The sequence below is a fragment of the Nesoenas mayeri genome, assembly GCF_963082525.1.
Source record: "Nesoenas mayeri genome assembly, chromosome: Z".
Classification (NCBI taxonomy): Eukaryota; Metazoa; Chordata; class Aves; order Columbiformes; family Columbidae; genus Nesoenas; species Nesoenas mayeri.
Genome location: NC_137542.1, coordinates 75,247,276 through 75,391,027, shown reverse-complemented (window position 1 = coordinate 75,391,027; position 143,752 = coordinate 75,247,276). Strand labels below are relative to the sequence as shown.

Below are 143,752 nucleotides of genomic sequence, written 5' to 3'. Positions count from 1 at the left end.
CTATGCACAGCTGACACCATGTTCTCCTAGAACCCTCTGCTGTTTTGTACCTTTGGTGTCAGCTGGAGCGTATTTTGTCCGGCCGCATTTAACAACATGGTAATAAAACGGCAGAGGCACAGTCTGGATAGTTCAAGTATTTAATTTTGTGTTAAGAAAGCTATTTAAATATTAATATCTTTTCTCTTGGGTATCGCTCATGGCTTTGTCTGTAAGCATTCAGACTCAAATAAACGCTGCTGGAAAAAACATGGTCCTTACCATTAACACCCCATTTCCACTGTGAGCTTGGACATTTGCAGGGCGAGACTGAGCGAGATTTCTGAGCTATTTGTTCTGAGAGGTGATGAGCCTGTGAAGAGCCAGTCAGGAGGAAAATGGTGAGGAGAAAAGGAAAATTTGTCTATGTAGTCTACTAGGAGCAAAACTGGAGTATTTCAGTAGCAGCTAGCACAGATTTACCAGCCCTTAGCGACCAGGACAGGAGGTGGTCACCTTTTTATGCTGCACATCTTTTTTGTGGGGCTATGAAGAGAGGAATTGCAAACCAGCTTTATTTCTGTCAGCTTATTTTCCTGGCTGAGTCAGAATAGAGGGAATGGGCTGAAAAATTCTGTGGGCATTTAAGATAATGTCATTTATATCCTTTTTTTTTCATGTAGATGAGCTGGACGGTTTCACCCTGACTGAGGCTCTCACTCTTTATTTTTTCTTTGCTATTTTCTTTTTATCCTCAAGTCCCTCCTTGCCTTTTAGATAACTTTTGCTCATCGGAAGAGGGGAAAATCTTTGTGTGAATGAGGAGGACAGAGATCTGCCCCCTTGTATTTTCTTCTAGCCCTTTCCTATGCTCACAGTTGATGGGAACACATCCCCTTTCCCCACAATCAAGGTCATGGAATCATAGAGATAGAGGTATAATACATCCAATACATCCTTGGTCTGGGGACTGAGAACTCGTGGCAAGGCTGTGCGGCTTTTTTGGGAGCGAGTGAGCTCCATGCAGCGCAATGAGTATTAATAGGAGCCGCTTGTTCTCACCTGGGCTTAAATCTTTCCATTGCAATTGAGGTGTCTCCGTGACTCCTCTTACTGTGCTATCGAAGTATCTCACAGTCATTTAATCTATTAATCCTCCCAACACACTTGGCAGATGAAGCAGCACTGTTATTTGTGCTTTAGTGGTGATGAAAGGAGGTGTAGACACGTAGAGCAGATATTAAACCCAGGATTCCTGAGTCCTGGGCTCGTGTCCCATCAATCAGCATGATTATTTAACTCTTTTAATTATTTAGTTGTAAATAAACCATTTTTAGCTGCCTTTGAGTGCCCTTCTCCAAGCTCCGGATGTTGAGGTGCTCCGTGCTAGTTTTTGTTCATATTCATCTCAATATTCCTGTGGTTTAGGACAAGCTTTAGTCTCCCAGATCAAAACTACATTGGTTGGGATGGGTTTTCTTTCCTCTTCCATTTAATGGCCCATCATTGAACCCAGGTCTCCATCATGCAACTCTCCAAGTTATTTGCTTCTTGTCAATAGCTTTGTTTATGTTTTTCTGTCTTTTCTCTCAACCTTCAACAGCAATGTCACAGAACACAGACCAGCAGATAATCTTCTGCCAAACAAAGTGTTGTCTGAAATGCTTACTGAGGAGGAAAATAAGGGAAGGAGTACCTCCTGTAGCAGGGAAGCTTCCCTGTGCTGTAACCTAGCTCTTTAGGATCTGTTTTTCAAAGACGTTTTGCCTTCTGGGTTCCACATCACTCTTTATGGAGCTTTAGGCTGAGTTTTGCTCAAAGGCATCAGCACTGTTACAAACTACAAATCAAACCCTGCAGCCTTGAACGCTTTCTGTTCTCACTTGTTGGACATCCCTATTGATGTCAACTGATTTATGCCAGAGAAAATAAGAGATATTTTTGCTCTTCAGTCTTGGTGAAAGTTTGACTAGTGACTGCAGAGTCTGGCCCATTGAGAAAATCACTGTGAGAGTAAATGCTAATGACAGAAACTCAGCAGCCTACATTTGCTAATCGGGGAAGCTTCTGAATCCTATTTTTCCACAGTTTTTCTGTTGTCTACAGTGTCTCCTACTAGATCAGACAGTTTTGTTAGGCATGCCTTGTAATTGGGTGGAGGGCTTCGTAGTGGTTCACAGTTCCTCAGCAGTGATTTGGTTTGATTTAATTTGATTTATATAAATTCTGCTGTGTGGTCTCTGTTTTAATTACTGCATCTACCCTCCTCCTACAGATAATTTTCAAGACCAGATGAAGCGGGAACTGGCGTACAGAGAAGAAATGGTGCAGCAGCTACAAATTGTGAGTTTGCCTTCTTTGCTAAAAACGCTATGAACTGTGGCTTTATGTTTTTTAAATGCACTCCTCGAACTTTTCCTTTGTGAGCCATGCAGAGGTACCAAGCTCATATTAACCTTACACTTTACGAGACATAAGCGTGCAGTTCTCAGCTGGTTTAAAATCTAATTACCTGGAGATTTACTTTCATACAATAACCAGATGGGTCTTTGTGTTTCAACTCAACAAAATGTGTTGACTCAACACTGAGAGGTGCTTCTTCAGAGCAAAACGTGAGCACCGAATCAGTAAACCTTGAGCAGTTAAATGTTTATACCTTGTACAAGTCGCATTTCAGCCCTGAGTAGGGAATTGGTGTGAGTCCCGTTTCTCACTGAAAAATAAACATACAGATGTGTCTTTTTTTTTAATTTCAGCCACTAGAAGAAGTGCTTAACTCAGCAGTAAAGGCTCCAGTTGCCAAAACACAGTTCAGTGTATGCGCACGTTGCTTGTTATTTTAAAATCAAGAGGGATTTTGCGTGTGTGTGTTAGTGCAACTATAGATCATTACATAGAACTGTGCTGTTTTGAAAACTTGACATATTTAATCCGGTACAAGCAAAGGGTGGGATATGTGAAGCTGTTTCTTACTCAGATACTGCTTAGTGCGATTTTAAGAGCAGCGTGCCGTAATGGGTGGCAGGTTGTCAGCTAATGCTTGTTTTCCTGGTGCTTTTTCTGTGATCAGTCTGACATTATTCAACAGGGTTGAATATTCATATTCATATTCAACAGGGTTTTTTTGAGGCAGATTTGCCAAATATTCCGACTTACCTGAATTAGCCTCTGTGCTCAAGCATTTAAGTTTTGCTGGTGCTTGTCACAGATCCTGGTGCGAAGAAACCTTCTGATACTCTCATTTTCTAGTAGATGGGTCAGGACATAAAAATAAAGCTGAAGGCCAAGTTTGTCAAGCTTGTGCACCTCTGTTTAGAGCCATTTAGGAGTAGCCTTATTTTTAGAGCTGTCGAACATTCCCGTTCCCTGTTGCTGCTGACTTCAGAGGTTTCAATGAGAGATGGAGGACACTCAAAGGAGGTTGTTTACCAAGGAAATTTAAGTCCAGAACATCTCTGGAGATTCTTTTCTGCTGGTTTCCACTCTTTTCCTTTAACATGTCCAGTTGTTACCGTGTTCCTCTTTGCCTCCCGGTGCCAGGCAAGGAGTTTGGCTCAATCTGTGAATTATATTGTCACAGAAGATTGTAATTAGGATGCTATCCTGAAAAGTACTTCCCCTGCTGCTTTGGACTCGAGGCAGGTGACCTGATTTCTGCTGTGGACCACATTTAAGCACAAATTCTATAGATCCTCTTGAGCATCTTCTCGTGTCAGCTGAACTTGGACCTAACTCTGCTCCCAGGGAGAGAATGGATTATTTCTGCCATTCACTTTGTAGCCTTATTGTGAAGTTTTTTTCCTGAAAATAGATGTCCCAGACCTCCAGTGAACCAGCTGTGGTGGTTTTTCATATTTACAAGAAGTGGAGAAATCACAAGGTTCAGTGCAGTGCTTTTTCTTAGGCAAGAAAAGAAATAGACTGTGTAATTCACACCCTTTTCACTTGCTCATGTTACCGAAAGACTAATAGTCATTTAATCATTAAACAGCACTGCTTGAGTGTACTTATAGAGACTGGTTTTGACATTAAATATACTACACGAACAATTCAGGACCTGTTTACTCACTGTGGATGCATCAGTTTAATTATTATTAATAGAAATGTTGCCAAATCATCAGCAAGTGTTGATGCTCCCGTTTGGGTATCCTTCCCAGTATCTTTGAGTTAGGTTGTGCATCAGTGAGACCAATAAAAGGCAGTTTGCATATGAAAAATTGAGAGACTGCTGCAAATAACACACGTTTGTTTAAACTGGGTGCAGAAATCTCCGGTGATATGCTGATTGATAACTGGAGTTGGCACTTCCGATGTGATAATCCTTGCAGTTACTTAATTCACTCGTGCGAATATATCTTGTCTGGTTGTATCTAGATTTTAGACTAATGAATTTTATATCCTAATGATAGAACTCCTTTGGCCTTTTTGGGTTATAGCATGGATGGATGAAAGCTTTTGGCACAGGACACACAACAAAACTTGTTTAAATCTGATTTTTTTGTGTGTGTTTTTTGTTGTTTTGTATGTACCTGGGACACCACACCATTGCTTTAACAGAGCTGCCCACACCTAATATTCTAATATAGAGAGAAAAGCAGAGGTGTTTAATGCATACTCAGATCTTAGTTTTGCTTATAGCTTCACAGGTGTATGTAGGGTTTGTAGGATTAACTTTGTAGGATTTTGTAGGATTAAATTGTAGGAAACCTTTGCAGGATTAAACTCAAAATTTACTGGTCTAACAAGCCACAGAACTTGACTCGCTTACTTTTTCTTTTTCTTTTTTTTTTTTTTAATTTTACAAACAATATAAATGCACAGAGTCAGTTTCTTTTGGCTGTTCTCATAGCTGAAGGATTATATGGCTTAAATTAGTCCTTCCTGAAGACTTAGGCAGGATCCTGAGGGCAACTCTCATAGCAGTCTGTACCAGAGTAAAGTGTTGCCTTAATGATGATTTCACTTATTCTGAACTGGAATTCTTCAAGCTGCAAAACTGAGTAGTCAGACTTTCAGATAAACTGCCTTGGCGTGTTTGATGGGTCGGGAACGTCTGGAATACAACAAGCTGAACCGAAGCATGAAATACTTAACCAAATATAATTGTTTTTGAAAACTTTCTAGCGCAAACACCCGCCGTACCCTGACAGTTACACAGAAAGGGCTGCTTGGAGGTAGCGTTTCATGCCCCGCCAGTACCAAACACTGACCGGAACGCTTTTATTTCCCATTTATTGGGTAACATCGTGTCACTGCGATGCAGAAAGTGGTGACAGATCGCCACTCGTGGATGGCGGCCGGTCCGAGAGGGGTGGCAGCTCGGGGGGGCTGGCGTGGGCTTTGGGTGCCCTCTGCCGCTCTAGACCATCACTGCACCCGCAGCCTTAATAGTCTGCATTAAAAACCTCCATTAGATCACTGTTTAATCAGTGAGTGTTTATTTTAACGCTTTGTCTGCTTCAGACTTAAAAAAAAAATATATTTTTATGGCCTTCTAAAAGTCAGGAGTAAGTCTCAGACCATTGGGAGGATGAAGGTTGGGTCCTGTTGCATCCTCTGTGATGGATGTTGCAGTCTTTAGATATAACCTGGCTCGGTACATAGCTGGAGCAGTGGGATGTTGTGTTGACATTGGCAATTTCTGTTGAGAAAGGAGTTGGTCAGAGTATCCGAAGCCGCTACCAGAAGGTATCACAACCTGTTCTTGCCAAGCTCTTGGCCAAGGCATCATCGTATTGAACAAGAAAATAGATCTTAAATCACTGATTGCATTTTTCTCTTCATGCTCTTTCAAAGTCCTCTCTCCAAAACTGGCGAAGTACAGTGCATGTACTTGCAGGTCATACGTAAAATACGGGTTTTACATATAGATTCAGGCATGGACCATCTGGCTTCTGTTATTGAGCTATACAGAGAGGGCCGCTGAGAAGAAATCATTGCCCAGCAGGTTGGGATAAATTCCAAAGTGCCACGTGTGGTACGGCCTCAGAAGAGCTCACCTGCCTTTAGAGCTGTCTTTTTTTGTCCGGTGTGACCAGAATTAACCTGTCAGGACAGCCCAGCCAGCCCAGCGCAGGACTGAGTCACCTCCTGCTTGACACTCCGTACCTGTCTGGTATCATCTTCTGCACAACTGTGTTAGTGGATCAAATTTAAAACACATGAACTTTCTTCCCAGCCGCCTGGTGGGAGAAAAAGATCAGAAGCGGCATTCCCAGCATGACGATTTTGATCCTTTTATGTTTTTGTGAAACCCTCTAAACCATTGCCACAGAGAAGAAGAGCACCCAGCAGCAAATTTAAGCTCCTGAGAACAGGCTAGATTGCTTAATTTCTTTGCTGGGGTCCTTTCCAAGTTGTTTTATAGGTTCCTGGGAAACGCTGACCACAGCTTTAACTTGTCCATCAGGAAAAGCTAAGGTGGTGGTTGTCACCCAGCCATTGTTATTTAGATAATTAAAACTGAATAGTGATCAATCCCCCTCATTTTACGAAGGAGTAAAAGGCAGAAGGTCTTTGAGACATGTTATAAATGTGAATTGTCCTTCCAGCCCAAGTAGAATGTGTTGCTTTGGTTTTGTTTGGGTTCTTTTTAATTTATTTGCACTCCCATGAACTGACTTTCTCCTTGCTAGCCTAATTTTGGGCTGATAATCATGTTCAGAGCTAAGAACTGGATCCAGCTGAAACTCCTCTGATGTTCCATGGCCTTATACTCTCAGTGCTGCTTTGAATCAACCATGAAATAAATCAGGAGCTATCTACCTGCAAAACTGATTTCTATCTCTGCATCATCTTTCATCCCGATCTTTAAAGATTCACAAATAGTGTTTAAAAGAAGAAAACATCCACCTTGTGGTAACGTTGTTAGATCTTTAGAGGTATGAAATCATGTTTCTCTGGGTCCTACTGTAATTAAGAAAAGCACTAGTAGGTTTAATTCCTATTTTAGGTTGTTTATGGAAAGCAGGTGCTTTGTGCAGCTAATGTATCCATTACAGAAACAAGGAATATCTGCATTTTTATATGCCAAGACCTTGGTCACTGCACGCCATTCAAAAAGTTGAAATAGGAAATAGTAGAGTTTTATTGGGGTTTCTGCTTTGGGCCTCTGCTTATAGTGGTCCAGCCAGATTGATTGACCTTGTCAAGAGTGTTAGAGGCAAACATTTGTTCAGTGGAATCGTTCTTGGATGTCTGGACCTGCAGTTTGTGCTGAAGTGCCCGTACACTGACAGTCAGGTAATAACAGGTAAAACAGCGTTTCTGGAACTCTGCATTTACTGTGTCTTGCAGTCTCCAAGGAAGATTTCATTACTTTGCCCACCATTCTCCCAAAAAGCAAACAAAAAAGAGATATGTTCGTATTTACTCTTATTAACTTCTGCTGTGCTTTAGCAGTTGGGATGATACTGCACATCTATTTCTGTATGTTCCATTATCTTCATTTGGTTCTTGGTGGAGTTCTTCTCCAGATTTAGTGGTGCGAATTGGGGATATGTCCTTTTAACGCCAAAGGTAGCACACACATCCCTGACTGTGTACAGAAAAGTGAGCTTACAAGGGCTGTTTTCAGCAGAATTTTGTTTGCCACTGTCTGATTTGTTTTTTTAAGACAGGTGAGCGAAACTTGTGTCTTGACAAAGCATCTGGGTATGCCTTGGGTTAGTGGAGTGGAGCTGGGGCTCTTTCTCCAGCAGATTGAAGTGTTAAAGAAAAGGAATGCCTTTTAGAATTAATAGTTACTAAAAAACAGACCAGTACCAGTGCCCTATAAGTACTTTCACAAGGCAATGGTGGAAACTCATGCTTTACAACAAGCTTTTGGCACTTGGATTCCTCTTCCAGCTGTAAAAAGCTCAGTATAGGCTTTTTCTTCTGCTTAATCCCACCCGTCATTCCATGCAGAAGCACCTTGTGTGCAGAGACTAAGTTTTCCAGTGGCATTTCAGCCCTTTCCTGCATAAACCTACTTTGCATTTGGAAGGGTTGTCTTGGCCAGACAGGATTCTGTCTGAGGTCTGAAGTGCAGTGTCTGAAGATAAAAACTGTTTAACTAAAACCTTCTAGATATGCATTAGATACGTGGGGTGCTGAAGATTCCCTCTCCAAGCAACAGAAGTCAGGGTGACGTGTCGTTGTGTACCCCACCAAGAGATGGGATGTGAAGGTGGAGTCTCCAAAAGAGGATGGTGTACAGAAGATTTTTTGTTGTCCAAGCACAGCAGGGATCAAACATTTGCTTTAGAAATTCATCCTCAATACTGTCTGCTTATCTGTGGTTTTGTTGCTGTTGTGGAGCAGACTCAGAGCTCACAAACTGGATTTTTTAACAGGTGACCAGCACCCAGGTCTAGACTAATCTGAAGAAAAATAAAACAAGAGAAATGCAGTATGGACACTGGATCTTTCTCATGTTCCCTACAGATCTGCTCCTGTTGTTCCTATTAATGTGGACTTACTCATAAGACATAGATTTCACAGAACCACAGAATCCCAGAATGTCAGGGATCGGAAGAGACCTGGAAAGCTCACCCAGTGCAATCCCCCCATGGAGCAGGAACACCCAGATGAGGTTACACAGGAAGGTGTCCAGGCGGGTTGGAATGTCTGCACAGAAGGAGACTCCACAACCCCCTGGGCAGCCTGGGCCAGGCTCTGCCACCCTCACCCCCAACAAGTTTCTTCTCATATTTAAGTGGAACCTTTTGTGTTCCAGTTTGAACCCATTACCCCTTGTCCTGTCACTGGTTGTCACCAGAAGAGCCTGGCTCCATCCTCCTGACACTGCCCCTTTCCATATTGATCCCCATGAATGAGTCCCCCCTCAGTGTCCTCTTGTCCAGCTCCAGAGCCCCAGCTCCCTCAGCCTTTCCTCACACGGGAGATGCTCCACTCCCTGCAGCATCTTGGTGGCTGCGCTGGACTCTCTGCAGCAGTTCCCTGTCCTGCTGGAACTGAGGGGCCACAACTGGACACAAGATTCCAGGTGTGGTCTCCCCAGGGCAGAGCAGAGGGGCAGGAGAACCTCTCTGACCTACTGACCACCTCTTCTAACCCACCCCAGGTACCATTGGCTTCCTGGCCACAAGGGCTCAGTGCTGGCTCATGGTCATCCTGCTTTTCTTGCTACTTAAAACCAAATTATCCACAATTGTGTTATTGCTGGCAGGGGTGTGCGCACTTTGGGAAGGGCTGCAGATTGGATCTTTGTGCTGATCCTGTTGTGCATTGCAGCAGTCACTGTGGATGTCCGAAAGGAGATGGTATTGTCGTGAAGAGCACTAAATACTATTCTACTGCAGCACGGGAGTTATCAAATGCTCTTCCAGTGACAAAAGTAGAAGATGCCATTGTAGGCGATTTAACTCATGAAGAAAGTAGTCATTTCCCTCCTGGAAACCCACCTCTCCCAGTGTCATTTATTACCAGGAGAATGGATAAACCAACACACATTGAAAAGATGCCGATGTGCCAGATATAGCGGAGAAGTGGATTAAGAACAGTTAATTTCTGACAGAATGTACCCCGTTGTATTATCTAGGTCAGTACGGCTTGGGAGATGTCCTATATAATTGTCGGCCATGCAAACCGATGTTGCCTGTTGTGAGTGGGAGGGAGGAAGGAGAAAAACTTGGTGAAGCATCACAGGTCTCAGCTGAAATGTGCTTATTCAGGCAGTTTGTTTATAGCTCCCTATTGAATCTAAACCGTGCAAACGGGTGATCAGGTAAACAGTTTCTTAGCCTATAAGATCTCTGATCTTTCCCTTACTCAGAAAAGCAGGGTTGGAGATGACACTGCAGATACTGCACTTCGCACCAGCCCAGAGACACGCTGAGTGCAACGCACACAAATGCCGTCACAAACTGTGGGTATAACATAATTAAAACCAAAACAGGGATGCACACATGTTAGATGTGTAGTCAGTGGATACAGATGTAAATTCACATCCTCCTGGTATGTTGTTGTATGTAGGGCATGTCACTTGAACCCTTTGCATTTGCCTGTCTGTTCCACTTGCTGTATGTGCAGCTTAAGGCTTTGCTCCTGACTTGATCCCAGCCTGTTTGTCAGCTTGCAGTAGCGTATTTGTCGTTTTTGGGGAATCTATTCTGGAGTGCCTGGCAGCAGAAGCAGGTCACCTCAGTGTGCAGCAGCACCTGGGAGTGCAGGGACATAGATTTAATGATCCCAACCTGAGTTCTTCCAAAAGGCAGCATTGAAGAAAAGTGAATTTGTAGTCACTTCGATTCCCAGCTATGGAGAAATCTCAGAGCAATTTAGTTTTGTTGCATTCTAAAGGCCCAGCACGGAAAAGAAGAGCAGCCCCATGCTGTATTCCCAGTAGCCTGTGAGCACATCATCGTACTTTGTTTCTAAATATAACAATGTTCCCTAATATGCCTATGTTCTCTGTTTTTTCTTTAATTATTTGTTCCACTTCAGTGGCTTTCTTCAGATTGGTACAAGTTGGAGATAACTATTATGAACTTCCTAATTATGGGGATATAAATGTATGAAGTCTCATACTCCCACCCTGCTGTATTTCGGCTGCGCAGAGATCGGTGTGTGTTGCCTGCTCTGTTACAGACAGCTGATTTTTGTCATCTCATGGGTAGCAGAATGTCTGGCGACTTGATTTTTGCCAACAACTGATCTAAACAAACATCAGAAGACATCTTTTACATTAGATTTTAAGATCTGCTGTTTTAATTTGGACCATTTTATTTCTGCTTCAACTTTCTTGCAGTTTCATAAAGAATTCAATCCTTTAAGGCATCGTTTTCTAAAATGATACAAGGAGGCAAACAAAAACTTTAATTTACATGGATTCCAGCTCGGATATCGTAGAATCATATTGGTTGGAAGAGACCTTTAAGACCAAATCTGTCAAATCTATGTTGTTAGCCAAACGTTGGCATAAAGCGGTGGCTTTGTTTCTGTGTCATTGCAGATTCCCTATGCAGCAAGCTTGATCAGGAAAGAAAAGCTCGGTGCACACCTCAGCAAAAGCTAAAGGTGAGCTTGAGGGAAAAAAAAGGCTATTTTATTCTGTCCGACTGTCATGTTTTCCTTTGCAGGCATTGCAAGAATTAAGAGAATCATCCTGTTGCGTAATGTTACTGATTCTGGTCTAAAAGGTCTGTCTGCGGAGGTGTTGTGCTACAGTCTAAAGCTGATAAGTGACATGTCACACGAATTACGAGGCTTCATGGGGTAGGACGTGCCACTGGGTGAATCCAGCCCTAATGGCCTGAGCACTCGAAGTGGTGGCAATGGGGGAAATATGTTGGCATTCACACTGAAGTAAAAATTCACACACGGGCAGGTAGGAATTGGGTTTTTCTGCCCACAACAGAGCTTCTTCAGCTCCAGGAAAGAGGAGTGTAATTTGGGAGCATCACAGAACTACACTGACATTGTCCTCTGTAATTTTCTCCTGCTAAACCCAGCACCGTGTTTTTCAGGAGGGTTTTTCGGAAGCGCTCAGTTAGAATAAGCACCATCTCCATCATCAATGTCCTGGGAGATTACAGTTTTGAGTGCTAGAGCCTTAACATTTAAATGATGTTCTCTTTTTTCTTCTTCCTGGTGAAACAAGAAGATTAGGGCTTGGGGACAGAGATGCAAAAAGCCAGTAACCCTGCTGTTACACCACAAAATCTGGTTTGCGGATTCACTGAAAAAATCCCTGAGGTGGGATTAGAAAAAAAGAGTTATTCATATGTAGAGACCTCGGTAATGCACAAAGTAGAGGTATTCAAGAGAACGTCTGGGGCATTTGAGAAGGTTTTGATAGTATAGATCAGATGGAGGTTTGCCTGAGCTATAGAAGAAGCAGATACTTAAATATAAAAACATTAGGAGTAACGAGATAACCAGTATCTGTGGCCTTGAGCTCTGCCTACTGAGATAAGGAGATTAATCTAAGCATCAAGTTGGTCTGCTTTTTTATTTTTTCTCTTGTGCATACTTCCTTCCTGACTGCCGGCATTTGCCAGTTGAGTCTAGATTAATCTGAGCGCTGATTTAAAATAAATTCAGTGATATTAATATCCTGAATAAAACACTATTCCTCCCCGAGATGAGGCGCAGCGGGTCCTGCCCCGAGCGCCTTGTCCTAAGCTCTGATTTACAGCAAAGGGTCTGCCTGAGGATGGCAGCATCAGGCGGACGGCGCCGTTTGTTCCCAGCGTCAGGTTTTCAGCAGCTGACAAACCCTGCGATGAAGGTGCTGGCATCGCAGCCACGAGCCTCTCCTGCTTATTTGCCGAGAGCGTGAAGGATGGATGCGTTTCTCACGCTGATTTCTGTTTCCAGCGGCACGCCATCCCTGCAGACAACAGGGATTTCTCTAAGTAGACCCTGGTGCTTTTGAAAGATTAGTTGTTACTTAACTGCTAAGCTAAATCAGTCAAGCAGAGAATCACAACAATATTGTCCAGAAGCAATTTCAGATTCTTGATGTTCCAAGCGGAGAAGAGTTGCCTGGAGAAGAAATGTGTGTGCACGTACATACCCACACAACTCACCACGGGGGTGAAGACTCTGCGTGTTTGCAGAGCAACCGCTCCATTTAATGCTCTGTGTTTCTCCATAGTCCTTTGCTACCCTTGTTGGGCTTTGTGTTCCTTTCCTCTGTGGGTCTTGTGGTTTAGCCGTGCTTATTTTGCACTTCAATGTGACTATTTCCACATTTACCTCTTTATTCACATTTATTTAGTATCTCTACGGCTGCTGACTAGCAAAATCTCAGAGGGTGCTTCTGGAATGGGTGACTTACGTGTATCTCCTTTTCAAGGATTGTAAATAAATCATGTAATTCTGTGAGTGAAGAAATCTCAAACTTGGGCTTTGTGATAGTAACATTTTCTCTCTTTCTCTCTCTTTTTTTATTTTTATTTTTTAATTCCTAGAGACACAGGAGCTCTTGCAGCTGTTCCTTTATAAGTTATAACCCACCAGTCAGGAAACTGACTTGTATATAGACTGAAAAAATGGAAGTGTTTGGGGATTTAAAGAACAAAACAAATCAGGTTCTTCGGAACCCGAGGACAAGTGACCTCACAGCATCATGGACAACCATGTAAAATAGAATGTAGCAGCCATTTATTTATTAGTTAAAACAAAACAACAGCAACAAAAATTAAAAAAAATATGCCTGTCCTGGATCTTTTTTTGGTGGTACCAAAGTTTAAGTCTTTGTGTTTTTAGAAGGACTGTTGAACTTGATAGAGAAAATGCTTTTGATGAATCGTACAGATAAGCTGTGAAAGGAACTGATGATACTTTTAATGCAACAAATGCTTGACAACACCTGCCAGTCACCTGTTGCTTTTGAATTGCGGTTGTTTTATGGAAAGAAACGTGCGTTTTACCGGATGGGCCAGAACCACATTTGGATGGATGGATGGATGGATGGACAGATGGACATATAGAGCAGCATTAGCCATACACAGTGCTTTTTAAAAAGCAGACTGGAGATTCTCACACCCCTCTCCCTCATGCCCTTTCCTTCTCTGGTATTTTGCCTGCTGTATGAATTAAGATTGTACTCCTCTGGAAATATTTTACAATTTAATATTGAGTGTAATTAAGAATATAATCACTGGTATCAAAAAAAAGGTATTTAACTCTGTTGTAGTTTCTTTATCATTCATGTGGATAAAAAGTCTATAATAAAAAAAAAAAAAAAAAAAAGAAAACTATGAGATAATAGTTGAGCTTCCCTGTAATTTAATACTACGCTTACTCCACTAAAGGACCGGGAAATGTATCCCCAAGAATATCTTTTTAGGAATATTTTAATTCACAAATAATGTGTTGAAGTATTAAGTGGCAGAAATCCTCTACCTCTAGTTATTTAGAAAAGATTTGGAAGTAGATTTGGTGGCATTTCAGGACATGCTTCGTAGATTTGATTTGTCTTTCCTCCCACAGAAATAAAAGGAAACTTACGCCAAAACCAGTTAGTTTTTAAGTCCACAGGCCTATTTTTCTAGGTCTTTTCCTGCTGATTTGCAACACCCCCATTGCCAGGGATTTCCTGAGGGAAACTTGTCGTGCAGAAAATCTCGGTCCCATGGATGGTGTCATCCCCGAGCACAGGGCTGTGGAGAAGATTGTCCACACCAGCGTCTGAAAGCGTTTTGAGATGTTGCAGAGTTGCTCTTTCAATATTCCCCTCGTTTCCAGCAAATCCCTGGGAGGTAAAACCAGCTGGTTTTACAGTTCCGTGGTGCAGCCCCACAGATCTGGAAGGAAAAGCACAGCCTGTTTTCTTGCCCTTCTCTGAGTTTGTTTGCTCCTGTATCAAGTGTGTTGGCAAGACTCAGATATATATTCACTGAACCAGCAGCATCATGGTTTTTGTAGCATGGGAAAAACAAAATAACGCAAAGAAAAGTGCCAGAAAAGCTGGACCAGATCAAACCAAAAGTTCATCTGTGCCAGAACCCTGTTCCCCATAGCAGGTGAAATCAGATACTTCATGAAAGCATGCAAGCAGGTAGAGGTAGTGTTCCCAGAATATTATTCTGCCATCTAATGATTTACGGCTTGTGGGTTTTCTGATCTAGACATGATGTCTTGTTTTTCATAACCCTCAATGGGTTTTTATTTCCCTGAGTTTGTCTAGTGACTTTTTAAAACCCAGCATCCTATGGCAATAAGCTCCACAGCTTAAATACGGGTTATGAGGAAGATAAACAAACCCACAAGCTTTTGATGTTTGGAGCTCACTTTATGCCCTGAGCTTTTTGTACTGGATGAGACCAGCTGCCAGTTGACTCCTGGCAATCCTTGTCCACCTTCTCCATGCCAGGTGTGATCCATTGAGACTTTTCGGTTGCTTTTATTCCAGGTTGAAGAGTCAGAGTCATCCCTCCTACAGAAGCTTTGTAGCCTTCATGTACTGATCAGCTACATCCTTTTCTTTGGGATGGATAATCAGCTGCATGTTCAGGATACTATCTAGATTATAGCCTAGAGTGACATGATACTTTGTGTGATTAATGAACTCGAGTGTAGCGTGGTGGTAAAATGTCTTACCGCTACAGATCAAAACTTTTGCCCAGACATAAAATAATCCTGTTGCTCAAGATGAAATCACTTCTCTAATGGTTTCTGAGTGCCAGAGCGCCTGGATGTGGTCAGGCACGCAGAGTAATCCATCGCTCCTCACCCTTTGAGAACCAGCCTGTTGAGGCCCTCGAGCAGACACGAAGGATCTACAGCAGATTTGTTTGGTTTTTGCTCCCTGCCCAGCAGCATTCAGACCATCACGTTCCCTGGTGACTTCCCGCAGCATGTAAGTAGCGCGGCTGTATGTTGTTGAAGTTGTGAAACTGTGCATTAAATGCATAGTTCACACAAATATTGCAACAAATACGTTTCAAATCGAACATTCAAACTGGAAATGTCCAGTTTGCACTTTGTTGTTTATGCTAAACTCCCCGTCAGGAGATGGAAATGCCACTTGTTTGGTTTGTAACTGATCTACTGACCCCAGCCACAAATGTTAAAATGGGACACAAGTCTCAGGATTAAGCATGAATGAATTGTTTTGAGTTAAAAAATCATCCCTCATGATGATAAAGCTCAAGAACGTGATCCTGGAAAACAAACATAGAGCAGCCACCTCCTGTGCAAATCTGCTTCTAGGGAAATGTCTTATCACCAGTTGCTTTTTGTTTGCTTTCATTTTGTGCCAAAGTTTGTGCATGTTAAAGTAATGAGGGCCCCATTAAACACTTGTGTTCCACAGACTCAACCCTCAACATTTCCACCAGCATCTTCAATGGAACAAGTGACAGGACAAGAGGAAACGAGCTCAAGTTGCACCAGGGGAGGTTGAGGTTGGATCTGGGGAACAATTTCTTCCCCAAAGGGCTGTGGGGCATTGGAACAGGCTGCCCAAGGCAGTGCTGGAGTCACCATCTCTGGAGGGGTTGAACAGACATGGAGATGAGGTTCTCAGGGACATGGGGCAGTTCCAGGGGTGGGTTAACAGTCGAACTTGATGATCTTGAGGGTCTTTTCCAACCAAAATGCTTCTATAAAGACAATTTAAAAAAAAAAAAAAAGAGCTACTGGAAGATTCACCCAGTAGCTGATATGGTTGTATATGACACCCCAAGGCTGTGTCTATACTGATCTTCTCCACCCTTGGCCCTGGCAGGGTTGTGTATGAGCCCACCAATGTCCTGGGGAGCAGCTCCTGGCATGGATGACCCATCAACCCAACCACTTGGCCTTTCCCAATGGCAGTTTGGATGTGTCCAGCCTGAGCTGAAGGGTCCAGGTGTTGGGGTGTGCGAATGGTCCCGGCCACTGTTAATTTGCTGGGGTAAGGTTGCCCGTATTGTTGCTGTCCATAATATAAAATTAATGCCATGTTAGAGGGGAAAATAAACATTCAGCTTTTAGTACACATGATGTGCAGCCTGTCAAGACCTTTAAGAAAGCCGCAAGGTTGATCAAGTATTAATTCCACAGCTGTTACTACAAGAGAGGCAAAACAATAGCTGTGTTACACATCTTAGTTTTAGCTTTTCTTCCAACAAATCCCCTGAGAACGGCAAACCCCACAGCACAGGCTGTGATTTGAATTTTCCTGGGTGCTTGAATGAGTAATAAATAGATACAGAAATCTCATTAGTCCTTTTTATTTCCGCAGAGTTGCATTTCCTTGTATTGTCCATGTCTCCAAACCACTTGGGGCTCTGTCCTTCACACGTGGTAGTGCTTCTACAGGACTTGTGATTTATCTCATTTGCTTCTGAGATACTTCAGCATGGGTATGTATGTCAGTGAAGAAGCGCACCAAGCGGAAGCAGGAAGGTATGCGCTTGCCCTTACCCAAAATAAAGCCTTTGACACTGTATCCCACAGGATTCTCCTGGAGAACCTGCCGCTCATGTCCTGGATGGTGTATCTGTGATGGATAAAGAACTGGCTGGACAGCTGGGCCCCAGAGCATTGTGGTGAACGGAGACAAATCCAGTTGTTGGCCAGTCATGAGTGGTGTCCCCAGTGATCGGTACTGGGGCCAGTTCTGCTTAATGGTCTGGATGAGGGGATCAAGTGCACCCTCACTAAGTTTGCAGATGACACCAAGCTGGGTGGGAGTGTTGATGTGCTGGAGGGTGGGCAGGTTCTACAGAGGGATCTGGACTGACTGGATCATTGGGCTGAGGCCAGTTGTCTGAGGTTCAACAAGACCAAATGCCGGGTCCTGCACTTGTGTCATGACAACCTCATGGATGCTGCAGGGTCAGGGAAGAGCAGCTGGAAAGTGCCTGGGGGAAAAGGACCTGGAGGTGTTGGTGACAGCGGCTGAACATGAGCCAGTGTGTGCCCAGGTGGCCAAGAGGCCACCAGCATCCTGGCTGGTACCAGCACTGGTGTGGCCAGCAGGCCCAGGGCAGTGACCGTCCCTGTGCTGGGACCTGGGGAGGACAAACCACCAATACTGAGGGCAGTTTTGGGCCCCTCATCATAAGAAGGACATTGAGGTCCTGGAGAGAGTGCAGAGGAGGTGACAAAGCTGGTGAGGGGCTGGAGCACAAGTGTGATGGGAGCAGCTGAGGGACCTGGGGGGTTCAGCTGGAGAACAGGAGCTGAGGGGAGATCTTATCGCTGTCTACAACTGCCTGAAAGGAGGTTGTAGCGTGTCGGGTGTTGGTCTCTTCTCCCAAGGAACAAGTGATAGGACAAGAGGAAATGGCTTCAAGTTGCACCAGGGGAGGTTTAGACTGGATATTAGGAAAAAATTATTCCTAGCATTGGAACAGGCTGCCCAGGGCAGTGGTGGAGTCACCATTCCTGGAGGGGTTTAAAACATGTTTAGACAAGGTTCTTAGGGACATGGGTTAGTGCTAGAGTTAGGTTATGGTTGGACTTGATGAACCTGAGGGTCTCTTCCAACTGAAACGATTCTATGATTCTATGAAATCACAGGAACAAACCTTCTTGCAGGACCATATTTTTAGGTGCCTTCAAACCATCTCCCTCAAAGAACATTTTTACCTTTTGTTGACCTGGTTCTGAAATGGCAGGTGAAATCCAGTGAATCACAAACAAGTTATTTGAAGCCGACAGCATATCTGAGCACCTGCAGCTCCTGCTATCGACTGTACTGACAAATCAATACCTTGATTATTATAAAAAGTTATCTCTACCCGAACAGGGCCAATTGACAAAGGTGTTACTGTTAAGACTTGGAAGTTTTGTCTGAACTGGGTATGGCAAGTGAGATAAGGCCGTGCTAGTGAATAGTAAATCAAATTTCTGTGTGTTTTTTGTAAAGCTGATCAACACTCAGCTGTTCCTTTGAATTTTGTCTTCTGTGAGGGATTAAAGTTAATGTTTCCTCAAAATTCATTCCTCCTTTTTCATAACTTTTATGTCAAACTTCAAGGCAGTTGTACCAAAAGCTTTGTATGAATTTTGTAGCCTACAAAAAATAGCACCTTCTCAGAAAACCTGTATTTTTTAGGCTTTATCAGCAAGGAATTAACAAAAACAAAGCCTAGCATTTGCTCTGACCCTTTTGGATAAGCACTTCAAACCCCTGGGCTTTCAAAGCAGAATCGCTCTGCTAAGCAAAACTGTTGGGAGAGCTCTTGTAGGATGTCTCACTAGTTTCCTATCATCTTCTGTAGCTTTTTTCTGCCTCTAAGGGGTTTGTCCATGGAGTTTATGCCCAGATGAGCATGGCAGGGAGGTTGGAACTAGATGATCTTTAAGGTCCCTTTCAACTCAACTGGCTTGGATTATTTAGTGCTTTTTTGAGAGGCTGTTTTTTGTTTTTGTTTTCTCGATAGCAATATTATCCTTGATGCATACACTGATATGAAACGTTTCATAAATGAAACGAAACACCTCTGCAGCCACGTCCACACTTGGCTGGTTGCCCTGGCCTCACCAGGTTGGTTTTATCCGCGTTGGCCATTTGCAGTGCTGGACTGCACCCAGTCCCCATGAGATAACACGTTCCTGCAGGAAAGAGCTGCCTTCTCCACCGCAGCTCCCCATTCTGTGATCTCAAGCTTCTCCAGTTTGGAATCAGGCAGATACCGGGATAAGAAAGGAAAAAAAAGATTAAAATGTTATACATCCTCATCGAGAATATTCAAAGCATCCCGTTGCTTTTTTCCTAAATGTCTCTGAAGGTTCAATAAAAGGGAACTTCCATTCATAAGAGATGTTAGTGGAGAAGAACGTGTCTCAGACACTTCCATCACGTCTTCACACGATGAGTGTCTTTAAGTACCCTTCAGGAGATGTTCAGTGGCTTGCAGGAATGAGGTCTGCTTTTTATTGAGCATCTTTTACCCACAGACCATGGTCTGAGTGCCAGACAAGTCAGTAAAGAGACTCCCTTTGAGTTTGGTGAGCTTTGAATCAGACTCAGAGTCATGAGTTACGAAGCAATTTAAGGTTTTGGGTTGAGCTTTCTGTTTGTTTGATAAAGAAGGAAAGCACTGGCATCTGCACGAATATCAAGTCTTTCCATCTCAGGAAGTTTTTTTGAGGCATATATAATATGGAAACGGTTTTTAACATCATGCTTGCTGTGTCTCAAAGCCAAATAAAAGGTCAATGATGACCCAGAGGAGGGAGAAAAGGTACTTATGTACTGAGTGTCTTCCTCTACTGGTGGTCCAGAATGGAAAATTGATGTGTGGCTTAACCAAAAAAAAACCTACATATACCTACAGGCCTGCTCTCCTGTTCACCTCTCCGTAAAATCTATTAGATGTAGTTAATTTGCTGTTTGCTTACTCCATAGGGGAAAATTCACAGCCATGGTCATTATCAAAACGTGCACAGTGATTTGGACTGTGGACACCTGAAACCCTGCCAAACAATCTCCGGGGAATTTGGAGAGGTGCCTTGGTCCTGTTTGATATCAGCAATGAGGGAAGAGGCGCTTGAATTGTTTTGCAGCTACTTATCGAGGCACAACAGAAAAATACGTCAACCTCTATTGTTGGTTTTGAAACACCTGCCAATCTGGAGTTTAACAAAAAAGGAGTCTCCACCCTGGAGCACCACTCCTTCTCTGATCACAAAGCACAGGTAATCACATTTTTTTCATGAGATAAGTCAGTGCCAACTCAGCTCCAGTGTAGCAATAAGGACCAGTGGCTTTTGCAGAGCAAAGTGAGGTGCAGATCTGCAGAGATGTGGCTTCACCAACAGAGACACAAGAAGAGGCGGGCAAAAAGGATTGACGACGTCCTCCTGCCCGCGGTGTGTGAAGAACGGCTAAGCCAGGCTGCAAGGAAAGCCAAAGTGAAGCACATCTGAAACCCAAACCTAAACTGGCCGCCACCAATTAACAGCTCAACAACAGCTCCTTAAATTAATACCTCATTGTTTTCAGTGTGAAGACCCAAAAACCAAGGAATGGGCTCAGACTTACCATGGTCCCTTAGTCATCTCTTGGCCATAAGCCATCTCAGCTTGGGGAGGTTCCTGTCCTCTCCACCCAGCCTGCTGGAGAAGACCCAAAGCCACCGCTCCTGGCACATTTCTGCAATGACTTCTGGATGCAGACTTCAGGGATGGCATTTCTGGAGGACTTCACGCAATCATAGCATGTCCAATGACCAGCAGAAGCCCTGGAACTCTTCTAGGCGGAGTCCAGCTGCGTCTCCTGCTCTACCAGAAAGGACTCGCTTAACAAAAGGATGGTGAGTAAAGCCTCTCCTTGATCCACCTCCACATTTTATTGATTGGCTATAAACGGAAGAGATTATTCTGCCCTAATATAAAGCACGGTGAGAAGAAAGTGATCAGCAGAGGCAAGGGAAGTCAGCACTTAGTCTGAAACCCTTGAGCCCAGCTTTACTTTCACTCAAGTTCTTAACAGCGTGATGCTGACGGAAGGATCTCGAGCAGTCACAAGGTAATCCAGAAATTTGTGATCTTATTCTGCTCTAGATTTAGATTACCATGGGTTATTTTCTTTTTCAAGAGACCAAGGTGCTCCTTAGGACATCTTACTGCTGTGAGAAAAAGAGGCTTGGCTTTTTTTTTCCTATGGGGTTGTATTTTCTTCAGTCACTCGCCTTTTTCTTATGCAACCTGTGGCTACACAGATTGTTCACAGTAATTCCATTTAAAGTTAAGCTTACTGGTGTGAAGAGAGTAGAATTTAAAGTGCAACATCTAAGACTTTAGACACAAGCTCATTTTTATACCTGGGAACATACTGGCAGACAATTTATTCTTGTGTTTATTAACTGGATGTCATCAGGATACACACTGTGATTCCCCATTTCATTTATATTCCAGAAAATGAGCTAGAATAGAATAAAATAATGATCAGAAATCTGCACATCACACATGCAAACTGGAAATATGTGTGTGTGTCTGTGTTTTTGTGGCAGTATTAGTATGAGGTGACACCTGAATCTGACTTGGGCACTTGCTTTTTATCCATTATACCTTCCAATAATAAGGTGTATCATAGTTTGAAGCTTCTACAAGAGGAATATTACCATGTAAAGTAATAAAACTAAGAGGCAGGAGACCTGCTTGAAATTCCCAGCAGCGCCACAGACTCTCTGATTGATGTAAGGCAAATAGTTTGCCTCAGTTTCCCTATCTCGACAGTGGGTTAATGATCCATCCCTGCCTCACACACTTGCTGGGAAGAAAGTTTAACCCACCATTTTGAGAAAATTAGTGCTTGAATGAGGGTTTTGGTAACAATATTGCTGTGGAAAAAGAATGTTGTTCTTTGCCACAAAGCAAGGAACTGTATTTTCCATCTCCACTATCTTTCCGTCTGCTTTTTGCTCTTTCTTACTTACTTCTTGATGTGACAGCTCAGATTTTTTTAATGGAATTAAGCACTCCACTTCTAGGGACAGTAAAATGTGGGTATAACCTGGGCTTGAGAAACTTGGGCCTTGTCCATGCCCAGATTAGATGCCGTAGACAAACACGAAGTCAAACTAAAGTCGCCTGGGGAAGTTCATTGCCTTAAGAGGAACATTCAGCTTTATGACGGCGGATTAAATTCTGCTTTTGTTTGGATCTGTCCCATCTTGCTTTGATCCCCCAGTCTGTAAAACGGCAATAGCAGAATCTATCTCACAGGGAAGCTGTGAAGATCATTCACATTAGAGATGGTGACGTGCTCAGTTGCCATAAAATGGATCTGAAGTAAATGTGCTGATTCTCATTAAACTGACATCTGAATGACTATTGGCTTCTTGTTTTGTTTCAGGATGGTCCGCTCTGGTGGAGGTTTGCACAACACCGTGGTTTCCAAGGAAGGAGGTGCTTTCCTTTCCTGTTTTTTTTTAGCATTTTAAATAAGTTTTGCAGTGTGTATTTGTGTGGTGACCCTTCTGAGAGGTGCCAGGCAACAGAAGTGTTATCGAGTATATAAGAGCAGCAGAAACAGAGCGTTGAATGTGCTCAAAAGGGATGAATTAGCCATGTTAGACCAATTTCTGTTGGGGTTTTAGGGAGGGGAGAATGGTGGAAATAACAGGAGCTGCTGCAGCAGAGAAGAGGAGCAGAGGCAGGGGTAGGTAGGGGATATAAGCCAAATTTCACCCCATTAAGTTTGGAATTAAACCCAAGAGGCAAAAAGGATGGAAACTGGTATTGATAAAGGTGGAAGCGGATGGAAAGTGCTGGCTAGAGTGGCAGTAAGATTGGGGATCCTGCTATGGCTTTATTGTGAGTAGGCGGATAATATGTGGAATAATTATGTGGTCTTTTCCACCCTGAGATCCTTAGGGCTTGATTTCAGCCTTGCGGAGCAGTTTTTGCTTTGTACTTTGATAGGTAAATACCAACAAGTTAATTCACTGGGCTGTGAGATTTGTGAAGAAAAGGTTGTTTTCTAGACCAGGTCACCTCTCTCTGTCCACAGTTTTCAGCAGGACAATGAATATTTGTAGCCTGTAACAACCTGGGCTAATTTCACAAAAGGTTATGTTTCTTAAAACTCTTTGTTGGCAAAACCCACCTGTGATTTCTTCAAGGTTCATCAGCGTCTACATATGACATTATCATGGTGTCTCTCAGTGGAAGCCTCTTACTGTTGGTTGCCATTGGCATCGCAATCATCGTTCTACGGAGGTGAGTGGTCACGCAGTAGGAAAAGACACAGGGTTACCAAGGAAATGTGTACAGCAATTAATTCCTCCAGGAGCCAAGTGCGATCAGAGACCCCATGGGGAGAACTGCCCAAACCCTGGTGCTTCTTGAGGTCCTCCTTTATGTAGGTTCTTTCTCCATCAGCCAGCAGGAGAGTTTATTAATGATGGTTGGAGAATTGCTACGCTGGGTGCTTGGGTAATGCCAGTTTAGACTCATAGAATCATTTTAGTTGGAAGAGATCCTCAAGATCATCAAGTTCAACCATTAACCCAACCCTGGCACTGATCCATGTCCTTGAGAACCTCATTTCCGTCACTTCCCCATCCCCAGATTTTAGTGAAATGCATATTTATATGTATTGGCATTTTATTGAGGAAAATTAAGAGATCCCCTAATTTCTAACTACTGCCAACATGTTCGTTTTTTTTCAAGAGCAACCTGAAGTCACAAGAAGAGGGGCAATCCTTGAGATGTTTATTTCTATAATGAAAAAGTAAAAAATATATTTTGAGAAATTTCTTCAAACAAATAATTTGTTCAGCTCTAGTTTGAATGCAGCTGGCCAGGTGGAAGAGGGTGATGGGGCCATAGGGTGAGATTTATGCGAAAGGGCAGAAGATTAGGGGGAGAGGAAAAGGTCACCTCCATAATTAATTAAATTAGCTCTATCTCAGCTATCAGTTCTGTATTGCCATTAGTTGTACCCTGTTTTAATTGGATTAGGTTCAAAATACAAGCAGCTCTTCGTGTTTACCTAACACTTAATGATTTGTTTTGCTCCATTGCTGTTGTGCCAGGCACTGCACATCAAACCGTTCCTCCAAAGATCTCAGCACACCTGTGCTGGTGGAAAACATCACGGTGACGAACAACAGCTCAGATAAAATTTCAACGGGGGATTTGACTGGCCCGGTGTGTATAAGTTACGTTTCGGACAGTGCCACTGGATCCTCCGACTTGGCCATCTCTGAAGAGCTGATTTCCATTTTCGAGTTGCCGTTCTTCTCCTTTGCTTTCTCAATAACACCCCCCGATTCAGCACCAGAGCAGTGATGGGCCACGTCTTTCTTCTGGAGAGAAAAGCAGACGAAGGACTCGGGGTGAGCTGAGGGACTGACGTTCCTCTCTTCATTCCCTCCACCGTAGCTTTGGACTGTGAACCTCTACCACATCAGTATTAGAAAATGCAGGAAAATTGAATTTTTTTTTTTTTCTGGAAGCGGAGAAAAAGCGTAGCTTTATGTACCTTATCTCTGTGAAAGGAAAAAAAAATGCAGGGGATAATTTCTAGTAATTTTGACAAAGATTTCCCAATCCCTGACTCACACCTGAATCCCACACATTATGCTGAGACTGAACCTTTTGCACATGGTTTCCTACTGACTGTACGACTGTGGCTCTGCGAATGTTATCAGACATATTGCAATTTCTGTGATTTTTTTTTCTTTTTTTCTTTTTTAATCATCCCACTTTTACAGCCCGAAGGAAGATACCATCTATTAATCTTTAAACTGAGTGCTGCAACTCCCCCAGCACCGCTGACCTCTGCCTCTTGCTAAGGCTGCTCAGGTGGCAGTTCCAGGGGACGGGTTAGTCTCAGGTCTGGCACACAGAGGGTTAGGCTTGTCCTCCCTGGCTCTGCCCAGCCTAGTCCAATTTCATGCCCTTTGCCATCTGCTTCTACGAACCCTGCAAGAACTGTGGGGTATATAATTGGTATATAATTTTCCATTTATCTTATCAACTAGAATCATATAATGTCCTGAGTTGGAAGGGACCCACAAGGATCATCGAGTCCAACTCCTGTCCCTGCACAGGACAACCCCACAGTTCACATTGTGTGTCTGAGGACATTGTCCAGTCTCTTCTTGAACACTGTTGGTCTTGGGGCCGTGACACCTCCCTGGGGAGCCTGTTCAGTGTCCAGCACCTCTGGGTGAAGAACCTTTTCCTCATGTCCAGCTGACCCTCCCTGGCACATCTTCCTGCCATTCCCTTGTCGTTGGTCACTAAAGAAAAGAGCTCAGCCCTGCTCCTCCTCCTCCCCTTGTGAGGAAGATGGAGCCACCATAAAATTCATTTCTTCACTTCCAGCCTGGGGTTGGTTGGGCTGATTTCCAGCCTTTTTTGCGTCCTAGAAATATTCCTACTGATGTGTGTATGTCTGGATATGTAAAATATCTAAAGGAGGAAATCGTCAAAGCCAGTTCAGAAAAATAAACTCAGAAGATGGTGGCACTCCTCTTAGTGTCCTCTTCTCCAGGCTGAACAAACCAAATGACTTTACTCAAATTTCTTGACCTACCCGCTGCACATTTTCCATATAACTAGATGGAACACTGAAGGAATAAGTAGAAAAGCCCTTTGGCCAATGGGTATTCTTCCAAAACGGGGTCTGGCGTGGTCCGTTCCTCTTTGTGCTCACATGTTGCAGAGCACTTGAATTATCTGCAGGATCATTAAGGCACTTAACAGTCACCAACAGGTTGGAAGTGTTGTTGGCATCAGTGACTGGCCTTTCTGTACTTAAAGGGGCCTGTGAGAAAGACGGGAACAGACTTTTGGAGCAGCGTCTGTTGTGATAGGACAAGGGGTGATGGGTTTAAACTAAAGGAGGGAGATTCAGCTGGACATGAGGAAGGAATTGTTGTCCCTGAGGGTGGTGAGAGCCTGTCCCAGGTTGGGCAGAGAGGTGGTGGCTGAACCATCCCTGGAGACATCCCAGGCCAGGCTGGACGGGGCTCTGAGCAACCTGAGCTGGTGAAGATGTCCCTGCTCATGGCAGGGGGGGCACTGGGGGAGCTGGGAAGGTCCCTTCCAACCCAAACCATTCTGTGATTATATGACTGTGCAGACATGGAAACCAGCCCTGATTCTGAAGTTGAGGGGACACGTCAGCGACCCCTGGTCAGGAACCAGCAGGGTTCTTTCTCCTCTGACATCAACCATATTTCCAACCAAAATATTGCTTCTGACACCATTTTCCACAGTCAGATGGAGACATGTTTGCACATCCATGGTGACAAGGACCAATTCCTCTGCCAGTGGACAGACCAGGATAAGCAGAGACTTCCAATCCCCAACAAAGTCTGTTTGTTTTCTTGCTGCCCCATCCTCCGTGTTGCTCGGCTTTAGATATCCACTGTTTTCCTGGAAAATCCCTGAAAAATATCTATATGGTAGCGAGCATAATAGGCTTTGTTTCTGGACTGATGTATTCTGGCACGAAAACAATGCAAAGGTTGACTGGGGTGAAGATGCCAAAAATCATAGTACAATATAATGTAACGTAATGTAATACTGTACTATTGATAAAGCAAAATGAACAACAGCATGTGTGTGTGTGCATGCACTGGACAACAAATGACATTTCGAGGCTGTCACAGAGCCAAGCACGATAAACTTAGGAGATGGCATCAATAAACTTAGGTGTAAATTCAGGTTTTTGTGTTTATTTTTTCGTTTGTTCCTCAATATCTCTGTATGAAGCTATATTAATGTCTTTTCAAGGTACAAATCTTAGGAAGGCTGTCAGGCTGTGTTTTTGAAGGGGACGGCTATTTCTGAATATGCAAGGGTGGAGACGATACTGCGCAGCACATTAAGAGTCATGGACAAGATAAGTATATTTTCTACACATAGCTGCTGAAGGGTAACAACCAGATACACACTCTCTCAAATGTACAAAACCTTATTGCATTCCCAGCTTTGGTGGTTAAAGCGGACAACTGGACATTAAATCAGTTAAATACTCAATCTGTGCTCACAAGAGACGTGCTACGTCTGTACAAAGCATCATGAACTTTTGCAGTAGTTTCGTAGCGTGATGGGTGTGATCGCTAAGGGATGACAAAGGCTTTAGTTTAACTGCGAAACATAGCTATGGGATTTATTTATAGCACCTAAGTGAGCCACAGAACCTACATTTTTCACATTATCAGAATTTTTCAGGTCATTGAATTACTCATGGTAGAGGTTGGTACTTGGTAGGACTCAACTACTTGGTTCAACGCCCTGTTCCACATCACGCAATGCTTTGTGTCCGTTCAGAGCCCCGTTGAGGTAAAACCATGAAGTAGCACGTTGCCTTCTGGACTCCGAGGGTGAATATTTAAAGTTTGCTTATTGCTCATGAGGTATGACTCGGCCCACTGGCAAAACTCGTCTAGACACACGCGTTAATTAGCAACTACTTGGCAAGTAGTACCGAGAACAGACTGATGCTGTGTGCCCGTTATGGGACTTTCCACTGGCAAGGACAGAAGTCAAGAGTAGCCACCAACAAAATTCATTTCTTCACTTCCAGCTTGGGGTTGGTTGGGCTGATTTCCAGCCTTTTTTGTGTCCTAAAAATATTCTTACTGATGTGTGTGTGTCTGGATATGTAAAATATCTAAAGGAGGAAATTGTCAAAGCCAGTTCAGAAAAATAAACTCAGAAGATGGTGGCAAGTGAAGCAAAGGATGCAGAGATTGGATTTGTGAGAAATTTTCATTTGACCTGGTATTTGCTGACCAGGAATAAACTAACACAATCCTGAAAACTTTGGTGCAACGAGCTCGAGTCTCGTTGACTGTAGAGGATAGTTACACCCAAGGAGCTGTGCAACGCCTGACGATATTGAGCGTTAAACTGAGAATAAAAACGCCAAGGTCTTCACAATACTTCACCAGCCTGAAGTTTAATCCTTTGATACCTGTAAGGTGGTTAAAAACTCTCCTTTATGGTGATGGACTGCACTCTGCAGATGACACCACAGGGATTTACTGCCCTGAAACGTAACACCTTAATGAATTAAAAAGAAATATAAAAGCTTTCCTTCTAATGCAAGCAACTTTATCTGGCTTTCCCTTCAACCACGTAAGACGATGATTCAGAGATAAGACGCGTGTGGTTGTTAAGTTGCCATGATGGATTTTACAAAGGGGAAAATCACGTCAAGTTGATATGAGCTTGATAGCACTTGCTCTTTGGAAATACATCTTAATTATGGGTAAAAATACTAAGCCATAACTTGTATACTTATTTTAAACACCTCATTTTTTTTTTCAGTGCCATAATTCTAAACATTAGCTCTTCACTGAGGTTATATTTATTTATAGGTTGGATACCGTAAGGAGGTAGCCCAGGAAATTATGGTGGTTATTATATGTGCCTGTTAGTGACCCCTCTTATTTATCTGTATTTAATTATAGAATTACTGCCATAATGCCCTAAATTATGTCCAAGAACAAAAGGCAGCTCCATTTGTCTGACCATTTTGTGCCAGCACTCACAACTTCTTAAAAAACAGTGACGACCTTCGAGATTAAATCTTTTTGCACCATATTGACTTTGTGTGTGTGGAGTTTGGTAAAATCAAGATCAGACTTTTCTATTATTTATAGACACAATAAAAAAGGATGGTTTGAATTATTAAAAAAAACCCCACAACCTTTTGCAAATTTAGGGGCCCCTGGGTCACTAGAAATGGCTCAGTTTTTAAATGCTAAACGGATAGTTTTTAGGTTTGTAGTTATACACAAATTAAAAATATAAGTGAGAAATAAAGGAGTTATGTTGGAATTCCTGAGTATGTTCACAAGTGCCAGCGCACTTGATCAGGGCCGCTAACTGCTGACACACATGAAGTTAATCATACACATAAGTGTTTGCAGAATCAGAGCCAATATTTGGAAATATTTTGAGCTTTCATATAACAAAACACTTCAGTGCATGCTTAAATAATATAAATTTCATTGGAAGTGCAATAGGCGTTTTACTCCCTTAAATTGAGAGTATATTTATTTTTGAGTCTGAAGTGACAAATACTTTTGATCAGGTGACAAAACTCTGATAAATATGTGTGATTTTTGTCCTTTATCCCCCTCAATATTAGTAATGTTGGAGATAATTCAGTAACAAAATATGCTGTGGCTCTGCTGATGGGCTGCTTTCACTTGCTTCCAGTTCCAGCTGTTAAAAAGTAACATATTTTATTAGTAATGATTAATTAGATGCATAATACTACATCATTGACTACACTAAAGTTTTGGAAAGGAAAACTGAAGACAAAAGGCAGAAGAGGTGTGGGCTTCTTGTGGCTAATTCGCATAGTGTCTGTTTATTGATCATATGGTCCCAACGTTTAATTAATCACTGAATTTTCAGATCATCTCACGCTTGCTGGTGAGTGGATCTTAACCCAGAGCTGAAGCGTGGAGATATAATATTGATAAAGGGTGAATAATTTACCCAGATTGTAACAGAAGTCTGTGGCGGGGCAAAGAACCAAGGTGAGGTCTCTCCAGTCCACCACATTAAGGACAAAGTTATCATTTCTTTCACGACGAATGGGTTTAATAACCATCAAAGTGCAGTGATTATGCAAATTGTTGTACCCTGATTGAGTAATAAAAGCTATCAACCATCCGGAGTTAAGGGGTTTTCGTATTGTATGATTACTGAGAAATAAAATCAGAGTGATTATGCAAATCACCCCCTTCAGCCAATCGGACTGAGAGATGCAAGGGAAAGAAAAATATATTTATGCATCAATAACTATACAGTATCCCTGAGCTCCAGTTATTATTATTTTTGCTATTTGACTGCAGAAGTGCCCAGAGGCCCCGATCAATCCAATATAAAATATAATTATTTTCTTTTGGATTCTTCCGAGAATCTCGACTTCTGTAGTCATCATGTTTTGGATAAAAACAATTGGGCTGATTTCCTGCCAGAACAAAAAATATGGTGAAGACTTCTGAGCAGGGCCTGTTGTGACAGGACAAGGGGTGATGGTTTTAAACTAAAGGAGGGAGATTGAGGCTGGACATGAGGAAGGAATTGTTGTCCCTGAGGGTGGTGAGAGCCTGTCCCAGGTTGGGCAGAGAGGTGGTGGCTGAACCATCCCTGGAGACATCCCAGGCCAGGCTGGACGGGGCTCTGAGCAACCTGAGCTGGTGAAGATGTCCCTGCTCATGGCAGGGGGGGCACTGGGGGAGCTGGGTTTCAACCCAAACCACTCTGGGAATCTACGTATTGAAAAAATACAGGGGTAGCAGAGGGGGAATTTTTTCATCCGTAAAATTAAATATTAAAAAATATTTTTGCATATACAGTGGTTTATGTTTTTGACTGATTCTGATATTAGATCATGAACAGGTGATGTCCATAAGGGGGCACATTCCAGCCCCTCAGCGGGACGATGTTTCCCAGCCAGCCCCCAACTATTTGGAAGAGGCGAAATTAAAATGACCGGTGGAGAAAGCTTAGGGCACTCCTCCTTTCTCTGCTGAGGCCGCGCTGAAACACAAGCCCGCTCGCTAAGCGCCCACGGGTGCCCCTGAACTCCGAAAACTGAGCGCAACCCACGTGAGGTGTAAGATTAATAGATAACCTGGTCCCTGCTTTATGTACTTCGGGAGATATTTCATGTGATAGTGTGTACTTAGGCACTTCCGTAGTGATTTGGAGTTATGCATAAGTTTAACGGGTTATGGGTTTAGTGCGAGGAGTGTTGTGGTATGTCCTGGATACCATTAAGTTCGAGTCCTCTGGACGGATGGATGTGTTGGAGGGGTTATTGTCCGGCTGCATATATGCCTTAATACATGCATATATTAATGGAACGTTTGAGGAAGATGGGGGTTTGGAGTCAGGAAATAGATAATATGCGTGGGTATAAGTTTATGGTTCATGTGACTACATGACATGTTGATTTTAATACGTATGAGGGTCATGAATATGGAAAATAAATCGATGCACTGCAGTACATAGAACACACGGCTCCAGCACCAACTCAGCCACGCCTGCGCGGACTCGAAGGCCACGCCCCCTTCGCAAACCCCGCCCCTTCACAACGTCCGCCCCATTCGCAACCCCCGCCCCATTCACAAACCCCGCCCCATTCACAAACCCCGCCCCATTCACAGCCCCCGCCCCATTCACAACGCCCGCCCCATTCACAACCCCCGCCCCCGCCACGTCCCGCTCGGCCGCCGGTTCCCGCCCCGGCGGCGCACCGCCATGGCGTTCACGCTGTACTCGCTGCTCCAGGCCTCGCTCCTCATCGTCAACGCCATGGCCGTGCTGCACGAAGAGCGCTTCCTGCGGCACGGTGAGACCGGGGAGCGCGGGTGAAACCCGGGGCCAGGCCCGGCCGCCGCGACGCGGCTCCCGCCTCCACACACACCCCGGCCCGGCGGGGCCTTGCGAGGGGAGGAGCCGCCGGCTCCCCGCGGGCCCGGGGATGCTCGGAGGCGGCTCGGCGGGCGCGGGGAGGCCGCCCGGGGCGGGTGGGAGCCGGGGCTGCGGAGCTGCTCTGGGGTTTTGTTTTTAAACTTCAGTTTCCTGCCTGTGTGGGTGGATTTTGCTCCTGTCGTTGCGTTATCGCTCTGCTTTTTTTCCCCTATAATCTTCTTTTTTTCTATGCTTTTCATCTCCATTTGTGCCGTTATCAGTGTGCTGCCGTAGCATGGGGTGGTTTCCTTCATCTTGTCCTGCCTTTATTTATTTGTTTTTAATGAGATAACGCTTCTCAGGCTTTGCACGCTCACGCAGTTCTGAAGAAAGATCCCCAAGGTTGGGCATCCTCACCCTTTAGAAGAAAACAAAGCACAGAAAAGCCACCTACACAAATATCTGCAAACATAAAAAATATCCAAGGTTTCCCAATTTCCTGATTTCTCCAAGTCAGGCTGCGCTTGGATTTTCGGCAGGAACGCAGATAATGATCCCTTCCTTCTCTTCTGCACTGGGATTCACCAGGGGAGATTTGCTTGATTTGGGGGGTTTCTTTTGCTTTTCCTGATGAGCAGCTGGATGAAAAGGGCAATGCAGGGACTGACAGGGTGGGTTAAGCCAGTTGTTGATCCCAGGTGAGGTTTAGGAATAATTCCAGGCTCATCGCAGTGGGAAGCGGTGGCTGCTGAGGGAGAGGACTCACCTACTGCCAGCAGAATGAAGGAGATGAGAAAGTGGGGAGAAAAAATCACTCAGAAGTTGTCTCTGGAGAAAAGAAACATGCAGGTTGCACTATGCGGCTTCAAATATTGACGGGTGCTCCTGTCCCTGGTCGGATCATCCCCAAACAGGACAGGATTGTCCCCTTAAGGGCTTGGTAAACCTTCAGTACTGTTGCCCTCTGAAAAGTTCTCAATTTATTATTATTATTTTTTCAGTAGCAGTTGCAAAAATCATCCTGATTTGGAATCTCTGACCATTTTCTGCCCTGCAGCTCATTTCTTAGTGCCGAAGTGTCACTTCATACCCAACAATTATTTGCTGTTTTATCTTCTGGTAGAGGGCTATGAACAGATTATTAGTTTGTTTTTATTCTGCTATGTGTGGTTTCTTTTTAAGCCCAAATAAACTCATTTATTTCTCCAGCACCCAGTGTGTTAAAAAGTTTAGGGTTTCCTTTAAAGAGACATTGATCTGTCGTTACTGTTGCATTCATTAAGAGTTTTCAGCTTATTGTTTTGAAATACCATCTTGAAACATATTGGTCTGTCGTTTGTTTTTCTAATGTTAGTGATAGCCTAATTCAAGCTAGATCGCTCATTAATATCACTGATAACTTTCTATTGGGTGTTTTTTTTCTAACATTTCTGGCTGTTTTTATGTGACACAGTTGGCTGGGGGAGCGATCAAGGGATTGGAGGATTCGGAGAGGAACCAGGAATTAAAGCACAGCTAACGAACCTTATTCGATCTGTACGAACTGTTATGAGAGGTAAGGTGACTATCTTTCACTTAAACGTTATTGCCTGTAAAGTTCTGTTTCTATGCTTTAATAATCTAACAACAGTATTTTGAATTATTATTATTATTATTTTTTTACCAAACAGTTACTATTTCTGCTCCTCCCTTCCAATCTTTTAGCACATGGGCTCTGTATAAGAGGGTGCAGGTCCTGGCATGCAGTGCTCACGCCCTAATTTTGATAAAGTCTCGCTAAAGTTCCTTTAATTAACCTTTTGATGAAGTAAAATGTTCCCTGACGCTGGCTCATTGTGCCACTGCTGCGTCTGGTCTTTCTTCAGAGTTTTGGCACTGGGTGGGGGAAAGTGTGGTCATCAATCAGTGTGTAATTTGCTTCAATTCAATCAAATTCAATATTATATGAAGTACCTGGTGAGGGAAATGTAATTCCTGCAATTCTTAAAGGTAAGACAGGCTTATGTGCCTCAAAGGATGGGGAGAAAAAAAATCATTTGTAAATTACTAAGTTTTCCACTATAAAGCCCACCAAAAATTTATTTTATAGGCGATGGTAAAGAGGAAGTAACAGATCTTACCTGTCTTGCCCACGACAGAGTAAAAACTGATACATTTCTTCTAAATCACAGCAAGCCAAGGATAGAAATGGGGTTCAAGGTGTTGGGTTGTTTTTCTTATTTGGAGAACAGATTTTTTGGGTCAAAGTTATAACGTGATGGGCCATATAAAAATATATATGCTACTGCTTCCTCATTTTTCGTGCCATAGGTTTTGATCCTGTCTCTGTCCATTAATCCTGATTTTTCCCTAGGAATATTCAGTGTATTTTTAAAATTTTGATTGATTTTGCTCCTTAAAAGTCATTCTCCAAAGATAATAAGAAATTCTCTCACTTTGTGACGTGCAGAAGGAAATTTTCACAATTGCTCTTATTTTTTTTTTTTCCTACAGTGCCATTAATAGCATTAAACTCGGTTACGATTGTTCTCCTTCTTTTGTTTGGTTGAAAATACCTGTTGCGGAATCTTTTTGGACACCCAAAGAAGCCAGTTGCTGACCATCACCGCTCGGGGTTCTCTGGAATCCAGCACGGTTTAGCTGTCAATTTGACATTCAACTTAAAAAATAATAAAGACACTATTTCTATTTATCCTATTTCCTAATGTTCACTTGCAGTTTCATTAAACAAGATAATGGGATCAATGCAACAACGCTGCAAATATACCGGACTACGACCAGTTCTGCTGCTGCCTGTTAAATAGTGTTGACTGTTAATTATATGTCGTTAAGATATTGCGCTGATTGTCTATAGGATGTGTTTTTTTTAAATGTCTCATTACTCAGGGATGAATTTCCTTCAGTCCACTTCCCGATTTATTATTAAATAAAGAAAAAACAAGTGGTTTTGGTTTCAGTTACTACCAGAGTACTACATAAAGAATACAGATCAGGCATTGAAGATGTTATAAATTATTAAATTACAGTTGTGATATTGAGGGGGATAAAACTAGATGGGTAAAGTCTTAATTCAGTTCACATTGCAAGGTGAATTTTCCCGGTTTGAGAACAGGGTTTTTCTCTTGCGTGTTTAATAAGACTCTTCAAATCAAGAATGTTCCATGCTGATGGTTAAATAAGTTGAAAATAGGTGTAATTGCTATGCAAAAATCTAAAAAAGCTGTACGTAAAGCTGGGCAACACTGTTGTTAATTTAGACTAGCAGGCAGTATTAGCGATATATCATGTGTTAATGTTCTGTCAAGAATTATTATAGCTTTTAAAATGTGTGTTAAAGTTCCACGTGGTGATTAGTGTGTTAGAAGTGGGGAATCATCTGTAGTCGGAGCTTCTTGAGAAACATGGGTGGGGGATAATGTGCCCTTTCCAAATGCAATTCTTTGTCAAAAAACAGCGAATTTTCAGCCTATTCTATTAGTGCTTCTTCCCCCTGCCTTCAATCTTCCTTTGCTAAATGAACAGTTTGCTGAAGTGGAAATTGTGAGTGTGATCCTGCAGTTCTGTCACAGAGATTATTGCTAATTGCAATCTTGTCTCAATTAGGACTGCTGGGTTAGGTCCAATGTTTCTGAGCTAAAGAAAGCTGATTCTCATGTACTGTTTTAGAAAAGTTAGGAGTCTTCTGTCTGTTCCTCTGCTAAAGTGTTTTAGCTTCTTTTTTAAGTGTGGAAAGCCAGAGGAAACGTGGCAGTTTCATTAATTTAAAAGTCTATCATCCCTTCTTCTGGCGCCTTGATGACTAAAGCATGCACGGTTGTATACGAAGATAAATCTGTAAAATGTGTAAATGAATCTAATGCTCTTCAATTGTGGTGTTTTGCAGAGTAGAGTATATCCACGAGGAGAGTTTGCTGGTGTTTTCCTTTTTTTTAGTGAAAACTTGTAAATAAATTTTTAATTTCTAAGTTAAAGCACAACTTTCTTTCATAACTCGCTCTATTTCTGTCTATAGTGGGAGTATTGCAAAACTCAGCATCATCCTGTTCCAGATAACCAGCATTACTGTTTTCACATGAAATGCTTTTTTCTCCTCTCATCCCTGTGGCATCTTTTGTTCGCTACAAAGTTGTATTTTGCTTGATGTGGCCAAGCTAATGAGCAACAGTAAGTAACACTGGCCAGAGGCAGAATAGGTTCATGGTAGGCTTTAAATTCTTAAGTATCTAAACCTGTTATAAAATATTCCTTATAATTTTGTGTAATTCGGAGGTGGCAAGGGTACAGTCTGGATCAGTTATTTTCATATATTTATTTTTCATGGCAAGCGGACAGTATGTATGTGGAACAGAAAAAACACAGAAGGTACACAGGGTGTTTTGTAAAATTTTTGTAAAAAAAGCAGTGTTTCCATTGCTCATGCATTGGGAGTACCAAACTACTTGAAGCACAGCTAGCATATAATTTCCCTTTGATATATATTGACTGTTAAAACCCTGGTTCTTCCTAAAATAAAAGCCAGTACTGAAGATTACAAGCAGCAGCTTTAAAAATGGGTAAAAAATGATTTTTTTTCCCCATCCCCCTGTCGTTTCCGAAAGGCTGAAGTTTCAATGTGTGGCTTAAAGCACGTGGGGAGACAGTTTTAAAATCAATTAGGCACGTGCGGTAAAAAGGAGCAGTGGTTCTCTGCAGCAGGAATCCTGTATTTGAGGAAAAACTGGAACGTGTTTTATTTGGCAGATGGAAAATACTGATTCAAAGTGGGGCAGGGGCTGAAGATCAGGTCTCCCAGGTAATGAGCAGGGAAGAGGGCAAAAGGGCAGCCACAAAACAGGCCGAGAAGGGAGAGCAGAGAGAAACCATGAGGGAGTAACTGCGCTGCCGCTGCCTCCTCGTGTGGCTTTGAGCTGTTCTGCAGTGACTAAAAAATATTCTACCTGCTAAAGAGCTCCACGTGCAGCCTGTGCTCCAGCAGTCACTTCAAACTATGAGGAGCTTTGTCACTTGTACCTGGCACAAAAATGACAATAACCAGAACATTTCACAGATCAGAATAAGGACTAAGGCTGTGTGGTGAAAGTGAAGCTTGTGGGAAGGTTCGGAGAGTCTTTAGTACAAATACAGACAAAAAAGAGGGACCAGTTCTGTACACCTGTACTGTTAAAGGTTTTGTTTTGAAGGGCATGGGGACAGCTGAAGGGAAAAGTTAAGATTGATTCTCTTTGAAATCTCACGTTAGGTTGCAATGTTATGAATTTAAAACTCTACTATCTAATATACCTTGGATTTTTTGATGTACCATCACAATATAAAACTGTGAATGTATATTGTATGTAATTAATTGATGTGCCCTCCTTTCTTATGAAATCCTAACTACAGTAGCTTAAAATGCAATTGCATCTACCCATGTTTCTGGGTGTTGCTTCTCCTGCAGATGAGCACGGAGTGTGCCATTGCCCTCACAGAGAGTGGTCTCCACAGGCTGGGGATTGCTGCTGCCGTAGTCTTTACAGTTACCTGTTACCCACAGAGCAGCTGAAGGAAGCCGGTCTTCAAAAATGTCCACAAACACCTTGCTGGGCGGTGGTGGGAAGTGCAGAGGAGCTGATAGAGACCAGAGAATGGTTTGGGTTGGAGGGACCTTCCCAGCTCCCCCAGTTCCCCCTGCCATGACAGGGACATCTTCACCAGCTCAGGTTGCTCAGAGCCCCGTCCAGCCTGGCCTGGGATGTCTCCAGGGATGGTTCAGCCACCACCTCTCTGCCCAACCTGGGACAGGCTCTCACCACCCTCAGGGACAACAATTCCTTCCTCATGTCCAGCTGAATCTCCCTCCTTTAGTTTAAACCCGTCACCCCTTGTCCTATCACAACAGGCCCTGCTCAAAAGTCTGTCCCATCTTTCTCACAGGCCCCTTTTAAGTCCGGAAAGGTGCAATAAGGTCTCCCCAAGCTTCTCTTCTCCAGCTGAAAACCCCAACTCTCTCAGCCTGTCCCCCAGCAGAGCTGTTCCAGCCTCGGATCATTCCTGTGGCTCCTCTGGCCCCTCTCCAGCAGGTCCATGTGTGTCCTGTGCTGAGCACCCAGAGCTGGATCAGCACTGCAGGGGGGTCTCACCAGAGCGGGGCAGACGGGCAGCCACTCCCCTCCCTCCCCCCGCGCTCCCGGCGGTTCCCGAGCTGCGCACCCGCGTTCCCGGCACATCCCGGATTCGAACTCCCATCAGTTCCCGCCTTCCCCTCTGAGGCGCCGCGCGCCCTTTGCACCCCAGCCCCTCCGCGGGCTGCCCGCCGCGCTGCCCGTCGGCGGCTGCCGGAGCCCAGGCGGGCACAGTGGCCTCTGAGGGCTGAGCGCTGCCGCCCTGCCGCGCCTGGCGGCGGCTGCGGCTGCCGTGCCAGTACGCCGGGTACCGGCGCTCTGAGGGGCAGCCCCCGCTCTACGAGGGCCCTGCGGCGGGCAGTCCGCAGGGGCGGCGGCGGGGCGGCTGGAGCCAGGTTAGTCTCTGGCGGGGGGGAGGGCGCCGCCGCCATGCTGCTCCCCCTTTTCCCCGGAGTGGGCCCGCCCGGCTTCTTCGGGCGCGAACGGGCGGGCGGAACCATACGCGTTAGGGGAAAGGGGAGCCCATCGAGTTCGGAAGCTCCATCTCCGAAGAATGGACCAGCCCATCTGCTCCTCGTAAAGTGGCGGAAAGAGGCGGTACCATCTCCGTGGCTGGGGTAGGGGAGGGAGTTGGAGCCTCATGCGCGGTGTGGTGTGGGGACAGGATGTGGGGCAGGTTGGCAGTCGCTGCCCCGGCTCCTCAGGACCATGGCCGGCCCGGGGAGGCCGTGCGGGCGCCGCCTGCGGCTGTGGGGCGGCCGTGGAGCTGCAGCCCCGTCCTCTCAGCGCAGCCTCACCTGGAAAGCAGCGCTATGGAGACCTGGGAGTCCTGTGGACAACAGGCTGGCCGTGAGCCAGCAATGTGCCCTTGTGGCCAAGAAGGCCAATGGTCCCTGGGGTGCATTGGGAAAAGTGTGACCAGCAGGTGGAGGGAGGTTGTTCCTCCCCCTCTGCTCTGCCCTGGTGAGGCCACATCTGCAGTTCTGTGTCCAGTTCTGGGCTCCCCAGCTTAAGAAAACAAGGAATTATTGGAGAGAGTCCAGCAGCGGGACAGAAAGATGCTGAAGGGTCTGGAGCATCTTTCTGATGAGGAGACAACCAAGGATAGGACAAGGCGCAACTTGAGAGAGAAGAGAAGCTGAGAGGGATCTCATCAATGTTGATAAATATCTCCAGGGTGGGTGTCAAGAGGATGGACCAGACTCTGTTCAGTGATGCCCAATGACAGGATGAGGGGCAACGGGCACAGACTGAAGCACAGGAGGTTCCATCTGAATATGAGGAGAAACTTCTTTCCTTTGAGGTGGCAGAGCCTGGCCCAGGCTGCCCAGAGTGGTTGTGGAGTCTCCTCTGCAGACATTCAAACCCGCCTGGACACGATGCTGTGTGACCTGCTCTGGTGACCCTGCTTGAGCAGGTGGGTTGGACTGGATGATCTCCAGAGGTCCCTTCCAACCCCAACCAGTCTGTTATTCTGCCCCTCATGGTTTGACCAGCCTGGGGTGTCATACGGCTTCATCCCCTTGCTGTGACTGTAATGCCAGCACAAAGGTGAGATTCCTGTGATGCGCTGGGCTGCAATTGTGAAAACTGAAGTTTTTTAGGACCTTCTTGTTAGACCCTGAGTTTTATACTTAAAATCGTCTGTGCTGGAAACTGGCTCTGCGAATACCTTCCATACTACCCAATTAAATACAGTGTGAACTGGAGAACCAACAGATCTATGGTAAAAGAGGAATCAAATAAAAATTCAATTTCTGCTAAAGCAAGGTATTCTGCCCATGTCCTTAGCTGTGTTATCCATGCAGGCAGGGTGCAGTTGTTCTGCAATCTTGTCTTTCGCTAGAGAATTTCTATAATAGCACCTTATTCAGTCTTCCTTTTAATGTCTCTCAGCACTCAAAAATTCCCCATACTGGAGTTGGAAGTGCCTGAGGGAAGAGAGCATTTTCGTCATGGAGATAATGTAGAGTCATGCAAATTCCATTCTGTTCAGGCTTTTTTTCTGCACTAAGTATTTTACCCAGAGAAGGTGTCTTAGAAACTTGGTGCCCACTTCTCAATTGAAGTTGCTCCCTTAGGAGTTCTGTTATCAGCTCTTTTTCGTGGACTTTTAACCTTGGCCTGTGTAGCAACAGGCATGCTATAAAACCATCTTTTAAAAGTTTTGTTTTGCTTATTGCAGGGAAGCAGCAGGAATAATGAAAGCAGAATCTCAAAGTTTTCTGCAAGTATGTCTTGTACCTGAGACATCAAGTTCACACGATCATTGATAAAACTGTCTGCAGAGATAAAACTGTCCTGATAGAAAATTAAATTTATTAAGGTGGGTTCTAAGCCTTGTGCTGACTAGTCTGTGTGTTTTTTTAAAAGCACACACATATTACGTGTCCTGTCTTTAACCAAAATAGCTCAGCATAAAATCGTGATGGCTTGCTAGTGATGACAGATCGCAGTTGTTATTGTCTAACGAACAGGAGGAATTGGACATTTGCGAAGAAATAGCTCAGCAAACTTGCTTATGGGGCAAAATACAGTGCTTGCAGCACACGTAAGGAGAAGGACAAGTTTCTGAGACAACTTTTTAGCCAGGTGACTTGAACATCACCTCACCGTTTTCTTCCCCAGTGCCTTTACCCTTTGAGTGCTGGCTTCTGTTTTGGGCTGAGTCTTGTGTGACACCGAAGTTTGCTCTAGAAAAAGTATTTAACTGTCATCTTCGTGAGAGAGTAACCCTTCGGGGTGCTGAATATCCTCGAACCCTGACGACTTACAGGCTAAGTCCACAGGCACTCAACCACCAAATAATTTAAGAGTTAGGGCACCTGGATTGCGCTGTGGGCTGGATCACCATAGATCTCGCTTACAACAATAAAATTAACGCTACCCACTTTTGCAGAGCATTTTGAGCTTTATAGTCAGAGCTCTGTATCGTCGCTTAGTCGTATTGTATTTATTTTTACTTGAACAATGCCATTGGTGTCGGTGGGACTTGACAAAATGTGCTTGCTGAGGCCTTGAGCCGGCAATACCAGACCTAATGATCCTCTTCCCAACAGCCTTGCTTGTTTAGAGACTTTTTTTTGACGCGCACAAATAAAGGCACTTAAAAAACAAATAGCACCTGATTTCCATATATAGAGTCTTTGGGAAAATACCACCCCATCAATTATGCATTTTTTTTAAACGCCGCCTTTTATTTCTCCGTCTAAAGGGGCCCATTTAATACTGCGAGTAATGTTCTGAGTAATACCGGGCTTGGCACAAATGAGGCGCTTAACTGAGTTTCTTATTTTTATTATCCATTGTCTGCTAACCGGTTTGTTGTTGTTTCATTTATTCGCCTTTTCCCCGGGGAAGGAAGGATGGCAGCTCGGCGCGCACTGAAAGCCGTGCTGGTGGATCTCAGCGGCACGCTCCACGTTGAAGACTCGGCTGTGCCAGGCGCACAGGAAGCTCTCAAAAGGCAAGCGACTTTTTTCTATTCCCTCCGATATGTTATGTCAGCGCCATTTGCACAAAGACACTTGTTTAAGTAAACAGGCCCAAAGCTTCTGCCTTTTTATACTGTCATGGATAAGCGAATATGCAGCCAAATTCTGCTTTTATTTACACCTGTGTTATTACCAAGAGAAATCAGCAAAGATAGCAAAAAGTTGCCGTATATCACCTGAACCCCCTGCAGCTTTACGGAGTTGCTCTCTAGGTCTTTTCTAAGCCTTTTCTAGGTAGAAAAAGACAATATTCAGAGTGTTTCAGAGAGAACAGCCTGGGCCGGTGAGCAAGGTGTCCTCTGCAGAGTTCTCGTTTCATTTGTTCTTTCTGCCAAGGCTTTGCTGTATTATTTTTAAATATTCTTTCTACTAGGTAAATGGTCTTGGTCTTTTTTTAATTTTGAGGAACATTTGATAATACAGCCCATCTTTTGTAGGAATTTCAACACGTTAATAAAGAGGACAATTAAGTACCTCATTCTCTTCTCATGAAAAGGTGCCTAAATAAACTGAGATGCGGTAAAATGACTTAATCTGTCCGAGTCAGCGGCAAAATGGGATATGCAGCGGTCTTTGTACTGTGGTCTTGACACTGTTTTTGTGGAGAAGACGTTGCAATGGATGAGGAAAACCCCAAAATGATGTGTGCCATCATGGCAAGGGAGAGAGGACACCTTAAGATGCTGGGACAGTAAGAATTAATCAAGGGTGAAGTTGAATTAAGGATGAGATGCTTTTACTGGAGTTGTATTGCTCAGTTTTTTATAAAGCTGGGCTGTATCTCAGAGGAAAATTCACAGCAGGATTAGGAAACTCTGCATTTGTTTTCACAAATAATTCCACGGAAATAATAATCTCTTAAAGATGTACAATTGCAAGGGGGTTTGATGCTGCAAGGAGAACTCATGCCAGTTGAGAGTTGGCGTTCTTAAAAATCCATGTTTTTGCTTAGATGTTTGAAGAAAAAAAGTGTTTTCTCAATGCTCTTTTCTGCTGGTCCATGTCGTTGTTCTTCCTAAAGAGATGCCGAACTGATTGGCTGCAGCTTAGGGAACAAATGGATAGATTCTCAATATTTCTGAATAGCGAGGTCCATAGGAAAAAAATAATTATTTTATTAGCAAACTCAGACTTCGTAATAGTTTTTACTTGTGAAGGGTCAATATATGTGACAAATGAGAAAAAAGTGGCAGGTGCAAGCAAGTCTCCAGTGTTGACCAACTTTATCCTGACGTTCTCCATGCAGCAGTGATGCTGGTGTTTGTCTCTATAGCAACAAAACCAAAGTGATGGTGGGGGAATAATTAAAAGGAGCGCCATTGAAATTGTTGCTTAAAATTATTTGATTGTTTGGTAGCTTGTACTGTCAGTGTAGGGCAATAATGTGTTTTTGTGTGATGTTGGTGTTACTCAGTAAAGGGAGAAATGGCTGCAGAAGCTGACAAAAGAAATCACCACGCAGGTAATGTGGGCTTCTGGAGAATCCTCCGTCTCCAGATGAGCCACAGCTGCTGTGAAATTCACCCAGAATATGGAGTTCAATATAATAATTTAACAACAAGGTTCTTTTGTTTATTTATTTTTATTCAGACTGCTGTTGATCCAGGACACGGGGCTGGTTTCTTTATTATCCAGTTTGAATTAAAAGGCTTTTCCAACTAGTTGTTGTTGTTGTTGCTACTGTGATGGTACAGATTGGAATCCCCAGGCTTTTCCTGGTCAAAGCAAAGCAGAGGAAGCTTGGTCTTGTCCTTTTTTGGTCTCCAAGGGACGTACAGGTGTGAAAATAGCATTCTGTGGCCAATTTCCTTTTGTTCTTTGTCCATCAGGCTGCGCAGTGCTCCGGTCACCATTCGGTTTGTGACGAACACAACGAAGGAGTGCAAGAGGGACCTGCTGGAAAGGCTGAGGAAACTGGGGTTTGACATCACGGAAAATGAGATCTTCACCTCTCTGACGGCGGCCAGAAATCTGCTGGAGCAAAAGCAGGTGCGGCCGCTCCTCTTGGTGGACAATAAAGCCCTGCCTGATTTCACAGGTGAGGCAGTTGTTGCATTAAGATGATTAATTTAACAGAAGTTAAACCCCGTGCAAGGCAGCTGGACTGAACTCTTGAGTGACGCAAATAACTTCACGTCAGCACTATAAGTCTGATCGTGCTCAACGGCTGGCCTGGTGCACAGATTCACTAATAGTATTATGTATACCATAGGTCTGAGCACACTAATGTTGAATTTGCACAATTAGATTCACAAATATTGCAGGCCAGTTGTGATCTCTGCTCTGCACAGACTCACAAATAGTATATGTACTATAGGTTTGGGCATGTTCAACCAGGAATTCTCACAGCTAGACCCACAAATAAGGAGGTTTATTAAAGCAACCAGCGCAAGTTCTTTTAGATGCCATTGATAAATACACTGCCTGAAAAACAACACTTTAGTTGCAAAAATGCACTTTAGTTGAAATAAGATGTTAGTTGGAAGAAATAAATATTAGTGTCAGATATATATAAATTCTAAGATGAGTATATAGTGCTATTAATGTGGTTACAAATACAAGCTTGAAGTCTAAACTTGGGATAACCAGGTGCACAAATCTTACCCAAGAAGACAGGCTCAGCCTACCAACTGGTCCTAAAAGTCCCATTATACTGTTCCCTTGGCTTTTCGGTGATGGTGTCTTCCCTCCACTCTTTCTCGATTGTTAGGGTATTTTATACTATTTTCTACGTTTAGGTGGAGCTTGAGAGGCTCTAGCCATACATACCTTTGTTATGGACTGGTTTAGAAGTCCTCGTTTCAATTTTTAAGGTAAAAACCTCACTATGCATGCGTGAAGGTAGGCTGGAGGTGGGTATCCTTTGAGATGGAGATGTGTTTTGCTATTATAATGAGATTATAATGAGCAAAGTTCATCTGTCGCACGAATTCCTGGCTCAGTAACTAGCATTTTGGACAGAAATGAACGTTTATCCTTTTTAATTGACAGCAGCTATACGTTCTCTTCAAAACTGGCAGCACCTCTACCATATGGTTCTCGTACCTGCACCTTGTTAAGAGGGCCCAGCAATGATATCTTCATATTACTCTGCCCCCTCTATCTTTTAATTGATACTACACGGAGCTGTAAATGAACATTAAACAGTCTGAAGTCATCACTTCTTGAGGATTAGTGGAAACAGCAGCCAAAGCCTTCAAATAGTCAGGAATTTGAGTAAAACTCAATACTTTTTATTAATTTCTAGTATAAAAAAAAGAGATGCTTATCACTAGATCGCTGGAGATTTATTGCACCTACCAGTGCTGATTTGTTTTATAGCTATAAATAGGTTTCCCTCAGCTATTGTACAGAGGTTTTGCTCATATAGAGATGAAAAGCCAACATGGAGGTACATGCAGGAAGTTAGTTCTCTCTTAATAGTTTATTATTAAATGTAAAATCTCTAGGTAGTTATTGTTACCTATGTTATATTGAGCATTTAGGTCTCCCACGTGTTAATAATTACATTATTACATTATTAACACTTCAATACCTTTATTGGTGACAGAAGGTTAATCGCCCCGACTTCTCTAGATTGTCATCTCTAAAGACCTGGTTAAAACTTACTTTACTTTCGGATGTTCCCATTTCTCTCCCTCAACAATAAAGGAAGTAGAAAATGTTACATTCTAACTTGGACACTTCTGGCAGATGCCTGAAACTGAGACATTTAGTCTTGACTTAACCACATCACTGTTTTAAGAGTAGTGAAGATACCCACATTTTTAACATACTCAGAGTTTAAAATTGTGTATTGTGTGTCCAGGCTTTAAATAAAAATTAAGGCAGCAAAACTGTGTATGGCTTAAAACCGTTCCCTAACGCTTGCCTATGAACTAAAATCCTTATGGCTGTGCAATTTAAGTAGGTTCTAAGACATTCTAGACGTTTCCTGTTAAATTTTAGTGCCGTAATCTAGTTGGTAATCTTCAGAAAGATAAGTGTTCAGGAGAAAAGCCTCTGTGGGCTCTGAGAGCAACAAAACCTGATAATCTGTTCCACCTAACATCGTATCCAGGGAAGTACACCCCCAGCAATATTCTGTATTTGTGCTGTCAGACAGGCTTTCTTGGGTTGGAAACAGCAGAGGCAGCAGCTGTTTCACCAGAGGTGGTTGAATCAGTTTAATCTCTGTGTATTTGGGATATTTCCATTGGTTTTACAGCAGTTATTGCTAATTTTGTAAAAGACGTCAAAGACAGAGGTGTCAGCAGAGCACATTAGTGTCACTATCCATGTTGCTTGGATCTGGGATGGATTGTTTTGTTTCTTTTTGCTCCAAGCTGTTTGTCTGCTGCTCTTGAAACACTGAAGTACAATGGATGATGTATTAAATTCCTGTTAGTGGCTGCTATTGAGCTATTCTTGGCTAATCTCTCTATAGAGTTGGTCACAGATGGATGAACGTAATCTAGTTTTTGTTGAAGGACCCAGATGCTATTAGGTGGTGTCACAAATCCACGTTGGTGTCTCTTGAGTGTACGTTTTGCTGTCTGAAGGACATAAAGCAAGAGACATCAGACACTCTCTGGAAAGCCAGGAGCTCTAGCTATCCCAGTAAAGGTGCAGAGGATGTGCTGTGTGAATGCGGAACAAAACCCCAGCAAGTGCACGTGAAGCTGACGCTTAACCTGCCCTCAATAAAACTTTCCACTATTCCTGTTTCTCCTGTAGATGCTTCTCTGCTTCCATTGCTGGTTCTGTTTAGAGGTGACACCACCATGTAAAATCAGTTGTGCTCCTCCAGAGAAGTGCAGGACAAAAGAGGCTCAAGCTCTTCTCAAGGGGACTAATCCACATTAAAAGAAAGACTTTCCAGACGAGACAAAACTTATGTGGTGTAACAACTTGTAGGTCGTGCTGCAGTACATCATAACTAGACTGATATATAGAACAAGTCAGGCTTTATACCCTAAGTGGAGTTTCTGTGACTAGAGGGAATAGAAAAACTGTATGGAATTCACTGATCTTCCTGCTCTACTGTCTTACAAAGCAGATGAATGTATGTAGAAAGAAATTCTCAGATAACAAAAAGTTTAAAAGATGTTTTATATGGTCTGCTGCATTTCTGTGTAAGCAAGGAGAGAGTCACTGTTGAATAGTCACTGTTAAGACAACCCAGCTGCAGAGTTGTGTTCATCACAAAGGACGGCAGAGTCTGGATAGATCAACACCTTTTCCACAGACCTAAAGGCCTTTTAAAACCTTAGGTCTAAAGATGTAAAACTAGTCTATGTGATGTATCTGTGTTGTAAAATGCTATTTTTTCTTTGTTTTGAAGTCATTCATTGCACTTTTTGAGTGTCTGTTGCTAAGTATGAATAAAACTCTCTTTGTTCAGAGTCGTGTTTTGATTTTCCAGGGATAGCCACTGATGACCCCAACGCAGTGGTGGTAGGACTGGCTCCTGAGCACTTCCACTACGAGATGATGAACAAAGCATTTCAGTAAGTCACATCCTCATGGCTGGGTCTGTTTTCTGTGGGGCTCCGTGGATTTTGGGTTTTAACCACAAACTTCAAGCAGTCTGGCCCTGGTTTTCATAGCTCGCATCTATAAATAAACTGTAGAAGTGGAGCTGTGGGTGTCATTGAGGTGAAAAAGTTAGCAGTGCTTCAAGAAATACACAAAAACAAGGATGTTGGGTTATCTTCAAGAGACAGCATCTATGTTCATACCATAGCTATCGGATATAAAGTATTGTAGGGAAGGAAATCTAGTATTTAGGACAGATTATTCCTTATCCACCTCATGCAGGATGTCTGGCATTATCTTCTGAAGCATCTTGTATTTGGGAGTGGTCAGCACAATGCGCTGGGCTTGGTGAACTGTGGATCAAATCTGGTCTGTCTTATTTCTAAAGCTCTTTGTTTTTTTTGTTGATTAAAGGGTAAAACATAAAAGTTGTCTGTGACTGTCCATGAGCCAGGCTGCAATAGTGTGTGAGAGCAGCCCTGTGGTGGGGAATGGAAGATGGGACATGAGCCGGCAGTGTGCACTTGCAGCCCAGAAACCAGTTGTGTCTTGGGCTGCATCACCAGAAGCGTGGGCAGCAGGTCAGGGAGGTGACTTTGCCCCTCTGCCCCGCTCTGGTGAGACCCCCTGCAGTGCTGGTCCAGCTCTGGGTGCTCAGCATAGGACATACATGGACCTGCTGGAGAGGGGCCAGAGGAGCCACAGCAATGATCCAAGGCTGGAACAGCTCTGCTGGGGGACAAGCTGAGAGAGCTGGGGTGTTCAGCTGGAGAAGAGAAGCTCCGGGGAGAACTTACTGCACCTTTCCGGACCATTCCGGAATTATTCCATAGATGAGGTTCTTAGGGACATAGTTTAGAGGTGGACTAGGCAGTGTTGGGTTAACTATTGTACCTGATGATTTTAAAGGTCTCTTACAACCAAAATGATTCTATCACGTTTTGGATAAGAAACAGTTGGGATCTGAGCTGATTTCCTGCCAGAACAAAAAAGAAAGATGGGGACAGACTTTTGAGCAGGGCATGTTGCAACAGGACAAGGGGTGAAGGTTTTAAACTAAAGGAGGGAGATTCAGGCTGGACATGAGGAAGGAATTGTTGTCCCTGAGGGTGGTGAGAGCCTGTCCCAGGTTGGGCAGAGAGGTGGTGGCTGAACCATCCCTGGAGACATCCCAGGCCAGGCTGGACGGGGCTCTGAGCAACCTGAGCTGGTGAAGATGTCCCTGCTCATGGCAGGGGGGGCACTGGGGGAACTCTGAAGCTCCCTTCCAACACAAACTGTTCCATGATTCTGTGAGGTGCATTACCATGCGTCCTTTTTTTCTAGTTCTCAGATCTGCTCAACACAGTACTCTCTATTTTAGCTCAAAAAACCCTTTAGCTTCAATGATTTAAACATCAGGTAACACTGGTTAACTCCAGGCTGTGCTATGATACATGCAATGAGTCTTCTCTACTTTTCTACAACGGGCACAGACTGAAGCACAGGAGGTTCCATCTGAATATGGGGAGAAACTTCTTTGCTTTGAGGTGCCAGAGCCTGGCCCAGGCTGCCCAGAGAGGGTGTGGAGTCTCCTTCTCTGAGACGTTCAAACCCCCCTGGACACGGTCCTGTGTGACCTGCTCTGGTGACCCTGCTGGAGCAGGTGGGTTGGGCTGGATGATCTCCAGAGGTCCCTTCCAACCCCAGCCAGTCTGGGATTCTGTGATTCCCCAGTGGTGCTTAAAGTAGGGCAGCTGAACTGTGCTCTAGAAGAGCTTTTTCCTCTCCATTGAGTGTGAAGACTAATTATCTGGTAGGCAACTACTTGGTTGATATCCAACATGAGGTTAGGTAAATCCAGCTCAATATTAGTCCCCAAATGACATACGCAGGGTAAGGCCATTCTCTAGGCACCTTTTACAATGACTGAGACTAAATTTCTCTTCTTCATACATGGGATTTTGATGCCACGTTTAAAATAGTTCTCTCAAGTGAGATGTTTCTTGCAAACTGCTGCACGCGAGTGGTTGTGGCGCTGCTGTCAAATTAAGTTTTTCTGTATCCTGGAGGCATTCTCCCATCGTGAACATATCTGGCAGCTCACAGACACACATGCCAGCTCTCTTCTTGAGCTTGCTTTGGAATGCATTGATTCAACAGAAGTGCTTTTTGATAATTCAGTGAAATATTATCATTTCTGTATCGCTCAGAGTGCCCAGGCTGCTCCACAGGCATGTGAAAAGGAGCAGATGTCCTCCAAGGAGCACAAAATTCAGGCAGTCTCTTTGAACAGAGCCGCAGCAGAAAATCACTGAAGAGTCAAAGCAAGATTGATTTTTTGTTTGTTTCTTTTAGTTTTTAATAAATTTTATTTTATTTCCTTAAGGGCATTTTTTTTTTCTTAAAAAAATTCATAAATCAGGTGTGGTTAAGAGGAAAATAATCTTTTGACTTGTTGCTCTTCCACTTGTAATCTCTGGTTCCCAGCAGCAAGGAGCCCAAATCCAGCTTTGTTTCCACGAGGCTCAGCGCTGTCAACTGAAGAATTTGATGGGAACGTACCTAATATCTTTATGCTTTTTTGTTTAGCTTACTGTAATTTCTCCAATGTTAAAATATAAATTTAAGGTAAAATGACTCACCTTCTCCCTGGGATTCATGTGAACACCCATCTCTGACAGAAACACGCAGTTGTTGATACCAACAGGCCCAAAAGCTGCAGATTTCCTGACAGAAGCTGCTGTGTTTTCAGTCCAGGCTAGGCCATCAAACTGCTACCTACAGCCATTGCCTGTGGTTCATTTAATTGATTTTAAAATATTTGCGTGGGGAAATCACATGGGTGAAAACTGAGGCTGCTTAGTGAGATCGAATTGCATGAGAGGTATGGACAGGATTTAAAAATAGTTACCTGTTAAAATACTGAAGAGAATAAATTCTTTATTTGGGGGATTTGTTTTATTAGCTGTTTCTGGGGAAAAGGAAGGAGCTTTATTTAAGTCACCAAATGCTAGCTCTCATTATGATTTAGAGCTTCATAAAAGTCAGTGGGAGTTTTGTCATCACCTTAAATGAAAGCAGGTTGATGCCTTCAGCTGTGAATAGCGTTTGTTTAATACAATTTTTGTGCTTTCTTCTTTAGATTAATTTTGGATGGGGCTCCTCTTATAGCTATACATAAAGCCAGATATTTCAAGAAAAAAGATGGCTTGGCTCTGGGACCTGGACCTTTTGTCACCGGGCTGGAATACGCGACGGACACCAAAGCAATGGTGGTGGGGAAGCCGGAGAAAACCTTTTTCTTGGAAGCTTTGCGGGGGACTGGCTGTGCTCCAGAGGATGCCGTCATGATCGGTGATGTATGTGGCGGCTCCTTGTAGCTGCTTTTATGTGGCTGGTTAGTGATGTGCGAAGCAGAGAGTGTCACAAAAAAACCCAACTTGTTAACAAATAATGTCTGTGAGCGCTAATGAGCCGATCTGTTCTGTCCCAGGACTGCAGGGATGATGTTGGTGGCGCGCAGAACGCGGGCATGCGTGGGATCTTGGTCAGGACCGGTGAGTGCTCACTGGATCGGTTGTTCCAGGAGACAGTGGCACAGTCAGTGGCAAGAGGAAACGGGCTCAAGTTGCGCCAGGGGAGGTTGAGGTTGGATATGGGGAACAATTTCTTCCCCAAAGGGCTGTGGGGCATTGGAACAGGCTGCCCAGGGCAGTGCTGGAGTCACCATCCCTGGAGGGGTTGAAAATACACAAAGATGAGGTTCTCAGGGACATGGGGTAGTGATAGTGTTGGGTTAATGGTTGGACTTGATGATCTTGAGGGTCTCTTCCAACCAAAACAATTCTGTGATTCTATGATTCTACCTTGCCCAAGGCAAAGGCGCGTTCCAAGCCCTGGTGCCTTGTAGAGGTTCGACATTCCTGTTGTCTGTTACACCACAGGGTTGCTCAACACCCTGCATCCATCAACCTGTTTATTTTGGGGTGAATTCAGCAGACATATTTCCTCAGCTGTAGCGTGGCAGGCTGGCAAGCTTAATTAAAGTCAGGATAGGTTGTTATATTTAAAGTTTCAATAATGGGGCTAGAGCACACACCTCAAACTGAGAGTAGGATGTAAATAACGTAATAAAGTAATAGATGATCTTGTAGGTGTGAATTTTTTGCTTGAATGACTCAAAGATCCCGAGCACCGATCAAAGAACAGAAAGAACTGTTACTGTGACATTTTAGATTGCCAAAATCAGTCATCGCGATGTAACCTCTGATCATTCAGGAACTCTGCTGACATTCCCTACTAATTACACTGGTAATTACAAAAGTCATTTTGCTTCAGACAGAAGTGGAACCATAAACGACTGACAAGTGTTACCAACGTTATTGATAGTGCCAGGGACTGCTTGTGCCATGGTTTGTTATGTTGAAAGCGAGTCATCGTGCTCTTCCTCATAAAAGCCAGAAGGGAAGATGATAACGTTATTTTTTCAAAAACCTGCAGGGCAAATATCTGAATAGTCACTGAAAGAGTAGTGCCAGTAGAGTACAGAGAAAACAGTGTATAAATAACACTTAATTTTGACCCGGAGCTGCCCCTGAGGAATCTTCTGTAAGGCTCGGTGTTTGTTTAGGGAAGAATTTTGAGATGTTTGTTGCAGGAGAACCTCAGATGGATGTTCCTCCTGTGTCTGGTTGTTACCCATCTCAGGAGGCTCCAATTTTTGCGGAAAAAGAAGGATACTAAGTGGAGCTGAATAAATCTACTTCTTTGTTAATCTCTTACAGGTAAATATCGACCGGCAGATGAAGGCAAAATCAATCCGGCTCCTTACTTAACCTGTGACAACTTCCCGGAGGCAGTGGAACATATCCTAGAGCATCTGCTTTGAGAAAGTGAATAGTCAGTTTGAAGAAACATCCATTTTGCTTAATTTCCATTACCGTTGCTTCAAAAATTAACATCACAGTAGCAATGCATGTCTTACATTGGAAACCTGGACATGGGCTCCTTCCACTCAAGCCGTGACAGGACAGAGGAGAATTCCGTTTATTTTCAAGAAATAACTGATTAAAAGCCCTGTCTGGAAAGTGTCAATTTCTTCTGCTGAATAAGCAAAACTGAAAAAAAATCACACTGGAAATACTCAAATAAATAAACCTCAAAGAGTAACATAGTCAGCCTGCAGTGATTTCACCAAGCATGTGTCTGCTCTAATTCAGAGATTACGCACATTTAGAAGTGACTTTTAAATTAAAATATCGCCGCTGTTTAATAATAACTACTGTTGATGTCTTTCCTCTCATTAGAACAGATCCTGGGTTTTGTTTTTCAAATTTCACATAAAATTAAAACTGTCAGCATTATACAGATGTTTTAATTAGATGCTGTTATTAAAAAGAATGGTACAGAAACGAAAATCGGGTATTAAATGCTTTAGAGACTGTGAATTTTTGAAATTAGACCTCAGCAGAGTCCTATTAATGCTACAGTTGCAAAATTTCACTATTGGTGGGTTGTTTTGTTTCTTTTTAATGTTAAGGGAAAAATCCTTGACAAGCCATGGGGACAGATTCCGTTTTTCACACAGTTGGTTAATAGAGCTGTAAAATGAAATTTAATTCTGTAGTACACCGTGCTTTTCCTGTGTGCTAAATCCGCTCAAAATAAACCAAGTTTGTAATGATGGTAAATAGCTTTTCTGGTCCATTTGCAAAGTGTAATAATCAAAGTCCTTTACAGTTGTTTTACAGGGCTCCTGAGTGTTAAATTATTAGTTTGTAATTATACATTACTGGAGTATTAACCTTATTGAAAATATAGTTTTGTGTTAATGAGCCGTGCTCGTTCTTGTTAAGAAAAATCATCGTGGTGAAGGAATGGGAAGATCTGTCTGCAGCTTCACGTGTTGGGTGATCACCTAAAATCAGACTTTATCTCCCTCCGAGACAGAAAGTGTGGACAGAGTAGACTCAGCAATAGAAACACAAGAAACTACAAACCCCCCAAGGACAAAAAGGTGGTTTTAGGTACTATTTGTGTGCCCTCGTGAATTGTAACCTACGGTTTTGAATAAATTCACGTGTGTTGTGTTGACGTCAACAATTCTGAACCTGCGTTGGCTTCTGCTTTGGCCCATAGTCAGAGTCAGCTTCAGGAGGCAAGAGATCTGTAATATAATCTGATTTGCTACAAACTCGCCAAGTCCCTCTAATTCTTTGCCTTTTCCACTTTGGAAATACCCCAAACTGACTGGAAAGCAAAACATTTGGTACATCAAGGCTTGGATCGCAGCTGAAAAGGATGACAAACTTAACCGAGTTTAGAAAGCACTGCTAAGCTCCTGAACTTCACTGAAAGCAGCCAGATTTCGTTAAAGAAAGGCAGAATGACACTAATTAACCATTCTTAAGTTTTCTGCTCCAGTTCTATGCCAGATCTGTAAACAACCATCATAAAAAACAACTGAGAAGCAATTGATCTTTAAAGTCTTTATACATAAAATTAAGGCTGGAGTTTTCATTACCTGGCAACCGCCATTACATTATTTCTATGAAGAATGTTTTTTTAAAATGGCAAATTAAAAATAAGGCACCACTCTCCATCTGTCTTTTGAAATATTTCCCCTTGATGTTTTCTTGCCTGGAAACAACGGTGCTTCCTTCCCCATCAGTGTTTGATGCTTTGGAGATGAGGTGATGCCATTTTGGGTAGCGAAAGTCTTGGGAGTTTTCAATCTTTTTCCTTTTCCCCCTTCTTTTCAAACTGACTCGAATTCTCTCTGCCAAGCCGCGTACTTCTGGCTGAGGTTCTTTGCTGATGGCTTGGTGTGGGCGATCACGTCCAGGAAATCTGCTGTTGTGATTGTGTCTAATTGGATCACGGGTAAGTTACTGTTACCTAAAGAGAAGAGAATTTATCAAATACCATTATTATTTCCAAAATGAATTCATGTCCCTGCCTAATGCAGCACTTAACATATGAAAACAACAGAATAAACCTAGTGAGATCGAGAAAAAGTTCTATTTGAGCACAGATACTGACAGCATTAAAAAAACCCCAAAACCCTATTGTCAGAAACATTCACTTAAGTAAATGTTGTAGAAATGCAGCTTCAAACTTTTCTAAGCAGAGAACAGAGCTCCACCTGCTGGGGTTAACGTTACGATTTCTAGAGTGACCGCAGCACATCGGCACTTCCCAGATGGGATTTTCTACTCGGTACCTGGCCGATGATTTTCGAGAGCATCGAAAACTTTCCTCACGGGTCTCATGGCCGCTTCCTTGCACACGAGTTTTATGTCTGAGCCGGAGTACCCATCCGTTTCCTGCAACCGGATCAGAATGAGACCACAGGCTTACAAATCGGGCGTTTAGAAGCAAATATATTTATATATAATATTTGTAAAGTCTATTCCTGCCCGAAATAGATGTGTATACATAAACACATACATAATTTTATGTGTACCCTCCACTCAACGTTATGTTGCCTGTTCTTGTAAATGCCCACAGGACTTTGTAGCAGCAAGGGAAATACTGGGTGTTTTCGTTCTATAGGGCAATTTTCTGTAGGTCAAATAAAACCTGCCTTTTTGCCTCTGTTCCCAGCTTTTCTGTGAGCAAAATAACTATGTTTTCTTTTTAACATTTATGAAACGAATACTGAGCAGAATTGTCTGTGTGGACAGACATAAAAAGGGACAACTGGGTAAGCTGTAAGAGATTTTTTGAAGAATTTAGGATGTGACAAAGGGCTAAATGAAGAAAACCTGGTATCTAATGCATCTCTTCGTTCCTTTCTCCCGCAGCAGTGGAGCTGTGACAAACTTTCCCTTCACAATTAACTGTTCATTACCCTGATGAATTGGAAGTGCTCCCAGCTTGGTGAGAAGAGGGATAAAATAGAATGTTGCTGGAAGTCTCCCTGTATTTAAGGCTGAAAAGTTGGCCCAGCAGAGAGGAGCAGGAGACACCATTTTTAAGCAAAACTGTGTGATATCCATGGACAGGTATGTGCCTGGGAAATGCTCGGCTCCGTGTCTCCCTTTGGCTGGAGGTTCCAGCTGAGCCGAGGTCCTTCCCACAGCTGCTATTGGTGATGTAGAATCATTTTGGTTGGAAAAGACCCTCAAGATCATCAAGTCCAACCATTAACCCAACACTGGCACTGCCCCGTGTCCCTGAGAACCTCATCTCTGGTCTGTCCAACCCCTCCAGGGATGGTGACTCCAGCACTGCCCTGGGCAGCCTGTTCCAATGCCCCACAGCCCTTTGGGGAAGAAATTGTTCCCCACATCCAACCTCAACCTCCCCTGGAGCAACTTGAGGCCGTTTCTGTGTGTCCCTGTGTCCCCTCAGCTCCTGTTCTCCAGCTGAACCCCCCAGGTCCCTCAGCCGCTCCCATCACACTTGTGCTCCAGCCCCTTCCCCAGCTCCGTTCCCTTCTCTCCACTCGCTCCAGCACCTCAAGCCCTTTCTTGCTGTGAGGGGCTCAAAACTGCCCTCAGGATTTGGGGTTTGGCCTCCCCAGGTCCCAGCACAGGGACGGTCACTGCCCTGGGCCTGCTGGCCACACCAGTGCTGGTACTAGCCAGGATGCTGGTGGCCTTTTTGGCCACCTGGCTGTCACTCTTCCATATAGTTCCCACCCATAAACACCTCGAGCAGTGAGTGGGCATCATCCCCACTGCCATGCTGTCCCACCTGGCCCAGCAAGCTGTAGTCCAGGTCTGTTCTGAGCTCCACTCCTCCGCTGTTGCTCACAGGGGGCAGCCAGTGCTGGATCATCACCCGTCGTGCCTCTTTACTTGGGAGATCAACCAAAATCCTCTTCTCCAGCCTCCGCAGCATGGCAGAATCTAACTCCCTGCAAGCGAAGGAGGAGAGGAATCATCTCAGCATGTCTCTTTGAGAAACGGTGTTGATAGCAAGTGCCTCGATGCGGGGACTGATATTTTTCAATCCCACGTGTAATTGTCTCAACCTAGTTTTGAAAAAAGAAAAATGGATTAATTATCCAGTGTATTCCTGTTCAGCATGTTAGTGATACATTGGCTTGTGACAATGAGGCTTCACAACAACAATCAGAAGTTGTAGTTATCTTCCTTGACTCTGGTACTCATCTCCAGCATGTCTCATCAGCAATAACCTCTCCTTTTCTCCCTTTGCAATTAAGGAGATACTGCAAATTGTCTGTCTGGGGCAGTGTGAGGACTAATTAATTGCTACTTTGTAAGGGATGATTATTAGGTATGAAATACAGACTGAAGGTCTTGTGAGTGTCATGTTTATGGCAGAACAAGACATTGATCTGAGACTGCTCCTGCAATACAGATAATAAATAACACAGCCACAAACGAAAATATCCTTATAAAAAGGATCATATGAAGGATAGATAGGTTGGATAAATGTGTCAATGAACCAAATAACATGATGCTGGCAACATCAACACTGAGAAAGGTGTTTGCTAGAAGAGAAAATAAGCAAAAAGAAGAGAGTAAAATATAAAAGACTGGGCACACCAGCTCCTCTCAGACTCTGAACAGGTAATTTTAATCTTTTGCCAAGTGCTTTTCAATTGTTTTCATCTAATGGTAACACGACCAAATGACTAAATGCCAATTCCTACTCCAGTTCATCCCTTGTCACTTATGTAATGGGAACAGTCTACAGCTACCCCAGTAATTATTACCATTTTCAATAATAAACATCTACTACTAAATATTTACTCGCTCATAAGTCTCCGGTGCCTTCCAGGAGCTGCCCTGTGCTATTACCCTCCTCAGTGCTGTATCAGTCTTTCTCTAATGGGCCCATTCAGTCACAGGCTTCTTGTTTCAGCTTAAAATATCATTCGGTCCTCAGACATGCTGAGAAACTCTTATCAAGGGGAAACTCATGTCAGTGTGTGTTGTGCAGACAGAAAAACTCAAGCCCGAAGCATCATCTCCACCTTTGTTGGCTGAGCCAGATAATAATTTATGCTTAATTAACCTGTGTCTACCTTTCCCAATTCACTGGGTGAAATCTTCTTGCCAGCAAAGTCAACATTCAAGGAACGCCTCTTGTGTGAAGCTCCTCTTTAATTTACAGGGAGCTCAAAACGCACCTGTAGCACCAATAGAGCTTATTTCTGTCACCTTGTTTTGTAACAGCAAATGTTTTCTACTGGTATAGCACATGACAAAGAAACCCCAAAATTGGCTCTCAAATCCCCATCGAGGTGCCTGCCTAGGTTTTCCACAGATCTCAGCAGGGGCAGCATTGTCCCCTCTCCCCAAAAAGGAACCTCTTTGTTTGGGAGAGCTTGTTCCATGTGCGCTGAGCAAATGAAAGCAAAGAGGAGAAAACCAGATCGATAGGAACTCAGAGGACAACAGGAATCCACTCGGATCCATCCCAATACTTCTAATCAAGGCCTCAGAAGAAAACACCAGTTTGCTAATCAGTGGGTGTTGGTATATTGATGTTATTATTGATGTTTTTACGCTGTTTTAGATGCCATACAGCATTCAGCGCAACGCCTCTTGCACAGAATCCCATCCAGACCAGACAAAGAACAATTCCAGTCCGCACTTTCCACCCAAATGTATTTTTCAGCTCAGCTTCTCCTCAAAATGGTTTGGTTTGGCTGGAAATATTTGGTGTGTCCCCCAAGATCACAGTTTCACGAGCTCCATGTTCTGTAAATAATTCTGCTGATAAACAGAAGTTGCTCTGTTTATCCAGAAAGGTTGTAGTGACCCTGCTTGTCGGCTAAAGAGGAAAATAAATACATGATATTTTTGTTATCTTAAGTGTTTAGACTGTTTGCTAAATTGTTTTGTTAGTGACCAAATGCGAGGTTAAGTGACATTAAACAGAAAGAAATAATAAGCACTGAACCAATGAAAATATCCTCTGAAATAATAGCCAATAAAAGTATTATGAAATGTTCATTAAAAGATACACAAAGCTGTACAGGAGCTATAAAAAGAGTGACTTTTTGGAGCTTCTCCAGGTTGACATCCCAAGGCATCACACTATGTTATCACTCCCAAATTTCATGAACCTAAACAAGACACCAATTTTCATTTCCAGAAGGAAGAAGGGTAAAAAATGTGTTTTAGGCAGAAACTAAGAGACATCAGCAGAGGTGAACCTAGAAACAGCAACAAGGGCTGACTGGTCTGTACTTAATCCTGGCCTAATGCGATTGTCATGCAGTGCTCTGGAGGAAAAGGCACCAAGAATGAGCGAGCTTCTCATCCTTTCCACCTTCCATCCTTCTGGGCAGAACCCACAACCTGGGGACTTGTTCTAACTCTACAGCTTCTCCTGGTCCTGTTTGGGCTTCCTCTGTTCTCCTGGGTCGGTCTCCTCCACCGTACACACCATGCACTGCTGAAGGAGAAGGAAAGGCTCACTACAGGGTAATCCCAGGCCTGATTTGGATTTCATGACCCACCTCTTGAACTCATGAACTTCGCCATGTGTTCACGGCTCTGACAGGACACGCTTGGCCAGAAGGGAATAGTATTCCAGCCTGCACCAAAGCTTCACCCACCCTGAGGCTGGGGAGGGAGAAGAATGTAGCACTGCAATGGAAGCAAATGAAATGTACTCATAGAATCACAGATCATTTTGGTTGGAAAAGACCATCAAGATCATCAAGTCCAGCCATTAACCTAACATGTCACTAACCCATGTCCCTGAGAACCTCATCTCCGTGTCTGTTGAACCCCTGCAGGGCTGGTGACTCCAGCACTGCCCTGGGCAGCCTGTTCCAATGCCCCACAGCCCTTTGGGGAAGAAATTGTTCCCCACATCCAACCTCAACCTCCCCTGGCACAACTTGAGGCCGTTTCTTTGTGTCCCTGTGTCCTCTTAGCTCCTGTTCTCCAGCTGAACCCCCCCCAGCTCCCTCAGGTGCTCCAAAATATTCACTATGTGTTTAAGGATCACTTTATTTCTTCACTAACAAGGCCATGATTTTATTTAATTACATTGAATCATTTCAACAAGTAATTTGTCAATAGAAAGCACCTTGCTGATAAAAAGTGAGAAGTGAAGCTGGGCAGCAAGCACTGGCTGAAGAAGATCAATAGCTCCAGCACAGCTTAGGACAGCATAAAGAGCTTTGTTTAGGCTTCTTTTCATTCATCTAAAAGCAGCTTGGTACTAATTTTTTTCATGATCAATAAATACCCAAGTTCAACAAATCTCTTGAAATCCAGCTTAATACCAAATGTTTGCAAGAACAAAGGGCCTGTGCTCTGAATCCACAAACTCAGATGGTAATACTTGGCTTTTTGATAGAATCACAGAATGGTTTGTGTTGCAGGGACCTTCCCAGCTCCCCAGTGCCCCCCCTGCCATGAGCAGGGACATCTTCACCAGCTCAGGTTGCTCAGAGCCCCGTCCAGCCTGGCCTGGGATGTCTCCAGGGATGGTTCATCCACCACCTCTCTGCCCAACCTGGGACAGGCTCTCACCACCCTCAGGGACAACAATTCCTTCCTCATGTCCAGCCTGAATCTCCCTCCTTTAGTTTAAAACCTTCACCCCTTGTCCTGTTGCAACATGCCCTGCTCAAAAGTCTGTCCCCATCTTTCTTTTTTGTTCTGGCAGGAAATCAGCTCAGATCCCAACCGTTTTTTATCTAAAATGTGATAGAATCATTTTGGTTGTAAGAGACCTTTAAAATCATCAGGTCCAATAGTTAACCCAACACTGCCTAGTCCACCTCTAAACTATGTCCCTAAGAACCTCATCTATGGAATAATTCCGGAATGGTCCGGAAAGGTGCAGTAAGTTCTCCCTGGAGCTTCTGTTCTCCAGCTGAACACCCCAACTCTCTCAGCCTGTCCCCCAGCAGAGCTGTTCCAGCCTCGGATCATTTCTGTGGCTCCTCTGGCCCCTCTCCAGCAGGTCCATGTGTGTCCTGTGCTGAGCACCCAGCGCTGGACCAGCACTGCAGGGGGGGTCTCACCAGAGCGGGGCAGAGGGGCAGAGTCACCTCCCTGACCTGCTGCCCACGCTCCTGGTGATGCAGCCCAAGACACAATTGGTTTCTGGGCTGCAAGCGCACATTGCCGGCTCATGTCCCATCTCTCATTCCCCAGCACCCCCAAGTCCTTCTCCTGGGGGCTGCTCTCCATTCCTTCACCCCCAGCCTGTGCTGATACCAGGGGTCAAACATCCAGGTGCAGGACTTTGCACTTGGCCTTGTTGAACCTCATGAGGTTCACTTGGTCCCACTTCTCAAGCTTGCCCAGGTCCCTCTGGATGACATCTCATCCCTCAGGTGTGTCACCTGCACCACTCAGCTTGGTAATACGCTCATGGTAATATGCTCAGAAGCTTTCAGTAGCTTCTCATCCCCCTCAAAGACCTTTCCAAGCACCCACTCAGCCACATTTTAAACCACATTCTCTGTGGCAGGCACATTTCTGCCACACAACCTAGTCGTTACAGTCATAGGTTGGATTTGCTTAAGAGAGGACAAAAAACAACCTGCCTTTGAGCAATGCTGAGAACGTCCTAAAGGAAATTTCAAGCTTTCAGGTATAAAACTTTCAAAAGCAGGAGGTGGCTTCTCACAATGGCTCAGCTGACACCCTCGTACCGACACAGATTGCTAGCTTTCTGTGGGAACAGTTCCCCCAAACCAGAAATCTTGTCATTCTGGATCTACCTTACAAAAACTGTGTCACTTTTGATGTTTCCAAGAAGCGATTTTGCAGAAATTAGCACTCCATCATTGCATGATCCAAAAATCAAATGTGTAAGATGCTCAAAACTGTATTCTGTAATTTTTGCGTGGCTTTCCAGGAAGAGTTTATTGGTTGCATCAGGCAGACACACGTTAACACAGCAGGTGCAGGAATCTCTTTCCCCAGAAGCAAGATCAGCCTCTTGCTTACCTTAAATCATCTCCAAGATCATCAGCCTTGCCGTGACCTTCAGACCAGTTGCCAACTCTTCCTCGGTGGGTTTCACATACCCAATTTTACCTTTTAAACCAGTGTAGGAAGACACGGATCCTCTCAAGACATCTGATCCTTTTTACTGCTGCCATGCTGCAGCATTGCATGTGAAGCTTAGCTACTCATAGGAGAATTTAAGATACCACGAAAAGGTGCAATGCACCGCTCAGAATTTCTCTTTCTAAAGCAGCAACGATGCTACAATAAACATAAACATTTATAGTGTATTACTAACAGACCATGAAGAGACAAATGTATTATTAATGTATTAATTCTCTTTCAAACTTAACTGTTCGCACACAGAGTAGCTATTTATTTTTCAGCATTTTCTCATTCCACTGCAACATAATTAAATCAAATTCTGTTCAGTTCCTTTCATGTAGACACACTAACAGAAAATGGGGTGGATTTTGTCCTGATTTAAATTCATGAGTTTGTCCAAGGCATAAATCCCCCAAATCTGCTATTACGTCTATAAAAGCCAGTGATGTATTGTACTCCCAATGTTAGACAAGGGTCTAACTTGTACATCTAATTTCTACATAAATTTTAGGTGCCCACATGGCCATTCTCCTCACTAAAGAGCCTGAAAGCCCTGGGCAGACCCACTAAGAGAGGCAGATGGAAGCCTCTGAGTATGTTGCCTCTTTGGCACTTGAATGTCAGCAGGTAAGGTCTCTGCCTGGTGCCTTCCAGAAGGATCCTTCCTCGACTGTATGGGAAACATACAGTTTTGCATTAGGAAAGAAAATGTAGAGGGAAAGACAGGTTTGTAGAAGGAGGAGGACTGGATCTCTTCCTGTGATGGGTAGAAACTCCAGCTTTTACATCAGAGAAGAACTGAGTAATTCTCAAGTGGCTTCTCAGGTATTTGTTTTAATTTATCTAATTTTAATGAGAGATACTGAAGGGTAACACACTTCCTCTTTTTATGAAGCAACTGTGCCCCTATGCCTGACTTAGAAGACCCCTCCCCTTGGGCTTTCTTACATTCAGAAGAGAGAAATACTTCTAATTGCTCTCACAATACCTAGATTTACATCACTTGTGCCTTGATTTACATCATCTCAGAATGGCTGAGGTTGGAAAGCGTCTCTTGGAGAACATTTAGCCCAAGCCCCTGCTCAACTCAGGGTCAGCCAGAGTGGGTTGCTCAGGGCCACATCCAGCAAGGTTTTGAGCATCTCCTGGGATGGAGAGCAACCAGTGTTTGATCACCCACACTCGAGCTTTCATGGAGATTCCTGTGGGATCATTCCTCTAGGCTGTCAAGGTCCCACTGGATTTTCTTCCATTGAAGATTTCATGGATTGGTAGCCCACAGACAGAGGGAATCTTGGGGCAGGCAGAAATCCACAGACTAATTCCAGATCTATGAAAACTGACTTCAAAAACAAGCCCATCACAAATGTGCTTCAGTTTCTCGTATAGGTGTTGGCTCCTACTCTTGAAAATGTTTAGTGAGCTATAAATTAGACTGTTAAAAATATTAAAAATAATAGTTGTGTTGTTACACTACACGTTACCTCCCTACCTGATCCTTTCCTGTCTGTCTTGTTCTCAAAATATGTCCTGCCCAGTTTGAGAACCAACACGATAAAATGCCCTGGTTTTGGTCTTAAACTGTTTATTCTTCTATTCTAAATTATGTTAAAGAAACTGAAGAATTTTGTCTGTCAACTTTTAAAAGTCACATTTGATACCAATAAAATCCAACATTCCTATTTATGGAGTATCCTTCTAAGCACCAGATGTTTTAAGCACCTTACAGTTCCAGGCTGAAACCCTTCTTAGCTTAAACATAGTAAATAACTTGCCTATAAAGTCAAATACTGCATTTTAAATATTAGCAGCTGGTAGCACCAGCATATGTTGACTTGATTATGGATTATTCTCATGTGGCACAAATAGCAAGAATTGTAGAGTTTAAAAGTAAAAGCTCCAAATTAATCTTTAAATGCTTTAACCAAATATCAAGGCTTTTTTTTTTTTTTTTTTCTGCAAAAGTCTAAATAAAATCTTTATCCGTGCTTAGAAGCTCATGCAAATGTATTCAAAATGTACTCTCTGGATCTCTTACCATGGCAGATTGGAAGCTGCTAAAACAAATACAAGATCATCAGATCGGGCCAAGCCATCCATCTGCACCAGTAATTCTGTTTTCATCCGTCGACTTCCTTCGTGTTCACCACTACCAAGATTCAGAGAAACATTATTTGCTCAGTGCATTAAAGTAATCATCTTTATTTATACAGTGTCATTCACAGCAACTGAGCCCTTGTCACAGTTTTGCCCCAGTTCAAAGCATGATTAAGCTCCATTAGCTAACATCTAAGCATTAAAATCAAGCTTTCTAATGATTACTTAAATGGACTCTTCAGTGCATTAAAGTGAGGAGAATTCACTATTACTGAATCCAAAGAAAATATTTAGATCTATTTTTTTTCTCCACGCAACATTGATGTTTACTGGAAAACAGCTAAGGCTTTGATTGATGTATCTATATAAGAGAATTTTTATAATGTGATAGCTGCCATTAAATAACTAACTCACCTACTTATTCAGGGCAACTAATGGCGTTTTTCTGTGAGTGAATGTTAAGGGCACAAGAAGATAAACCTACTACTGAATTCAATATTTTGAAAAATGTTTTAACAAAGCAAACAGAAAAATCTGCTGTATTGAAACATTTAAAAAAGGGTCAGAGACCACCTAGAAAAGGATCCTTCCTCAAAAAGAGAAGGGGAATTTAAGCAAAGCGCTGAGAATTCTGGCCCTGCTCCAGCTAACCAATTTTGTAGGAAACCACTTTGAATTCGTGGTTCCAGATGTGGAGTTCTTGGAAACTTCTGGATCGAACCCAGAGAAAACATCAGGGCCTTCAATGCTAAGAGTTTAATGGCTTATTTTTGCAAAGGCATTCCCAGATTGGTGCTATGTCAATATTTTATAAGGAAGTGTAAAAATAACTACATAATCTTGGAGAGAAAACCTTATTAAAATATATAACACAGTGACGTTAATGAGAGCTTTTAAAAATACATCTGAAGGCAAAATTTGGCCTGTAATTTATAGCTATTAACTGACAAGTATTACAAGTTGTATCTTTACTATATGGCATATTGTATTTATATGTCTTTGTGAACATATAATTTACAGTACACAAAATCCACTGAGATGGGCTCCTAATGGTTATAATAATATTTTTATATTTCTCCTGCTTCTTCCTCCTCCCTAACCTTTTAAATCTGTTTTTAACTATAAACCATCTACACCATGGATGGCAATAATAACACCCTCTCATTCCTGCATCTTTAAGTCTGGACAATGCCACCAAAATTTGTCCCATTAATGGAAATATCACACCATGGTGTACACTCCATCTTACCCTGATATGCCTACGCCTGTCTTAAGTGTCCCAAAATCAGCTGATTCTCACCTCTAACAATCTGATGTCTCCTCCTTGCTGCCTTTATTTCAACTTATTTTAAAGTACAGCACTACTGGTTATACACTCTTGCACCTGCCTCCTTCTCATGGTCTTGCTAATCTTCACAAAACCTGACTTTCACACTTCTTTCTCTATTAATTTCATCTATGAATGAAAAAACGACCGCACCTCTCTTTTTAAATCCCCACAGCATATACAACACTTTCAAAAATAAACTTTTTCAGAGCTGATAAGCATTCTGACAATAACACACTGTGAGGCTCCTAAAGCTGGCAACAGAACAAAATAAAAATGGCTTAATAAAAAGTCACAAAAATTACTGTTATTACTCAAAGTAATTATAATGTCAATAAAAATCTGTAAGATGAGTCCTTCAGGGGCCCAATCAGGCTCCTATTGAAGTTCATGGAGTAGCCTCAGGCTTTAGTTTAGCTAAGGTTTGTTTCTAACAGGTACAATGTAGGATTAAACATCGGTCAGCACCTCAACACACACATACTATTGAAAAGATGCTGTAAAAGGGGGATAAATATTCTCCTAAAGCCATAATTTACCCAGAAATAGTGCCTCTTTGACTCATTACTGACTCCAGCTCGTCCAAGAAAATTGTGGAAGGAGCATGGTACCGGGCAAGCTCAAATAACACCTGTTTAGAGAGAACAGTAAACATGACAGAAAAGATTAACAAGAAAATTAACACAAAAAGGCATTAAGGGCCACTGGCACAGAAGATAAGTAACTGTAGCCACATTCTAAACTTTCAGGATGAAAAAGGGATATGTGCTGGGAAAAAGCTCTGGGTAGGCTGAGGGTCCCTGAATCCTCTCAAATTCTGAAAGGTTTGCAAAGGAGATATAAAGAACACAGGCTTGTAATCCTGTCTTTGTATGTAAATCTTCCTGGCTAAATCCTATCAGAATACCCTGCGAATAATGGGATAGAAGACAATGATCCATCAGAGGATTCTGGGAACTCCTAAATTGTTCTCGGAGATTAAACATCCGCCTTTTGTTGCTGCTCCATTTGTAGCTTTTTTAAATAAGGATTTGAGAAAATAAAAATTGAAAGTCGTCTGAACTACAGTTGAAAGAAAATGGACTGATTCTCTTCATAAAAATAAAGCAGTTATTTTGTTTGGGTTTTTTTTTTTTTTTGTGGTGAAAACAAACTGCTTGAACAATCAAGATTAAAAAAATGGAATATTAAGCTGACACAAAAGAAGTTCCATTTGTTTTTCTGTAAACAAGGAGAGGCTTATATTAGCAGTAAAAAGATATTGACAGCTCTCCTTCAGTGAAGTGTCTCTTTGAGTTTATAAATAAATATCATAACAATATATATTAATCCAGGACTACTAAATCTGAACACTTAAAAAAAAATTAAAATATATATAGTATTTTCCACACTTTGGATATGAAGCAGGTGGTTTAAATTACTTGCCCAGAGTCACAAGTAGTCCATGACCAGTCTACAATTTTACTACAAATTTAAAATACAAAAATCACACTAATTCAGCTGAGAACTGAGGAAAACAGGATGAGTGGACATGTCTCCAAATGACCACAAAACTCACATGTACTTCACACAACTTCAGAAAACTGCACCAACCTCACATCTGTTTAAGATATAAATTCACACAACACTTAGAGCTGTCCCAATCCACAATCTTTTATTTCATTTCTGGATTCTGCCAAAAACTCAACTGAGGGTGAAATGCCACAAATTCAGTATCACTGCAAATGCTGCAGCATGTTCACAAAACCCCTTTTTGGTGTCAAAAAACAGAGTGTCCCATCCCTACACCTGCCAGAAGGGAAACTTCTAGGAAGCTACTGAAACAGACGTCAAGAGGATCAATAACATGGGAGGTGAATGTCAGAAGAAAAATGTGCCATTTTAAAGGACAAAGGACACGGGAAGAATAATTACATTGCAGATATTGCCTAAATTTCAAGAGAGATTAACAACGCCTGTAATGCCATTTGCTGAGTGCAATCTGTTACGATTATTCATTTTCAAGAGCTCTGTATCTATTGAAGTGTAGCCTAAGAGATGAATGTAAAAGAAAATTAAGAGCTTGTGGATTTCTTACACTGAAATAGGGGACATTACAGAGAGATTATGATGGGCATCTTAGGGCAAGGATGCTACACCTGAATGCCTGAATTTTTTTGCACCACAGATGAACCACACATGCTAGTTACTGGTTTATACGCAAAAATACATTTACCCATTTGCCATTAAACTACTTTCCTTAAAACGACATTATGTGTGTGTGGCAACGGAACTCTTTTTTCAATGCTGTGACCTGAAGACTAAGAATAGTAGCAAATTTAGGAATCTAAATAACACTTTCTAGGGAGCCTGGAACCCAACCGTTGCAGAAGAGACATGAAGTGCTTTGAAGGAGTTACTAAGCAAACACTGTTGTATTATAGTTGTGAACTCTGCTTGCCTGTGTCTTATTCAGTGAGTCAAAAATCTTTGCTGCCTTCAGGATACTTATTTCATTTTCCATTACAGAACTAGAATTCCACTATGAGAATCTATTGTGAGTATTCTGCAGAAGTGATGTTATTTCCATTGTAAGAACTAGATATGAACAGTGTCACATGTTTTGTCCAAGATGGGAAAGATGAGTGTCAGAGGCATATTCACTTTCCAGTTCTGTGGTAAACTGCATTTCTTGAAGTGAGAACCTGACTTTTGCTAAAGTATAATGAATAAGAAGATAATTCTTACCCGGACAAGTTTTTCTGAATCACCTCTCCATTTGCTGACAATGGTGGATGCTGATATGTTGAAAAATGTTGTATTGCATTCTGTGGCAACAGCCTTAGCCAGCAAAGTTTTTCCAGTACCTACAAACAAAAGCACTGAAGAAATTCAGTCTCTAAAGAAACACAATGCAAATGTTTGAATAGAATCATAGAACCATTTTGGTTGGAAGAGGTCTTCAAAATCCTCAGGTCCAACTGTTAACCCAGCACTGGCAAGTCCACCTCTAAACTATGTCCCTAAGAACCTCATCTACGGAATAATACCCTTCATCCTATTATCGGTCAGATAAAAACACTAAAATAGAAAAAATCATAGCATCATAGAACAGTCTGGGCCTCTCCTTCAGTTTAAAACCATCACTCCTTGTCCTATCGCAACAGGCCCTGCACAAAAGTCTGTCCCCATCTTTCTCACAAGCGCCTTTTAAGTCCGGAAAGGTGCAATAAGGTCTCCCCGGAGCTTCTCTTCTCCAGCTGAATACCCCAACTCTCTCAGCCTGTCCTCCCAGCAGAGCTGTTCCAGCCTCAGGTCATTTTATGGCCCTTCCAGGATCGTCTGGAGAAACTCAGGTAACACAGAACTCCAAATGCACTCCCCACATGCTGAAGTGCTACATGCTGAAATGGTCAGATGCCTTCTGTGGCAAGTAAATTTAAACAATCGCAGGAACAAATGGAGTCCATGACACACTTGTTCACATTTTGTAAGATCGGGTCAAGTCAAACTTGATTTATCTGGCCCAAGATGAGTGAAAACAGAGGTATGAGTACTCACTCCTCTGAATGGTAAGTATAAGTACTTTTTTTTGTTGAAGATTCAGGTGTAGAAATAGTAAAGGGTTGTGAGAAAGTCAAATGGACAGGCTTGAGTGTAAGAGACAGATGCAATCATCCACCATTGCCTCCTTTTATTTAACTTTACAGAACATGTTCTATATTAACACATTTGATTTAATTACCATCAATGATTTATCCGCGGGACAAAAAAGTAGCGATGAACAAATGGATATGGTATAACACTCTTCATACCTGGTGGTCCATAGAGTAATAATCCTTTCCAAGGAGACAGAATTCCTGTAAACAGCTGGGGGTACTATGGAAGACGAAAAGTAAATCAGGGATTAAAAATGTATCATGTATAACAAAACACAAGAGATTCTAACCCCTAGCCTCACTGCTCTCAATGCATTCAGGAAACATAAGAGATTTGAAGAGAGGAGGGAAAAACGCTTCAAAACAATATAATATATACGATCATGATCCTTTGAGGTCCCTTCCAACCCCAAACATCCTGTGATACTGTGATACTATGATCTGATTACCGAGAGGAATACTGTCAATACAGTATTTGAAATGAAGTCCATTCTTCAAATGCAACTGGTTTGATATTCTCTCCTGCAAGTCATTTTCCATTGAATTAAAATAGGCCAAATCCAGCACCTCTTACGTTGCCAAAGATGCCAAAAAATAGGACCCCAAACCTATAATTTTAATACTGAAAGGCCATTTTTCTATGGGAGAGTGTGTATGGAATTGTCAGATGAAACAGGAACTGGAATAGTTCTAACATGAACTGCCTACAAAAGCAAAGAAATAGCAAGAACTTTAAAACACTGCTGTAATCACAAGGAAAATGCTAATGATCCCAACAGTATTTTACTCAAAACTTTCTAGCACCTTACCCTTATGGGGTAAACAACTGCTTCCTTGACCAGCCTTTTAGCTGCATCCAGCCCAATAATATCATTCCACTTCACGTTTGGATTATGGAGATAAATGTCCTGCAACATAAATTGCAGCCTGTTAGCAGATCTTAAGTTCTTCCATACTAGGGTTACCACCTCTGGCAAAGTAAATCAACTCAGTGAAAAAGGAATAGTGGCATTAAAGGATAAAAACTGTATTATTTAACCCTACGTACCAGGCAGCTCACAAGAGGAAAGCATGTACAGCAATCATTTCTACAGGATTGCTCCTTAGTTTCCCTATGAGCATATATGCTGCCAAATGTATATGCTGAGTGAATCTGTTTTTCAGATCAGTTTTCTGTTAGTTGGTTTTAGTAACTAATTAACATATGAAGAGCCATCATGATACGAAACTTCACCCAGCTTAATATTTTATCTCTGGTGTCGGTAAGTATTGGATGTTTAAAAAATACATAAGCAATAGGAGTGACATGTTAGTTCATATTTACCCCACAATATGCAAGATTTTATATGCTGCAAGAAAAGGTGTGAGAAGCTCCATAACAGGAGGAAAATTTTCCCTTAAGCATCTATCAAAAGATAGTCGGTAATTAGTCTATGCCCCGAAGCACTCACTAAATTAATTTCATTTAATTCATCAAACTTTGCAAATCTTCTGTGAATCTTCCCATTTGCCTTAGTAATATTTTGTGGCTTTGTGTTCCAGTGACTAATTGTTCTGCAGAAAATATCATATCCTCAGTACAAATACTTGGGATAAATCCTGCTCTCCAATGAAAACAGGCAGTCCCCAGAGACTGAAGAAAAATTATATGCTTATATCTGAGGGGAAAATCTGATTTCATACAATTAGAAAAATTATTTATATAAAGTAGGTTCCACTTTCCCTTTCTATTAACAGCAAATTAAGATGAATCAGTTTTATGATACTAAGTAGAGACTTCCATAACAGTTTCCAAATTAAATTAGATTGTGTTGTGAAATAGATACCACATGCTATTTATTTGTATTGATTTACACAGTGTTGATTACCATAGCAACTAGGAAAATACTAGCACATTTAAAAAAAACATACCATAATGAAGGCTAAAGCAACCCTATTGCTTTTTGCTAAAGTAGCAGCAAGAACAATACTATTTTAAAGGTTTACCATATATTAAAAACCAGGCAGGAATTGAAATGAATGAGAATTTTCTTACTTCAACGTTGGAAATTTCTTAAGACTTCAGTTCTAAACTGCGAATGCAAATTTGCTGATCAAGAATTTGGGACATATATAGCTATAAAAAGCAATCCAGACTTTTTAAACAAGTTGATTTTGAGTATGTGAGAGCAACGGTTGATACCATTTCTGGTACTAGAATACATATCTAGAAAGAGTCACAACACGATCAAATATTGTGATACTATGAAGCTTTTTGGATAAGTATGTAGCGGGGTTTGGTAGATGATGCATGTGAAGCATTTACCTGCTTACATGCCTTGAATGGAACCGAGCCCATAAAGTTGAATTGAGGTTTTCCCCACCATTTTATCACAGTTAGATACTAGTTGGTGTTAGCTAATATATTTAAATTTCTCTTTTCAATGAATCATTGTACATTTTCTGTAGCAAAAAGAACAAAAGGAAAAGCTATGACAGTCTTGTGGGTACAGGATGATTAGATTACACATTCCCTCTTAGAAAGGAATGGTCTTAATTACTTCCTCCCATTGTGTATTGGAAAGAAACATCATGACATGTAAAGAAATGACTGGCTGGGAGTTGCATAATAAGAAAAATAGCTTGTACATCCAAGAACAAGCCCCATCAGTGACAGTAAAAAGAAACAAACAGCATTCTCAGATAACAAAGAGAGCCAAGATCTCCATACAACTGAAACAGAGATCCGATCTTACTTTGCTTACAACAGTTGCAAGTTCTCTCATCTCACCAGTCATGCCAATAAAAGCACTAAGGGGTTTCAATAATCGTTCCTAAAAAAGACAAACATAAATTCTTGTCAGGCTTCAATGATTTTTAAACAGATGAACTATGAAATAGTTCCAAAAAAAGCTGGTACACCATAATAATATAAACTTTAAGAGCTATAAAAATAATAAATAAGATTTTGCGGTAACTCTTCATGTAACAGAATCCAATCTTCAATTAATATTGAAATGAGTAGGTCTCTTATTGCATAAGTAGTCCTAAACACAGATTAAGAGGAGTGAAAAATATAACTGTGGGTCACTGCATTGTCACATTTTCTGGTTTGAAAGTCTCTTCAAGTGTCGCAACTCTGCTCTTGTCTCAGCTGAAATGAAGGCTAAATAACATATGGAATTCAAACGAAGCAGAATTTCACCCTCAGAAGTTCTGTGAGTTTCTGCAATTTATTTTTTTTTGTGTGAATCATGAGGTATAATTCATATTTGTTGCCTGCTTTCCTGTTCAAAAACATCTATAAACAAATTAGACCAATACAGTGTATGACTGTCTATTGAAGAAGGAAATATGCCACTCAGAAATCTAAGCTCTTTTTTAGCAGTTGGGAACAAAGGCAAGATTCTTGCGGTATTTTATTTTGTTCCTGGTTATGTAAAACCAATGTTCCTTTTCACTGGATGGAAATAAGAACAGAAGCACTTACGGATGGATCTGGATCATAATTAAGGCTGTTCAAGGCTATTCCATTAGATGATACTTTGAGAGTATCCTGAATTATCCCATGGTAGTCAATTACTTGGCCCTAGAGGAGAAAAAAATGTTGCGATAAGCTTTAGTTTGAAATGCTATGTACTGCAAGCAGAGCTTCCTATGCAAAGAATTACTGCCCAAATCATAAAATTGACCCTTCAGCTGATTACATAGGAACAATTTATACAAAAATAGACACAAAAAGCTTGCATTTGGTATTCGTGAAAAAATTCCATGTGTTTTTTCTACATATACACTTGTATCATAAATCAGATACAAGGTTTCTACCAACCTTTCTTGGGTGAGCGCTGTCTCCTCCAGATTTGTTGATTGCCGAGATGCTTAAGCCGAAGTCAGACTGCTCCAGTGTAACAGCACTGTCATTATTCTAAAGAAGAAAAGATTAAAACACATGTATTGCCAAGTAAATGAGTTGCAGATATAATTCCATATCATCCCACCTCTTCATACACACCCAGATGAACTGTATAATTTCATGGAAAAGCTAATTTTTTTTAAAGAGTGAGAGAACTGGTCAGAAATGAGATCCACCCTAGGCAGGAATATGGACAAGGACTTAAAAAAAGAAGAGAGACTCTCCTTCACACAGTTCCTCAAAAGCTATACCAGACACAGCGCTTGCTCACCAACCTGCTGTTCCTGATCCCTCCTCTGTAAGGGGTGGTAATAAAGCCATTTTCACAGCCATCTTAACAAAATAAGACTTGCAAAACTGAAAATTACAGTGCCAAATGACTCTCTCAATCTCAAACACCTTATGCACTGTGAAGATGCTTACAACTGACACCAGACTTTCTACTCCGTTTGTTTGTCTGGCTTTCTGGCACTAAAGGATAAATCTACTGGTGTTAATGGGAAAACCGGTTGCTTTCTATATACGTTGGATTATATGACACCTTTTCCTCTAATTTTTGCCTGTGACTTGCTCCTCAACTCACAGCCATAAAGCATATTCTCCTGAAGTTTTGCATCCTCAAATTGCATAATTAGTAAAAACCATTAGTTACACAATTACTAATTGTGTAACTTGCATTTTGTTGCTGCCTATAGCCTCTCAAAATAAAAAGCCACATTTATTTCAACTGTAACTCTGCCAAGGTAAAACATGTCTAAACCTGTTTGGGGCTCTCCTTGGTGGATGATTTTAATTCTGTTGTAGTCCCAGGTGAAGTTTTGGACGATGGTCGTTGCACCGTCTGATGTTTGAGCCTTGGGAGATTCTGAGAAGAGCTTGCTGCCCTGGAATTTAAAAAAAATATATATACTGAAAGGCTTCCACAACTTTTTGCCTTCAAAATACCAAAACATTAAAAGGCAGAGTTTTCCAATAAAGCACTTTTGGGGTTACTTTGTTGCCACTGGAGTTAAAGTACGAGTTTCAATCACAGCAAAATTCAGTGCTTACTGCTTTCAAACACACCACCTTAGAAACTTTGTAAATCGTTTCCGTCTCTCTTTGGGAAATAAGTCTTTATTTTCCTCTAAAAGGTACAGAAAAATACATCACACAGTCAGTAGCATGATTCTAGGCTTTAGTATTCCTATGGTATCAAAATATTATTTTAAACATATGGTATATTGCTTTTAGAGGAAAATTTTCTGCCCAGAAAAAAAGAAAACCCACACACTTCTCTTACCTTCTTGGTCTTCCTCCAGTTCTCAGCTGTTGTTTATTTTGCACTGTGGCAAAATTAATATCAAAATGGAAATTAATTAAAAATTTTTAAAATAGCAACTTGATTTTTTTTTCCCCTTCAAACATATATTTGAACACACATTAGTGACCTTGGAAATAACAACGTATAAACAGGAATAAAATGATTATAAGCAATGCAAGCTCGCAAAAACCTTCTGAAAACAAATGGATATTGGAGAGAATAGTTTGGCTTCATGCTTGTTAAATTTAAGGCTCATTCAGTCTTTGGTTTCTTGGCTTACGTTTTGAAACCAGTATCATTCTCACAGTAAAATGGACACTACCAGAAATTAGATCAAGCACAATAAACTAATTTAATAAATTGCACAGGATGCTTATTTAATGCCAATAATTTTTTCATTGCTGAACTGGGAAATAAGAATTTACTTCACTCTTATTAATAATAATTTTATCATGTTCAACATACCAAGACAGCCTAAATGTCACATCGCAATCGTGGTTACCGAACTATATTATTTTTTGCACTTATATAATTTGAAACAATTTCTGTCAAAGAAAAGCACTTTTTTTGCACAAAATGTCAAACTCACAAAGCCCAGATGTGAACTCATAAAGCTCAGAGCTTGTACCACACTAGCAGGTTTCTCTGAAAACATGACCTACCCCAAAATAAGCCTTACCATGATTTTTCAGGTTTCTTGTGAATGCTTGAAATATAAGCACTACTCCAAAAATAATCCCTAGTTATAGTTCATTAAAAAGTCAATTTAAATAGTTTCCAGGCAGCTATACATGTAAAAAAGTAATAAGTTTTGGAGCAAAAATTAATATAAGACCCAGACTTATTTTTGGGAAAACAGGATAGTTGTTTGAAAATATATTAGTGTTCTTTGTGCAATGCTCTTACACACAGATTCTCGTACATTTACATAAAATACTTCCCAAAAAGCTGTATCACTGAGAAAGTGGGGGAACACTGTGTACTTGGAGGCAGCAGAGCCCATGAGTGAACTTGTAATCCCGCAGGTACATCTAAAACCCAGAAAACTGCAAGTCAGCATGAAAATGAGTGGGTTCTGTAGGACTTGCTGAGAGTATTACAAATAATTTTGTAGGAATGAGCACCACAGTAACGGTTTTGTTTGGCCTGTGTATACCATGATCTGAGCACAGACACAATTTAATGACAGAATCAGAGGATCACAGACTGGTTGGGGTTGGAAGATCATCCAGTCCAACCCACCAGCTCAAGTAGGGTCACCAGAGCAGGTCACAAAGCATCGTGTCCAGGCGGGTTTGAATGTCTCAGAGAAGGAGACTCCATAACCTCTCTGGGCAGCCTGGGCCAGGCTCTGACACCTCAAAGGAAAGAAGTTTCTCCTCATATTCAGATGGAACCTCCTGTGCTTCGGTCTGTGCCCATTGCCCTTCACCCTGTCATTGGGCACCACTGAACAGAGTCTGGTCCATCCTCTTGACACCCACCCTGGAGATATTTATCAACATTGATGAGATCCCTCTCAGCTTCTCTTCTCCAGCTGAACAGCCCCAGCTCTCTCAGTGTCTCCTCATTAGAAAGATGCTCCAAGCCCCTCAGCATCTTTGTGTCCCTCCAGTAATTCCTTGTCCTTCTTAAACTGAGGAGCCCAAAACTGGACACAGAACTGCAGATGTGGCCTCACCAGGGCAGAGCAGAGGGGGAGGAACAGCCTCCCTCCACCTGCTGGTCACGCTTTTCCCAATGCACTCCAGGGACCATTGGCCTTCTTGGCCACAAGAGCACATTGGTGGCTCATGGTCACCCTGTTGTTCACCTGAAATCCCAGGTCCTTCCCTGCAGAGCCACTTTCCAGCAGGTCAACCCCAACCTGGACTTCTGCATGGGAGATACATGCAGGAAGGAGGCTGGTCAGGCTTCAAGGAAAAAGCACAATACCTTCCTGACAAGATGGAGACAATTCCAGGCTTGGGTATGACACAATACCCCATGTCTGAGTAGCTTTACTGACCAAAAAATGGTACTGAGAACTTGTGTCTATGAGTAGATTTTTGGGATTTTTTTTTTTTTTTAATTGTAAACAAAGCAGTAACAACTGCTTTGTAATACATTTTCCTTCTTGACTCATAACAAATCCCCTGGGTTTTGTCCTGCAAGGCTGCTCCTCTTTGTATTAGCACCCATCAATAGGTTCTAGCCATAAATCTCTCTTTCATGTAGATAATGCAGCTAGTACTGTCCTTCTACTAGTAGATTTAATACCTTTCAAAATCATTTCATCTACACAGGTAATTTTATTATATTGATATAATGCTTAATTTACCTGTGATTTCAAAGTTCCTGGCAGACATACAAAACAATGACAACTGCCCAGAGATGTTCCCTGGCTAATCAACCCCTTCTTTGATTAATATATTTTTCTTACGAGACAGATACAGATGTTGGTGTTTTCTATACCCTTCAAGCTCTTCACAACTGATTCAGATACAGTTGTTCTTATGGCTTCTATAAGTTATATTTTGTACTCAAGTATAAAATCATTCAGGCTCTCATGGCCAAAACAGACTGAGCATATTCTGATTTTCGTTATTTTGTATCATTTGTTTATACATCAGACTTTAAGTTCTTTGGAAAAAATAAACGTATTATTTGTTTGGCATTAAACATATATGTACCATACCATATATACCTTTAGTATATATGAAAATATGCAAAATAAATGGTAAATTATATGAGTGGTGATAAAGTTTTAAGCACTATCTTGGATGAGCTAAGATACAGTATTTCATTTAAGTGGTTTACTTTAATCTAAAAATTAAATAAAAAACAGAATAGACCTATCATTCTCTCCCAATGAGAAGAAAGTGAATATGTTATATATATATTATAATACTTTGGGCTTACATGGCATTTTCCAATATCAAAGCAGTTTTTCAAAGACAGAAAAATATCACCTTCTTGCACATCTACATAAAGAGAGAAGGAAGAGCAGAAAGGCTCAAAGCCCCATATCTCAATTTTTACATCCTATATGCTAGAATTATAGCTTTGTAACTGTAAGAGAGTTCAAACATTAAACCCTGACAAACACAAGAAGTGCAGTGAATGTATCAGGCAAATATACATTATAAGCTTTGAGAAACAAAAGACACATACCAGTGTCCAGGACCTTTTTGGTAATTTTAGGATACTTTTGAAATTTTACAAAGTAATAGCTTTCATATTCCATCAGAATTGTCTCAAGATCAATGTTGTCACAAACTTCAAAGCCACGTAAACTTAATTTTGTCTCCTGTTCCAAGGCATTCGCAGCATCCACATACCTAGTAATTTCAAAAAAACAAAGATCAAAAAACATAGAGTCATTATCTTACACTAATTTTTGAGAGAAAAAGCAAACACCAGCATTAGTAAGTAAAAAGTATTTTTAACTTGTCCACAAGTCCTTTTCTTACTGCTATAAAAGCATAAACTCTATTTAAAAGCCCTTTGCTGATGGTTCTAAAGCATTTTTAAATTATATAGTACATTTTTGATCCAAGAATTGAAACAATTTAGCAAAGTAAATATATATACATATATATATGCATATATATATATATATATAAAATATTATAGGATATATAATAGTAATTTACCTCTTTCTCACATCTAACCAAAGAGCCATGCTGTCCATCCACCCAACAGAGGACAGAAGAGCACATTATGGGAGGTCAGACACAAACAAACCCACAAATGTAGAGCACTATTATTTAAAAACATACCCTTCATCCATTAAATAGTGCAAAATTAGAATGAGGAGATTTTTTCGACGAGCTTCTGTTCGCATCTCATCCTGTGAATTAAGACAGAACTCTAGATCAAATGTAATATTCTCTTTATTGCTGTAAACAGCATCTAAATGTAGCCTGTGGAAACAAACAAATTAAGACAACAGCATGTAAGAACTGTAAAACAACTCACTGTTAATAAACAGAAGTAAAGTGGTTTTCAATGTCATTTTTCTTACACATTATCAGGGCTACTGGATGGGTAGAAACCTTTCCCTAGAGAAGAACAAATTACTTTGAGGGTGAAAAAATAGCTTACTTTCCCTTACTATGGTTACAGATCTCCAACATGCTCAGGATGCTGAAAATTTCAGGGTAGGACTCTTGCAAACCTCATGTCCAGCATCTCCAGGAGCTGCACCAGAAAATCTTGTGCTCCAGAAACTAGAAATCCATTTTCTGAGTGCTTGGAGAAGAGGGGATGGAAAAAAGGTCTGAGATCTGCATAACTACACTACAGAGCCCAGCTGTACAGTGTTGGCACCTCCCAGTTCATGGACTGAGATATATAAACACAAGTGAAATACAGAATACTTGAAGAATTAGTCATTTGGGACAACACTAGACTTGCCCAATTTTAACACAGAAGTGACCAAAGTCAGGTCCTGACACACAGAAATTTCAGTACAGACTCAGCCCCATGGATTTCTTCACACATGTTGGAGAACCCAAAGTCATTCACAAGGCAGCATAAAATATCTTTGCCACCATTCAGTGAAGCTACATCAGGGGAGCATAAAGTGCAACATCAAGTATAGCAAAAGGGACAGTGGAAACGGAAATCTCGTAAGATACCGGAACAAAGTCTTAGTTTGATAAAATGTGCCATAAATACTGAGTGCTTGCAGAGAAACCCCAAAATTTTAGGATTGTAACAGAAGTTGTTACCAGGAAAGCTCTACAAATCAGCATATTGACTCTGCTCTGCCTCATTGGGATGTGAAGCTGGAATGACAGGAGAAGCGGGTATGGCCAAAGGCACATTTAGGCAAATAAATTAGTTGCTTTCTCTTTCAGGATGCTGACATTTGGCGTTATTTATGAGGATCCAGCGTGAGTATGAAAGACTGGTACTTATTCAGACGATGAGGAAAAAGCAGTAGCTTCTATTGCTTGCATAGCTTGTAGATATTCCTGATTACCTTGCACAGTGATGCATTTACAGACTCCTACTTTTATCCCCAGTTTTCCTCTCTTCTATGCTGATCAACCACTGCCTGCATCTGTCCCCAAGAAAAAGCCCAGCCCAAGTGTTAGGGACCTGCAGGAGAAAAATGCACAAATTTTTGGTCCCATCACACTGGAAATGGAGCCCCAGCATCTGTAGCGATGACTTTTGTTGCTCTCTGCCAGTGCCCGGCACACAAAGAAGCTAAAAAATTACTACTGACCAAGGCGTAAGTTTTTAAATCCCACAAGATGCATATAAGGAAGATCTATATGGAAAGAGAATTACCCTATCCTTTCTTGGAAGGAATCATAGAACTATTTTGGTTGGAAAAGACTCTCAAGATCATTGAGTTCAACTGTTAACCCACCCCCGGCACTACCCCATGTCCCTGAGAACCTCATCTCTCTGTCTGTTCAACCCCTCCAGGGATTGTGACTCTACCACTGTCCTGGGCAGCCTGTTCCAATGCCCCACAGCCCTTTCCAGGAAGAAATCGTTCCTAATATCCAATCTAAAGTATCACTATAGCAAATTGCGGATAGTGGAGAACCATTTATTCCTACAAGCAAATGTGTTTTGGGGTGGAGCAACGCACTGTAAAACCAATGTACCTCTTCAGCGTGCTTTTCATTTACTGAATTAGACTGATCTGCTCCCTCTGCTCTGTACACAGCAGTACGTATCACATAGCACTGATACTTGAGATAAAACAATATTTGACTGCGCTATTTTCAAACTAATACCTCCCAGTGTGTTTGCCAGTCTCTAAAAAGTAGCAGGTAGGGCTGGCAGAAGATCTCCAGTGCAGCAGATATTTTCTGGGATGTTTGCTTCAGATGTGGGGCCATCTAGTGACACAACTAGGAAAAGGCTGGGGGTTGCTTTTATTTATAACAACCTCTCTCGCGTGGTGGAAGTATATTTTTATTTCACATGTTAGCAAAAAGATTGGTAGAATCTTCATTCTGGTTTTCTATAGAAAGGGAATCAAAGCATTTCCAGAAAAGGGAAGAACCAATATGCCACTTGGAGCCTTTACTGCTTTTTAGAAGTCACTCAATGTCATGACAAGAAAGGCCTTGAGGTGCTGGAGCGAGGGGAGAGAAGGGAACGGAGCTGGGGAAGGGGCTGGAGCACAAGTGTGATGGGAGCGGCTGAGGGACCTGGGGAGTTCAGCTGGAGAACAGGAGCTGAGGGGACACAGGGACACAAGGAAACGGCCTCAAGTTGCGCCAGGGGAGGTCGAGGTTGGATGTGGGGAACAATTTCTTCCCCAAAGGGCTGTGGGGCATTGGAACAGGCTGCCCAGGGCAGTGCTGGAGTCACCATCCCTGGAGGGGTGGAACAGACACATAGATGAAGTTCTCAGGGACATGGGGTAGTGATGGACTTCACAAAGTTAGATTAACAGTTGGACTTGATGATCTTAAAGGTCTTTTCCAATTCAAAATGATTCTATGATAAAATTATGCAGCCAAGATAAAATTATGCAGTTTCCAAGTCCATAAGTAAGCTGCAATACTCTTTGCTGAAGATTGGTGGCCAAATACTGGTTTTAAACATCATTTTAGGGAGGAAGAGTGTTGTGTAAATGTTTGGTAGATCAATAACTCTTGAAATAAGTAGATCAGTTCGTGAGAGGTGCTGCAACAAGATATGAACCAATTCTGAGAATGGTTATGAGCAAAGAGAAATCACTGGCACCCTAGGATGAAAGGATCTTTTCCTTCTCATTGTTTTGAGGTGCTGGTTTTTGGAAAACAGATTTTGAATCATGGACCTTTTGCCATTTCTCCAGATGATTGTAATCTTCCAAAATAGGGCTGGATGTGCAATAAAGAAGGTGGAGTCATCACTTGCTGACAGTCCCACCTGTACATTCTTCTAAACACAACTGCTCCTGCTGTTTAATGCTGAGAAAAATTAACTATTGCTTTGCCCACATATCAAAAAGCAAGAACACATCTACCTCTGAATATTTAAACACAGGATAAAAACAAAGCGAATGACACAGAAGTCAAACACATAAAGTGTTTCATGTTTGAGCATTTACAGTAATACTCTAATGAGAGGAATTGCATCTGCCTGATGGACTGGCAGGGCTTACATCAATGCCTGGAGCTTTCCTTGAAAATAATTTGTGTTCCTGTGTGTCTTCTGCTGGTGCTAATCCCTCTGCTATTTTAAATTCTAGTATAAACAGTGACATAGTGATGGGCAACATCTCAAACACTTTTAGGCAGAGACTTGCTTTGGGCAGCACAGGATAACATGTCTGAGTATTATAAGAGCAACACACTTCAACCTTAACATAGTAATGTTTTTCTTGTGTTGACCAAGAAGAAGAAAAAGTGAACCTTTACACTAAAAAAGAGCTCCACTTAGAACCACAGTATCATAGAATATCAGGTTAGAAGGGACCATGAAGATCATTGAAGACAGTTTAGATTGAGAGGTTAATTCTGCCTTTATCTTCTGTTAATAAGAATGCAAACAGCAACAGTTAATTTTGAGAAGTCAGACATCTGTCTAAAGAAAATTAACTAAGTTGATTGGCTGACAAAGACCTGCATTACATTGGATGTGAAAAACTGAACAGAGATATCAATAGCCCTAGTCCCGTTTCTGTGACGTTTACATTAAAGAAAGAAAAATTAAGGACCTTTCACGATGTAACTTACCAAATCATAAATCTTGTGAACTGGGGAAGCATGGATCATTGCTTTCTTGATGAACTCCACAAAACCACATCTCCCTGGCTTTCACCAGACTGTCTCTACCATGTACCCTTTCCAAGAGGTATTATAAATGAACCGCTGCACATGTTGGTGCCACCAGCAGCTTTAACCGTCCACTTAAACCGCTCTCTGCCCACACTGGTCTCATTTGCTGAACTCAGCTTTATTCTATAGGGACCAACCCCTACTGCAAATATGTCCAGAACATGCCTGGCATGGTGCAGACAGATATTAACACTGCCCAGGACTTCTGCTGTGCTTAGAGAGGAAATGGTAAATCTTATGCAGCATGAAAAAAAAAGGAGTACTTAGGAGTGCAAAGTTACTTAAAATTCAGATTAGCTTTATAGTGATTTAGCCTTCCCGTTTAATTAGTATTTAGAATTGCATGTTGTTTATAGCCACTGGTATTTCGATAGATGTTTAAGTGCTTAAAGTTTAATAAGCTTCCATTCTTAAAAGAACAAAAAACGTATGTAATTAAATTTGCAATTACTATAGGGGATTTTGGGGTGCATGCAATTAATAAAAGCTTAAGGCACTTAAGCGTGATCTTGTTTTAAAAACTAAATAGTTGAACACTTAACTAATTAGCTCCAACACTTATAGTGTATTTTATTTGTTTCTAGCTTCATGGAAGAGTGGTAAGTATTCCTTTCTTTGCAGCCATTTAAAATTAAACTCTATTAGAGTCATGCATCTTCAAATGCAATTGTTCGTTCAGTCATTTCCGTACCTTTTACTGAAATGCATTTACATTATAAATCAACCTAGTCTCTTGGGCAATTCCATCAAATTAATGGACCTACTGAAAGAGTAATTTAGAATCATAGAATCAAACAATAGTTTGGGTTGAAGGGACATTCAAAGCCCATCCAGTGCCATCCCTGCCATGAGCAGGGACATCTTCACCAGCTCAGGTTGCTCAGAGCCCCGTCCAGCCTGGCCTTGAATTTAACCCTATAATGTTTCACTATTATTTGACCCTATATTTCCACATGAATGTATTCAATAGAATTAAGAAAAAAGTTACAAAGTCATGGTGTGGGAAGCTTGGAAATATTAACTATATTGTCATAACACTGTGCCCTTGTGCATCCAACTGAGGCAGTTGATAATATGAGGTCAGAGGGACCTGAGAACAGGAATTCAGGCAGGAGGCAAGTGGGTAGCTCTGCAATCACACAAGGAAAGATCTTATCGTAATACACAGGCAGCGTCCCTTCCCTCTTTTTGCTTTGGGATCCCAGGACAGCTTCTACTTATGAGGTTCCTCAAGATCATGTACCAGGACAGAAAGAGCATCTGAGATGTGATGGACTTTCCCTGTTTTCTTCCACTCCACATTCCCACAGCTTTCCCTCTCCCCTTGCACAGTATACTTGCAGCCTTGCCAGGCTTTTTATAAGGCTGCTGTTCAATTACTGGCTTGCGGACAGCAATTTTTTTTTGAGAAACACAAGCAGAGAATGGAAATGGTGACTTTTAAACAATGTATAACTTGGCTGCCATTGAATAGAATTTCCCAGCACAAAGAAAAGGCGCTGCTTTACTCTCTTCTCTCTTCCAAATTATACAAGCCTGCTGCGAACAAAAGAGTTGGTGAAGTTTCTCAAGAAGGACCACAAATAGCTTTCGTAATTACAGACATACAGCAAGTTCACTGCAGAAATTAATGGCCGTCCTAGCAGTAACACTAGGAAGTATTCAAGAAGTGTTACATTTAAAATCCAAAGGCATTTTATAATTTGGGTGTGGTGTACCGAAAACAGAGACTTGATTTATCCCCAGACTGCAATGGTTACATGCTATCTTTCATTAATTAATTCTCCGATGCTAAAAGCCACTCACAGACCACTATTTTCTCCCTCTTTTAACAGGAACATTGCTGAAGCCAGGGTTTACACTGCCAACACTTCACTAATTTGAAGTTATATGTGTTATGAATACATAAAAATGAATAGACACAAAGTATGGTGAATTATTAAACAACACAATTTAAGGATGCTGAATTTACAAATTAATTAAGAATCATTAATTCCCTTTCTCATTCACAAGGATTTGCAAAGTTCAACTGCAGATTACAACAATATTGCTTTTCAAGAGTAATTTAGAGAACAAAGAAAATATTTAACAATTAAAAACAGTGACAGGCCTCACAAAACAAATTTATTTTATTATAAGACTACACTGGGTAGTTGCAAACAGCCACAATATTGTATAGCATATAGGAATTTATTTTTCCCAAAACTGGTAGAAAATAATAACCTCCACTCTACAGAACAAATTAATGGAAAAATGCAACACAGACAAGGACAAAGCTGGGGAACCAGTAATTACAGTAATTATTTAGTGCTACATAGTGAAGATGTAGCAGTGTAACTTTTCGATACTGCATCAGAATACTGGAATTCAGATAACAGAAATTAAGCTTCTAGGATCACTCCACTGAAGTCAAGAAGTTTAGAGCAAGAATTTAAAAAAAATCCTCTTGGCAGCTTCAGGTTGTTCCTTAATCACTGACTGGCTTAAACAAAGCAGGTTCCAAACTTCTGCGCCTCTGGGGAATATGAACATGTCCTTCTACTTTGTAACCCAAATATAAAATCTGATCTTCACGTCCATCCTGCCAAAAAGCTGTGGAGAAATCAGGTTATAAAGCTGTTCAGGTCTCCGGCTGCAGGGAGTGCCAGAGCCTGCTGCTGCCGGGGGAGGGAGGCCAGCACTGCACCTGTGTGAGGTGTGAGCAGGTGCAAGACCTGCTCGACATGGTTGTGAAACTTAAGGAGGAGGCTGAGATGCTGAGGACCATCAGGGAGTGCGAAAGGGAGATCGACTGCTGGAGTAACGTCCTGATGTGCCAGTCGGAAAGGTCCCGGGGAGGTACACCCCAAAAGGAGATGGACCTCCTGCCCTCTCGGACAGAGGCAGAAGTCCTGAGACAGCCCCACCCTTGTTGCTGTCGGGCAGAGGTAGGAGACCTAAAAGACGACGAGGGTTGGAAGCGTATTCCAGTGTCACGGGCAGCCCCCCTCCCTGCCTACTTTGCCTCCCCAGGTGCCCCTCCGTAATAGGTTTGAGGCCCTGGATCTTGAAGAAGAGGTAGGTGAGGAGGTGGTGCCAAGCCTGCCTACAAGATCACAAAGGAAGAGGCAGTTGACTTCACAACTTAAGACTGCCTCTGATAAGAAAGAAAGGTGACTGTAATTGGAGTCCTGCATCTGGGCAGGAACAGCCCCAGGTTCCAGTATAGGTTGGGAAATTACATATTATAGACCAGTGTAGGGTAAAGGGACCTGGGGGTCCTGGTGGACAACTGGATGATCATGAGCCAGCACTGGGCCCTTGTGGCCAGGAAGGCCAATGGTATCCTGGGGTGTATTACAAGGGGTGTGGTTAGTAGATCGAGAGAGGTCCTCCTTCCCCTCTACTCTGACCTAGTGAGACCCCATCTGGAATATTGTGTCCAGTTCTGGGCCCCTGAGTTCAAGAAGGACAGAGAACTGCTGGAGAGAGTCCAGCGTAGGGCAACGAAGATGATTAAGGGAATGGAGCACCTCCCTGATGAAGAAAGACTGAGGGAGCTTGGTCTCTTTAGTTTGGAGAAGAGGAGACTGAGGGGTGACCTTATTAATGTTTATAAATATATAAAGGGTGAGTGCCACGAGGATGGAGCCAGGCTCTTCTCGGTGGCAAACAATGATAGGACAAGGGGTAATGGGATCAAGCTGGAACACAAGAGGTTCCACTTAAATTTGAGAAGAAACTTCTTCTCAGTGAGGGTGGCAGAGCCTGGAACAGGCTGCCCAGGGGGGTTGTGGAGTCTCCTTCTCTGCAGACATTCCAACCCGCCTGGACATGTTCCTGTGCGACTTCACCTGCGCGTTCCTGCTCCAGCAGGGAGATTGGACTAGATGATCTTTTGACGTCCCTTCCAATCCCAAACATACTGTGATACTGTGTGATACTGTGAAATGTTACTGCATTTAGTGGTCAAAACCATCCCTGAGACCAGGGCCACCAAAATTCCTATTGGTGAGGTTACACATTCTGCCCTTTTTTCTCCCATCTTCCTTCTGCACATTAACACTGTTTCAGTACCACACCATTCTCAGTGGCTGGGAGCTGAATCTGCTTCAGAGCTCAGAGACTGTGCTGGGGGATCCTATTCCTGGGTAAATATAAAACCTACTCATCTAGTGAGGTGGGCTGTGAACTGGCTGAAGCGAAGAAGCCAGAGAGTTGTGGTCAATGGGAGAGAGTCCAGTTGAGGCCTGTATCCAGTACAGTGCCTCAGGGGTCAGTACTGGGATCAGTGCTATTCAATATATTCATCAATGACTTGGATGAAGGAATAGAGTGACTGTCAGCAAGTTTGCTGATGACACCAAGCTGGGAGGAGTGGCTGACACGCCAGAGGCTGTGCTGCCATCAGAGACCTGGACAGGCTGGGGAGCTGGGCAGGGAAAAATTTAATGAAATTGAACAAGGGCAAGTGTAGAGTCTTGAATCTGGGCAGAAACAGCTCCAGGTTCCAGTATAAGTTGGGAAACGACCTATTGGAGAGCAGCGTAGGGGAAAGGGAGCTGGGGGTCCTGGGGACAGCAGGGTGACCATGAGCCAGCACTGGGCCCTTGTGGCCAGGAAGGCCAATGGTACCTGGGGTGGGTTAGAAAGGGGTGGTCAGTAGGTCCGAGAGGTTCTCCTGCCCCTCTACTCTGCCCTGGGGAGACCACAGCTGGAATCTTGTGTCCAGTTGTGGCCCCTCAGTTCCAGCAGGACAGGGAACTGCTGCAGAGAGTCCAGCGCAGCCACCAAGATGCTGCAGGGAGTGGAGCATCTCCCGTGTGAGGAAAGGCTGAGGGAGCTGGGGCTCTGGAGCTGGACAAGAGGAGACTGAGGGGTGACCTCATTAATGTTTACAGATATATAAAGGGTGAGTGTCAGGAGGATGGAGCCAGGCTCTTCTCAGTGACAACCAATGGTAGGACAAGGAGTAGTGGGTATAAACTGGAACACAGGAGGTTCCACTTAAATTTGAGAAGAAACTTGTTCCCGGTGAGGGTGGCAGAGCCTGGAACAGGCTGCCCAGGGGCGTTGTGGAGTCTCCTTCTGTGCAGACATTCCAACCCGCCTGGACACCTTCCTATGTAACCTCATCTGGGTGTTCCTGCTCCATGGGGGGATTGCACTGGATGAGCTTTCCAGGGCCCTTCCAACCTCTGACATCGTGTGATTCTGTGATCTAAGAGGCTGACATAACCTAAAGCTCAGTCTCAGAACCCCTCCTAAAACTGCCTTTACATGAGCAGTGCTATCATGTACAGTGAGGACAGTCATTTTTGGATGCACACAGAGCATCTAACACGTTTCTGGGGAGGGATTTCAGCAGTCCTGCCGCCTGTTTTATTCCACTTGAATCTGACCAGCAGGTGGAAGCAAAAGAACAGGTTAGGAAATTTAGCAAACTTCTGGGTTTCCTGGAGCTCGACTGGTCTATGGGATGGAGGCCCTGGCTGACGGGAGCTAAGAAAGGAGTGAATACGGACTTTCGCTGTATTTTTGCTGTATTTGCTCCTGCCCATGGCCACGCAACGGACTAGGGCTGAGGGGAGCCGCAGTCGGCGGGGTCCGTCCGCTGAGGAGAGGGCAGGACAAGGAGCCATTCCCTCCTGCCAAGGGAAGGGAAGCGAGAAGGAGGGGCTGTGGGAAGCCCCCACCCTTAAGCAGAAGTCGGACCGCCGTCCCGACGATGAGCTGCGGGGCCTCCAGGCCCAGCGCTTCCCTTTTCCCACAGACCCATCTCGGTTGCCATGGCAACACCCCCGGCGCCTGCGTGCCGCTCTCCTGCGCATGCGCAGAACTGCCCCTCCCGAAATTTCCATAGCAACGGGGACGCGCGGCCTGCCCCGTTCTTACCGCCTCCCTCGCCTGGTGGGTGGTCCTCAGCGTTTCGCAGGACAGCTCCATCGGGGCGGGCAGCGGGCCCGGCCACCGGCGGACACAACCCGCGGGCGAAGGTCACAGCGAGCTCCCGGCAGCGCTCGGCCCCGCAGCCCGCGGAAGCCTGCGGGCGCCGTGAGGGATAGCCCCGCCCCACCTTCCTCACGCAGCCAATCGAGACGCCGAGGGGTGAAAGATTGCTCAAAGAACTGCCCAATCATAAGTGAAATCGGAGGTAGCCGTTAAAAGACGAGCCAATAACGCTGGGGAAGAAGGCGCGGCTGGTAGTACGGCCGGCCAATCGCCTCTAGGCTCACCTGAGTCGGAGAGCACAGCAGTTTGGCGGATTGTGAGGCGAGTGATGGGATGCTGAGCTGAGGGACCGGTCTAGGCGGACCGAACCAGCCCAGCCCAGCCCACTGTAGAACGTGTCCAGCTCACCTCACAGCGAGGTGTGCCCGGGGAGAAGCGGAGTGGGATCTGTTTGTTGCGTCAAGGATGGTGATGGGCCTTAAGATGGAGGTTGTCAGTGTACTGGTGCTGAGGGAATGCAGGGCTGTGAGAAGGGCCCTCTTCTGCGCACCTGAAAGCCCTTGTTGGAGTCACAGAATCACCGGCTGGTTGGGGTTAGAAGGGACCTCTGGAGATCATCCAGTTCAACCCACCAGCTCAAGCAGGGTCACCAGAGCAGGTCACACAGCATCGTGTCCAGGCGGGTTTGAATGTCTGCAGAGAAGGAGACTCCACAGCCTCTCTGGGCAGCCTGGGCCAGGCTCTGACACCTCAAAGGAAAGAAGTTTCTCCTCATATTCAGATGGAACCTCCTGTGCTTCAGTCTGTGCCCGTTGCCCCTCACCCTGTCATTGGGCACCACTGAACAGTCTGGTCCATCCCTGGACACCCACCCTGCAGATATTTATCACATTGATAAGATCCCTCTCAGCTTCTCTTCTCCAGCTGAACAGCCCCAGCTCTCATAGTGCCTTCTCATCAGAAAGATGCTCCAGACCCCTCAGCATCTTTGCGTCCCTCCGCTGGATGCTCTTCGGTAATTCCTTGTCCTTCTTAAACTGGGGAGCCCAGAACTGGACACAGAACTGCAGATGTGGCCTCACCAGGGCAGAGCAGAGGGGGAGGAACAACCTCCCTCCACCTGCTGGTCACACTTTTCCTAATGCACCCCAGGGACCATTTGCCTTCTTGGCCACAAGGGCAACATGGTCACCCTGTTGTCCTTCTCTGCAGAGCTGCTTTCCAGCAGGTCAGTCCCAACCTCTACTGGTGACCAGCGTTGTTCTTCCCCAGGTGCAGGACCCTACACCTGCCCTTGTTGAACTTCATCAGGTTCTTCTCTGCCCAGCCCTCCAGCCTGTCCAGGTTTTGCTGGATGGCATCACAGCCTCTGGTGTGTCAGCCCGTCCTTCCAGTTTGGTATCATCAGCAAAGCTGCTGCGGGTGCACCTGGTCTCTTCATCCAGATCAGTGCAGCTTTCTGGGTTCAGGATGTGAATTACTTTTGGGGTGATCTGTGCCTGCTGGTAACTGTCCTCAGCTGCAGGAGAACATTAAAAAAATGCCTGAAAATACATGGAAGGGAGATTAGAGTCTGCAAAATGCTTGTTCGGTGATGTCCAAGAACAGTGCATGAAGGAGGACGGGAGAGATCAGAGGTGTGAAGAACAATCCTTTGGAAACACCCACAGTACATGAGAGCTTCCCCCCACCATGTCCTGCTCATTGTGGACCAGCAGCTACTCAGTTCCACCAGCTGTTCTTAAACAGGATAACTACTAGATTCTTCACACCATGCTACGCCTGCTTAGCATCCTCAAACACACATTCTGCAGATGTCCAGACCTTCTTCCAAATGCTGTCTCCTCAGTATAACCTTTTGGTGCAACCCTGTTCCTACTCAAGAACGTTTCTCCAGCCATTTTCTTAAATCTTTCCAGTCCAGTATACAGCAACACAAGGTTTCTCTTCCTTCAAGCTCTCTTCACTAAGTATCTCCAACTGCACAGACCTCTTCTAATCCTTCTCTCAATATGTCAAGGTTATCCTGTGCAAAAACAGGACTTCAGCATATGTTAACTGCTCAGTTAGTTCCACTGCAAATGGAATGTAGTTTCATCCTGTTAAGCATGTGATTGAATACATATATTTTTAATTAAATTTGTCCATAAAACATGAAGTTCTCAAAGTGGATCAGATTAATATTCCTGCATCCAAGTTAGGCGCTCTCTTACTAGACTATATGGTTAATATTGTGGTGTTAATGTGGTAGTAGAGTAACGCGTTAATCTTCCATTACTGGGCGCTTCTTTTTTATGGCCTGGAAGGAGAAATTCCTATAACCAAAGTTAGGATTGAACTCATGCCAATTAGGTTTCCAAGATCATATAATTACTGTTGAGAGAATAGTCTGAGTTCTGGGCTTTGTTTAACTAGAGAGTTTTCTACCAGGTCTCTTGAAGAGGTAGTAGTATCTTGATGTGTGGTTTGCTGCTGTTTTGATGGACAGAAAGAGCGACTCTTTAATCCTTAGAATGCAAACTTGAGGGTAATTTCCACCATATGTTTGTGAATGAATCTTTCAAACTGTCTTTGGAGACCAACCCACTGTTACAGTCTGGGAGCCTGCGTTCAGGACTCCGAAATCCCCAGGAAAGCTCAGGTGGTTACCTCTGCAAGGGCAGATCTCTGCAGCTGAACAGCACTGATTGGTAGCATCAAAGTGTCACAAACAATTTAAGAACCTACAAAGAAACCTTGCTAGGGTACTCATTATCTAGGCCTTACATTCAACAGATATCATTTAATAAAAATAACAATGGGCAGGTAAACAACTTTATAGCTAACGTTGAAATATTTCCTTGCTGCGCTAATAACCAAAAAATAGGTGCCTCACCCTGGTATGCTATGATAGGCAAGTCAAACTAATTAACATGTATTTCATCATCAAAACTGTTTAGAAAAATAAAGAACAAATCAGATTTCTAATCTACCTTTTGTCTATATTAGTTTAGTTAATATAGCTTCACTGTATGTCTTAACATAACAGATAGATTATTTCCCATCTAAGCTCTATTTTGTCAATTAGCTGCATAGAAAGTGCAGATACAAAACACCTACACTAATTATTTCTTTCCAATAAATAGATTAAGTATTCATCTGAGAGCACCTACTAGTCAAAGCCCACATTTTTAGGGGCAGCAGAGCAACTAAGGGGGCCTGCGAGCCTCTGTGCATTAAGCACTACCCCTTTACATTTTTGCCATCTACTTTCTCTAGTGTTACATTAAAAAATAAATGGCTAAGGGATAGGAAAGATGATTGAGAAGCCTCATAAACTTATTTCCTTTAAACACTGCACATATACATCCAAAATATACCTTCAATCCCATCATCTCAGTCTTGTCAGTCCTTGTGATTTGTATTCCAGCTGGTTAAGCAGCACAGGAGGAGCTTGTTGAGGTATAATGCTGAGGAGTGTAATTGCTGCACTGCTGGGAACAGCTGTAAGATGCTCCAGGTTTTTGGTTTTTTTTTAAACTCTCTTCAGTGTGGATGTGGGAAGCAGGGAAAGTTTATTTCAATGATCCAATGTCCCTATTTCAGTAGGTAACTGTGGAAAGAGTCAGGGCTTATACGGACATACTGTGCATAGTCCTAGGAAGATTACCGGAGAAGGTTGAAGCTCGGGTGTATTTCTTTTTTTTCCTAACAAGCCTAACTCCATTTAGGGGCAGGGTGCTTAGCACCTGCAGGCTCCCTTCTTACCTTAATTAGAGCCTATTAGGAAAAACAAACCAACAACTGCTGCAGTGATAGCCTATAAGATCAGAGTATGAAATTACTGTCTTGGAGGGGGGTAAGCTGTGTCTCTGATGGCTTGTGCTGGGCAGAATTTTAAAGCTTGTGTTGCAAAATCAGAAAGGGCTCAAGGTGAGAGTGTGGGAAATGATTTAGGAGCTGCAGCAGGGGGTTGTAAGAGGAGAAAGAGGAGGGGAAGGAAGAAATATTGGAAGTGGAGGAACAAGAAGAAGCAGCAGGAGTCTCAGAAGCTGGAAGAGTGTCTGACATTTGAGGTAGGTTTCTGAAATGTTTGGTGGAAAGAGGAACATTGGAAAGATTAGAACTTTGGTAAGCTGGGTATCCGGGGAGTGCAAGTCTGGAGCTGATGCATGTGTGAGGAGACTGGTTCTAGTTACTGGAAAAGCCAGAAGAGGGATTTGAGAAAAACCTTGGTGTGGAGATAACAGAGTGGGAGAAATTAGGCCTGTGTCCTAAGTTTTTGTGGAGTAGGGACCTAGAAAAAAAGCTTAAGGAAGACCAGAATTGTGGAGTACTTGGTGTTTTGTTTTGTTTTTTTCAAAATTATGGCACCAGCAACGAGTAGGAGAAAAGCTGTGAAGGAAAGCTGGAGGAAAACAAAATACAACAAAATACAATGAAGAGAAGAGCTCTGAGGAACTCTTTTCTTCAAGCTGAAAGTTAGGAATAAGCTAATATGTTAACTCTTGTTATCTTATGCATGTGAGGTGTTAAAACACAAACTATAATCTGTTTGCTCTTATCCCAGTGGATACTGGGGATGAGATGAATGGGAAGGTTGAAAGATGTGGTTATGGAGTGAGAGGTGAGTACACATGAGAATAAAGAGAAAAAAAAGCTCAGTGCTGATGTGAGTTGAAACATTGATGACCTTCCCAGTGTATTTGAAAGAAGAAACATGTAAGGGTGTGCTGAAAGAAGAGAGAAGGCTTTGATCTTGTGTGGGCTTTTATGATCGAAGAGATCCCAGCCCACAGCTCCTCCCTTTAGTCTGGTGTTGAATTGCAAGGAAAAAGAAATGTTTGATGGACTTGAGAGCTGAACTTCTGCAGTGGTGCGGCAGACAGGGTGATTTATTCAGCTGTGAATCCATGGTTTTGACTGATGTCCTGGTTTTGTTAAAAAACAAGTTTCTCTTTCAATGAATTCTGCCTGTCAGCTAAAGCCTTCATATTAACTGCATTTTCCTGGAGAATCAGACACATGTTTTGGTAAACCTAAAAATGGAATGCAAACTTATTGATAAGCATGGGGGGATATCTCACGAGAGGGGCAACGAGAAACTGGTGACCAAGAAACTGACCAACTGTGTATAATATTCCATTCACATGAATACCTCATATAAAAGTGGGAGATCATGAGGATCCTGTCCCTTTTCCTTTTTCCTTCTGCTTACGGCCGACATTAGGAGAGGACCTTGCTAGTCGTCCCTGTGAACTGAGGCCTAGTGACAGACTGAATCCAGCTCCGGTTGGCTGCAGAGTCTAATCCAGGACTTTGGGTGCTGGCTCTGCAGTTGCTGAGACTTTCAAGATTGGTTTTGTATATTTTATATTGTTTTCTCTATTCTTATTAGTAGCATTAGTAAAACATCTTTAATTTTTTCCAACTCTCTTCTCTCTGTCCTTCTTTCGCTCCCAATTGCCTGTCCTGAGTGGGAAGGGGGGAGAGGGAGGGGCAAAAAGGGTAAGTGGAGGGGAGAGGAGGTTAACAATACATCTGCCAGGGTTTTATTGTCACCCCGCAATCTAAACCCTCGACAACTGATAAAAGGGTTTTGAAATGTAATAAAGGTCTTGCGTTTAAATCTTCAAGGAAGTTGCTATTATAAGGGCAAGCACAGAACTAGTTTATGTAGAGAAGTACCAACTATATGCGGTTATGGTTAAAAACTTTAGCACAACTAAGAGTTTATCTTGGACTAGCTAATAGTAAATAAAAAGGAAAGCCTGCCTCAAAAGACTGTTGCGGAATTACCGCTAATAATTTTAATTATTGAGTTCCTATGTGTCCAGATCCTGTCGTGATACTGAGTGATCATAGCCAGTGTGTTTGTGGGTGTCAATATCCTCTATAAAAGTTCAACTATTTGTTCCCAAAATTGTGTTGGATTCTGTCCTGGCAGAGCTTGCTGCTGATGTGGGTCATATCTTGGCCCATTAAGGAGCTCGGAGTTTGTTCTGAAATAGTTGTAGTTACCACTCTGAATCAGTCAATCATACAAAAAACTGATTTTGGTGAATATGGCCAAATATATTTTGCATTTCAGACATTTTTTTTTTTTTGTTCCAGTGTCCCTCTCCAATTTCTCGTTTGAGTCAGTTTGGCTGCTGGCCTGTTTGCTGGCTTAGCCTTTGCATTTTTTTTTAATTGCAATAAATCGGTTGTTTGGTTTAGCAGCCCAGTTGCCAATAAAACTGAATATTGTGACTAAGTAATTATTCTGACTAGATAATGATCTCTGGCTGCTTTTGAAAATAATATTCTCAGCTGCACCGCGATGTTTATTTTTCTGTAAATGCCTCAACGTTTCCCATAGAGCAGGAAACCCGTTATTGTGTTTTGAAGCTTAGTGACATTTTTAGCTTCATTTTTTATTAATAAAACGTGTCACATCGCCATTATAACACAAATTATGGGGATGTTTTTGATGAGACGGATGAAACCAAGCAGGTTATAAAAATCACAGCGCAAGCCCAACTTTCAAGTGAATACATTACTAATGGCAAGACTGTGTTATTTGCTGTTCTTTTTGTGTGTGTGTAGTGAAAAAAAAATGGTTTTACCTCACAATTACTCCTTCTTTTACCTTATGATTTTGTCTTATAGTTTTTTTTTTGGTCTTATACAGTTTTCTTCATAGCAAAATCGCTATAAATAGACACAGTGGAAGATACAGGTTCTACAATGGCCCTCACAACTTCTTTTTACCTCACGATTTCCGCCCCCCCCCTCTGCTTTTCCCCTTTACCTCACGATTCCCCCCCCCCGAATTTCCGCCCCCCCCCGCTTTTCCCCTTTACCTCACGATTTCCCCCCCCGCTTTTCCCCTTTACCTCACGATTTCCCCCCCCGCTTTTCCCCTTTACCTCACGATTTCCCCCCCCGCTTTTCCCCTTTACCTCACGATTTCCCCCCCCGCTTTTCCCCTTTACCTCACGATTCCCCCCCCGCTTTTCCCCTTAACCTCACGATTTCCCCCCCCGCTTTTCCCCTTAACCTCACGATTTCCCCCCTCGCTTTTCCCCTTAACCTCACGATTTCCCCCCTCGCTTTTCCCCTTTACCTCACGATTTCCCCCCCCGCTTTTCCCCTTTACCTCACGATTTCCCCCCTCGCTTTTCCCCTTTACCTCACGATTTCCCCCCCCCGCTTTTCCCCTTTACCTCACGATTTCCGCCCCGCCCCCCGCTTTTCCCCTTTACCTCACGATTTCCGCCCCGCCCCCCGCTTTTCCCCTTTACCTCACGATTTCCGCCCCGCCCCCCGCTTTTCCCCTTTACCTCACGATTTCCGTCCTCCCCCCCGCTTTTCCCCTTTACCTCACGATTTCTGCCCTCCCCCCCGCTTTTCCCCTTTACCTCACGATTCCCCCTTTTTTTACCTCACGATTCCCCGGCGGGAGGCGGAGGACCCGCCCTCCCGCGTCACGTGGCGGGGGCGCGCGCAGGGTGCGCGATGGTGGCGGCGGCGCCCGGTGACGGCGGCGGCGGTAGCGGATAGAAAATGGCGGATTTCGAGGAGCTGCGGGTGAGGAGGGGAGAGGAGAGGAGAGGGAGGCGGCGGAGCGGGGGGGGAGATGCGGGGCAAGATGTCGCCCGGCTGTTCACACGGTGCGGGGGGTACGGGGTGGTGTGTGTGGAAAAGCGATGCCCCCCCCCCCCCCCCCCATCCCTCGGCCTTTCCTCACAGGAGCCCCCGCCGCACCCCTCGGTGTTTGTGGGAGCGTGAACGGGCAGCTCCTTTCGCTCCTAACGGCCAGAAAGCACCGAGGCCTCTTTCGGAGGAAGCGGGGGCGGCGGGATGTGCCTGAGGGGAACCGGCGCTGTCACCTGGGCGGGTGGGACCCGCGTTGTGCTGTCGGGGGGATCCTTTTCCCTCCCAACCCCGACATTTTAAAATCCTTTTCTGGGGGTTGGGCGCCTCGCATGGCGCCTCGGCAGGGCCCAGAGCCGCCGTGCCCTGGCTGCACACTGAAGGGAGAATGCTGAATAATCAACCGGTGGTGGTTTTTTTGTTGTTTGTTTGTTTTGTTTTTTTGTGTATTTTTTTGTTTGTTTGTTTGTTTGTTTTAAAAAATACTAATGCTTTTACTCTTTGAAAATTCATCAACCGGGAAAACGGTGCCTGCGAAGCATGAAATCAGTATTTCTTTACAGACCTGTTTGATCATCGTTTGAATGTTTTTTATATTGCTCTTGTGGACTTTTCTGCAATAGATTTTGGTTTTTTTTCCGATGTGTGGGGGTGGCCTTTCATATTTGAAGGTGTGTACACAAAGCGCTGACTACATTGTTTCTGTTTTTTCCTTATGTTTCTTGATCAATCTGTGAGTATCTTTGCGCAGGAGTCACCATCCGTGGAGGGGTTTAAAAGGTGTTTAAATGAGGTTCTTAGGGACGTGGCTTAGTGATAGTGTTGGGTTATGTTTGGACTCGATGGTCCTGAGGGTCTCTTCCAACCAAAATGATTCTTTGATTCTAACATTGCCTTTTCTGCAGCATCCTCACCTGCAGAAGTGCCGCCGAGGGAACACTGCAGTCACTGACCCCATCTTTTCTGACCTAGGCTTTCCTACAGAGGGAATAAAAGCCGGTTAAATAGGAACCAGTGTGAGTTAGCCTTTAGTGCAGAGAAGGGTCTGTTGGTTGAACTGACTGTAGTCTGACCAACTGTGTACACATACGCAGGCAGGTCGCAAGAAGAGCCAGAGGCCACGGATGCATTGCAAAGAGCAAGTTTTATTTTAGTTACCTCTCTACTGGGGGATCTCTGAAGCCACACCTAAGCTCCCAGGCGGAGGTGACACAAGTGGGGACGCGGACGCTCGTCAGTTCACCCCTGCTGGAAGATCACTGGGCCTGCTGAGCTCGCCTGTATTTCAAGGCTTCAGGCAGGTGCGGCCTCCCGCTCTTTCTCACAACAAAGCAGGAATCTCAGACATGGTGATAAGGTTCTGTCGAGGCTTTAGATTGCGGGGTGACAATAAAACCCTGGCAGATGTATTGTTAACCTCCTCTCCCCCCTACTTGCCCCTTTTGCCCCTCCCTCTCCCCGCTTCCCACTAAGGACAGGCAATTGGGAGCGAAAGAAGGACAGAGAAGAGAGTTGGAAAAATTGACAATGTTTTACTAAGGCTACTAATAAGAATAGAGAAAACAATACAAAATATACAAAACCAATCTTGAAAGTCTCAGCAACTGCAGAGCCAGCAACCAAATTCCTGGATTAGACTCTGCAGCCAACCGGAGCTGGATTCAGTCTGTCACTAGGCCTCAGTTCGCGGGGACAACTAGCAAGGTCCTCTCCTAATGTCGGCCATAAAGAGAAGGGAAAAGGAAAAAGGAAAAGGGACAAGATCCTTGTGATCTCCCACTTTTATATGAAGTATTGATGTGAATGGAATATTATACACAGTTGGTCAGTTTCTTGGTCACCGGTTCCTCGTTGCCCCTCTCCTGAGATATCCCCCCATGCTTATCAATAAGTTTGCATTCCATTGCTATGTTTACCAAAACATGTGTCTGATTCTCCAGGAAAATGCAGTTAATATGAAGCTTTAGCTGACAGGCAAATTCACTAAAAGAGAAACTTGTTTTTAACAAAACCAGGACAGGTGCCTAGAGTTTCTCACAGGCCTATGTTACCTAACACAGAGGTTCTACTCATCAAGCACACAAGCTCAGTAAAACAATAAGTGTGATGTATGTGCTTTTTCTACAGACAGGTGCAAGTCACTTGAGCGTATTTACATTTAACTAACCTCCTCGCCAAATCTTCCGCTATATCCCCATACACCAACAGTGGGAAATATGCTGCAATCTCCAGAGAATTTCCTATGCTGAGGCTTTTTTGGCACTTAACAGGGCTTGCATTGAAGGAGATGGAGTGTAGCTGAGGAGCTCGGTTATAAAAACCTCACAGAAATAATTGCTTTTCATTTGAGGACAACAGTGCTCTATCTCAGTCCTAGCTTTAAGAAGGGTTGGGTTAGTTTTTCCTAAGTTAAATTTGTGTTTACATGTTTTTTTGTTTAGTGTCCTGACTAATTTTCAGCCCTCTTTGTTATGTCTTTTGAAGGGTGTAGCTACGTAGGTGGCTAAACCCTCAGTGTAAAGTTTGTAGCAGCGATAACTCTTCTTTGTGTAGCTCCTCCAGGCTTGAATTGGAGCTGTGATCTGCATTTTCCAAAGCACCATAATCACTTGCCTAGATATGCATAAGTATTGGGAGACTCTGTCTGGGAGTTGGGTACCATACCTTTGAAATTATATACACATATGAGTTTCTTGTCAAAAGTAACACAGAAATATGGAGGGAAAAGGGAACTGGGTTTCAGGCCAATTACTACAGTGCCCTTCTGTCACTCAAAATAATAGATATCAGTAGTTACAAAAAATACTAGTCTGAGAAGTGATGTTCCCATTAATTTTATTTGTAAACTGGAGTGCCTGTGAAATGAATCTGTTAGCCTGGAGCTTCTCTAAGTGTTCAGTTTCCAGCTGATAGTAGTTATTGATCCATTTTGGGAAAGCTCTAGATTTTTTTATTTAATATAGCAGACTGCCTCATGTCTTCAAGTCCTTTACTGCTGTTTGGTTGGGTTTTGGTTTTTTTTTTGAAGAGGCTATATTTGAATGTTTCTGCTTGAATACCAGGCACTTGGCTTGCAGGTTTAGTATTTTCTTCAGACAAACAATTCTTCCTGCTTTTGGCCAAAGAGACACCCCCTTCCAGCAACAGATTTCATTAATTCATCTTTAGGAGTGATCTTAAGTTGCTGTTTTATAGATTAACATATGGGACGTTTCTGTGGTAGTATTGTTTGCTGCTTTCTTGTTGGTTACTGTTTCCTGTAGTATGAGATCTCTACCTGCCTTATAAAAGGCCAACAGGGTGATTTGGAGAGTTGGAATTATTTCAGTAAATTCTTAAGGACTGACTGAAGTCAGGAGGCCAGAATTCTCTCTTAAATTCTGTTGTTGAAGGAAACATGGAGGGCCAACATTTTTATACTCTCAGGGCAAATGGTCATTTTAATATTTGTTAGTACCATCCCTGACATCCTCTGCATCTTCAGACTGAAAATTCTGGGGACCTGTGACCAAAGGATTATAATAGAGACTGTAGTGAAAGAAAACAAACAAACTCAAAGGAACAGGCTATTAGGCCACTCCTTCTGGAAATACTCAGTTTTATTAAGGGATTCGGAAGCAGCTGTAACCATAGTCAGTACTTTTCAAGATATTGATCAAAATTTCAAGTATATAAGGTTTACTATTCCAGACCTTCAGATTAACCCTTAATTAATTAACAGTGTTTGTTGAATTCTGTAGGGTACTAGTTTCTGAAGTATTAGGGAGTTGCCAAGAAGATGTGGTGAGCACAACTGTATGTTTCTTGTATATTTTGAGACATGGTTTCCAGACCTGCTGTTTACAGATGTGGTTTTAAGCATGGCTCACACCTTTATCCATAATCCTCACTCCTGAGCAGCCCAGTGAATGTCAGAGGGGTCACACAGGTGTAGATGGACACGGAACAGAAGTCAGCAATCTGGTGTGGAGGCCAGAGATGGAATTTGAACAGCAGTTTGAACAGAATTGGTCCAGAAGTGGGGAGCTACAGCTCCTTCTGAGAGCTGTCTGTGCGAAAATTATTCTGGCTCCCAACAAATACTGATCTCACTGAGGTTTGACTTTGGTTTTCATCCCAGCAAAATCCTCCAGATAATAGGATGGGTTATATATTATTACTTGGAGAGAAGATCTCTTGGGCCCCCTAAGTTTCTCCTAGCATCCTGACTCTAAGTTGGAAACAATACAGAGTGAACACTATCCTTGAAACATTGCAGATCCCCAGTTTAGAAGACAACAGCTTCAGTCTTGCAGTTTGTATTTAGTCAGGTTTTGAAGTAACATGTTGACTTCATCTTTATGGGAAATAAAAGCTCTTCATAGGAGAATGAATACGCCTGTGCCAAAACTGACTTGTGTGACATTAGTGATTAGTTTAATGGCTATCAAGGAAAAAATCTTAGTGAGAAAAGATACAAGTATGCTCATATGTTCTAAGTGGAGGGAGAAATTATACAAAATTTACTGGAAAATCAGGGTTTATAAATGCTGAAAGTCCCACTTTTAATTTTTGATCTTATGCATCCAGTACTGAAGTAATGTGATTTAAATGTGAAGAGCAATATGGTTTGGATACCATAGTCAAATGCAGAAATTGAAATCTCGTTGTTGTATGTATTTGATCTCCTGTTCATAGTAGATTCAGTGTCTTTTCACTCCTCTTGATTTTTCCAGTTTAAATGCACAATATTTGCCATTTTACCAGGTGAAGCAGTGCTTGCTGCTAAATTGTTAGCTAAGAAGAAAACACAGAGCTATTGTCCTGTGTCCTCTTCGAGCTCATTGCCAAGCACTCTGTTGTACTCTGTTTTATTTTAGCTGTGTTAATATCATTGTATTGTATATGCCAGACACTTTGGGGGTTTGATGTAGAAATCAAATTCTGCATGTTGATCTGGGATAAACTTTAAAAGATGGTCGGAATAGATATTGAAACATTCCTGTTGATGATGTAGTGATCTTTAGGTTGCAGGTAACATTGAGTGTATTAAATAAGATAACAATATATTATTATAGGTCATTAACAGTATTTTATCAAAGGTCATCTTGTATCTGTATGTAATTCCCCTGTTTTCAATAGGCACATAGTCACTTTTTTACACACTTCTAGAATAATTAACAATGATTACGCTGAGGTACAGTGACAGCAGAGAGGAAGGAGATAATGTAGTTTATGGTACTGAAGTGAGGCAGCAATGAAAGGAGTCAAGCTTTGTTTTGAGCATTTTAAGTGAAAAGAACATAAGTACTTGATTTAGGATTTTCACTGTTATATTAAGTGCATGCAGCTTCAAAGACTAGTGCACAAGTTAGGAGCCAGACTAGAGTTAGGACTAAGAAAAGTCCCCATAATAGTGACGACCTGATCGTCGTGCTGTTTGCACCAACCGTTGTGTTCTTCAGAGCTGCTCTTACTGTTTTGGATGACTTACACAGGTTTAACTTGTGACCTCCTCGTTCTTTCCCAGGACTTGCGTTTTTTTATCTGCTTCCGTCAATTTCCAGAATATGTTTGTATTTAGGGCCAGCATAGAGGTCTTCAACCATTGCAAGGCACAAGTTGCACTCTCTTACCAATATTACACATTTCTAGCCAGTTACAAATCAATAGGCATGCAAATTTATTGTGAAAGTTGTAGTTGCCCTAGAAGCTACAGTTACTGGTAGTTATTGTAGACATATGTCAAGAATTTAACATGCATTCTTGCTGTCTTCATATTTACATATATAAGTACAATGACTTTTTAAATTGCAGGTAGCTTTGGCAGGGAGATTGTGCACGTAGCTCTTGTTTGAGAGAAGTGTTTGATCGCTTACTTTTCCCTTAATTTTAGCAGCGTGTCAGCATTTCCTGGACTCCTTAACATCATGATCCCTGTGAAACGAATGCCATTCCAGATACACCTACAGCTTAATGCTTTAGAACAATTCTTCTGCTTATGAATCACGGTCACTATAGTTTAACAGTAAGAAACAAGAAAACCCTGTGAAACTTATGACCTTCAAGTATGAATTTCAGTGGAAAAAAAGTTTCTGAAATATAGAAGTACTTGCATTATCCAGTCTGATTTCCTTCCTTAAAGGTCTGTCCAACTAGTGCCTGTATTCCTGGACAAACAGTAAAAATAAAATGGCTTTGGTCTTCTGTGTTAAAAAAGCTTTGTATTAGGTTGTGCAGCTCTAAAGAACTCCTCTGAAGAGGAAACTGATGGCATTTACATGACACAACTTGAATGTCTTAATGCAGTGATGTGAAAAGCATGTTAATAGCTAGGCTACAGTCTTCTACAGTTTTTCAAGAACCCTAAAAGAAAATAACTTGATTCATGGAATAGTTTGGGTTGGAAGGGACCTTTAAAGCTCATCTAGTCCAATGCTCAACTTGGTACAGTCTGTTAAAAGTAATATCTGTCTTTCACCATAATTATAAATGCTCTTAAGCATATCTCATGCTTCATAAAACCTTGTTAATTACAACGAGTGTCCACTTTGATATATCTGTAAATGGAGCAATAAGTGCAAATGTGTAGATCAGACTCAATGCATTTCCATTCATGTGGTGGTTGTTGCCTTAAAGAGAATGTAGAATTTCCTTTAGGGGGAAAAATGTTACAAAAGCCATTGTTTAATTACTACCAGTAAAACTTACTTTTGCAAGACTTCTTTCAAAGGAATATGTAAGATTTTTGTGTTGATGGACGAAACTGTGTTGTTGTTTTTTTTTTTTTTATACTCCCAACCATTTTTAATGGAGGTGACAATTTCAAATCTTGCTGACTATGGTATTGAAGCCAGCCTGTGTCTTCTAATAAAACAAAATCCATCTTGTAAGAAAATGCTGGTTTGTGGAATTTCTACATAAAATGTGAGCTGTTTTGAGGCGTGATTGACTGCACATTTCACCTTGATTAACTTGCAGGAATGCACAGAAGGCAGCAGGCAGGATAATAGACAGTATTTTGCAATAGATGCTGTGTAAAGGATTATTTTATTCATTTGCATTCTGACTATGGAATCCAGAATCATGCTGACATTGCTATCAAGCTTATGCAACTATCTATGGAAGCACGTAACATGAAGTTCTCAGTAAATCCTTGAATATCAGTATTATCTTTTACAGCTAACACAATTTCTCTTTTATGTGCCATGACTATAAAGCTGTTACAGTACTTCAAGCTACTTTTTATGAATACTGAAACACTTTTTCTTCACCCTTTTTGACTGTGTGAGTAAGGAAATGTAGCAGGGGAAGGAAAGGCAGAAACAAACTTCCAGCAGCTTGCAAACTGGGTGTACTTCTGTCTTCATCTCCTCTTTTCTTGTATCGTTTTGCTGTTCAGAGTAGTTGCTAGGATGGAATTACAGTGACATCTGCTGTTGGTCTCTCCTTTAAGTGGCAATTATGTCTGTGGTGCATTTATCACCGGGGTTTTGGGGGAATCCTGGTTTGAAGTGTGCTGGTTTAGCTTCCTGATAGCTACTTAATAGAAACCTTGCTGTACCCAAACTGGCTGTCTGAAAATATTGAATTTCAGTGTCTGCAATGGGATACTCTCATCTCCTACACAATGAGGAAGGGGGGCTGTGATGAGAGTATGACTGAAGTATCTTTGATGGTTGTTTTGATATGTGCAAATAGTGTGGGCCTTGAAAAGGTGGGTCCTGGCTGCTTGTACAAGTTCAGTTTTTATCTGGTTCAATTCCCTGATCTGTCTTACTGTAAAAACAATTTTCTCAACACTAAGGAGAGACTAGGGAGCAAACAGCTGGAGACACAGGAGGCATTCAGACGTTTTGGGGGTTTTTTTGGTGGCTGAGTATGTGGTTGTAGCATAGTTGTGTTAAAACTTCAGCTGAGCTCAGATCTGTGTTGGAATATGTGGATCTACACTCTTCAACTGCATAGTAAGGATTAGGGAAGGTAAACCCAAAACATGGCATTTTGAGTTGTATCTCTTCTGAAATCAGTGCTATATTTTGGGCTACTGTTTAAGGGCAACAATACGCTTTTGAATTGTTCTTCAAATATTTCTTATGATCCCAGACGTCTACTACTTCATGCCTTCTGTCAGGTCCTCCATATGCTGGTCCTCGAGCCTGGAGTTGGTAAGGTACAGTAGTACAGATTAAAGTCAGATGTTCTTTCATCTTTACGACTTCACCTCCTGGTTACAGTGGAATAGTCTCACAGAAATAGGAAGGAAATTGCCTAGAAGAATTCTGGACAATTTTATACCTCTGAAAAGAGAGCTTTCTCACAAAAATATGAAATGATGCACCTGTGTTAAGTTACTTGTTTGTCATAATATGGGGTGAAGATCACTTACTCTTGCATAGTGTGTTTTTTTTATTTCTTGTTTAATTTATTTTTTTTTAAATGAGAATCTTTATGAACTTCAAAGTTCAATCCTCAGTCATCCACAACCGTGATAACTAAGTAAATACTATTATTTCCTTTGAAGAGATCTCTGTGTCACACAGTACCAGAACATGATACAAAAAGAACACAACAGTGACATTCTGGCAGAATCAGTTAAGTTGGTTAAACAGTTTGTTGGAACAATTTAACTTGGCTTTTTAAAAAAGCGTCTGTTTTGCTGTGCTGTCCTTTCAGGAGTGAAACCTGATGTGCCTGTCTTTGTTCACGTGTGCGTTTAACACGCTGCATAAACTAAAGGCTGTTTCAGAATAAACTACATAGAACTTTAACAGTTGCCTGTTTTATTTCTTAAAATGTGTTGGAAGGAAGGTGGTAATACTGATTCATCTGACTTTTTGTTTAATGAAATGAGACAGGTTTTGTGATAAAGCATATGCTTCTGGCTGTGAATTTAAGATGGCACTGCATGGGTTGCATATTTTTTTTTTTTTAAGTGGGGAAAACAATCAGAAGTCTTTGAAATCAGTAACACCACCAAACTCAACCTTCATCCTGGACACTTTTTTGTTCTCTTTAAACTAACTATACTGTTGTGTTGGGTAAGAATATGAATCATAGAATCATTTCAGTTGGAAGAGACCCTCAGGATTGAGTCCAATAGTAACCTAATTCTGGCACTAAACCATATCCCTAAGAGCCTTTTCAACCCCTCCAGGGATGGTGACTCCACCACTGCCGTGGGCAGCCTGTTTCATATGTGAGTATCCAGGATGACAGGTGTGAAACTACAAGGTGTTTCAAAAAGATTAATCCAATTTGGAATCACTATAATATTTGAAATTTGGTCCATCTTTTTGAAACACCTCATGGAGTGATGGAAACTCGGGTGCTTCACCCTGCAGAAGGAGGTGCTGTTAGTTCATCTGTGCTTATCTCTCTTTTTTTCTCTAGAATATGGTATCAAGTTTTCGCGTTTCTGAACTACAAATGTTGTTGGGGTTTGCTGGCCGTAATAAAAGCGGACGGAAACATGACCTCCTGATGAGGGCACTGCACTTACTGAAGAGCGGCTGCAGCCCAGCGGTTCAGATAAAAATCCGAGAACTCTATAGGTGTCGGTACCCAAGGCCGATTGAAACTCTTTCGGACTTATCGGCTATAAAACCCCCGGTTTTCAATTTGGACAGTAGCTCCTCTCCTGTTGAGCCTGACCTGGCTGTTGCTGGCATTCACCCACTCCCTTCCACTTCGGTCACCCCTCAGTCTCCTTCCTCGCCTGTCAGTTCTGTGCTCCTCCAAGACACTAAGCCCCACTTTGAGATGCAGCAGCCATCTCCTCCGATTCCACCCGTTCATCCTGATGTTCAGCTGAAGAGCCTCCCTTTTTATGATGTGCTTGACGTGCTCATAAAACCTACAAGTCTAGGTAAGTGTTTAATAGCTCTGTGGGTTGTGTAATTCATGAAATAGGTGTTGCTTGTGATTTCTAGACTTAATTAAATTTTTGCAGCTGAGGAAAAGTGGAAGCTCCCTTCCCTTCTCATTGCTACCTTTGCCCTCTCTGCTGCTTGTCCCCAAAAGTGCCAAGCCACACTTCAGAAAATACTGTTCTTTTCTGCTAATATTATGTGATTAAAGATCTTTGTCTTTTGAAGATTGAATAATAGAGTAGTTCAGTTGGAAGGTACCTACAAAGATTGTTTGATGGCCTGTCCACCCCAGGGCTGACCAGAATATAAAGAATAATAGTTAAGTGCATTATCCAAATGCATCTTAAGCACTGACAGGGTAGGGACATCGATCACCTCTCTAGGAAAACTGTTCCAGTGTTTGACCACCCTCTTGGTGAAGAAATGTGTTCTAATATAGAGTTTGAACCTCCCTTGAAGTTACTTTTGGCTGAAAGATTTGGACCTGAAGTCTCAAATTGGGGGGACACAAGTAAAAGATTTCAGGGTGAGTAATTAACAAGGTGCAACAACGTAAAGAGAACAAGTTCACTGGCTTGTTAGTTTACACTTCTCTCACTGCAGCAGTTCTGCAGGTTCTGGTGTTTGGTACTGAAGTAGATACTTTGTCAAACCAAGTTCAGTGTTGGTCTTAGTTTAGTGAAGATTTCTCAGCCTACTAATTATTGCCATACTGTTTTTTAAAATATACAGTGGATCTTTGTTTTCCAAATAACCTGAAATCCCAGTTTAGTGTACTCAAATTCCTCACTCTTACACACATTTAATTATTTGGAAAGACGTTGTTTTCTGTCTTGAAATTCAACCTGTCTTACTTTGCGTGGTAGGAGATGTTTCTGAGCTATTTAGTAATACTGTTTAGAAATACCACAGCATTTTGCAAGCTGTTTGCATCCTCTTAAACATTTTAGTTTCTTAACTGATAATAGTGTTTTAGACTGTGAATTGTACCTCAGTGAGGCATATACTGATGGTTGGTCATCCTTGACTGCCTAAAGCAGCAAACTTTACTAACAAGCATTATTTACAGTGCCTGTTGTCTCTTCTGTTTGTGTTGTGACACCTTTTGTTCCTGGTCAAAGATATCTAGAGGTGGTGGTCATATGCTAGAAATTTAGAAATTTCTCTAGCAGCTGTTTTCTTCAATTTTGGAAGCAATCCTTTTTTTTTTTTTTTTTTTCCTGAAAGGAAAATGCTTCCTTAGGGGTGTCACCATATTATAGTTAGAGCTGTGTTTAAATTCCTCTTTCCCTTGAAGTCTCTAGGCTAATATAAAATATATATATAAAATGCTGTCCATGCTCTGTGTGTACACATGTATATGCACAATGTAGTTATTTTGAACTGTTTGAGGAACTTGGTGAGTGTGTCTGCTCCACCTGGATTCTGTTTCATGTTTGTGACTCCTTTTGTGTCTTCTGGGCATAGCGATCATAATCTCTGAATGTCACAATGTACAAGACAGTCTAGGTCTTCCAAATTTGCCTGGTTTAGTTTATTTTTAGTTTTAGTGCCATGTTTGCATTCATCCTTGCTGGTTACTTTAAACTATTGAACAAGTCCAGTCTACCTTTATTTCAGGTCAAGATTTCTAACTTCTCAAGTTAGAAGAAAGTTGAAAAGTAACATGTACATACTATGAACCCTTAATACTAAAATATTATTGCTTCCTATCACTGACAGACAAATAGGATTCTGATATGAAAGTTGTATTCTTTTGAATTCTTTTTTTTTCCAAATGCTAGCAAAGGTTAATTCACAGATGTGAAGTCTAGATGGCTTCTCTGGCATTAGGGCTTGTGCTTCTTCCCTTCCTCCCCAAATGCTTAGTTACCTTTACCTTTTGCTGAATTAATTTTCCATCTTTCCATAAATAACTTCTGGTGTGCATTCTCTTGTTGTACCAGAAAATAGTTCTAAACGTTTTCTCTGTGGTACCCTTTTCCCCAGATATTGAGTGTTGTATTTTGTTGTGTGTGTTTTTGATTATAACATGGCTTGCCAAGCTTTTTTAGTACTGAAGTGTAATGTGATATTAAGCCATTTGAATGTAGTTGTATGAATTACTTGTTCCACTGCTTTCCTGTTGACAGTTATGTGCAGTTCAAGCACAATTTGAGTATATTCAGTGACTTGCACCTTGTTCTAGACAAAATTCAATTGCAGATCCTGTTTTAATTTATGACTTTAATCGCCACGGTTAATCCTCTTTTGTGTCTCTTCTTTTTCTAGTACAGAGCAGTATTCAGAGGTTCCAAGAGAAGTTTTTTATCTTTGCTTTAACACCTCAGCAGGTCAGAGAAATCTGTATTTCCAGGTAAGAAGAGTGTGGCATAATGTAGGTAAACTTTCGCAAATCTTCAGGATAAAGTGTGGACTTTTTGGTTCATTTTATGCATTGCATAAACAGATGCGGGGTGATAATCCTCAGCAAAATTATGCTGAATTTCTGTTTTTCTTCAGGAACTACTATGCACAGAAATTATGTGCAGTTAAGGTAAATCCTACACCACTAAACAGTTAACAGTTACTCAGTTCTGAATAATTGTGGCTGTTTAGAGAGGTGGTAAGCTTTTCTTTCCCCTGTGTGTTTCCTGGCTGCAGGAATGGAAGGCTGCTTTTATTTTTTGTCTCAGCGCTCATGTTGTTGCAAGACCTAGAGTGGAAGCCAAGAGAATTCATCGGGATTTTCCTCTCTGGCAACATCATACTTTGTTGATACTATAAACTCTTCAGTATGATGATCTTAGTCCTGCTTAAGTAGCTAAACAGAAGTGTTGCTCATAAGACTTGTTCATAGCTCAATAAAAGAAAAACAAGAGCAAAGTTTAGTGATGTTGGGGCATATATGCCAGTTCTTTCTGATTGTGACTGGAATATGAAATCTGCTAAGTGAGTTTTTATCTCTTTTTCCCCTTTGTCACAGGGACTTCTTGCCCGGAGGCAGGAGGGATTACACAGTCCAGGTTCAGCTAAGGTACTTTTTCAGTGTTCTCTTAACTTCTAAACTGGCTAATGTAACAGAAACCTAGATGTTTGCGGAGACATATGAATGCAATGACACTTCAAAAATTATGCTTTCTCTTTTTGGGAATATAGGTTATGCCTAGCGGAGACAAGCTGCCCTCAAGAAGATAATTACCCTAATAGTTTGTGTATTAAAGTAAATGGGAAGCTGTTTCCATTGCCGGTAAGCTTGTTCAAACATATTTGTGGTTTCCTTGTGACTTGTGCTGTGTTTTTTCTGTGATGTTAACTTTCTAAAATAATCAAGTTGCTTATTATTACTCAAGTTTCCTCATTTGTTAATCTTAGGCGTATGGTTTGTACATTTGCTGTGTGAGATAACTATTACTGCTATTAATTGTGTTACAGCAACTGCATGGATTAATTGTGTTTCAGCCACCTGTAGCAAACCTCATCTGTTGTAGTTAACAAAATATATCAAAACCAAACCAGTGTCTCTATGAGGAATCCTCCTCATGGGTTTTCAAACTGCGTTTATTTGACTGGATTGGTAGTAGCCCTCACTGTTTGGGCTATTTATATTTGTCTGTTGGCTTGAGTTCCTTCTTGTTAGGAGGGGATGGAATCACCTTCTTGTGTACAAGTTTGTAGAGGAACAGGCATTTTGGGCTTCCCAGCATTTGCTGATACAGGAACAGGACACTGTTGGGAGCTGTACAGCTACTGGTGTCTGGTGTAAAAGTTAGTATGTAGGCAGGGTCACCTCAAGGTTTGAATATGTACAAAATAGAAAAGCACTTATCCTTGAAAAATCTCTGGCATAGACACCTTTGTACAACAAAGCAGAGAGAAACTCTTATGCAACCCGTTCTGAAATGTGTAGAAGATGAAAAAGTAGTAGTACAGAGGGTTTTTTCAGCAGTGCATTTGGAAAAACGCTGTGTGGGGAGATGAGGTGTGAAATCTCTCTTTGAGAATGTTTGTCATGTTCTTGGGGTGTCAGATGTGTTGTCCTGTACCCCTCCTCTTGCCATATGCGACCATCACTGCTTTTTGTTTACCTCTGCTCAGCTCAAATGAGACTCTCTAGCTTCTCTTCCCCCTACTTCTTTAACCATTGCATTGCTGTTCTCTCTGTCTTCAGTGTGTAAGAGGATTTCTTTCATATGTTTTCTGGTCAGTGTTTTCTGCGAATGCTGATTATGTTCTCTGTGATAAACTTGCAGGATTTTCTCCTTTCTTCTGCAGTTTTTTCTTTATTTAAACAACCCACCAAAAAGAACTGGGTCTGGTATTACCTATGGACATCAATGTCTGCTGGCTCATAGTCTTGCTACTCTGTTTCCATGAAAATGAGACAGGGTCTTTGAGCATCTTTTGGAGCAAAAATCATTACTTTTTACATGTATAGCTGCCTGGACATTGTTGAAATTGACCTTTTTAATGAACTGTATCTAGGGCTTGGTTTTGGAGTAGGGCTTATATTTATAGCATCCTCAAAAATCCTGAAAAATCACGCTAGGGCTTATTTTTGGGGAAACGGGGTAATATAATTTATGCCCTGCTATGCTGTCTTATGTTCTCCATTTTGTGTGTAACATGTCACAGCTGCAGCAAAAATGGTTTGTAATCTTGGATTCTTGCTTTGTTTTAGATCTAAACCCTGTAGGTTCTTCCTGCACATCATGACTTTTAATCTGTTGAACAGAAAGTTTAGGTGAGAAAGTGAATAAGTGATTATTGTCTTGGCAAGTTCTGTTCCTCTCCTCCTTCAGTATAAGCTGAATGACAAATATAGTTCAGTCTGAGTTCTCCTGCAAATATTTTTGTTGTTGATTTGGTCGTTGTCCATATCACTCTCATGGTTCCTTTCTGTTGCAGGAAACGTAAGATAACTTATTCTCCTCAAAGACCTCTGTGATCCAGCTTTGTAGTGTTAGTGTTAGGTAATTAATCCGTGATGCCAGCCTTTATTGCCAATTTGTACAACTCTTGAGTGAGTACTGTCTTGTATTTCGTTGGTATAGCAGTTCATGCCTCTGCAGAGGTCTGCAAATTATTCTTGGTCATCTCCTTGGCTGCAATCCTTACCAAAAACTTAAGGGAAATGCCGCCAGCGTGCCAGTACTGCTTCAAGTTGTGGCAACTCATGCTAACGTGGTGTTTTGTTTTATTTCTACAACTGTGTCCTCCTCTTCTAGTGTGCATTCTGACTTAAAAAGGAATAAATGTAGATACCTACATGTTGGTGTCTGGTCTAATAACAAGGATTTTATATGTAATGCATTACAGCAGGTGTTTCTTCTCTTGACTTCTCTTGTAGGAAAGACAAAATGAAAAAGTCCAAAAAGGTAATTTGTTTTTCTTCCTGGGGGACCTCTGCAGACCACCACGGGTCTGTTTTTGAGGGCAAAACCAAATATGTCAGGGCAGGCTGGAAATAGCCACATAAAAGAGCAGTCACTCTTTCTGTTGGTAGCTTTTTTTCTTGCTCTAGCAGATTCCACCTATTTTTTACTGACATGGTTCTTGCAAGAGGCATGGAAGACTTGGAGACCCAAATAGCCACTAGAATTGGCAGCCTAACTAAACAGTGCTGTTGTGATAGGCAAACAGAATGCTCTTTACTTAACTCCTGGAAGGCTAGGAAAGAAAGATTCTAAAGAGTTCTAGAAGTACAAGATTGAATCTGATAGCAAGATCATTGCTCCATGGAAGAAGACATCAAAAACTTGACTGAAATGAAGCACGTGCACTGCAGTCTTTAAAAAAAGAAGTAAAAGTTGGAAAATATAAGAGAACTAGCATCCTTGCTCTCTTGAAAGCAAGGTGGCTTCATTTTAGGTTGGAGACCAGCAGGGTTATTGTGACTGGTACAGTATGTGTGGAAATACTCCTCAATGTTGCAGGGAACGTGAGTTTGTTGACATAAGCTCATTGTAAATTCACCATAGTGGAGAAAAGCCTACTGCAGCAGAGCAATTGGGAAATATGCTCTAAAAATGGCTGCAGCTGTTATGTCTGATTAAATAAGTGGCAGAATGTTCATTCTGTTAATTCTGTGCCTGCTGCCTGGTACGTTCTGAGGCAGAGCACGTGTGGTAGGGTGCCTGGTGCCTACTGTGTCACTCATCATCTGGGGTGAGAACCATTTTAGAAACAATTCTTCAGCAATTGCTTGATGCTCTGGCCCAGCAGACCTGCTGGTAGAAGCTCTGAGTCCCTTTTCTGTCACTGCAAGTCCAAAGTTAACAAAGAGCGGTGGTGAGGCACAGCCAGGGCTTGGTTGTCAGGTGAAATGTATGGATGGGGCATAGAGCTGCTTTGGAAACCTAGGAAATGACGTGACAACTATCGAGTCCTCCTTGGCTTAAACTCTGTGATTATCCTCTGGTATACTTGATTGATGAGTGGAAGAGGCTCTTTATTTCTGTTTTTTATTTTCAGAATCAGCATCTTTCAAAGTAACTTTTTTGTTTCCAAGCACTAGGCTGTGAATGTGTGTGTAAAACAATATATGTCTGTGAGTTTTCAGCATATCCTTTCTGGGAGAGTTTCTTGTATGGAACAACACTGTCTTGAACTAAGATCTGCCACTTGATTCTGCGCAAGACATAGGGCTGTGATCTCTTAGTGTCATCCTGGTGCAGGATGAGTTTTTGAGGTGAGTGGACTGCAGGTTGTTTATGTGAGCTGAAAAAAGAGATTTTTCAGAGTTTCTGTTACAGACTGACTTGCTTTCCTTGTGGCATATGCAGGGCAAGAGGAATAAGCTGCAATTAGTCCATGTGCTCCCTCTCATAGCGCAAGTACTTTCTGCTCACGATGTGCTGGAGAGTAGGTGCTTGCCTAGAAGCAAAAGGGGACAGGATGCCTCCTGATTCAGTTCACAAACATCATATAGGAAATAAAGCTACAGAGAAGCAGTCCAGGTTATGAAGGTCTTCACCAAAGCTGAGAAACAATATCTAGTTTATTTTGTTTCTGCAGACAACAGCAAAGCCTGTTAGCTCTTAAACACAGCTGATATTTCATGTACAGCTGCTCTTCAGGAGCTCTGGCAAAGCACAGATGAGAACCTGATGCTGATGGAGCTGGTGTAGTTGGTGCGAGGCAAAGCAGACACCAAGGAGATGTGGAGCTCTTGTTCAAAGACTTTATTGTTTCCTAAATAGCATCAACAAAGTATTTTCTGGGTGTGAAACACAGAATTTCATGACTTACTGTGTCCTTGTGATGTTCCACTCTTTCAGTGCGATCAGGGAGTTAAAAAAAGGACCAAGTATTAATATTGACTTTTTATTCTTCCAGTGAACTTACCTGGGCCAAAACTGTCTTCTCCTTTACCTTTTCAGAACTTTGCTATAACCATTTAAAACAAAAAATGCTGTAAATTTGTGGTTCACCTGTGGTATTAAGTTGTCAAAGACTGATATTCCTCAGAGTAAGTGTTGAATTTAGTCTGTAGCCTAGAGAGCCTCTGGGTTTACCTGCGTCCCACAGGTCTGTTTAAAACTAACAAGTCTGTTCAGCAGATTTCAGAATACAGCGGAGAGACTTGTTAACACTTTTCTTGTCCTTTCTTCCCGTAGGGATACGCTCCACCGCCAAAAAATGGAATTGAACAGAAGCGACCTGGGCGCCCCTTGAATATAACGTCTCTAGTTAGGTTGTCGTCAGCAGTGCCAAACCAGATTTCCATTTCCTGGGCTTCTGAAATTGGAAAGGTAAAGTATAATTTCTGTAGGATGCAGAAAGTCATCTAAATAACATAATTTAGCATTCCTTCTCCCCTGCTGCCTGATATTGCTGGTGAGGCATGTTCCAGCAAGTGTTTAGTATGAAGTGGTTGAGCTTATCATCAGGACACAAAGTTTGCTCTATTGTTGTGATAGTTTACAGTAATATATAGAAGATTTACATACAGGTGGCAAAGACTTCCTTAGAGAATTCACTCACATTAGAAAGCCTGCTGTTAGGGGTTGGCTGAAGTATACCAAAAATACAAAAAATCTTTGTGGTGCAAATAGTACAAAGCAGCCCAAATGTGACAAAACAACAAAAGGAAAACCTCAGTTCTTGCTTGAAGCCTGATGGTGTGGTAATATGAAATTATGGCACCATATCTTCTAAGGTGCATTTCTCAGTATCTTTTGTAACTGTCCTTTGGAAAAGGCTCTTTAAATGGACCAGATGTGCCAAGGCCGTGGGGGTGGAGACAGGCATTTGCTTTTGAGATTTTTGTCTTTTCTAACACCAGACAATTTTACAAAAGCAATTTTTGTTTCAGAGGAAGAACTGGTTAATGGATATTTCAATCTTTATTCTTTTGCTATTCCTTTTTTTTACATGAAAATGGCCTTCCTGAATTGATATAAAACTTCACTTGTAAATAAATCAAAACAGGGGTGGAATTTCCAGCTCGGAAAGCTCTTAGATGGCAGGTTGCTGGGAAGGCTTTACTGGGGAGTTGTCACGCTGCTGGTGTCAGCTCTTCCTGGGCTTGGTTGATCTCAGCCACACTTGGCTGGACCAGACTTGTGTGGTGCATTTGTTTGTATTGTAGGATATCTGAGCAGTGTGGTTTTATTCTTACAAATGAAGGAGTATTCCTGGAAACTTGGGTGACTTGAGGGAGAACTGACTTGATGTGGGGAAGGATGGAGAGCTTCCACTTCATGGAAAGCTGCATGCTGGCCTTTAGGTGGCAGGAGATAAAAGGGGTGGTGACTGAAGTATGATACCTGTTGCTTTCTGGTGCCAAGTTTAGTGGCAGTTTAAATGGAATTATTCTTTAAAATGTGTGGCTGTTTAGAAATGCCCCTATGGATTTACAGAAGAACTTCTGAGTTGTTCCTAGGTCTAAAGAGCTGTTGCAGCAGCCTTTTCAGCTGTTGGGAAGTCAAGAACTAGTTGTTTTTCTATCACTAGTTGTGCAAATCTTTCTGGATTAAATTAACAAAGTAGCTTACCTCTTATATTTTTCTTCAAAATCAAAATCTGTGGATCAGAGACACCACATGTTTCCAAGTGAGACTCCAGTATAAGCTTTTATACACTAAAATTTTTAAAAAAGATATTGGGGAGAAAGCTTATTTTCAGAAAATAAATGAAGGGCAGTGCCGACAGGAGTTTTTTCTAAAGCAGAGGTAGAGGGCAAGATCTAAGTAGTTGTTTCCCAATCATAAAGCACAATAACCTTGAAATAGCTGCAGGGCTGTGTGTGGTCTCAGCCTCTCCTGCTTGACCTCGGCTTTCTTTCCCCACCTTGTATCTGCCAAACATAGTCTCATGGAAGCGGATAAATTGGAGGTTGTCCCACCTTTCCAGAAGAGGTAAAGTTCTCTGGTTTCATGTTCGTGGTAAAGGAGGAGAAAGGCAGTAGATGTTCAGAATTCTTGTGTAATACCCAGACAGTATAGCAACCATATGAAGGTGACTGGCAGGGAGTGGAAATAAAGAGACTGCAGATTGTATTTGTTGTACAGACGAAATCATTATTATTCTGCAGTAGTGGTATGGTGAGATGGATTGAGAACTGGCTGGATGGCAGAGCTCACAGGGTTGTGGTCAAGGGTGCAGAGTCTGGTTGGAGGCCAGTGGTTACTGGGGTTCCCCAGGGATCAGTACCTGGTCCAGTCCTGTTCAACCTGTTCATCAATGACCTGGATGAAAAGACCAAGTGCACCTTCAGCAGGTTTGCTGCTGAGATGAAACTGGGAGGAAGGGCTGACACACCAGAGGCTGTGCTGCCATTCAGCAAGACCTGGACAGGCTGGAGCACTGAGCAGAGAAGAACCTGATGAAGTTCAAGAAGGGCAAGTGTAGGGTCCTGCACCTGGGGAGGAACAACCCCAAGCACCTGTACAGGTTGGGGCTGACATGCTGGAAAGCAGCTCTGCAGAGAAGAACCTGGGAGTTCTGGTGGACAAGAGAGTGACCATGAGCCAGCAATGTGCCCTTGTGGCCAAGAAGGCCAATGGTCCCTGGGGTGCATTTGGAAAAGTGTGACCAGCAGGTGGAAGGAGGTTGTTCCTCCCCCTCTGCTCTGCCCTGGTGAGGCCACATCTGCCGTTCTGTGTCCAGTTCTGGGCTCCCCAGTTTAAGAAGGACAGGGAATTACTGGAGGGAGTCCAGCAGCGGGACAGAAGGATGCTGAGGGGTCTGGAGCATCTTTCTGATGAGGAGACTGAGAGAGCTGGGGCTGTTCAGCTGGAGAAGAGAAGCTGAGAGGGATCTCATCAATGCTGATAAATATCTGCAGGGTGGGTGTCAAGAGGATGGACCAGACTCTGTTCAGTGGTGCCCAATGACAGGATGAGGGGCAACGGGCACAGACTGAAGCACAGGAGGTTCCATCTGAATATGAGGAGAAACTTCTTTCCTTTGAGGTGTCAGAGCCTGGCCCAGGCTGCCCAGAGAGGTTGTGGAGTCTTCTTCTCTGAGACATTCAAACCCGCCTGGACACGATCCTGTGTGACCTGCTCTGGTGACCCTGCTTGAGCAGGTGGGTTGGACTGGATGATCTCCAGAGGTCCCTTCCAACCCAAACCAGCCTGGGATTCTGTGACTTCCAGAATTTTCTCTTCATTAGTGACCCTGAAGAGAGGGTGAAGGCTGAGGAAAAGCAGCTAGCAAGTGGTGTGAATTAGGGAAGAATAGTAAATTCTGGGGAATGTGGGCAGCCTTGGAGGAGTAGATATTGTGTAACAAGGCTTGGCCTAAAGGCTAACAGATTGACACTGGAAAAAACAGGGAAGGATTTAGGAGACAAATGTGACAAGTTATTAAAGACTGCATGTATGAGAAGGTGTGTCATCAGTCTAAATCATCTTTCCAAAAAAAGAGCCCAGACTGTTTCTTGGTTGTGGAGTTATTCTTCTTAGTTAAATCACAATTGCAGTAGAACAATTGTGCTTAAGGATTCTGGCAGAATATTGGGATATTTCACAGTAATGAAGTCATCTGCCAATGATTTTCATAACTTCTACGTAAAAAATCAACATTTTTGTTTTTACTTTATGCTATAAATAATCATATGTTGTCATAGTTGAAGTATGATACGAAACCAATATTTAATCTTTAATCCTTTTTTTTTTTTTTGTAGAATTACTCCATGTCTGTGTATCTTGTTCGTCAGCTCACTTCAGCTATGCTTTTGCAGAGGCTAAAAATGAAAGGTATCAGAAACCCCGATCATTCCAGGGCACTAAGTAAGTCAAATTAATTTGTATCTCTGTACTTTTTCAGGGTGGTTGGTGGCTCTTTAAAACTACAACTGGTAATATTTAGGAAATTTGCAGCATTTTGAAAAGAAAGGCCATGCCTAGAGTATCCAAGGTTCTCTTTGCTGTTGCTTGAGCCATCATGCCTCACTCTCTGATGATTATTTTATTTCATCTCTTCACATGTTGGGTTGAGTTTGCTCCACTAACCACTGTGGCTGGTGCATCTGCTGCACATTAATCTTGTGATGAACAGTGTTTGCCAGTCACTTACAAAAAAAATCAAAACTATTTTTTGATATTGCTATGAACTAGTTTCCTAGATGCTTAATTGTTTGGGTTTTTTTAGGTGGCTGGAAACAGTCAAGTCAAGATTGTAATTTTAAATAATTGTGTCTAATTTCTTGATTTATTTTAATAGTTAAAGAAAAACTAACTGCAGATCCTGATAGTGAGATTGCCACAACCAGTCTGCGGGTTTCTCTGATGTGTCCTGTAAGTATGGCAGGAAATAACAGTGTACAGATTTGTGTATTCATCTGTGGTGCAGTTGGGCTGCTTTTAAAAGGCGCCGCTTTAGGAGCTTCACTGGTTTCTGGTTTAAAGTAATTCATTAATATAAAATAATTGGGCAGGGTGACAGAATAATTAAAGGGCACAGTGATAAATAAAACTTTAAATCTCCTCATCTATTGCTATAACAAAAACGAAAAGAAATAAAAGGATTGCCTTGTAACAAGGTAATGCTGCCTTGGGGTTTCTCTTCCCAGGTGGAAACTGGCCTTGTTTGTGACTGGTTTAAGTTAGATGTTAAAATGGGTCTAATGCCATTTTGAGTCTAATATAGTTGGAACTCACAAAATCCCATGAAATATTTGGCTGAAAGAGAATGATAAAGTGGGTGCAAAATCTTAGGAATAACATCACCGCACGTCCATTAGAAATGTTTCTGACTGTTTTCAACTCGGTGGGGACTTTGGGGATGGCTTTATTGTTCCTTCAAGTGCACCGTATGTGCTTGGATTGGGTGGATTTGCCTCCAGTGACCTTAGCACTGGGCACCTCTGCTGTGAGAAGAGACAGTTACTTCACCTCCGATTTAATTGTTAGCCATCCAGGCCTGCTTTGCTCTCTTCTGTTCTCACACTCTTTAAATTCACCTCCTGCAGCTGGGGAAAATGAGACTGACAATCCCATGCCGGGCTGTGACTTGCACACACCTGCAGTGTTTTGATGCTGCTCTTTATCTTCAAATGAATGAAAAGAAGCCCACGTGGATCTGCCCTGTCTGTGACAAAAAGGCAGCTTATGAGAGCCTAATATTAGATGGGTAAGAGACTGGGTTTGCAGAGTACAAAATTACTGGAAATTTCTCATCATGTACTTGATAGCTACTTTTGTGACTTGAGGTTTAGCCATTTCGTGCTATTTTCTTTGTCAAAATATTTTAGACTGGAAGTATTTGGCTCTGCTAGTTTCTGATCCTATGTAATGAAGTACATAAGTTTATCTTCTAATTGCATCATGAAGCTCTTGAGCCTCAGCGTATTTCCTCTGGAGGAACCCAAATGTGACATCCAGGGGTAGGGCTCCCTTTTACATGACCCTGTCTCTGAAGCAATTAACTTTAACATTTAAACTTAAACTTTGGAATCAAATTTCACCCAGTTTCTAAGACAATGATTTCTGTGTCTGTATGGAAATCTATGAATTGCATAGGTAGGTTGGGATACTCTCCTGGGTTTTGATGTCTGGGTGTCCGCAAAGGCTGGAACTGCAGATGTTTAGGTAAGACTAATTAGGGTGCCAGTACAGGCTGTGGGTCAAAGGTGACCGTAATCAGCTTTTCAACTGTGTCTCCTTTTCACTTGGCAAAAGCCTGGAATCAAAATTGGAAACTGCTTTTATTTTTCAGGCTTTTTATGGAAATCCTTAATGAATGTTCAGACGTGGATGAGATCAAATTCCAAGAAGACGGTTCCTGGTGCCCCATGAGGCCAAAGAAAGAAGCTGTGAAAGTCTCAAGTCCACAGTGCACCAAAATAGAAAGTATGTACATCTGGGTGATGGTTGCAAACCAACAAAAAGTCTTGGAGACTTAGTTATCACTGGGATAATATGTGTAGATGTTGATAGTTCTAATAGAACTGTCCTGTTCCTGGGCCATAACATTCTCTGCAGTGGCCAGGAAGATGAGCTTAAACCAGGGTTTGAGATACTGGTTCTGTTGCAAATAGAAACTTTTAAAGGCTGCTGGCTTTAGAAAAACAGTGATATTTTATTTTCTTGTGTAGGTTCCAGTGTTGTTAGCAAACCCAGTTCTGTGACGGTGGCCAGTGAGATAAACAAGAAGAAAGTTGACGTTATTGACTTGACTACAGAAAGCTCTTCTGATGAAGAGGAAGATCCTCCTGCCAAAAGGAAGTGCATATTTATGTCTGAAACACAAGGAAGCCCAACCAAAGGGTTTGTCAATTTTAAAGTTAGTTTTTATTCTGTAATGTCGCAGATTAACTGATGTGTAGATGAAGGGACTTGTCATCTCTCTTTGTGGCTTCCAGAAAGCTCTTGCTCTTGGTCTGCAGGGCGCAGGAGATAAGCTATTGGTCTGCAGGGCGCAGGAGACCTGCAGGGAGGTGACACAGGTGAACCTCACCAGCAGTCGCTGCTCCATGGGGAAATTCCAACTGTCAGCTTTTCGTTAGTGTTGCTGCATGCATGAGGCATGTGTCTGTGTCTCTCAGCGTAGTGCCTTATGTCTTGTGCTAAAACAATAGGAGTTAAAACAACCCCCTTCTATTTGTTCAGCTCTTAAAGTAATGAGCAGGTGTAGCATCTCTAGTCCACAGGAAAGTGTGGAATTTGGGGAGCAAATAGTTTGTTGTCTTCAACAACTTGCAGTGGTGATACTGAAATGCTGTTGTTTGTTGTGAGGGCTGTGGAGGAGTCCTTCTGCGGGAGATTTTGTTTCTTATTTTTACAAGAAAAAGTAGCTACAAGTACATCTCATAATGAAGTTTCAGAAGGCACCAAGCCTTCCTTACATCCTTCTGTTTTGTCCAAGATGGCTACCTGCAACCATAATTGTAGAAAAAGCGAGTTTTCTTGCTTATCTGCGACCAGTGAGTTTTCCTTACTGTTTGGATATGGAAATGGCATGTTTTCATTTCTTAAATGCAAGTCAAAGCCAGGCTTTTGGGGGAATAGCTTATCTCCTGTAAACAATCATGCCTGAACGCTAGTTTTGGCAAAACCATGTCTTCTTATAGGCAGAAGCAACATGGGTTGAAATGTAAGATGTGCTTGAGAAGGGAAGGTCTGAAATCCAAGCTTTTAAAATCAGAAGTAGCATAAATGCACCAGTGCAGCAGTGTGGGAAGATGTGAGTGGGTAACACGGCTGGAGGGTGGGATGCAGGACTCTGGTTATTTCTACCTGCCTTGAGGTTTTAGAAAAGTATTTTTATGCACATGGCTGGTGCCCAAACGCCTGCAGTGTCGTATTTAACAGTGCTGTGAAATCATCAGGCAGAAAGTGAGGATGCAGGAGGGTTTTAACTGGTTGTGTGGTCATAGAGAGCTGAACGTAGATCCGAGCACAGGCTGTGAGTAAAGAAGGCTTTAGTATTAAACTCCTACGTGTGTAATCTGCGCTCCTGGGGCTGAATAACAGTCATGCCCTTCGTGTCACAGGTTAACACCGAGGAAACGTGGAGAAAATGAAACGAGCGCTCTCCTCCTGGCTCTGGCTCTCTGCGCATCCCTCCTGGGGTGCTCCACAGATCCATTTCTGTCTCTGGGTGGCAGACTGGTATAAATGACTCCAGCACTGTACTTTGTTTTAATGTCAGCTTGCTCTTACGTCACAGTGACTGTTGAGTGCCAAGATATGGTCATGTTATTAAGAAGACTGTTAAGAAAGAGTGAGTAGTGAGTAGCCACACCATAGTTGTGTTGTAACGTAGTGACCTTGTGACTCAGAGCGCACAGCAGTGTGTGATTTCTTGTTGGTAACTAACGGCCAGGTTGTTTGTAACTTCCCGTGCTGTTTGAAACAGGGTTCTCATGTATCAGCCATCCACTGTCAGAGTGCCCAGCGTGACTACGGTTGATGCTGCTGCTATTCCTCCTTCATTAACAGACTACCCAGTACCATTCCATCACCCACCAATATCCAGTATTTCATCAGACTTGCCAGGTAGGTGGTGGCTATTTTCCATCTGTATTCTAACAGCCTTATCAATTTGGTGGGGTGGGTAAAAATTGGAGAATTGATCAACTTTTTATTTAATAGAAGAAGACAATATGCAGTATTGTACTGATGCGATGTCTAGACAAGTCCAGCACAGGCTGTCCTTCCTGTTTCAGATGGTGGTGTGAAAAACATTGCTTCTGGGGTACAAATTGGCATTTTTGGAACAGCAGCCAGAAACACTTCTCGCTATAATGAGTTAGACTTTGTGTGAATGTCTGGTTGTTACGTGTTGTAGACACGAGGGAGAGCAGCTGCTTTATTTAAGTTCTGCAAACGCCATGGCGCTGACTCATCCCAGTCCTAGATGTAGAGATGTTCTGCTGCCTGATTCTAGTGGTGCTCTGTCTAGAATTTATGAAAAAGGTTAAGGTGAGCTACAATATGTAAGCTGACCTCTATTGACTTTCTTTACCTAGACATACCCTAAATGCCTATGATGTATTCTTCAACACTGCTGCTAAATATCAGACAAAAAGGTGGGGATACTGATTGTTTTCTACCCTGGCTCCTTGAAAAGAACGCTGTATATAGGGACTCTGGGGTTCTCTTTGCCGACTGTAACGAACCCAGAGCCCAGGAGATGGTGACTTGTGGTGACAGGTGTCACGCTAGCCTCCTGTACTTCCCTCTTCCCCACTCCATTGCCTGTCTTCATTTCTCCCCTGCAACATCTCTGGGTTTTTTCCTCTTCTTTCAGCACCAGTTTGGCAATGGGCTGGATATCATTCCCTTTATTTCTCTGTCCATTTTGGTTCTCTTACTGCTCCCTCCCTCCATTTCTCATTCAAAAAATCGATTGTCTTCCTAAATTGGAGAGTAACCTGAGAGAATGGATGACTAGAACTGTTCCGTCCATGAAGTCCTATAAATATGCAAGAACAAAAGAAGCTGTCAGTTCTGTAAAAGCAGCTGAGCTTGCTTTTGCCAAGTAAAGGTTGGACCAGATGATCCTTGTGGTCCCTTCCAACCTGGTATTCTACAATTCTTAAATCTCCTTCAAAATTCTTTTCTAAATGGAGAAAAGGAGGAGAGATGCCGCTGTCCGGAACAAATTTGGAGGTGAGGGGAGAAGGGAGGGAGTAAATTTATCATTTCTTTCTGTTGACATAGCAAACACAAGGCCAATATTTAGAAACAAAACAAAAAAGGCTGTGATTTCTCATTGGTTTCCTAATTTTAAACATCTTGCCTTAAATGCCTACACACTAATGGTGTATAAGACAGACACTAGTTGTTGCTGCTCTTAGAGGATACACATTCAACTACTTGTAGTTTCCTCTTCTTCATTCCTTCTATTTGTCTAGACACAAAACGGGGATGATATTAGAAATGTTTCCTTATTGGCTGCCCGTGGGTGGAGGAAGAGACCTGCTGCTTGTTTTTGGACTTGTGCATGTTGTGACTTTACTTCATTCCAGCATCTTTAATGTGATGACACTCTTCATGTCCCAGTTTGGCCAAGTCAGGTACAATACGCAGTGAAACTCGCATTATGAACCAACAGCTCCAAACAGCAACCTTCATCTAAGCAACCACATTGAACCACCCTGCAATATCCAGTGAATAATACATCATTATGTCATTCTCATTCTTAAAAAGAGCCACCTGTACTAGATAACTTGTGTTGCTGCTGCCTGAAGTAGTCGTTGAGAGTGGTGTCACTGTGGTATATTCCATTTAGAAACTTGTGTAACAATTGCAAAATCTGTTCTACGACCACAAAAAAAAAGTTCCTTACGTTGTGATGAAGAGTCATCAATTTATTATCCTTCTTTTCTTTCTAGGTCTGGATTTTCTTTCGCTAATCCCAGTCGATTCACAGGTATGTGTCTGAACTGCTCTGGGGTTTAATTTCCAAGTCTGTTTTTTGTGACATGCTGCTCGAGTGCTGTCGTCATCTGTATCACGTTTGCAGTTAGACCCAACCACAGACTGGCAAAACCCATTTTCCCAACAAGAGGTGGTGATGAAGATGCATTAAGGGAGGATTCAGTTTAGCCTCATTATGATAAATCCAGGCATGGAAACTCACTCTTTATTGATAGTTTTCGCCTTTCCAAAGTGAATACTTGCACAGCACTAACTTGAATTACACCCTTTGTGAACTTCAGTCTTGGTTTTGTGCTGTGTATCTGTAGGCCAGGTTAAGCTCTGTATTACCTCACTGATTGCTGTTGGTTTTCATATTAGCAGGAGATTATTCTAAAAAAAATCTTCATTAATTTGATTGGCGCATGGCTGAACACTTTCATAGTAAATCTCATGTAACACCTAGACCCCATTGGCTTTGGATTATATGGAAATTCTGTAGGTCGGAAGTAACCAGGCGGTGTTTTTGCCTTCTCTGGAAACTTAAACTTCACAGAATTAGGGAGAACAATTCTTACAGTAACTAGATTCTTACATAGACAAGACTACAATCTTGAAATGTGGGGGAATATTGGCTCCCTAATTGAGACAAGAGGATCTGAAGCAGACGCTCTGTTTCATCTCTCTGTCACTAGAAGACAACAGTAATAGGAGTCGACTTTCTGGTGCCTTAAAAGCAAAGGATGAACTTCCTCCTTTTCTTTCCACTTACTGCATCTTGCAATACTCTGTGCCTGACCTTGAGATCTGAACTGCCAAAGTGAGAATAACTGAAGTTTGTTGATGTGAGAGGCTGGAAGCAGGTATGCTGCTGCGAAGTGTCCACTTTGGACAGTTCACACAGTTCAGGCTCAGTTCCAAACATAAGCCCAAGCTTGGAATCCACAGGGTAAGAGAAAGTCAAGTGTGTTGAACAAGTGTGTGTGTGTGTGCGCGCATAGGGGTGTCTTAGATCATCCTCTTTGACACCTGGCAACCTTGTTCTGTTTCTAAATGTGTAAAATGTTGAGCTCTGCTTTGAGAAGGCTTGTCTTCCACTTCAGGAAATTGAAATCAACTGAGTCATTTTCCTTAATCAGACTTGATCAGGGCTCGTTTATCATTGCTAAAATGTTTAGAGACCAGCACGTATAATTGCGGGTGTATACTATGAAAATGTTGATTAGTACAGAGCTGCCATTTGAGGGGATGAAAGGATTTTAACCTCCATCGAGGTAGCAGAATGCTTTTTTGCTGCTTTTTCTCGATGAAAGGAGCCTGAAATACGCAGTTGTGCCTGTGAGTAGTGAACATTTTCCAAACACTATGGGTGTTTGGTGTTTTTTTTGTGGTCATTAGAATGTTTCTTAATGTGTTAGTAAATGCTCAAGCTAACCATTTAGTAAGAAAAAATAAGAAAAGGTGGGAGGATGAGGGAGAAGGGCTTGTGGCTACCACCTCTGCTTGTCTCTTGCTGGCTTGCAGAACTGCGGTTCTTGCCGTGCATGCCTTAACGAGGTTCTGCTAGTTAACGCGTTCCGCGCTTGTCGTAGGGAAGATGTATCTTCAGAGCATACATTTCCCTTGTGCAGTTAGTCTCTTCATTCTTCATTGTTTGTTTCAAGCAGTACTGTCCTCCTATGTTTTTGGATAGTCTCACCTCAACCTTAACAAGCAGCACGCCTGGCAGCATCATCACCTCGACCAGTCACCACGAGAGCAGCACGCACGTTAGCTCCTCGGGCAGGAGCGAGCCCGGGGTGATCACCAGCGGCGGCAGCGCTCCCGACATCATCTCGCTGGACTGAAACACGGGGCAGCTTTTTGGGGACTCCAGGAGAAATCGCGCAGAGCTGCCGCCTCCCCTCTCTGGAACTTGGGCATCTCGGAAGTTGTTCTGGTATTTATTGAGAGGATTTGCCTTCTGGAAAATGGATTAAATTCATCTGCGTTAGGAACAGAAGTTATAGATCATTCTGTTATTATTTTCCTCATTAAATAGCTGGTATAGTCCCATTCAGAACATGCTTTTATGCTTTTGGCTTGTTCTGAGGAAACTGACCTTTTATTGCTGGGTGGATTCCACAAATGTTCTTTTTAATTTTGTTGTAAAACACAGCAATAATGTAAAAAACAAACAAACAAAAAAAAAAACAAAAAAAACTTTTTCTAAAATAAAAAGAGGCACTTAACTACTCTAGAACACCAACAACCTGGGCAAAAGTGCAAAGTGTATGCATTGGTGAATTTTTACTATTTTCACTGAGGCATGTAATAAACTTCACATAAGACAATGAAGCTTTGTGAAATGGCCATGACTTTTGTTGTATGTCTCTTGTTCTCCACTTCTCCTTTACTTGGGGATGTGGGAGAGCCCTCTGTAAATGGGGATTTTTTTTTTCTTTAAATCCTGATTTAATACTTTTTCATAAATGCAACAACATCCTAAGCTGTGACTTCTTCTTCTTAATGTTCTTCAGGTTGGGGAAGGGACAAGTTATCTATGCAACCCCTGCATCACGCCATCACTGTGCTGTCATGTCAGAATTAGGACATCTCCCCACCACCAAAAAATCCAAACTATGCACAGTTGAGTCTTAGTTGAGTTTCTGGCTTTGATAACTTTGAGGTGACAAGGGGGAAAAAAAAGCCTTTAAACTCAAATTTAGGTGATAATGTTCTTGGTGCCTCCACCAGATGAGCAGGTGAAGAGCAGGGGACCCTAGGGGTCAGTGTTGGGTCCAGTACTGTTTAACATCTTTATTGACGATTTAGATGAGGGGATTGAGACCATCATCAGCAAATTTGCTGATGACACCAAGTCGGGAGCGAGTGTGGAGCTGCTGAAGGCAAGAGGGCTCTGCAGAGGGAGCTGGAGAGACTGGAAAAATGGGCCCATTCCAATGGGCTGAAGTTCAACAAGGCCAAGTGGCGGGTCCTGCCCTTTGGCCACAACAACCCCCTGCAGCTCCAGGCTGGGCACAGAGTGGCTGAAGAGCAGCCAGGCAGAAAGGGACCTGGGGGACTAATGGCCAGGAAGCTCAACAGGAGCCAACAGTGTGCCCAGGTGGCCAAGAAGGCCAATGGGATCCTGGCCTGGATCCAAACCAGCGTGGTCAGCAGGACAAGGGCAGTGATCCTTCCCCTGTGCTCTGCATTGGGGAGGCCACCCCTGGAGTGTTGTGTTCAGTGCTGGGCCCCTCAGCTCAGGAAAGACATTGAAGTGCTGGAGCGGGGCCAGAGAAGAGCAACAAGACTGGGGAAGGGACTTGAGCACAAGCCCTATGGGGAGAGGCTGAGGGAGCTGGGCTTGTTTAGTCTGGAGAAGAGGAGGCTTAGAGGTGAGCTCAGCACTCTCTAGAACTACCTGAAGGGCAGTTCTAGCCAGGTGGGGATTGGTCTCTTCTCCCAGGCAGTCAGCAATAGGACAAGGGGCCATGGGCTTCAACTCTGCCAGGGAAAATTTAGGCTGGAGATTAGAAAGCAATTCTGTGCAGAGAGAGTGGTCAGGCATTGGAATGGCTGCCCAGGGAGGTGCTGGACTCGCCGGCCCTGGAGGTTTTTAAACTGAGATTGGCCATGGCACTTAGTGCCATAATCTAGTAAACAGGCTAGAGTTGGACCAAGGGTTGGACTGGATGATCTCTGAGGTCTTTTCCAACCCAGTCCATGCTGTGATTCTGTGATTTCTGTGGCAGCTGTAAGGAGACAAAGAAGGAATTACTTTGTCCAGCACAGGTTTATTTTCTGTCGCTTTGATAACTGCTGTGTTCCTCTCGGGAATACCGCGCTCTGATGTGCCACAGGGGACGCTTGGCTTTTTGGGAGACAAAAGCTGTAGCTGCAGAGTTCCCACCTGACTGGAATTATGTGTTCAGGGCTTAATGATGCTTTGTCCCACATAATGTGGCCTCTGAATTATGGATTTTTCAATCTGCTGGGAGTAAATCCCTCCTGTTTTACTCCTCTGAGAAACCTGCTTAGTCATGTGTGGTGCTTTTTGCCTTCTGTTACTTTATGGTATTTGAAGCAAGTACCTGGACAAGAAATACTGAAGCAGGATGTATTGTAACTCGTCTGCCCTGTACTCCCGCCTTTAGTGCTGCGTTATTATTCCTCATTGCCGTTTTTGTATAATCTTTCATGCCAGTCTTCAGTTCACGTGTTGGTCTTAATATTGCATCTCATCTTTCTTCTATTTTCCTTATCTGTTGAATTTTTTTGTACCTGTTAAGGATCAGTTTTTAGCATGATTTATTTCCAATAAAGCCATGCTACTCCTGAAGCTTTTTTTCCTAATGGCCTGTGGCAGATCAGTGGTTTCTGCATCACAACTGCACAGTGACTTGAATGATAGGAGGTGTTGTTCCAGAGTAATTCTGAATAAAGTGTTTAAAACTGGTATCTGTTGCTGAAGATGCTGTTTGTATTCTTAACGCCTACCTGAACTGTGACTTGGGCAGTTGCTGAACTGGTTGAAGGGATTAAATATCTCACATATGTCAGAAGAGGGTGAGAGTCATTTTTAGGACATGTCCTAGATCTAAACTGTTTATGGTATGATAAAATATGGCTAGAATTTTGTTAACTACTGTGCCCTGTTAGTAGTTACAACTCTACCTCAGCCCTGAAAAGTTCTCCAGACGTTTTAGGCAGGAGTTTTGCATCTGTGTTTAGCTTTAACTCTTCAAGACCTGTGACACCGATATCAAATGCAAAGCGAAGATGTTTGAGCCTTAACCCATTTAGGAGAGAGCCACATTGTAAGGCTGGGGTGTGAGGGAACTGCTCAGGTGCACAATGCCGTTGTCCTGCAGTGCTGATGTGCACGCAATAGGTAATTACTAAGCTTTTGTAATGCCTAAATCCTTTAATTCACTTTTTTTTTGGTATTTGAGATTGCGAAAGATGCATATAGTCATGTCACCCATTCCATCCGCCTTATACCACAAGACAGCAATAAATTTACTTAATCAGTGATGGGTGGAGGGGCTGGGGTTGTAACTTAATCGAGGCCTATACCACCCCAGCGTTGTATCCAGATGAGGTTTTGGTTTATTCTTGCTTCAAGTTCTAAAAAGCATCAGAATGTCTATTTAAGAACTTCTAACATGAGAAAAATCTTGAAGAAAAGGGTTAGATGACTTCTTACCTCTTTGTTCCCACTGTGGAGGTATCTGGTTGCTGCTTTGAGTGGACTCTATCAAAGGTACCTTCAAACCAACTGCAGAAGGAAAGTGAAGCTCATTAGATCCAGATTAACCACGATCCAGATTAAATCCACAGTCCGTTATGGCACAGAGAACCAGCTCTTTTTGTGCAACCAGCTGTTAGCTACATTGTTTTTTTCATTTTGTGGAAGATAAGTGACCTTCCTGAAGAGACCTAGCTGCTAATATACACTATTAATTACAAAAGGGCTACGCCTAAAGCGTGTTTTCTAATTTTCATACTTCCAGCTCATCTAAAGCTGTCTGAAACAATCCGTGTAGACAACAATATAACACAAGCCCCAGGAGGTTCTGCACCTGTCCAGCAGCCTTTCCAAAATTAGTTGTGATTTTCTATATCTGCCTTAAGGTAGAAAGCTTACCTGTAACTGCAAGCCTTCAGTCTTCAAGAGCGCGGAGGATTCGAGTTTGGAAATGAAAGAACACATCTTCTTGCTGAGAAGACAAAACCTGCCCAGTTTAACAAGAATTTCTGCAACAACGAAGAGAGCTGCTTCCTAGGTTAAAAGAAAGTTGTGAATTAGGCAAGCTAAAAACCGTCATTAGAGTCCTAAATAACTGATTTTTTTAATGTATATTTTTGACACAGACATCAGTGACTGCAGACAAGATACAGGCAACAACAATCCCACAAGTCAAATTAGTGCTATTTTTGTTTCTTTTTTAGTAGGTGATCATGCAGCCATTGCAACATGTTAACGCTGTGTGTGTATTCAATGTAACGCTCTAAAAACTTTTCATTTCCTTCCTCGTTTTTTGAGGAATCCGTGTGAGGACAAAACTGGGCAGTGTATCCCGCAACATGAAACAGAAGTGATTATAACTTATCTAGGAAGTTATCCAGAGGTGGAATTCCCTCCCTCAAGCCTTTGTGCTTATGTGTTTCGGCCACAACTTGCCAAGGATGAGAATTTGCGTCGTAAGGATCCCTGGGCAAAAATCTGCCAGTGATCAAAGACACACTGTGGAAAAGTCTGGTTACCAGCACTGGACCTCAGGTCTCCAAAGAACTGCGGAAAGATCTGGTGTGATAAAGTAAACTGGCAATAAAATGCCAAACAAAATTGAACTTGGATAGAAAAGGATATGGGGAAAATTATGTTTCGTATGTAACAAGACCTAAAATGCTCATTACAACTCAGTTTGAGATCTTGGAGCTGTTTTAAATAAGTTACAAAAGTGTTCAGTGCTCAGCAGCAGTCAAAAAGAGAAGTCAGGTTTTAGTACCTGTTAGGAAAGGAACAGAAAACCAAACATTATGTCCAGTGAAATCTTGCATCTTGGATACCATGTGCAGTTGTGGTTGTTTTATTATAAAAGCAGAAAAGGTTCAGAGAAGGGGGACACAGGTGACCAGAGCTCTGAACTGGCTTCCATGCAAAGAAACTTGCTCGGCAAGCTGGGATTCTTCAGGAAAGAGCAGCCATGTAGTGGGGAGGGCTAAAAATTAAAGTGACACAGACATGGTGGATAAAGATCAAAATGTGCCTGTTGTTGTTTATGATAGAAGGAAGCACCATTTGGAGCTATCAGGAGGCAGATTAGAGACACAAAGAGAGGACGTTCTTCCCACATCTTGATCTGTGGAAGTCCTGGCCGGTTCTCTGGATGCTGATGTTTGAGAGGGAGACTGAGAAACACCATAAAGAAATCCAGTGAGACTTACTAAATTAATCCAGAAATCACTTCGGCCCCAGGAAGCCCCTGAAAGTGGTTGTGAGAAAAAAAAATGGGTAAGATTACACCAGCTTGCTCTATTCTTTCTCTTCCTCAAGCACTCACTTTCAGCTGCTGTCAAAAACAATATTCTGGGCTAATGTGACATTTAGAATCATAGAATCGTTTAGGTTGGAAAAGACCTTTAAGATGATCGAGTCCAACTGCTACCTACCACTGCCAGGTCCACCACTACCCCATGTCCCCAAGAAACTCATCTCTGTGTATTTTCAACCCCTCCAGGGATGGTGACTCCAGCACTGCCCTGGGCAGCCTGTTCCAATGCCCCACAGCCCTTTGGGGAAGAAATTGTTCCCAGATCCAACCTCAACCTCCCCTGGCACAACTTGAGGCCGTTTCTGTGTGTCCCTGTGTCCCCTCAGCTCCTGTTCTCCAGCTGAACCCCCCAGGTCCCTCAGCCACTCCCATCACATATTGATATTTAGTCTGATGATACAGGAGCTTTACATTCAACTGAAGATATATAGGTCTTTCCTTCACCATTTGCTCATCTTCATAGCAGTGTCATCCCCTCCTTCTAAGTATTCAGTCCCCTGAAGAGCTGCTGCCTGTGAACTGAGACTCTGCCACCATAGAACTGCTTCTAAGCTCTAGTTTATGGGGACAGAGATATTTCCCTGCAGCTTTTGATCACTGTTTTAGGAAGATTCAACAGCAGTTTTGTTAAGGAACCACAGGGAGAGTTCTGCAGAATACAGATATTAAATTGCTATGTAAGTTGATGCTGACATCCCAGTGTATTACACATGCTACCGAGTCTAAGCTTACACTTTTTGTTTTTCCATGTTTGGAAAATGTGTCTCTTTATGAAATGGTTTTAAGCTCCGTGGAAACTTGGAAAAAGGGAAAAAAACCCAAAATACTCAAAACCCATCCACACAAACACATATGTAAATTGTTCTTTTAAGAAGTTGCCAGTTTAGACTTTGAAAGTTAAGTATCTCCTATTTCATCACTGATTATTATAGCAGTTACCAAATTAATCCACTCTGGCAAAGAAGCCCCTTCCAGCATTACATTTCTTACAGTTTTACCATGTGAGGAGTTCCAAGCACGCCCCATGAAACTGGTAAACTTTCTGTCACAATGTCACAGAAAACCCTTGAAGTGCATTTTTAAACTGAGAGGAGGGAAATGGGACACGCAAACAAACCATAATACCAGAGAAAGGGCTCTGTACCACACTGAAAATATGAAGTTTCAGGGGCAGCATATTATTTTAAAGGTAGTTTGAAGACTGGCAAGAGGGTTTAATGCCATTTAAGCTCCTCAGATTCGCACTCTTCGTCCTTTTAAAGATCCAAATTGGTGTCAAATTTTCCAGCCTGCTGCTGCTGAAGACCAATTCTTTCTTTAATCTAAGCTTGTTTCAAAGGAAGACTGTGATTTAAAATGATGGAAACTGAATCTGGTGTACATGGAAAAGTCTTAATGTGCAGAAGATGCAACACGTATTTTTGGCACCCTCTGCTGGCATTGGAGCACAATGGAGTAAGCTGCCAGAAAAAGGAGGAGTAAACTATTTGTTCCGAACTGAAGATGTGAAGAGACAACAGGAAGAAACTTGGACCAAATAAAATGGGAATTCCCAAATCTCTTTCATCCTGCAGTGGTCTGTTTTTAATTGCATGTTGAAAACAAACGAAAAAACCCAGTTGTCTTACCAAATGGCTCATTTACAGGGTAGCTATTCCTTGACCACAAACACTGGAGTTCTGGCCGACTGGGATTCTTCAAAAACATGTTGCCTTTTCCTCTTCAGCACATCACAGAACCCACCAACCTCTTGTTCTGGACACTATTATATAAAATCAAGTTACAAAAAAGAAGGAGATCACCAGTACTGAAAACACCGCCAGGCAGCGTTAGACAGTCCCTCTAGACAGGTCTCTTGATGTTTTTCCCATGGTGGCTCCTCACTCAAGAGAAATTTCTCTTATGTGTGACAAGTAGCTTCACTTTCACGTGCAAGACATCTTTCAGCAGCTCTGCCCGCCCTGTGTACCTCACATCACGGTGACCTCTCCGATTACTGTATTTTCTGACTGGACTGGATTCCAGTTTACAAACACAGGTCAGGCGAAAGGGCATATGCTCAGTGAATTGCCTTCAGCAACCTCTGGGCACAAGAAAGCAGAGTCCTCTAGTGCTTCAGAACAAAGATGAGGTTCAACAAGACCAAGTGCTGCATCCTGCACTTGGGTCACAACAACCCCATGAACGCTGCAGGGTCAGAGAAGAGCGGCCGAAAAGGACCTGGGGGTGTTGGTGACAGCGGCTGAACATGAGCCAGTGTGTGCCCAGGTGGCCGAGAGGCCACCAGCATCCTGGCTGGTACCAGCACTGGTGTGGCCAGCAGGCCCAGGGCAGTGACCGTCCCTGTGCTGGGACCTGGGGAAGCCAAACCTTGAATCACGGGGACAGTTTTGGGCCCCTCACACCAAGAAAGGCCTTGAGGTGCTGGAGCGAGTGGAGAGAAGGGAACGGAGCTGGGGAAGGGGCTGGAGCACAAGTGTGATGGGAGCGGCTGAGGGACCTGGGGGGTTCAGCTGGAGAACAGGAGCTGAGGGGACACAGGGACACACAGAAACGGCCTCAAGTTGCGCCAGGGGAGGTTGAGGTTGGATGTGGGGAACAATTTCTTCCCCAAAGGGCTGTGGGGCATTGGAACAGGCTGCCCAGGGCAGTGCTGGAGTCACCATCCCTGGAGAGGTTGAAAATACACACAGATGAGGTTCTTGGGGACATGGGGAAATGCCAGGAGTGGGTTAATGGTTGGAATCAAACATCTTGAGGTCTCTTCTAACCAAAATGATTCTGTGATTCTATGAAATGCATTTACTACAGGATGAAAATTTTATACAAACAGGATCTTGCGATCTTAGAACTTACAACCTGGCTGAGAAGCACTCTGATAAAAATTGTACTTAAAAAACCACATTTGCTTAGAAACACACTACTAAGGCTGCAGATCTCCCCTGCTTTGTCAACAATACATCTCACCAGGTCACTGAGGTGAAAAAATTCTCCACATTCCTGTTTCATCCTTACTTGCATTTATCTTCCTCAGCCCTCAAGGCTAAAGCACTTTTATGCAACAGACCCGGCAGATTCCCTGCCCACCACCCAGCACTGTAGTAGTCTGGAATTAATTTTAAAGCAGGTTTTAAGTCTTCCAATTGCTTTTAAGACAGTTAAGACAAATTGATATCTGAATAGCTGTACCTAGTGACCAATAAATTCTTCTAGCATGGAATATATTTTCCAGGCTCTTTCATGGAATAATTTCTTTTACCAAGAAAATCCAGTTATTCAAAGGATAGAAGTTAATGTTTAAATAGCCCAAAAATCACTTATTAAAAACCCTGAAATTTCTTTGCTACTCTTTCTCGTTATTTAGGATATGCATTGCTGCTTCTCCTGAATGTTTACAGTGACAGAAAGAGAGGAAAAAGAAAAAAAAAATATATCAAAACTTTCCCAAAAGTACTGGCAATTCACCTCCCCACCAAATTTTGCTGTTTCCATTTAACCTTTTTCTAACGTTGGCATGAAAACCTGTCCTCACACAAAGTCTTCGCATCCCTGATGTAAAGGACATAGAACAGAATTATTGTGGTTTCTTGGAAGAGAATGTGGAAACATAGTTAAAAGACTGTTTGCGACTCTGTTGTTGGCCATGTTAGGTTTCTGGTTGGACCTGATGATCTTAAAGGTCTTTTCCAAACTAAATCATTCTGTGATCTCAAATATGATACTCTGTTGCATACCTGTATTTCTACCAGATAGACAGCTCCATAAACCTGGGCTGTGCCGTAAGAATAGAGGCATCCAGAACTCTCCTCGCAGTAGTAATGACTTGCTCACTACCACAGTGAACAGTGTCAGCATGTAGAGTGACCTCACAGATATCAAAACAAACACCTCTCATGGTCTCACACAAGACGCCCTGTAGTGTTAGAAGTGGAAAAACGAAAGTGTGATACTACCTAGAAGTTTTGGAGATATACTGTGAGGAGTGGCTGACACGCCAAAGGCTGTGCTGCCATCAGAGACCTGGACAGGCTGGAGAGCTGGGCGGGAAAATGGAATGAAATAGAACAAGGGCAAGTGTAGAGTCTTGAATCTGGGCAGGAACAACCCCAGGTTCCAGTGTAAGTTGGGGAATGAGCTGTTAGAGAGCAGCGTAGGGGAAAGGGACCTGGGGTTCCTGGGGACAGCAGGGTGACCATGAGCCAGCACTGGGCCCTTGTGGCCAGGAAGCCAATGGTACCTGGGGTGGGTTAGAAGGGGGTGGTCAGTAGGTCAGAGAGGTTCTCCTGCCCCTCTGCTCTGCCCTGGGGAGACCACACCTGGAATATTGTGTCCAGTTGTGGCCCCTCAGTTCCAGCAGGACAGGGAACTGCTGGAGAGAGTCCAGCGCAGCCACCAAGATGCTGAAGGGAGTGGAGCATCTCCCGTGTGAGGAAAGGCTGAGGGAGCTGGGGCTCTGGAGCTGGACAAGAGGACACTGAGGGGTGACTCGTTCATGGTGATCAACATGGAAAGGGTGAGTGTCAGGAGGATGGAGCCAGGCTCTTCTGGTGACAACCAATGGTAGGACAAGGAGCAGTGGGTATAAACTGGAACACAGGAGGTTCCACTTAAATATGAGAAGACACTTCTTCCCAGTGAGGGTGGCAGAGCCTGGCCCAGGCTGCCCAGGGGGGTTGTGGAGTCTCCTTCTCTGCAGACATTCCAACCCGCCTGGACACCTTCCTGTGTAACCTCATCTGGGTGTTCCTGCTCCATGGGGGGATTGCACTGGATGAGCTTTCCAGGTCCCTTCCAACCCCTGACATTCTGTGATTCTGTGATATGAACCTTCACTTAGCAGGATTCTGGCTAATTTAAGTCACTCATCCTGATGCTGAACAGTTATATTCAGACCAAGGCAGAGCACACTATACGCATAGAAAAGACTTCCAGAAGCGTTGTAAACTAATGGAGGGGAGATTCAGGCTGGACACGAGGAAGAAATTTTTTATTTACACTGAGGGTAGTGAGAGCCTGTCCCAGGTTGGCCAGAGAGGTGGTGGATGAGCCATCCCTGGAGACATCCCAGGCCAGGCTGGACTGGGCTCTGAGCAACCTGAGCTGGTGAAGATGTCCCTGCTCATGGCAGGGGGGGCACTGGGGGAGCTGGGAAGGTCCATTCCCTTCCAAACCAAACTAATGTGTAATTCTATGATTCGAGAACGAATATTAAAATGCCCACAGGCAACCATATATTCATTACATAGGTTGAGTGACATATATTCTTCAGTGGAGACAACTTCCAGCTGGCCCACTATCCTGTTCTTATCAGTTATCAACAGTTTTTGAAGATTTCACATGAACAAGAACTACAGAGCTCAGATACATTTCAGTAAAGCAAGATACAACATACAGAGCTACACCTACCTCGTTTGTAGCGCACTGGAAACCAGCAACAACACCAACTTTAGTTTCATTAAAATACTGGACACCTTTTGTGATGTCAACTGATATTTGGACCACCAGATCCAAAGCACTAAATCTTGTGAACCTCAGACGTACCCGACTCATATTTCTCTGCCAGATAACACACTGACCTCCCCTTTGTCTACGTTCTCTGCCAGGCCATCAAGAAAGGGTTGCGCCTTCATATAAAGCCTGTTGTGTTTGTTGCGAGATTTGGATAATCACACTTGGCTTGACTCTTTACCAACTGTCTCATGGCAACTGGGTCTGATTTCTGTCAAGTAGATCAAAGACAAAAAATTCCAAAGTATGATGCTCATAATTTCCACATGTCAGTCAAAAGCCATCCAACGAACTGTGGTTTCTCCTCATAAAGCAGGGTGCTCCCACTTGTAATCCTGGGCCTCCTTTTCATGTGGGTTTTAACATACCTGAGGAGAACATGAGTTACTACAGGAAATGGGCAGTGTCTTAAAAGCCTTTGTTGTGGACATTTAGTGCTACACAGAAAATGATCATGTGCTTTCATACATCACGTTTCAAAATGTTCACTGGAATCCAGAAATGTTCTGGTATATCTAGGAATTTGTGACAGCCAATTGGAAACCGTGTTCCTGATTACACAGCCACAGTATACACATGTGGCCATACATTTTGTATTCACATTGCTTTTACACCTCAAGAAGAGGGTATTGGTGGTTTTTATAATGTATGAATGTGGCAGAATGCAAACCCTCCTCTCTCCCCCTCCCTCCTTCAGTATGGAAGGAGTAGGCACATCTCCCTCTCTCTCTGCTACTTGAGGCCAACAGCTTCTTTTGTTTGGCCCCAGAGCACCCTGGCCAGGGCCATTAGGAGAGGAGGTGCCAGTGAGCTGCTGGGCACCTGTGGCCAGTGTGGGGGATGTTTGGAGGCTTCAGGGGCACCCACAGCCAGTGTGGGGGTGCAGAGAAGCTTCTAGAATGCCTACAGTCAGGTCTGATCAGGCATTATAAAAACGGGACTCTCGTCGAGACTGCGCCCATTGTCGCGGGTCTCTCGGAGCACGAGCGAGATGCTGCTGCCGAGAGCCCCCTCGGGATGGAGACGCCGCTTGCCTTGCTGCCACGGGTGTGAGTAAAACTTCTCGCAGGATTGCGAGTATATTTATACTTTCCATGCACATATGCACGTGTAACTTTCCGTGCTCAATATGAGCACGTGTAAAATTAATCCTCGCACAATTGCGAGTGTATTTTCCTACCGTGCTTCCACATAAGCACATGTAATATTCCGTGCACATTTGCACGTGTAAGTAAATTAACCCTCGCAGGATTGCGAGTGTATTATAAATTTACCCTCGCAGAATCGCGAGTGTACACTTCCCGTACTCACTACAAGTACGTGTATCTCTTTAAAATAATCCCACACCATGTTCAGGCAAGTGTGTACTTCTCCGGGACTCAGGAACGGCTCCGGCATTGTTTTGGGTGAAACCATGTGCATGCACTCTGTGGACCGCCTGTTGTATTAGTTGCTGCCCCTTAATAATTCTCCTCAACTGATATCCGAACCTGTATTTACTAAAACCCTGTTTCTCACCGGTTTAATAAAAGTTGTTTTGGACCCTGTTGTCCCTTAAACTAACCTTGGGGTGCCTCTGTGACAATGAAACAAAAATTTTTTGCCTTTTGTTGAATCAAAACAAGTATGTCTTCTGTATGTGCAACACACCTAAGTCCTGTTATCTCTCTAGCAAATTCAGTGCAATACCTCACCAAGCATTTTCAAATTGTGACACTCCTGACACACAAATTAACTGACCACATTATGAAAAGACAATTAAGGTGAGTTTCTGCAGATTTTAGAAAGACCTTAAAGACTGTTCTCATTACACAACTCAAGGGCAAGAAATTGTAATGAAGGAGAAAGGCCAAGTTACCTTAAGAAGAGGTTTTCCCCTCTTTATCTCCATCTTCAATGTCTGGTTTGGTATGGAGTTTCTCTATTAGTTTGGCTACCTCTTCCTTCTTCAGATTCATAATGGCATCAAAGATCTAAAACAAGTATGTAATAGACAAGTTTTGCTTACCATTTGTCTTAAACATGTCGAATGTCTGAAAACCCCCTGGTTTCTCTGTTGTAGGCTTTTGTTTGAGAAACTATTCACAAGGATCACATAAATCAAGATTCATAAGTTCTATCAAATGTTTCTTACTCCAAAGGAAATTTCAAACTCCTGTCAGAAGAGGTTACACATAAATCTTTCATATAACGATTAACAGAATATGTTATTTCAGTGAACAGACTGTTCAGATTTGCTGCCTTTTACTTCTGTCTCACCTTTTCCACATTGTTCTTATGCTGCAGAATTTTTCTAGTCTCTGCAGAAAATATGGACCTACTTTATGAGAGGGATGGCTTTCCTAAGAGCTAACTTCTAAACTAGAAGTCTCTCCTTATTCCCCTGCAATCAAATCAAAACAAAATATTGCTTTACCTTAAGGACAGGATCCAGAACTACATGGCAAAATGTCCTTGGCAACTTCTTTCCATCTGGGCTAGTGGCTGATTTGCTGAATTTTCCAGTTGCTGTGTCAAAATATATGAAGGAGATATTTATTTTTACTCATCCAGTTGGAACTTGAGGAGTCTCCAATTTTCCTGCAAATTTCTGCTTAGTTATTTTTAAAAGAAAACTTTGTAAACTTTCACATTTAAGCAGAGATTGAAATAGCAGAAGAGTGGCCAATCCTTATTTGAATGTAGCAATAACTGTTAGATGTTTGGGGAGGCAAAGGATGACTTTTTGTTTGTTTAGGGTTTTCAGGTTTTTTACTAAACTTAAATACACTAACTTCAACGTGCATTTTTAGGCTTTTCCGGGGGCCTTGCTAAAATAGTTTAAATAACATACAAGATAAATCTTTGAGTACCCTATGAGCTAAATCAGTCAAGGCAGGTTAACATATTATAAGGTGTCAGAAAAATTATATATTAAGCTTTCACTCACGTATAAATCATTCAGTTAACAGCAAGTTGTGTATATATCTAATATGAAACTAACTCCATCATTTATGAGAAGGAATTTTATGTTCATTACATTCACCGAAATACTCACTGGTATCAAAAGTCTGGATTGAGTCCATCATCTTGTATTGTGTATTAAATTTACTTATGCAGTTCGATAAAAGCATTTATATTCTGAGAACGAATCTTCTCTCACTGCTCTTATGGAGCAGATTATCAGAATTCACCGTAGAAGGCACATGCAGCATATCTGTATTACAAAAAGTAAAAAGAGGAAAGAAAAGTTAATGCATTTCACAAAACACTGATTTGAAATGTATCAATTGCTTTCAATGATAGGTAGCAATAGTGAAGATGCCAAATATTTTCTGGAACATATAACAGACCCCTAAAATGGGTCTGTTGAATACTACTTGGGAGCCTCACTTTGTCACATATGGTGAAACTATTTAAAACAAAGGCTAAAATAAAAACTTCAGAAAAATATTTGTAAAGTGCTTCGTAGGACTTGGGGGATTATGACTTTGTAAAGAATATTAACTGAATTGTCAGGGAACCTTCTCTGGAAATTAAAATACGGGCAGCTCATTCCTGCCACACTGATAGAAGCACAGAATGTCTTGAGTTGGAAAGAACCCACAAGGATCAGAGTCCAACTCCTGTCCCTGCATATGATAAACCTGGTCTGACTTAAGAATTGCTGAGATTTGTTGAACTGAAGAATTAGAACCCACTCCTAGGCAAGAGTCCTTTGTTCCAGTAACCGGATTATGCTGCAATCTTAGCCATAGAACAAGCTGATTTATTACAATCACATTTAAAAAAAAAGGGAACCAGGTTTGAAAACTCAGGTGAGAAGGTCCATCTTGGAGATATTTGGGGGAAAAAATAATATCTGAAGCAGCTGAGTTCTGGTGATTCCTTACTCTAACAGCTGGACCACCAGAGAAGATGTTCAGTTGATTTTTTTTTTAATTTTATACTTCTGAGCTGCAATATAGGAAATACTATTTGTCTTGCTAGTTCAAAATCATCCTTCCAGAGATATCCAGCATACTATGACACAATTACTGCTAGAATAACAGAGACCTACACCTTCAGATCAGACAAGAGCAAATTAAATGTTTTCTCAGTCAGAAATAGCAGAAAGGCCACATTTCTTGTCATGTAAGTGACCAAATCAACAAAGCCAAGCACAGAAAGCTAATCTTCTGGTTCTTTGCCTTAAATTTTAAACCATAGATTCCCTTCAGCAGTTTGCCCTAGGCAAACGTCTGACATTTGATGTTTGAATGACACTGAACAACTGGCTTGAGGTTACACGTTTTGTTAGTAAGAAAGTATCACTTAGAGGATGATCTCCTTTGTGAATTCTCTCCCCTCTTCTAGTTGCTTTCACTCACCAGTTGGCTGATGTGAAATAAAATCCCCAAAAGTATGAAGCAGTAGGGGTGGAATGGGAATGAAGAACAGCTCCTCCAGGTTGCCCAGAGATCAGGGAGGAAGGGCTGACACACCAGAGGCTGCGCTGCCATTCAATGAGACCTGGACAGGCTGGAGGGCTGGGCAGAGAAGAACCTGATGAAGTTCAAGAAGGGCAAGTGTAGGGTCCTGCACCTGGGGAGGAACAACCCCAGGTACCAGTATAGGTGAGGGATGAACCCACTGGAAAGTGACTCTGCAGAGAAGGACCTGCGAGTTCTGTGGACAAAAGAGTGACCATGAGCCAGCAATGTGCCCTTGTGGCCCAGAGGCCAATGGTCCCTGGGGTGCATTAGGAAAAGCGTGACCAGCAGGTGGAGGGAGGTTGTTCCTCCCACTCTGCTCTGCCCTGGTGAGGCCACATCTGCAGTTCTGTGTCCAGTTCTGGGCTCCCCAGTTTAAGAAGCACAAGGAATTACTGGAGAGAGTCCAGTGGAGGAACACAAAGATGCTGACGGGGTCTGGAGCATCTTTCTGATGAGGAGACACTGAGACAGCTGGGGCTGTTCAGCTGGAGAAGAGAAGCTGAGAGGGGATCTCATCAGTGTTGATAAATATCTCAATGGTGGACCTGTCAGTGGTGCCCAATGGCAGGATGAGGGGCAATTGGCACAGACTGAAACACAGGAGGTTCCATCTGAATATGGGGAGAAGCTTCTTTCCTTTGAGGTGGCAGAGCCTGGCCCAGGCTGCCCAGAGAGGTTGTGGAGTCTCCTTCTCTGCAGACATTCAAACCTGCCTGGACACGATGCTGTGTGACCTGCTCTGGTGACCCTGCTTGAGCAGGTGGGTTGGACTGGATGATCTCCAGAGGTCCCTTCCAACCCCTAATGAATTTTGTGATGCTGTGATAAATGCAAGCAATTGTTTCATATCAAGGCTGGTATTCTCCAAAACAGGATTTCAACCACAGCAAAGTTTTAAAATGTTCCTTATGGTAGTATTACCCATTGGTCCAGTTTCACTTTCTCCATAAGTGGAAACAATGACATTGACATTTTCCACAATATGCTGAAACCTCTGGTAAAGTTTCTCAGACTCCGGTTGCAATGCCAGCAAAGCACGATCCATTTTGTCAGGAATGGTTTCATACCTTTGGCAACAGACAGCTGCAGAACAATCTTTGTCCGTATACAAAGCCCCTAAAAATATAGGCATAATTAAAACATGCATTTTATACATGGGTAAGATCTCTAATCTACTTTGTACAGTGGTGACTGGGAAATTCAAACTGGGAATTTGGTGGTGCTCCCTGAAAGTGTCATTATTACACATTTATATGTATTGCTCCATTTTCTAACTGAAGGAGAAAAATGACAGGCAGCTCCACTCTCTAGGATTTTACTGAAAGATTGATTTTATTTCCTCAGTTACTCTCCCTTTAGCACACTAGCCGGATACAAAGCAGATGTAATCCTCTAAGATACAGCAAAGGCTATAGGCTAAGACTGCAAATCACAATTCATACCATTAGAAGTTAAAATTTCAGAGAAAGACGCTTCTTCCATCAGTCATGATTTTTATTTTATTTTTTTTTTCTTAAGAGGAAGAAAATTAAACACACTGAGGTCTTTCTACAATAATTAGAAGAGTATGCTTACCTGAAACACTGTCAACCACAACCAGGGCACAAAGAGCTGCTGTAACTTCAGAGGAGAATTCAACATGTCCAGGGGAGTCAATTAAGTTAATAAGAAAACCTGAACCAACCCTACACTATTTGATGAAGTTCAAGTTGTTGTCAGAGAGTTCATGATACATAGAAGTTGCTCTGTAAGAGAAAGCAATTATTTATATTAATTTAATAATGTTTCATAATTTGCTGATTTTAAAACATGCATTGGTCAGGGACCTACCCCTGCTGTGTTACAGTGCAAATATTTCTCAGTGTACTTGCAGGAAAAAAACCACAATATTTCAATTTCTGAAATTCTCAGGATCTAAATTTCTGCTTTGAGTGTAATTAATTTTTATTCTCATTCAAAAATAAGCATCTCAAGATAGTAGTCACAGTGTAATACCACCATCAGACACATGTAGAGTCATGCTCTGAATCACTTTACAACTTTTTAACTTGACAGTTGCACACATCAAGGACAGAGGTAATAATAAGAAGACACAGCTCATCACAGTGGCTTGCAGGAACAGGGTATTAGTCTGTAAGCAATCCAATAAAAAGAAATGTTACTACTAAGAATCTTTCTGAAAGCACCTTTCTCCACATAAGAAGCAGGTAAGAATGGTTGCTTGAGATCACTCAAAATGTCTACTCCAATATTGCCCAGATTGCACTCTGAAGACTGTGAACTCTGTTCTGCAATGCACAGCTTGATTCACATGTCAACTTAAAAAAGATCTGACAAGATGCCAGGCTTTGAGCAGACTATTTTCCTGTCTTCAGACTGAAAAGAAAGAAAAAGAAAGAAATGAGAGAGGGCTACAAAGTTAGTGAAGGGTTTGGAGGGGAAGCCATATGAGAAGCAGCTGAAGTCACTGGGTGTGTTCAGCCTGGAGAAGAGGAGACTGAGAGGAGACCTCATCATGGTTACAACTTCCTCACAAGGGGAGGAGGAGGGACAGGGCTGAGCTCTTCTCTCTGGTGACAAATGACAGATCTGAGGGAATGGCAGGAAAATGTGCCAAGGGAGGGTCAGGTTGGACATTAGGAAAAGGTTCTTCACCCAGAGGTGCTGGACACTGGAACAGGTTCACCAGGGAGGTGTCACAACCTCAAGCCTGACAGTGTTCAAGAAGAGAGTGGACAACATCCTCAGACACATGGTGTGAACTGTGGGGTGTCCTGTGCAGGGACAGGAGCTGAACTCAATGATCTCTTCCAACTCGAGACATTCTATGATTCTGTGATACAAATTCTTATGTAGGCTTGATTGTGATACATCTGTATTGCTCATCTTCCCGTGTGTCTGTGAATCATGCTTCTCTTGGTTGAAGCAATGATACCCACTTTACTCACCAGAGAGTCTGTCATGGTTGATTGCCACGATCGATATGGAGGGGAGGGGATGAGAAGAAGAGGAAAGCAGGGAGAGGAGAGGGACAAGAAGAGGGAGAGGAGAGGAGAGGAGAGGAGAGGAGAGGAGAGGAGAGGAGAGGAGAGGAGAGGAGAGGAGAGGAGAGGAGAGGAGAGGAGAGGAGAGGAGAGGAGAGGAGAGAAGAGAAGAGAAGAGAAAGAAGAGAAGAGAAGAGAAGAGAAGAGAAGAGAAGAGAAGAGAAGAGAAGAGAAGAGAAGAGAAGAGAAGAGAAGAAGAAGAACAGTAGAGAGGAGAAGAGAGGAAGAGGAGGAGGAGAGAGGAGACCTATTGCATCCTTTTAAAGTATACAAATGTCAATAAGAATTTTTAAACTTTTACTATTTGGAATCATGGAAAAGACCTTTAAGATCATTGAGTGCAAGCGTCAAGTCTACACTGTCAAGCCTACCACTAACCCATGTCCCTAAGACCCTCATCTCTGTGTCTTTTCAACCCCTCCAGGGATGGTGACTCCACCACTGCCCTGGGCAGCCTGTTCCAATGCCTGAAAGCCCTTTCTTGGAAGAAGTTTCTTTGTATCATCCAATTTGAGATTAAATTCACAATCTAAAGAAGAAACCAAGTTGATCAGACCTTGTAGCTTAGTATTACAAATAGTTGTTCACATTTTTGGCAAGTTTTCATAAGAGCAAAGAGTGGAGGCATAACTTAAAATATGGCTCAGATTTTGTCTCACAAAGTGTCAACTGCCACAAAAAAGAATCCACCTGTGGAGACAGAACAGCTCATCTCTGCCAAATGTTCCAGGGGGGTTTACACACATAGCTTCCAACTGCACCTCCCATCAGAACTTCCACACACATCCTTCTCCTCTACAGGTCTTCGTCAAACACCTGCTCTCCACTTTCAGGTGAGCTACCCTTCATGGTTTTGAGAAGAGGCTGGGTCTTCTCCTTTTGTAGCCAATATACCAGCTCTAGAAAGCGGTGGTCCAGCTCAGTTAAAACCTCTTTAAAGACTTAACTACCAAAAGAGCAACATTTTAGGGCCCCTTTCACAAATGATATCCCAGATTTTTTTCTCATTTCCATAATTCTTCTTATCTCTTGCTAAGAACATTTCCCTTACTTCAGTTTGCAGAAGAAAAATCTCATCCCTCAGAAGCCCTGGTAATAATCTCTCAAACACGTGACAACTTCGCAAAAGAAGATGAGATCTTACTAATCTCGGCCTGTCTCATTCTGTAATGAGTCACCTGTAGGTCACAGCAGTGCACTTAACATGGTTATTCTTGCAGATCCCTTTAATGCATGAAGTCTTTCCTAGGGACATGGAGAAAAACATCATTGGGAGGAATATTAAACAAGCAAACAAGTGAAGAAAAATATACCAGTAGAAACAGTTAAATAGGTTCCTTGTCTGTGACACAAAAATAATGAAACATGTATTTCTGTTGTCACATCAATAAAGGTTTCCAACACAGTCTGGGTCTTAATGAGTGCACCTGAACACAGGGAACCTGGCTTCTTGCAAGGATAAAATACGAATTAAAACAAACAAAACCCAAATCAACCCAGCTCAAAAGATATGCAGGAGACAAAAATGTGGTGGTGTTTTGGTTTGGTTTGGTTAGTTTTTTTTACATTAACAGATACACTTCTGATATATCTCCTATACTAATTTTGGCTCTTAAGTTAAACTTTCTTAGCACAAATTTTCTCAAAAAAATTGCTAAAAAAAGGAATACTAATTAAAATAGCCAAGTTCTTTTTAGAAATGGCAAGTCTCTGAATTAAACAGCAGCAGCCTGGCCTTTTTACCCCAAAATGTATCACTTCCCCACTCTCTTTTACATTAATATTTTCTTTCCGACCTCAAAGTCTGAAATGGAGAAAACAACCAACCCACTTCTTATTTTTATGCTGAGTAAAATTCAGTAAAAAAAGAAGATTTTTAGAGCACACTTACAGTTTTGTCACTGATCCACCTTGAAGGTGCTTCATTTCTGAATTTGTTCTGTTAGGTTATTCTTCAGTTTAATAAAAAACAATAACATTTATTTTCTAGGGTGGCCTGGCACTCAAAGTTTCACTCAAGCAAAATTTGCACACTTACTTCTGAGACCTTTAAATATTTCTTTCTTCTCTTTCTTTTCGACTTAGAGAAAATGGCATCACTATTTTTCTGCCCTACTTTTATAATTTTCCTTGATTTTAAATTGCCTCGTGCTAAAAAAATTCAGTACTCTTAATGAGAATTAAGTATAGTGTTAGAGCTGTGCTATATACATTTATATAATAATGTAAATAAATACTTAAGTGTTGAGAAGTATACCCACATGCTCTTTGTATTTGCTAATTATACACTTCCTTAACAGAACAAGTGAAATTCACTTCTGATAAACATTTAACTAGATATCACATCTTGAATTGAAACCTGTATTTTTAAATTGTCTACAAGTTTCTAACATATTTATATACACAGTCTACACTGTAGTTTTCTTTTGGGGGAAGGAACAGAGATAATAACAACAACAGTTTATTTCTTCCTTATATTTTAATTATATAGGCCTCCTCTGCATGGCCATTTACGTTAGTTTTAAATGTAAACTTTACAGATGTGTTCCTCTGACAGGATGGATTTTCTCCTACAGAAGCTACTCTTATAATCTGAGATA

At 42.5% G+C, this 143,752-nt stretch overlaps 5 protein-coding genes across 13 annotated transcripts in view; 4 read left to right on the top strand and 1 right to left on the bottom strand.

Annotated features, from left to right (window-relative positions):
* SKOR2 (SKI family transcriptional corepressor 2) overlaps window positions 1-10,999 on the top strand; it is a gene marked incomplete at both ends in the record, with an annotated part of 24,866 nt that extends 13,867 nt beyond the window's left edge. Inside the window, 2 exons of the mRNA XM_080362961.1 lie at window positions 2,255-2,322; window positions 10,937-10,999. Coding sequence (XP_080219087.1) covers window positions 2,255-2,322; window positions 10,937-10,999 — 131 coding nt within the window. The remainder of the gene's footprint in view (window positions 1-2,254; window positions 2,323-10,936) is intronic.
* A 20,114-nt stretch (window positions 11,000-31,113) lies between these two features.
* Window positions 31,114-34,039, top strand: IER3IP1 (immediate early response 3 interacting protein 1). The gene is made up of 3 exons (XM_080362446.1): window positions 31,114-31,213; window positions 32,729-32,830; window positions 33,769-34,039. Exons 1-3 carry the CDS (start codon window positions 31,123-31,125, stop codon window positions 33,822-33,824), a joined length of 249 nt encoding a protein of 82 aa, XP_080218572.1. The 5' UTR covers window positions 31,114-31,122; the 3' UTR covers window positions 33,825-34,039.
* Window positions 34,040-40,738: 6,699 nt separating this feature from the next.
* On the top strand, window positions 40,739-51,254 carry HDHD2 (haloacid dehalogenase like hydrolase domain containing 2; the record flags this gene model as incomplete). The annotated part of the gene is made up of 6 exons (XM_080362268.1): window positions 40,739-40,839; window positions 42,697-42,905; window positions 46,272-46,356; window positions 49,509-49,725; window positions 49,860-49,923; window positions 51,151-51,254. 6 exons carry the CDS (start codon window positions 40,739-40,741, stop codon window positions 51,252-51,254), a joined length of 780 nt encoding a protein of 259 aa, XP_080218394.1.
* Window positions 51,255-53,123: 1,869 nt separating this feature from the next.
* On the bottom strand, window positions 53,124-86,335 carry KATNAL2 (katanin catalytic subunit A1 like 2; the record flags this gene model as incomplete). Its single annotated transcript, XM_080361973.1, has 16 exons — window positions 53,124-53,263; window positions 53,589-53,691; window positions 55,067-55,229; window positions 62,411-62,521; window positions 64,336-64,427; window positions 66,524-66,642; window positions 67,591-67,654; window positions 68,244-68,342; window positions 70,170-70,247; window positions 70,904-71,002; window positions 71,243-71,338; window positions 72,087-72,210; window positions 72,609-72,651; window positions 75,783-75,949; window positions 76,391-76,461; window positions 86,285-86,335. The coding sequence occupies 16 exons, from the start codon at window positions 86,333-86,335 to the stop codon at window positions 53,124-53,126; spliced, it is 1,620 nt and encodes a 539-aa protein (XP_080218099.1).
* A 7,419-nt stretch (window positions 86,336-93,754) lies between these two features.
* Window positions 93,755-124,337, top strand: PIAS2 (protein inhibitor of activated STAT 2). Of its 9 annotated transcripts, none has more exons than XR_013923552.1 (14): window positions 93,755-93,892; window positions 103,331-103,805; window positions 106,081-106,165; window positions 106,775-106,825; window positions 106,948-107,038; window positions 111,408-111,542; window positions 114,923-115,028; window positions 115,462-115,535; window positions 116,210-116,370; window positions 116,956-117,089; window positions 117,335-117,506; window positions 121,079-121,116; window positions 121,799-122,052; window positions 122,797-122,845. XR_013923552.1 is itself a non-coding variant. In XM_080363121.1 (14 exons), exons 1-14 carry the CDS (start codon window positions 93,869-93,871, stop codon window positions 122,875-122,877), a joined length of 1,767 nt encoding a protein of 588 aa, XP_080219247.1. In that variant the 5' UTR covers window positions 93,755-93,868; the 3' UTR covers window positions 122,878-124,337. The 9 variants fall into 9 exon arrangements, 7 of the variants coding, with proteins under 7 accessions (XP_080219247.1, XP_080219245.1, XP_080219244.1 ...); XM_080363121.1 differs by lacking the exon at window positions 121,799-122,052 and adding an exon at window positions 119,098-119,237 and having other exon boundaries at window positions 122,797-124,337; XM_080363119.1 differs by lacking the exon at window positions 121,799-122,052 and adding an exon at window positions 119,098-119,237 and having other exon boundaries at window positions 122,771-124,337.
* Window positions 124,338-143,752: the final 19,415 nt, after the last annotated feature.

Coding starts and splice junctions, on each gene's coding strand:
- PIAS2 (XM_080363118.1), top strand. CDS start 93,869: ATGGCGGATTTCGAGGAGCTGCGG. Junction 115,029..115,461: donor CGATCATTCCAGGGCACTAA/GTAAGTCAAATT, acceptor TTATTTTAATAG/TTAAAGAAAAACTAACTGCA. Junction 115,536..116,209: donor GGGTTTCTCTGATGTGTCCT/GTAAGTATGGCA, acceptor CACCTCCTGCAG/CTGGGGAAAATGAGACTGAC.
- IER3IP1 (XM_080362446.1), top strand. CDS start 31,123: ATGGCGTTCACGCTGTACTCGCTGCTCCAGGCCTCGCTCCTCATCGTC. Junction 31,214..32,728: donor AGAGCGCTTCCTGCGGCACG/GTGAGACCGGGG, acceptor TATGTGACACAG/TTGGCTGGGGGAGCGATCAA. Junction 32,831..33,768: donor TGTACGAACTGTTATGAGAG/GTAAGGTGACTA, acceptor TTTTTCCTACAG/TGCCATTAATAGCATTAAAC.